This window comes from Anabrus simplex, chromosome 4 (assembly GCF_040414725.1).
Source record: "Anabrus simplex isolate iqAnaSimp1 chromosome 4, ASM4041472v1, whole genome shotgun sequence".
NCBI classification, from domain to species: Eukaryota; Metazoa; Arthropoda; class Insecta; order Orthoptera; family Tettigoniidae; genus Anabrus; species Anabrus simplex.
In genome coordinates this window covers 17058823-17203001 of record NC_090268.1, presented here as the reverse complement: position 1 = coordinate 17203001, position 144179 = coordinate 17058823, and the positions used below count along the sequence as shown (strand labels likewise).

The window sequence follows — 144179 nt, the reverse complement described above, 5'->3', positions numbered from 1 at the left end:
TATTATTATTATTATTATTATTATTATTATTATTATTATTATTGTTATTATTATTGGGATAACAATCATAAGCACAATTGTGGACTGTTTTCAACAAATGAATGCCTATTAAAACTAGTACGTGTGATCTAAATTCCTTTCCTATTTTGTACAATGCCTCGTGCCATATTTACTGATTTCTATAGTTAATCGAACCTATGTCATACAGATTCTCAAGCACCCTCACCAATTCAATTAACATTTCTTCCATATCCTAAAAGAAACTGCTTCTGTTCGCACTTTACGTCGCCAGATATGTGCAAGAGCAGAAAATTGTGCTCCGCGTGAAGAGCGCTGTCACCAGATTCTACGTCACAATGACGTCAGCCGACGTCAACAGCCGTGACATGAGTGCAGTGTGATAGTAGTATAATAGGAGAGTTCGGCCGCCACCACCTCCTCCGGGCTCCCAGGGCTCCCTCCACCACCCGCGGGAAATTTGAATTTTGGCGGGAAATTTGAATCTTGGCGCGAGATTTGAATTTGTAAACAAAGCCACGTGCTTTTTGACAGCTGTCATCGACAACAACGCATCGCTAACCTCACTGCTGCCATCTTGACGGGCCTAAACCTCAGTAGTGCCAACTTAACCTAACTAGCGTGAGGTAAACAAAGCCACGTGTTTTTTGACAGCCACGTGCTTTTTGACAGACAACAACGCATCGCTAACCTCAGTACTGCCATCTTGACGGGCCTAAACCTCAGTAGTGCCAACTTAACCTAACTAGTGCGAGGTAAACAAAGCCACGTGTTTTTTGACAGCCACGTGCTTTTTGACAGACAACAACGCATCGCTAACCTCAGTACTGCCATCTTGACGGGCCTAAACCTCAGTAGTGCCAACTTAACATAACTAGCGTGTGGTAAACAAAGCCACGTGCTTTTTGACAGCCACGTGCTTTTTTGACAGCTGTCATCCGCCATCTTTAAACCACAGAGCACTGTGCTGCCCTCTTTATCGTAGTAGATGGAAAATTCGTCACCTGTCATCCGCAGTGCTGCCATCTTGGTGGGCTTAAACCTTAGTGCTACCAACTTAACCTCACTAGCGCAAGATAAACAAATCCACGTGCTTTTTGGACAGCTGTCATCCGCCATCTTTAATCTATAGAGCACAGTGCTGCCCTCTTTAGCTACTTACCTTTGAAATGTGGTGGCGGATAATTTGAAAAATGCTTTTTGACAGCAGCCATCTTTGAGCACCGTGCTGCCCTCTTTAGCTACTTACCTTTGAAATGTGGTGGCGGTAAATTCCACGTGCTTTACAAACCTATATGCTTTTCTGACAGCTGTCATCCGCCATCTTTAATCCAGAGAGAACAGTGCTGCAATCTTTAGTTGAAATGTGGTGGCGGCAAATTCCACGTGCTCTTGTTTGGAAACAAAGCCATGTGCTTTTTTTTTGACAGCTGTCATCCACCATCTTTAATCACCGTGCTGCCCTCTTTAGCTTCTTACCTTTGAAATGTGGTGGTGGTAAATTGTACGCGCTCTTGTTTGGAAACAAACCGCCAATTTCGTTAGCTGTCATCCGCCATCTTTAATGAACAGAGCACCGTGCTGCCCTCATGCGAGGCAATTTCGTTAGCTGTCATCCGCTCGCATACCCGCAGTGACACATGTTTAGACTTGAACACACACATACTACTGTTCAAAACTTATTACAACTTGAACTGCATACTAGTGTTCGATGTTGTTGAACACTGCATTGTATAACTAGAATCGAGCACTGTTTAGAAAGAAAAACAAAATATCTTCTCAACATACTTACTAACTGCTCTTCTTCCTCTATCAAGCTACATCTCTATCGAACGTGCATTGCAAAAGCAAGAGTATTGCAATTTTAGACTTGAACACATACTACCGTTTATAGTTCGATGTTGTTGAACACTGCATTGCAATCAAACACTGTTTAGAAAAAGAAAAAGAATTCTCTTCTCAACATGAGCTAGACAATAACATACTTACGAATCTGCTCAACACCTTCTTTCTTGCTTTTCTTCTTTGAGTAATAAACAAAAACTCTATCTTGCAAATAAGGAGCGGGAGGAAGGTAATACCTAATCTAAAATAAAAGAATATGCCAATTCTACATTATTTATTTACATCTTGTATGTACAAGTTTTATCTCGAATCATTTTACCCTAGTGATGTTTGCGTACTTCTCGATGCAATTCTTGTATGTACAAGTTTAAACTTGTAGTACTACGCTCTCAGCGTACCTCTCCCTACAATATGTACAGTGAATTGTGATGTAAGACAGCGTAACGTAAGTACACACCTCTAGCATAATGTTTACACACACATCTGCTTTATGTAAAGTAGTACCGATTAATACTACTATGCCCCCAGGCTAGAGTGTTGGTAGAATTTGGAATGACAAACCGTTTGCAATCATCGCTATTAAGGGCTACCTTACTAATTAAATGAGTGTACAACTGGTGCTTCTTGCTTCTAATGACAGACATTTGCTTACGCAAAACAGGTGGATTACTTTTAATGCAATTGTTATAGTTTTCAAAACTTAGCTGATTCTCAACGACATTCTTTTTAACCCCCTTCAATCTCTTTATTTGTAATTCATTTAAGAGTTTTATGCAATATGACTTGGATTTAGTACCTACAAATGAATCGATAATATTCCCAGCACATTCATCTTTCATTTTACCTAGAACCTTTTTGTTCACTAGCGGTAGATGATATTGATTATTTGCAGGATATTTACTTGTATCAAACCTACCCAAGTCTGGCTTTATATCATTGTAATAGTCATCAGTTTTGATTTGATAAATAAACGAATCGGTATCTGTGTAGAGCAATAAATTGCGCATTATGCGCGTACTTCTTCATCATATAATCGTAATGGAATTCATACATGAGTGTTTTAGCCAATTCAAGTACTGGAAAGCCGACGTAGGTAGGTTTGTCATACTTAACCTTAACACGATTCATCTGTATAATAACTAAATTCTCATGTATGATGGTGCAGCTGTGGAAATTTGGTTTACTTATTAAATAGTTAGCACCATACCTTTTCTTAATATTTTCCCAGTTTGTAATCAATTTTACATCAACGCGTTTGTCAACATTTTCCATAGTCTTACCAAACACACTGTTATTCATGAGCTCGTAGAAATCTTTTTCAAACTCGTTAACCGCATTCGTTCTTAAATTATTGTTCAGATCGATATATGGCTTTAGCCACGGTGACTGATTAAATTCTAGTACGCGATGAATTTTGGATAACTTCAAACCATGCTGCAAACACTGTTTTAAATTTCGGTAATGAATGATATACTTAGATTTATCGCATAAATTAGCAATTAGCATTTTCGTCGTTGATGCGATGTACGGGGGCTTCATATTTTCAGGGCAGAACGGTAGGTCATTATGAGAAATGTGTAACTCTTTAGGATACTGTAAGTCAACTTCGAGGAAATAGCCTTTATCAGCTTCATCGCCTAGGGCGTGCAGCTCTAAAGCATCAATTTCGCAATGCGTTAGCCAGCGGAAACCACTCACCGGTAGATGCTGACTCATCGCCCACCCATACTGATTATCAGCATCGAGATAAACGATATACTGAGATTCCTGACTAGAATCGAAACTCGGCATGTACTTATTATTTGCCTTGGAATACCGCCCGCTGCACTGACTTAGACCGCCTCGAATAGATGATTTTATAAAGTGCACCATATCAATATCAGTTAGCAGTTCCAAATACACCTGCGTGTATGTTAACATCGCGTCCCAACTTAACACAGGCGCAGTAAAATACTGACATGGGTCAAGGCTGTAGGTTTTCTTGCAAACACAGCGAAAATTTTCAAAAACATTAGCTAACAAAAGTACATCTGTCTTTAAATATAAATCGGAGTATTCACCCAGCGTTTGAATGTGGAACTGCTCCCAGATATGTTGTGCATGTAAATAGACATCATCACTAATATCTGCTGAATTCAGCGAGCTGTAAAAGGATTGTTTCGATGGTAAGGCACGTTCTTCGAGGCGTTCTAAGCAGTCGAGATATTCATAACAAAAAACACCCTTACGCCGAAGTAAATTAAACTGCGCTTCTTCGGGAAAAACGCGTCGAATTTCCGTAAATTGTTCAGGCTGTAAATGACTAGAAAGTTTATCGAGGCTACTCGCCATAAAGCGAAACGAGTCAAGGAATCTCAGTTTTATAGAATGCTCAGCATCTACTTTTACAGACTTTGCAAACGCAATGTACCGCTCTTTATTCTGAGGGATTATATCTACTTTCTCATCTGAAGCTCCAAATTGTGAAATGATGAAATGAGAGTCGTAACCAGATAAGTTATGAAAAATTACAGGGATAAATTTAGGAACTCTATACTTAAGATTACAGCTATAATGAGCGGCACATCTGTAGAAACCAGTTAAATGATCATGATCTTAAACTTTAGGGTCATTTTCGGAAAATTCCCCATCACAAATGCTACACTTTGTAGCACGTTCATGATCATTTAACTGAATTTCGGTGAGTGGCTTCATAGGAATATTACTATTTAGAATACGACCAAGACGAACTGCATCACTTTCAAGTCTTTCTAAAAATACTTTAGCAGCATCATGTCCTCGATACAGCTCTAACTTGTTAAGCGTACTATCGTAACTACACTTGATGTAATACGCGAAGCTATACGGGACATGCATGTGCGTAGTATTAGTGAAAGAGTTGTCAGGATTAGGTAAGCATGTGTTGCATGGCGTGAGGATGGCTTCAAAGTCTGCATAAATCACGAACGGTACCCACATCTGCTTGTGAAAATTTGTAAATTTTAAAACATTATTACCTGTAGTAGGTATGTCTGTACGTACATGATTGCAGTCATTCTTGGAATGCTTCGTTAACTGATCTTCAGTTCTAAAATACTGCAAGCATCCATCACATAGCCACTTTTTACCATTACGTTTTAACAACTGACTACCGACAAGTCTACTCAGATTTTTAATCCAGCAAAAGTGGCTATTTTCACTGTTTTCAATATAGAGTAAGTTAACATGAGTACTCTTCTTATGACATGTATAATACAGAGGACCTACTACAGACTTTTTCTCTACACCATACACATTAATGATAATGTTATTTAGTTCCTCAAAGCGCTTAATATCCTTTATCTGCACGGGACATTCTATACTATCGAAATTTAGCTGCGTTGAATAGTGTGGATACGATGATGTTCTATTCGCTACATTCCGTTTCACAGGATTTAAAGCCGACATCACCGCCCATGCAAAACATGCTTCGTCATTGTTTTGGATGTTTACAACAGCTTCTTTTCGCTGAATCCATGTCGGCAGCTCGATGTGTGAAGATCCTCGCATAGGATTGTACTTATTGATGTTAACTTCTAGATACATTATTTCAACTAAAGCCCACCCTGATTCCTTTTCCTGAAATTCCTCGCTCTTAGTTGAAATAATGTTAGAGACATCCCTAAGTACATCACCAAAATTAGTCGACTCAATTATGACAAAATTCTTCGTATTAAATGATTTAATGTCCGTTATTTCGGATTCATCCGTGCTTTTAATGTACAAGGCGAAAAGTTCAAAATTAACTTTAAATAAATTATGATTGGACAAAGATTTAGCAAGAAGCTGTTGTACATCCGGTTGAACGCAATTTAAAAAGTTTGAAGTGCTCTGAAACTTTTGACTGGTGCGAATTCTGTAACTAGCAATCCTACTTTTAAATGCTGTATTAATTTCCTCGATGTTTGCGTTACTACCACTTCTACATGCATTATTTTTATGTGCATTACTCCGTAAGTGTCCCTGAAAATGCGAAGATGGTACATCAGTGTTACAGTGCTCGCAGTGAATAGTTTGAAGTTCATGATTTTTTCTAGGTTTTTTACTAATACTTTCTACAGCTACATCAGTAGCTGCACGCTTTTTCCCTGCTACTACCTGAGGGCAAGTAGATGTTTGATGTATCTCTACTAAGTGAGCCTCGTATCGCTCTACGTTAGCGAAATACACACTACAAACTTTACATAAAGCAGATGTTATGCTAGGGTGTTTTGATTTCATATGGCGCATGAAGTTATCTCGCCTTGTAAACGTTACATTACATTCCTCGCAGTAGGGGAACATCTGAAAAGAGAACGACCAATAGAGATTAGGCGAAAGTTACGATGTTCGGAAGAAACCAAGTTTCAACATATAGAGGTCGGACATGGCTGTGAGTTTGAAATTATAAGATTAACCTCTTCTATAGCATGGGGATTGAAGAGAACGACTATTTATGAATAGACTAAAGTTACGATGTTTTAGAAGAAACCAAGTTTCAGCCTGTTGAGGTCAGACATAGCTATGTGTGTTTGAAATTATAAAATTAATCTGGTCTATAGCATGAGGATTGAAGAGAACGACTATTTATCAATAGACTAAAGTTACGATGTTCGGAAGAAACCAAGTTTCAATGTATAGAGGTCGGACATCGCTGTGAGTTTGAAATTATAAGATTAACCTCGTCTATAGCATGAGGATTGAAGAGAACAACTATTTATGATTAGCTTAAAGTTAAGATGTTCGGAAGAAACCAAGTTTCAACGTATAGAGGTCGGACATTGCTGTGAGTTTGAAATTATAAGATTAACCTCTTCTATGACATGCAGATTAAAGAAAATAACTATTTATCAATAGACTAAAGTTACGATGTTCTGAAGAAACCAAGTTTCAGCCTGTTGAGGTCAGATATAGCTATGTGTGTGTTTGAAATTATAAAATTAACCTCGTCTATAGCATGAGGATTGAAGAGAACGACTATTTATCAATAGACTAAAGTTACGATGTTTTAGAAGAAACCAAGTTTCAGCCTGTTGAGGTAAGACATAGCTATGTGTGTGTTTGAAATTATAAAATTAACATCGTCTATAGCACGAGGATTGAAGAGAACGACTATTTATCAATAGACTAAAGTTACGATGATTTAGAAGAAACCAAGTTTCAGCCTGTTGAGGACAGACATAGCTATGTGTGCGTGTTTGAAATTATAAGATTAACCTCGTCTATAGCATGAGGATTGAAGAGAACAACTATTTATGATTAGCTTATTAAAGTTACGATGTTCGGAAGAAACCAAGTTTCAACGAATAGAGGTCAGACATACCTTAAAATCTTCGCACTGCAGACTGTTACTCGGATGAATAAAATGCGTACTTTCAAGCCGGTAACTCGAATGATAATATTCTGGTCGTATTTAAAAAGAAAAGAACAAACATATATGAATGTAGTGTAGGGTACATCAGTTAACCTAGCTATCTTTACAACTCAAAGTTCGAAAACATACCTTAAAAATGCACGTGCTGCAGACTGTTACTCGGATGAATAAAATGCGTACTTTCAAGCCTGTAACTCGAACGGTACCTAAAAAAGAAAAGAACAAACATATATGAATGTAGATGTCTATTACCTAGCGTAGAAGTTGCTTTGCAAACAGTAACTAACAGTTCTAGCTTACCTTAAGATAAAGGCTGAAGAATAATATTCACAGCAGACAGTACTTAGACGGGAGATGTGTACGTAATAAACGCATACAGAGAACTGTGAGCGCTTCATGCAGACTGCAGCGAGTCAATATGCTGCTTGTTACCAAGCGGATGTGAAAATCGCTGACAACTGCAGTACAGTTGGAACTAAATGTTTATGCAACAAGAGCTCTCCTGAAGGTCTTTCACTGAGTCCCGCAGGCTGACGTATTTAAGCCGGAATCGAGCCTCCTGTTGATGCCGAGGTGTCAGAATTTAAGCGTTCTGCAGCGGATCGAGCCTTGGAAAGTTAGCGCGCGATCCTCGACTTCTGGACTTAAACGGGAGGGTACTAAGCTACATCCGCGGTATTCCTTACCTGTAGGCACTTAAAGGTATTGAGCTAAAACTACATTTAGCTAGATCATGTAATTACACGTTATGACGATCGCGCAGGCCCCTCGCCTAGCATTTGCTATTTTTTACGGCTTCCAACAGTAGGAGTTCGAACCCGCTATCTTCCGAAGTAGCGAGAATGATTGAAGAGTGTTGAGGGTGATTCATTTGTCGGATGGAGGCGTTAAGCTGTGTGCAGGCTTCTTCGGTAGGAGTAGGCTATGTGCCGGTACCGGGACATCTAGTTATAAAACCCGCTACAACAAATTTATCGCGTATACTGCGATTTAAAATCCTAGTCAGGAAGGGTAACCGGTCGTAAAACTATGGTGTATGATCTAAGAGGCGGGGTGTGCAAAAAAGCTAGCATTAAGTAAGGGCTGTTGATGGGGACGTTAAACCTTATGCAGACTCCTTCGAAAGTGATTGTGAGTACAAGAGTGTTGAGGGTGATTCATTTGTCGGATGGAGGCGTTAAGCTGTGTGCAGGCTTCTTCGGTAGGAGTAGGCTATGTACCAGCACTGGGTTTTACCCTCTCCCTACGGTAGTATATTACATTCTTAGGTAGTTTCGAGGGTGTGCAAAAAAAGCCAGCATTAAGTAAGGGCTGTTGATAGAGGGGTGTTAAACCTTGTACAGGCTCCTTCAACAGGAGTAGCCTACATCTGTCGGATGGAGGCAATAAGCCTTGTGTTGGCTTCTTCGGTAGGAGTAGGCTATGTGCCGGTACCGGGATATCTAGTTATAAAACCCGCTATAACAAATTTATCGCGTATACTGCGATTTAAAATCCTAGCCATGAAGGGTAACCGGTCGTAAAACTATGGTGTATGATCTAAGAGGCGGGGTGTGCAAAAAAGCTAGCATTAAGTAAGGGTTGTTGATGGGGACGTTAAACCTTATGCAGACTCCTTCGAAAATGATTGTGAGTACAAGAGTGTTGAGGGTGATTCATTTGTCGGATGAAGGCGTTAAGCTGTGTGCAGGCTTCTTCGGTAGGAGTAGGCTATGTACCAGCACTGGGTTTTACCCTCTCCCTACGGTAGTATATTACATTCTTAGGCAGTTTCGAGGGTGTGCAAAAAGCCACCATTAAGTAAGGGCTGTTGATAGAGGGGTGTTAAACCTTGTACAGGCTCCTTCAACAGGAGAAGCCTACATGCCGGCGCCGTGCATGTTCTTTCGATAGGAGTGGGCTATATGCTGGCACTGTGTTTTAACCTCTCCATACAATCATGATATTTTATGTTAGGAACTTACACGGGCTAAATGCTACACATTCCGTGGCAGAGCCGGGAATCGAACTCGGGCCTGCGGGGGTGGCAGCTAATCACACTAACTACTACACCACAGAGGAGGACTATTTCAGTTTTACAGAACAGAATATTTTACAACCTTAATACGCTTATAATCTAGCAATAAGACGTTCCATGAGTTACAAGTGGCTTATCAGCACACCGTGTCTTCGTTCAAGGTTACTACAGCCGGAAGATGTGTGTACAATTTCAGCCAACACATACATTCCGCACCTCGCTCTGAATGACTGCGCCGATACAACTTCAAAGATAGTGTTCTATGTAGTAGAACAAAAAATGTAACCCATAACCCGTTCCTAAAGCTTAAAACTGTAAATGTTTGAAGCTCCTGTTTTTACAGCTAGTTGTGGTTCCTAACGTAGCAGGGCCGGGATTAAAAATATGTTTTAAAGCCGAGTGCCTCCTCCTGACGCAGGAGTTTAAAACGCAAGAATTTGTTTTACGACCGGTTGCCCTTCCTGACGCGAGATTTTAAATCACAAGAATCCGTTTTACAACAGGATGCCCTTCTAGGATTTTAAAAAGCAGTATCTAGCCTCTTACATCATACACTATTGTTTTACGGTACGGCCGGTTGCCCTTCCTGACGCGAGATTTTAAATCACAAGAATCTGTCTTACAACTGGATACCCTCCTAGGATTTTAAATAGCAGTATCTAGCCTCTTACATCATACAGTATTGTTTTCGACCGGTTACTCTTCCTGACGTCAAAGAGCTGGGATTAAGAATCTGTTTTACAACTAGATGCTCAAAGCAGTATCTAGCCTCTTACATCATACACTATTGTTTCTCGGTATGGCTGGTTGCCCTTCCTGACGCTGAAAGACCGGGATTTAGCCAGTTACCCTTCCTGATACAACAAGACTAGGATTTATTTTTTTAGACTGGACTTGGCTAGAAATAGCCACACGAAATTATTATATAGAAAGAGAATTGCTGGGCGGATGACAGCTGACGCAAGAGTGCGGCACGGTGATTAAAGATGGCGGATGACAGCTGTCAAAAAAGCATGCTGATTTGTTTCCAAACACGAGCACGTGGAATTTGCCGCCACCACATTTCAAACTAAAGATTGCAGCACTGTTCTCTCTGGATTAAAGATGGCGGATGACAGCTGTCAGAAAAGCATATAGGTTTGTAAAGCACGTGGAATTTACCGCCACCACATTTCAAAGGTAAGTAGCTAAAGAGGGCAGCACGGTGATTAAAGATGACGGTTGACAGCTGTCAAAAAGCTAGTTGATTTGTTTCCAAACAAGAGCACGTGGAATTTGCCGCCACCGCATTTCAACTAAAGATTTCAGCACTATTCCCTCTGGATTAAAGATGGTGGATGACAGTGCTGTCAAAAAAAGCACATGGCTTTGTTTCCAAACAAGAGCACGTGGAATTTGCCGCCACCACATTTCAACTAAAGATTGGAGCACTGTTCTCTCTGGATTAAAGATGGCGGATGACAGCTGTCAGAAAAGCATATAGGTTTGTAAAGCACGTGGAATTTACCGCCACCACATTTCAAAGGTAAGTAGCTAAAGAGGGCAGCACGGTGCTCAAAGATGGCTGCTGTCAAAAAGCATTTTTCAAATTGTCCGCCACCACATTTCAAAGGTAAGTAGCTAAAGAGGGCAGCACTGTGCTCTATAGATTAAAGATGGCGGATGACAGCTGTCAAAAAACACGTGGCTTTGTTTACCTCGCGCTAGTTAGGTTAAGTTGGTAGCACTAAGGTTTAGACCCGTCAAGATGGCAGCACTGCGGATGACAGGTGACGAATTTGCAGCTACTGCGATAAAGAGGGCAGGACAGTGCTCTGTGGTTTAAAGATGGCGGATGACAGCTGTCAAAAAGCACGTGGCTGTCAAAAAGCACGTGGCTTTGTTTACCACACGCTAGTTAGGTTAAGTTGGCACTACTGAGGTTTAGGCCCGTCAAGATGGCAGTACTGAGGTTAGCGATGCGTTGTTGTCTGTCAAAAAGCACGTGGCTGTCAAAAAACACGTGGCTTTGTTTACCTCGCACTAGTTAGGTTAAGTTGGCACTGCTGAGGTTTAGGCCCGTCAAGATGGCAGTACTGAGGTTAGCGATGCGTTGTTGTCTGTCAAAAAGCACGTGGCTGTCAAAAAACACGTGGCTTTGTTTACCTCACGCTAGTTAGGTTAAGTTGGCACTACTGAGGTTTAGGCCCGTCAAGATGGCAGCAGTGAGGTTAGCGATGCGTTGTTGTCGATGACAGCTGTCAGAAAGCACGTGGCTTTGTTTACAAATTCAAATCTCGCGCCAAAATTCAAATTTCCCGCCAAAATTCAAATTTCCCGCGGGTGGTGGAGGGAGCCCTGGGAGCCCGGAGGAGTGGAAAAGGCATAGCACATCTTTTTTGACAGGTTCGATTGCGTCACGATACGCGCGAACTCGCCTGAAGTGACAGCAATGTGTTTCCGCCTTTAGAGACATGTAGCGCAGCCGCATACTGTCGAACGAAGTCCTGGAAATACCTCCGATGAATAGAGGCGTTCGTGTTGACCTTGGATCCATGGAATAGATCAAACCATATATCTGGCCGCGGAACTAGCCACGGAAGTAGTTCACCATAGATCCGCTCAAGACATTCGGCCGGTTTTGGTACCTCTGGTGGTATCGAGTACTAGCATTGATGGCCTGGACGTTGGTGGCATTTCACGAATTTTGGCATCAGCTGCCGTCTTATTCGACGAGTAGGCTGGGAATGGGGCTAGTACAGACAGCCGCGGTAGCCTGCCCAGCACCACTATCGTGAATACTATCTAAGAGTTCCAGTGTAGATCTTTATGCTGAACCATAAGCCGCACTACCATATTCCAATCGGGAGAGAACCGTTGCCGTGTAAAAACGTTGCAACCCCGCGCGTTCGGTCCCGCACAAAGTGCCGCTGAGAGGCAGCATGTTAAGTCTCTTCATGCAGGCTACCTTCAATTGACGGATATGGAGCTGCCCCTTTAGTCGTTAATCAAAATGCAGATCCAGGTAAGACAGTGTTTCGCAAGCAGAGCTCTGGTTCGGGAAGCAAAGCCGACGTCGACAGATGTGTACAATTGAAGTTATTACCGCTGAAAATCATGTTGCAGGGCCCTTGCGTCGACCCGCTTAATAATTTTCTGTAGCTGTCTCTCAGCAATAGCCATCCTTCCGGAACTGTAATACAGAGCTACTGCGTATGTCTACATACGGCGATGGAACGACTGCGGGCCCAGCAGCGGCAACTATGCCATTGATGGCGGTTACAAAAAGCGTGAAACTCAGTACAGATCCCTGTGGTGCTCTATTTTCTTGAGCGTAATATTGAAAAAATCTTTACACTGACTCGAAAGAGTCGGAAGCACATTAATTTCTCAACGAACCTAGGTAAATTACCCCTAAATCCCCACTGATGTAGCGTAGAGATTGTGCCATACTGCCATGCAGTGTCACAAGCTTTTTCCAGGTCAAGAAACATGGCGTATGGCTTTTAGTTCCGGGAGTGTCCAGCTTGCCAAGTGCAGGTTTTTGATTTGACTCCCGTAGGCGATCTGCGCGTCGTGATGAGGATGAAATGATGATCACCCAGTCTCCGTGCCAGCGAAATTAACCAATGATGGTTAAAATTCCCGACCTTGCCGGGAATCGAACCCGGGGCCATTTATCTAACCATTTAGCTAAAGAGCCTGACGGTGACTAGGTGTTTCTTCCGGACAGAGGCCTCCTGAACGGCGCTCTTCAGTCGGATCAGATGATCAGTGGCAGAACGATGTAGGACGACACAAACACCCAGTCACCAGGCCAGGGACATTAATCATTTACAATTAAACACCCCTGACCCGGCCGGGAATCGAACCCGGAGCCGCCGGGTGACAGGCGGGCGCGTTGCCCCCTACACAGCGGGGTAGAGCCAAGAGACTCTTCCCTTCCATTGCCCACACAAGTTACCGGTTCACCATCCTTTCAAATAGCTTACAGAGGCTGTTGGTAAGGCGTATTGGCCTATAACTATCCGAAAGCTTTGGAATATTATCTGGTTTGAGAATTGTATTACAATTTGCTGACAAGAGGGAATAAGTCCATAAGTGCGACACCGATTTCATTCGCGACCCCACCAGGGAGGGGAAAATGCGAAGGAGGACATAGATTAATTATCTATATTTAAGTTAGCACGGCGCTCATTCAAATTACTTCTAAAACATTACTGGCTTAAGTTCAAAAATGGTTGACCACCCCTGGTCTGCAATGTATTCTGCGTGACGTTCCGCTCAACTTTGACCTTTTGAATATCCTGGGCGTTGGTCATGAGTTGATGAATTATAATTCCTTGTATGATAAAGGCAACAGGAATATGACGATGAGGACGACGATTATATGATGATGATGATGATGATGATGATGATGATGATGATATGTGTTTTTACATTCCTTCAAGCACTATTTAAGGAACGACTTGAAAATAGCCTGAAAACGGCTTCTAAGTCTCTCTCGCCATTATGCATTATTTAAAATTAAATTTAACTAGGATTCGAATAATAATAATAATAATAATAATAATAATAATAATAACAATAATAATAATAATAATAATAATAATAATAATAATAATAATAATAATAATAATAATAATAATAATAATAATAATAATAATAATAATAATAATTTGTACAATTAGAATATCACTCTGAAAAGGGAGTTCAGCCTCTGTGGTGTAGTGGTTAGTGTGATTAGCTGCCATCCCCGGAGGCCCGCGTTCGATTCCCGGCTCTGCCACGAAATTCGAAAAGTGGTACGAGGGCTGGAACGGGATCCACTCAGCCTCGGGAGGTCAACTGAGTAGAAGTGGGTTCGATTCCCACCTCAGCCATCCTGGAAGTGGTTTTTCGTGGTTTCCCACTTCTCCTCCAGGCAAATGCCGGGATGGTACCTAACATAAGGCCACAGCCGCTTCCTTCCCTCTTCCTTGTCTATACCTTCCAATCTTCGCATTCCTCCACAAGGCCCCTGTTCAGCATAGCAGGTGAGGCCGCCTGGGTGAGGTACTGGTCATCCTCCCCAGTTGTATCCCCTACCCAGAGTCTGAAGCTCCAGGACACTGCCCTTGAGGCGGTAGAGGTGGGATCCCTCGCTGAGTCCGAGGGAAAAACCAACCCTGGAGGGTAAACAGATTAAGAAGAAGAAAGGGAGTTCAAAGTGTCAATCTGCCGACAATGGCGTTTCGTATTTAAGCACTTCTAAATGCCTATCGACTGTGGCGGGCTTCGAAAGCGCTATCTTCCACACCGAGTTATCTCAGCGATGCCTCCTGTAGTTTTCTAGGAACACAGCTTATATTGTCCTTGTCTAACTTTTGAAACGGCAACCACAGAATGCTATTGCTTTCACTCGAGTTTCCCAGATTAGTTTTCATTTTTCCAACTGATTATTCTTGACTAATTAGCCAGGGAATGTATGTTCAATCCGCCGGGCAGAGTGGCAGGTTCGATTCTGGCTTAGTCCGGTGGTATTTGAAGATGCACAAATACGTCAGTCTCGTGTCGGTAGATTTACTGGCACGTAAAAGAACCTATGCGGGACTAAATTCCGGCACCTCGGTGGGTCTCCGAAAACCGAGAAATTTTTTTATGGGACGTAAAGAAAATAACATTAATTGTATTGTTTCTAGTACGAACACGAAGCCCCAAGATAATTGCCATCATTGCTTCCGCTGCTCGCTTCGAACATATGACTTTATTTCTATCTTTCTCTCTCTGCGAGTGGGGGCGGTAGAATAACATCCACGGTATCGCCTGCATGTCGTAAACGGCAACTAAAATGGGTCCCAGGGTCTTTGTCTTGAGAGCATGGGTTGGCGACCACGGGGCCCTTGGATGACTCCTGGTAATGTTTCCACTTTTTTATGCCAGGGTCCTCACTTTCATCTATCCTATCCGATGTCCCTTGGTCGACTCCTATCACGACGATATTGGGTTTTACGAAGCCTAGGGAGCATTTTCATTTCCTTCATGGCCCTTCCCTTTATTTCCCCTGGTTCCTTCATTTATCGAAGTACTGGACCTCTTCCATTTTCCTTCCGATGTGTTAATAGAGGACGGCCCATCTGTACTTTGTCTTGAAACAGTAATCACTAGCACCGTTCTTTCTTATCTATTCCCAAATATTATTCTCCTAAGCATCTGACTTCATAAGTACCGTACGACCAGGATGATTTTAATTTTTCCACCTCTCATGTCCTTTCTTATTCAAACCCCTGAAGTCTTGGCAAGCCCGCTGCAGAATTCCTTGCCGCACTCTTCAACCAGATCATCATCAAGAAAAAACTTTCCCATGCATGGACAACTAGCACGACAGTCCCAATATGGAAGTGTAAAGGAGACGTGAGCGACTGCTCAACATTCGACTCCTCTGCCATACACTGAAGATATTCGAACGAGTGCTGAATAACAGGCTCAGAAACATTGTCACAGTAACGTCCAACCAGTGTGGATTTGTTAAGGGCTGCAGTACCATCGATGCCATCCATGCCACACGTCTATTGATGGAAAAACATAGGGAGAGGCAGAAGAGTGTACACATGGCATTTCCGGACCTAGAAGAAGCATTTGACCGAGTCCCACATGACCTCATCTGGCGAGCTCTTCGTAGTCACGAAGTTCCGGAAGCCTATGTAAGCTGGGTACAACTTATGTACCACAATACAACTAGTGTGGTCCGGAGTCCAGTTGGAATCTCTCCGCCTTTTGATATCACCGAGGGTGTGCATCAGGGCTCAGCTCTATCACCATTATTATTTATCCTCTGTTTGGATACAGCAACGGCTGACATACAGACATCGCATCCCTGGACCCTTCTTTATGCGGATGATGTGGTACTTGCCCAACAAAGACGCCTTGGACTCCAACGCCAGACACAAACTTGGAGTAACAAATTAGCTGAGAATGGTCTGCGCCTACCTCGTGTGTAGGGATATAATTAGCCTACTATTGCGTGTTCCTGTTGTGGTTGGTAATGTGGTGTGTTGAGTGAATATGTAAAGGGGAGTATTAGAACAAACACAAACAACCTGTCCCCAAGCCAGATGAATTAATCACACGCGATTAAATTCCCTAACCCAGCCCGGAATCGAACCCGGAACCCTGTGAACGGAAGGCCTCAACGCTGACCACTCAGCCAAGGGGTGAGGCAGTTTTTAAAATGAGTTTATCTACAGTATATCTCATAAACTTAACATGTTACAGACGTCGAAATTGGTATTTGTAATCTCCTTTAGAAAAAAAGAAACACGTACGTTTTGTTTTAGGAAAATCAACTTAAGCTGGAAATGTCGTATGGCTTTTAGTGCCGGGATATCCCAGGACAGGTTCGGCTCGCCAGATGCAGGTCTTTCTATGCGACTCCCGTAGGCGACCTGCGCGTCGTGATGAGGATGAAATGATGATGAAGACAACACATACACCCAGCCCCCGTGCCATTGGAATTTACCAATTAAAGTTAAAATCCCCGACCCGGGCGGGAATCGAACCCGGGACCCACTGAACCGAAGGCCAGTGCGCTGACCGTTCAGACAACGAGTCGGACAACTTAAGCTGGAGATGAAAAATAAGTGAAGAAGAAGTATAAATCTCGTTGAGGATACTTACATCACAAAAACTAAGATGTTACAGATGTGAAAATTGGTGTTTGGAATCTCCTTTAGAAATAAAGAAGCCCTTTATTTTTTTCGACTTAAAAGAGGACTCTGTCTCACATGTAGAGTTGCATGTCGCATGTCCCATATTTAGCCCTGCCAGTAGCCTGGTCATCTTAGTCCCAAAAGGCAATGCCACAAACATGGTTTACAAAGAAGTTCTGGGGTAAATAAAGTGCCATTTTGTCGGCGAGTTTTTATACTTTAGGGATTTTCAGATAATGTCTTAATGCAGTACCGTGGAATAATTAATCTTTATCAACTTACCAAATCCTCGTGAGCGAAGCCGTGCGTAACAGCTACTGTAGTACCAAATAAAATCCGTACATCATTTCGTGCCGGTCCCATAGTGTAGGGGTAGCGTGCCTGCCTCTTACCCGGAGGCCCCGGGTTCGATTCCCGGCCAGGTCAAGGATTTTTACCTGGACCTGAAGGCTGGTTCGAGGTCCACTTAGCCTACGTGATTAGAATTGAGGAGCTAGCTGACGGTGAGATGCCGATCCCGGTCTAGAAAGCCAAGAATAACGGCCGAGAGGATGCGTCGTGCTGACCACACGACACCTCGTAATCTGCAGCCCTTCGGGCTGAGCAGCAGTCGCTTGGTAGGCCAAGACCCTTCAAGGGCTGTAGTGCGATGGGGGGTACATAATTTCGTAAATAATAATAATAATAATAATAGACGTAAACAAGTCCATAGCCACACCCCACAAGTCATAATAATAATAATAACAATAGATCGATATTTTTACTATTTACCCATAGTTCCCAAGTTATACTAGTCCATTACACTTGCATCAGACTTCAACATTATGCGGGCTAGTTTAAAGAGGAACTAGTAACGTGGACGTCGCAGCGGGAGAACTGAACCAAGGACGACAGTGCTACATCACGACCTGATGCTAAACCAGATTCATGGAAAGCAATTCAGGAGACTCAGTCGCTAGGTCTGATTAACAAATACTAGAAGAAACATCCATAAGTTGTTGTAAATTATTTTTCTTAATTTTATTTTAATACAACTCATAAAACCAGTCAATTAGTTTAATTCTTTTACAACAATCTAATTGCATGATCCTATTCATATTCTACAGTTTTCAGTGGCTGCTGGTGATGATTATTGTTTTAAGAGGAAGTGCAACTGGACAACCATTCTCTATTAACTATATTCAACCGAGCTCGATAGCTACGGTCGCTTAAGTGCGGCCAGTATCCACTATTCGGGAGATAGTGGGTTCGAACCCTACTGTCGGCAGCCTTGAAGATGGTTTTCCGTAGTTTCCCACACCAGGCAAATGCTGGAACTGTACCTTAATTAAGGCCACGGCCACTTCCTTCCCAGTCCTAGCCCTTTCCTGTCCCATCGTCGCCATAAGACCTATCTGTGTCGGTGCGACGTGAAGCCAATAACAAAAAAAACTATATTCAGAGGGATAATGGAAGAGCTCCGACACTTCGAAGAATGAACGAATTGGCAAAGCAAATGGAAGGTGCAAACCGGACCTCGCGAATCTCATTCCGTCAGCGTCGGAAAAGAACAAGAGTTGGACAGAAAAGATGAAAGCTTTAATGTGTAACCTACTCCGTGAATTTTAAGAGAACTATTTTCTTTCTTTCAGTACCTTAAAGCCTCATACCAGAACATTTCGATCATCATCTATTCCTCTTTTACCCTGATCGCACTGATTCATACGCCCCGTACCGCGCAGCCAAAATCGCTCGGCCATCGCTTCCTCTAAGAATGATCTACGAGCATAAAAGGCAACTTCGCAGTTTTACGTCGTGACAGCCACAGGACCTCCAGTCTTACGTGGAACCCGAACCATGGCGACGTGATTGTTCACTTAACCCTCAAGCACACGCGCCAGATCTTAGGACGCAGACACACGCGTGGGGGTGCTTTCCACCCCACATCTCATTGTATTGTAAAATATGAATTACTGTATTAATTGGAGATTTTAAGATAGATTATGTACGAATGACTCTTTCTGCAGGGATCCAGCCAGAAAGTTACAAGAGCGGGGATAGCACAGAAAAGTTATTTGTACATTTCACTAGGAAATTAAATGACCTGGGGTGGATTCCACCCCATACGCGTGTGTTTGAGGGTTAAAAAATCCATATACTTTGGCTGGGTTTCGGACCACCGGAAGAAACCATGGCAATGCTACTTGGCTCATCACTCTATCGAGTCGAACGTGAATGAAAATGTATGGCAAGACTAATGTGAAATATGCACAATTTGAGAACAACCCTGTTTATTCCAAGAACAACTTTTTTTTTTTTTTTTCCATAAATGCTGCCCTATTCAACACTAAAACTTTAAAATGAGATTTAGGGATATAAATAAGAACATCTACCTTAGACCTTACCCGTCCGGTTCTATACTAAAATACCTTGAATTCCAGTTTGTTCACACTCCGAGAACGATGTCTTAATGTTTCCTTAATGTAGTTTGAGTCATCAGTCCATAGACTGGTTTGATGCAGTCCTCCATGCCACGCTATCCTGTGCTAACCTTCTCATTTCTACGTAACTACAGCATCCTACATCTGCTCTAATCTGCTTATCATATTCATACCTTGGTCTACCCCTACCGTTCTTACCGCCTACACTTCCCTCAAAAAACAACTGCACAAGTCCTGGGTGTCTTAAGATGTGTCCTATCATTCTATCTCTTCTTCTCGTCACATTTAACCAAATCGATCTCCTCTCACCAATTCGATTCATTATCACTTCATTCGTGATTCGTTCTATCCATCTCACCTTCAGCATTCTTCTGTAACACCACATTTCAAAATCTTCTATCCTCTTTCTTTCCGAGCTAGTTATCATCCAGGTTCACTTCCATACAAAGCCACGTTCCAGACGAAAGTCTTTAAAATCATCTTTCTATTTCCTATATCAGTGTTCGAAGTGAGGAAATTACTTTTCCTTAAGAAAGCTCTTCCTTGCTTGTGCTGGTCTGCATTTTATGTCCTCCTTACTTCTGCCATCATTACTTATTTTACCGCCCAAGTAACAATATTCATCTACTTCCTTTAAGACTTCATTTCCTGATCTAATATTTCCTGCATCACTTGACTCCAACTGCACTCGATTACTTTTGTTTTGGACTTACTTATTTTCACCTTGCACTCCTTCCCCAAGACTCTGTCCATACCATTCAGCAATTTCTCCATATCTTCTGCAGTCTCAGATAAAATAATAATATCATAAGCAAATCTCAAGGTTTTAATTTCCTCTCCTTTTTGTATTGTTATTCCCTTCCCAAATTCCTCTTTGATTTCCTTTATTACCTGTTCTATATAAACATTGAAAAGGAGGGGGACAAACTGCAGCCTTGCCTCACTCCTTTCTGCACTGGTCTTCCTTTTTCAGAGTCCTCAATTCTTATAACTGCAGACAGATTTTGTACAGATTGTAGATAATTCTTCGTTCTCGGTATCTGGTCCCTGTTTCCTTTAACACATTTCTAGAATTACAGCATATCAATTAAAAGTATTAATGCTTTTATCTCAAAACGGTGTTTTGGTATTGTACCAGGTCACTGATCGTTTCTAAAGCAAGACGAAGTTAATAAGAATTAATTACGGTACTTCTTTTAAATTCATTAGGATGTTTGTCAACGAGAGTCAATAGTTGTAGATTTAATCAGAGACCAGATATTTCCTGGTGGAGCTCGCCACAGAACTACCCATCGCGTTTAACTGAGACGAGGAAAAGCTGTTTTCGCGTGTCAAGGGCGTGGTTAGTTATTATTGATTCGTTCGGATAGCGGTCAGATGTATTCCGTCCCGCCGTCGTCGTGCTGTGTTTATGAATACCGCACCAACAAGCTGACGCACACAAGGTACATGAAAGATGCATTTGCTACAAGGAAAATGAGAATATCTGATAGAAAGGTCACACGAGGCAAATTGGAAAGAATCACATTAAAGGGTGTATTCTCAAACATCACTGAGATGATATAAGGAGAGGGAGAAATGCATTTATTTCGGCTTCCCTCATTTGGAGGCTGCCAAAAAGACAAACCAAGTTGATAGACAACTACACCGGTCGTATGTCTATAAATGATTGGTGTACCATATTATAGCCTACTTATTACTTAATAAAAATCGTATCAGTCAATAATTTTGAAGTCCATGAGGAACTCCTTTAGGTCAAACATATAGCTAAGAGTATAAATGATTTCTTACTGTTGTTAACGAGCTTTTCAGGGTTGCTAACCCAATGTCCTTAATAAATTGGTTATCCAAATTAAATTTCTTACAAAAGTTATGAAATGTGTGAGTAATGGTGTCTCTTGCACCCATCTTCAATCCTAAAACATCTATGGAGTCCAGATGATATTTCTCAGTGTAACTGTAGGTTCGTACAAAGACACTGTCGACCAATTACAGGGCATGTTTAATGTAGTGGATAAAACTGTTGTGAAAAGTACGTACGCCGTATGCCTTCTGCTTAACTTCGTTCAATAGGGCATACCTTCTGATTTTTTGCTTTGCTTTGCTTTGCTTTATTGATTTAATTTAATTTCGCTATTCTGCAAAGTGAGTTTTAACATTTCTTTTTTTGCTAGGGGCTTTACGTCGCACCGACACAGATAGGTCTTATGGCGACGATGGGATAGGAAAGGCCTAGGAGTTGGAAGGAAGCGGCCGTGGCCTTAATTAAGGTACAACCCCAGCATTTGCCTGGTGTGAAAATGGGAAACCACGGAAAACCATTTTCAGGGCTGCTGATAGTGGGATTCGAATCTACTATCTCCCGGATGCAAGCTCACAGCCGCGCGCCTCTACGCGCACGGCCAACTCGCCCGATTTTAACATTTCTACGCTCATAATAATCATGAAATTTGTAACATGTGTAGGCCTACCATCGGAATATGTGACAAACTGCAAATAGCGACCTAACCCCGTCCGGTCGATACGGGTATAGACATCAATCATTGGTTACAGATGATACAGGTTGTGGTAGTGGTGATTATTGTTTTAAGAGGAAGTACAACTAGGTAACCATCCTGAATATAACACTAATCAGAAAGAAAAATGGAAGGGATCCGACACTTCGAAAAATGAACGTATCGGCTAAAGGAAGACAGGGACCACGAAGGCGTGAAAGACTTCCTAGACCTCGAATGCTGTAACAACATCGGGGTCGGAAAAGAACAAGAGTTGATCAAGTGAGGTCGGATAGGATAGATGAAAATGAGGAGCCTAACACAAGTAAGTGGAAGCAATGCAAGGACTCAGCTGAGGGCCCCGTGGTCACCAACTCACGCTCCAAAGTTCAGAGCTCCTGAAGCCCCTTTTAGTCGCCTCTTACGACAGGCAGGGGATACCGTGGGTGTTATTGTACAGCCTCCAGCCACAGGGGGAACACCACTGAGACCCTGCTTCAGTTATGTGAGTTACCTTTTGTGTTTTTTAGTCAGATGACCTAAAAAGACGGTTTGGTAGACAGGCAGATGAGAGGCTGCAACTTTAACAACTCACTTTAGCAAATTATAGAGTCTGAAAGAAAAACTAAGTGACAAGCTTACTAAAGTTAAAGTCTACGCAGTCTTTTAGTGTAGCTCAGATGCCAAATGACAACAACACATCTTCAGAGGATGAAACAGTGACGATTATCTTTTGCCAGAGCAATTAGATGCTGTGTTAAATGTCACCAAACAAGCAGTAGTCGATTCGTCAACCCTAGAAATTATTATATTTCTTGTAGATTAATTAGGCTTAAAGTGAGTATCAAACAGTAATGTGATTTATGAAAATCTTACCTACTAACAATGGCGGTGGTGGTGATTATTGTTTTAAGAGGAAGTACAACTTGGCAACCATTCTCTATATAACACTAATCAGAGAGAAAATATGGAAGGGATCCGACAGTTCGAAAAATGAAGGTATGGGTCAAAAAAAGACAAGGGCCACGAAGGGCGTGAAAATAACAGACTCCCTAGGCCTCGAATGTTGTAATAATCGTCGGCGTCGGAAAAAACAAGAGTTGACCAAGGAAGGTCGGATAGGATAGATGAAAGTGAGGAGCTTGGCACAAGTAAGTGGAAACAATGTCGGAACTCAGCTAAGGGCCCCGTGGTCGCTAACCTACGCTCCCAAGTTAAGAGCCTCTGGGGCCGCTGTTAGTCGCCTCTTACGACAGACAGGGGATACCGTGGATGTTATTCTACCGCCCCCACCCACAGGGGGATATCTACTAACAGAGTCAGTTCTTATAATTACTTCCAGAAGTAACATACCTGAATCTCCTACATGGAGGTTAGTCATCTCAATCGGAAAGTTGATGATGAAAAAGAAGAACCAGAAAGATTCATGCGGGTACGAATAATATTAACAGCTCTCCAATCCGATCACACATAATTGAAGACATAAAACGGCTTGGAGAGAAAGTGAAAAATAAATTCGTAAGGTCGAAAGTGTGCAGACGTGATGTAGACTACAGATACATTAATGCTCACTGGATTTGTGAGACTGATGGTAAGTCATGGATAGGAGATATGAGTATTAGAAGAGGTGGCCTGCATTTCAACAGAAGGGGATCATCACATTTCAGCAGTCAGTCTTCAAACGGAAAACCAGTACGGAAGCAGAACGGTGTACTAGTGAAGACAAACACAGCCACACATACTGAGAACTGGCAGGTAAGTGCACCAATAGATATTGTAGTTCATTATGATAATCACTTAAATAATCTATAACATAAATGAACTTGCCGAAAAAGTGGGTCTTAAAGTCTCTTATGAAAGACTGAATATATGGAGCACAGGCACCAAAGCAAGAGGTATAGTCTATGGAGGTAAAGTATGGCAAGATTAAAAGGATGGTGGTGATTATTGTTTAAGAGGAAGTACAACTGGACAACCATCCTCTATATAACACTCATCAGAGAGAAAAAATGGAAGGGATCCGACACTTTGAAAAATGAAGGTATCGGCCAAAGGAAGACAAGGGCCACGAAGGGCATGAAAATGAAAGACTCCCTAGGCCACGTAATACCGTCAGGCTCGGAAAAGAACAAGAGTTGACCAAGGGAGGTCGGATAGGATAGATGAACGTGAGGAGCCTGGCAAAAGTGGAAGGAATGTCAGGACTCAGCTAAGGGACCCGTGGTCGCCAACCCACGCTCTAAAGTACAGAGCCCCTGGGCCCCTTTCAGTTGCCTCTTACGACAGGCAGGGGATGCCGTGGGTGTTATTCTACCGCGCCCACCCACAGGGGTAAGATTAAAAGGACAGACAATTTCAAATATCTGGGTGAATGGATCCAACTGAACGGACTGGATAAAGCTGCAAACAAGGCAAGAGCCAGAAGCCTACAAGCTAACACAGAACAGGTATTATCCGACATTATAGGTTTATTCCAACACACAGTTCGGAACACATTCAGAACCGATACCAACAACTGTGAATGCTCAAAGCGCTTACTGATTATCGTTCAGAAACAGTTCGTTATTGCAGCGTGTTGGAAGTGGAACGCAAATAGAATCGTTCCATGCGTAATCAGCATCATCTAGAGACAGCTGGAGAAACTAATCATTTATTTGGCATTACTGAAATTGTAAACTATCAGTAGCGATGGATTTACATACGCGCATTTTTTCTTGAGCCCGATTTTTACGGGGTGAGGGGTAAGGAGGGAGCGCTGCCAGTTCCGGTTATACTGCCAACTGGATGGAAATGAAATCTGAATTGAATCGATAATATGATCGATCGATATGAATTTTTTAAACATTTACTATCTTACGTCAACAATTGTGTCACACATGCATTATTTAACATTATATAACATTTCTCAATGCGAATCTTGTTACTAGCATGAATTATATAGTTTGGCTTTGCTGTGTAAACAACAACAGTACTAGTTTGCAAAGTGTACGCCAGATGTCGCACAGCGATGAATAAGCGATTCATAGTTTGTGTTTCAAAGGTTGCCAATATGGATGTCGAAGATAACCGAGGTCTACCGATTCAGCACTAGGTAGCTCCGGGCTCAAGAAAAAGTGCGCGTATAGTAAATGATGGTGGGTTCTCTAAATGTAATACATTCCAATACTAATACTGTAATTTTATTAATAAATAAAGATATGTTCGAAAGAAACAAGTACAAGTTTAACACGGCATATTAATGGGGCATTAAAGGATAAGGCAAGTGTACAGAAGGCAGAATTTCGTTTCTTTTTGTTTAATGTAGCAGCATTACAGCAAAATAAGCCCAGCAAATCGCAATACCTGCTTGGTCGGAAGTATACTGATAATGTGTTTGCATTAGGATTAAAATATCGTGAAAAGGACGTCTTGAAATCAAATTAAAACATTCAGTATTATAGGCCTAATCTAATAAATTGTTATTTACCTAAATAATTGTTATTCTTTTTTCTCAGTATATTCATCTCTAACTCATCCTCGTCACTTGAACTGGCCTCAAAAATGTCACCATCTCTATCTAAATCACTCATTTTTTTCTTACTTTCGAAAATCTCAGAAATGTAGGGTTATAGATGAATGCAGATCAAAGAGAATGTGTGCGGACTGCGTTCCGAACTCGTTCCGAGCTCTGTGTTGCAACAAACCTTGTAGTGCGCATGACAAGAACATCCAGTTCTCGCTATAGACCGAGAATCGTTTTCACCGGTTTCGAACCGTTACGAATCAGTTCCGAATTATGTTGGACGCCCGTCGAGTTACTGCAGTTCAGAATCGTGTTGAAACAAACCTTATAACTCAGTAACAAAACCGGAAGGATTGTACGCCTAAGAGTGGCTGATTTTAAATTAAAAAGAGGAGCTGCAAGAACTCGGAAAGAATTGAAGGAAGATTCTGAGGAATATTCTGAGACCACAGAAGACTTGGAGGAAAAAGAGAAATGATGAGCTCTACAAGTACACTGAAAAGATCACGGGCACAATGCGGAAACAAAGGCTGACATTCTACGGAAACCTAGTAAGAATGGGTGACAAACGGCTGGCCAAAAAGATCTTCAGATGCATCATGGGGTTAAAGGCTACGTCCATGTGGGCAGAAGAGGTGAAGGATGCGGAAGAAGTAGGAATTTCACTACTCTAAACAAAATGAGGAATCTAGTAGGCCTGTAGGCAATAACAGTGAAAGAACTATAATGGATATGCTTTGTATTAATGAACATTTGGTAGGATAAGAAAGAGGTAGAATTTATTCACCTTAATGTTCGTATACTAGCTGACGCATTTTGTCGAATGAGTTAGGCTGGACGTGACGTTATAGATGTGTTTCAGTCTTCTGTCAAATCTGTAGCTACTTTGCTTGATGCATTTAACGTAGTCCTCACAGCCTTTTAGCGTTCCTCTTCTATCAATACCTTACTTGGAAATGTGGAAACATTACTCGATAAGATATTAAAATCTAGGCCTAAAATAAAATTAATAATCTGTCGAGACCTTATTGTGGACCTTAGATATTTTTTATAAAGAAAGGCTCTGATTTGTAATCCTTTTAAATGTTGTGGATTGTATCATACTGTAAAATGTGAATGAGTCAAAACGTGGCCAGTCCTGATTAAATAATATCTTCAGTTATTATAGCCCACAGTGCTTTCAAGTGAGAGTTGTAAAGGTTTTTTCTTTTTCTTTTCTTTTTTTTTGGGGGGGGGGGCAAGTGGCTTTACGTCGCGCCGACACAGATAGGTCTTATTGAGACGAAGGGGTAGGAGTGAGAAGGAAGCGGCTGTGGCTTTAATTAAGGCACAACCCAAGAATTTGCCTGGCGTAAAAATGGGAAACCACGGAAAACCATGTTCAGGGCTGCCGACACAGCTGCGCATGGCCAGTTCGCTCGGCGAGTTCTTGTCTACCTGATCACGCTGGGGTAGTATTTAATTTACTTCAACCTGGTAAAATAAAGGAAAATACGCACTCACTGGTTGTAATGAATATTAGAAAAATTACACAACATAATGTCGAGTTATTTAAGAGCGATTTAGTAGAAATATTTTCAGAAAACTGGCTGAAGAACAATATTCAAATTTAGAATGTTGTAATCATTATTGAAGCGTTTAACTACTATTGTCCCCTTATACGGACTAAGAAATCTACTGATCGTCAGAAAACTAAACACCGGGTAAAATGGTACACTGCTGATCTTGAAGTTTTAAAAAGAAAAGCTATGCTGTTCTACATAGTATATAAAGATCAAAACACGATAAGTACCAAAAAGACATATGTTTGCATACGTATCAAATATAAAGTGGCTCTTAAAGAAGCTAAAGATTTCTGTAAGTAGTATAATACTGGGATTCGGCGGCCACCACCACCACCGGCTCCCAGAGGCCTCCTCCACCACCACCACAGCCAGAGGCCTCCCAGAGGCCTTCTCCACCACCACCACAGCCAGAGGCCTCCCAGAGGTCTCCTCCACCACCCGCGGGAAATTTGAATTTGTAAACAAAGCCACGTGCTTTTTGACAGACAACAACGCATCGCTAACCTCAGTACTGCCATCTTGACGGGCCTAAACCTCAGTAGTACCAACTTAACCTAACTAGCGCGAGATTTGAATTGGTAAACAAATCCACGTGTTTTTTGACAGCCACGTGCTTTTTGACAGACAACAACGCATCGCTAACCTCAGTACTGCCATCTTGACAGGCCTAAACCTCAGTAGTACCAACTTAACTTAACTAGCGCGAGATTTGAATTGGTAAACAAATCCACGTGTTTTTTGACAGCCACGTGCTTTTTTGACAGCTGTCATCCGCCATCTTTAAACTACAGAGCACCGTGCTGCCCTCTTTATCGCAGTAGCTGCAAATTCGTCACCTGTCATCGGCAGTGCTGCCATCTTGGCGGGCCTAAACCTTAGTGCTACCAACTTAACCTCACTAGCGCGAGATAAACAAATCCACGTGCTTTTCTGACAGCTGCCATCCGCCATCTTTAATCCATAGAGCACAGTGCTGCCCTCTTTAGCTACTTACCTTTGAAATGTGGTGGCGGGTAATTTTTACGTCACAGCTGTCATCCGCCATCTTGCATCGCAAACCACAGTGCTGCACTCTTTAGCTAGATACCTTTGAAATGTAGTGGCGGCAATTTGAAAAATTCTTTATGCTCTTGTTTGGAAACAAAGCCACGTGCTTTTTTGACAGCTGTCATCCGCTATCTTTAATCAACAGAGCACCGTGCTGCTATCATGCGGGCAATTTCGTCAGCTGTCATCTGCCATCTTTAAACCACAGAACACCGTGCTGCCCTCTTGCGTCAGCTGACATCCGCCATCTTTAAACTACAGAGCACCGTGCCGCACTCTTGCGAGCAATTTCGTCAGCTGTCATCCGCCATCATTAAACTACAGAGCACAGTACCGCACTCTTGCGGGCAATTCCGTCAGCTGTCATCCGCCATCTTTAATCAAGAGAGCGCAGTGCCGCTCTCTATGTGGTGGTGAAAAATTCCACATTCGCCATCTTTAATCCACAGAGCGCCGCGCTGCACTCTGTGCTGGCGGACAATTTAAAAAGCTGCCAAGAGAGCATCGTGTTGGCATCTTTATTCTTTGACATGTGGTGGCGGCAAATTCCACATCCGCCATCTGAGAGCACCGTGCAGCGCTCTTGATCGTAGTAGCGGACAATTTAAAAAGAACATGTCAAGGAATACCTTTGTTCTAAAAGAAAACAAGACAACAGTTCTGAACGGCTTGCGTAAGATAGCGATTGTTATAACCTCCTTTTCCCTGCTCTGTTAAGGTATAGCTTTATCGAACGTACAACGCGATCTTACACATAAGACAGCATGCACACCGCGTACCTGCAAGTTTAGACTTGAACACATAATACTGTTTATAGTCCGACGTTGCTGAGCACTGCATTGTATGACTAGAATCAAACACTGTTTAGAAAGAAAAAATTATCTTCTCAACATACTTACTAAGTTGCTCTTCTTCCTCTGTCAAGGTACATCTCTATCGAACATGCATTGCAAAAGCAAGAGTGTGCAAGTTTAGACTTGAACACATACTACCGTTTATAGTTCGATGTCGTTGAACACTGGATTGCAAGACTAGAATCAAACACTGTTTAGAAAAAGAAAAAAATTCTCTTCTCAACATGAGCTAGACAATAACATACTTACGAATCTGCTCATCACCTTCTTTCTTGCTTTTCTTCTTTGAGTAATAAACGAAACTCTATCTTGCAAATAAGGAGCGGGAGGAAGGTAATACCTAACCTAAAATAAAAGAATATGCCAATTCTACATTATTTATTTACATCTTGTATGTACAAGTTTTATCTCGAATCATTTTACCCTAGTGATGTTTGCATACTTCTCCCATTCTCGACGCAATTCTTGTATGTACAAGTTTAAACTTGCCGTACTACGCTCTCAGCGTACCTCTCCCTATCTTTATACAATATGTACAGTGAATTGTGTTGTAAGACAGCTTAACGTATATATCACAAAGTACACACCTCTAGCATAACGTTTACACACATCCGCTTTATGTAAAGTAGTACCCATCAATACTACTATGCCTCAGGCTAGAGTGTTGGTAGAATTTGGAATGACAAACCGTTTGCAATCATCATTATTAAGGGCTACCTTACTAATTAAATGAGTGTACAACTGGTGCTTCTTGCTTCTAATGACAGACATTTGCTTATGCAAAATAGGTGGATTACTTTTAATGCAATTGTTATAGTTTTCAAAACTTAGCTGATTCCGAACGACATTCTTTTTAATTCCCTTCAATCTCTTTATTTGTAGTTCATTTAAGAGTTTTATGCAATATGACTTGGATTTAGTACCTACAAATGAATTGATAATATTCCCAGCACATTCATCTTTCATTTTACCTAGAACCTTTTTGTTCACTAGCGGTAGATGATATTGATTATTTGCAGGATAGTTACTAGTATCAAACCTACCTAAGTCTGGCTTTATATCATTGTATGTAATAGTCATCAGTTTTGATTTGATAAATAAAGGAATCAGTATCTGTGTAGAGCAATTGCGCATTATGCGCGTACTTCTTCATCATATAATCGTAATGGAATTCATACATGAGTGTTTTAGCCAATTCAAGTACTGCAAAGCCGACGTAGGTAGGTTTGTCGTACTTAACCCTCACACGATTCATCTGTATAATAACTAAATTCTCATGTATGATTGTACAGCTGTGGAAATTTGGTTTACTTATTAAATAGTTAGCACCATATCTTTTCTTAATATTTTCCCAGTTTGTAATCAATTTTACATCAACGCGTTTGTCAACATTTTCCATAGACTTACCAAACACACTGTTATTCATGAGCTTGTAGAAATCTTTTTCAAACTCGTTAACCGCAATTGTTCTTAAATTATTGTTCAGATCGATATATGGCTTTAGCCACGGCGACTGATTAAATTCTAGTACGCGATGAATTTTGGATAACTTCAAACCATGCTGCAAACACTGTTTTAAATTTCGGTAATGAATAATATACTTAGATTTATCACACAAATTAGCAATTAGCATTTTCGTCGTTGATGCTATGTACGGGGACTTCATATTTTCAGGGCAGAACGGTAGGTCATTATGAGAAGTGTGTAACTCTTTAGGATACTGTAAGTCAACTTCGAGGAAATAGCCTTTATCAGCTTCATCGCCTAGGGCGTGCAGCTGTAAAGCATCAATTTCGCACTGCGTTAGCCAGCGGAAACCACTCACCGGTAGATGCTGACTCATTGCCCACCCATACTGATTGTTAGCATCGAGATAAACAATATACTGAGATTCCTGACTAGAATCGAAACTCGGCATGTACTTATTATTTGCCTTAGAATACCGCCCACTACACTGACTTAGGCCGCCTCGAATAGACGATTTTATAAAGTGCACCATATCAATATCAGTTAGCAGTTCCAAATTCACCTGCGTGTATTTTAACATCGTATCCCAACTTAACCCAGGCGCTGTAAAATGGATCAAGGCTGTAGGTTTTCTTGCAAACACAGCGAAAATTTTCAAAAACATCAGCTAACAAAAGTACATCCGTCTTTAAATATAAGTCGGAGTATTCACCTAGCGTTTGAATGTGGAACTGCTCCCAGATATGTTGTGCATGTAAATAGTCATCATCACTAATATCCGCTGAATTCAGCGAGCTGTAAAAGGATTTTTCGATGGTAAACCACGTTCTTCGAGGCGTTATAAGCAGTCAAGATATTCATAACAAAAAAACACCCTTACGCCGAAGTAAATTAAACTGCGCTTCTTCAGGAAAAACGCGTCGAATTTCCGTAAATTGTTCTGGCTGTAAATGACTAGAAAGTTTATCGAGGCTACTCGCCATAAAGCGAAACGAGTCAAGGAATCTCAGTTTTATAGAATTCTCCGCATCTACTTTTACAGACTTTGCAAACGCAATGTACCGCTCTTTATTCTGAGGGATTATATCTACTTTTTCATCTGAAGCTCCAAATTGTGAAATGATGAAATGTGAGTCGTAACCGGAGAAGTTATGAAAAATTACAGGGATAAATTTAGGAACTCTGTACTTAAGATTACAGCTATAATGAGCGGCACATCTGTAGAAACCAGTTAAATGATCATGATCAAAGACTTTAGGGTCATTTTCGGGAAATTCCCCATCGCAAATGCTATACTTTGTAGCACGTTCATGATCATTTAACTGAATTTCGGTGAGTGGCTTCATAGGAATATTACTATTTAGAATACGACCAAGACGAACTGCATCACTTTCAAGTCTTTCTAAAAATACTTTAGCAGCATCAGGTTCTCGATACAGCTCTAACTTGTTAAGCGTACTATCATAACTACACTTGATGTAATACGCGAAGCTATACGGGACATGCATGTGCGTAGTATTAGTGAAAGACTTGTCAGGATTAGGTAAGCATGTGTTGCATGGCGTGAGAATGGCTTCAAAGTCTGCATAAATCACGAAAGGTACCCACATCTGCTTGTGAAAATTTGTAAATTTTAAAACATCATTGCCTGTAGTAGGTATCTCTGTACGTACATGATTGCAGTCATTCTTGGAATGCTTCGTTAACTGATCTTCAGTTCTAAAATACTGCAAACATCCATCACATAGCCACTTTTTACACCTTTCTTTGGACAACTGACTACCAACAAGTCTACTCAGATTTTTAATCCAGCAAAAGTGGCTATTATCACTGTTTTCGATATAGAGTAAGTTAACATGAGTACTCTTCCTATGACATGTATAATACAGAGGACCTACTACAGACTTTTTTTCTACGCCATACACATTAATGCTAATGTTATTTAGTTCAAAGCGCTTAATATCTTTTAACTGCACAGGAAATTCTATACTATCGAAATTTAGCTGCGTTGAATAGTGTGGATATAGTGATTTTCTCTTAGCTACGTCTGATTTCGCAGGATTTAAAGCCGACATCACCGCCCATGCAAAACATGCCTCGTCATTGTTTTGGATGTTTACAACAGCTTCTTTTCGCTGAATCCATGTCGGCAGCTCGATGTACGATGAACCTCGCATGGGATTGTACTTATTGACGTTAACTTCTAGATACATTATTTCAACTAAAGCCCACCCTGATTCCTTTTCCTGAAATTCCTCGCTCTTAGTTGAAATAATGTTCGAGACATCCCTAAGTACATCACCAGAATTAGTTGACTGACTTATGACGAATTTGTCGTATTAAATGATTTAATGTCCGTTATTTCGGATTCATCCGTGCTTTTAATGTACAAGGCGAAAAGTTCAAAATTAACTTTAAATAAATTTTGATTGGACAAAGTTTTAGCGAGAAGCTGTTGTACATCCGGTTGAACACAATTTAAAAAGTTTGAAGTGCTCTGAAACTTTTGACTGGCGCGAATTCTACAACTAAAAATCCTGCTTTTAAATGAAGTACTAATTTCCTCGATGTTTGCATTACAGCCAATTCTACCAGCATTATTTTTATGCTCATTACTGCATAAGTGCCCCTGAAAATGCGAAGATGGTACATCAGTGTTACAGTGTTCGCAGTAAATAGTTTGAAGTTCATTTTTCCTAGGTTTTTTACTACTAGTACTTTCTACAGCTACATCAGTAGCTGCACGCTTTTTCCCTACTACCTGAGGGCAAGTAGATATTTGATGTACCTCTGCTAAGTGAGCCTGGTATTGCTCTACATTAGCGAAGTACAGCCCGCAAACATCACATAAAGCGGATGTTATGCTAAGGTGTTTTGATTTAACATGACGCGTAAGGGCATCTACCCTCGTAAACGTTGCCTCACACTGCTCGCAGGAGAACGTAGTAGATGCCTTACTATGTTTTATTTTTAAATGACATGTAAAGGCATCTCGTCTTGTAAATGTTACATCGCACTGCGAGCAGGGAAACATGTTGACTTCAAGTCCTGAAAAGAGAACAACCATTTATGAATAGAGATTAGCCTAAATTTGCAACGTGCGGAAGAAAACCAAGTTTTAACTTATAGAAGTCAGACATTGTCGTAAATTTAAAAAGCAGGCAGAGAGACATAAATGTTTTATACCTAACAAAGCAGAAGCACTTTTGTTCTTAAAACTATAGTAACTTATTGTCCTTTCCTCGAGTCGCAATGAAAAAACAAAAATTTAATTAATAACGATCAACCAGCATGAAAGATTGAAGAGAACAACTATTTATGAATGGAGATTAGCCTAAAGTTGCAACGTGCGGAAGAAAATCAAGTTTCAACCGATAGAGGTCAGACATTGTTGTAAGTTTTTAAAAGCAAACAGAAAGAGATAAATGTTCTATACCTAACAAAATCGAAGCAGTCTTGTTGTTAAAAATATAGTAACTCAATATCCTTTCCTCGAGTCGCAAAGAAAAAGCGAAAATTTAATTACTAACGATTAACCAGCATGTAGGATTAAAGAGAACAACTATTCATCAATAGAGATTAGACTAAATTTGCGATGCTCGGAAGAAACCAAGTTTCAACCTATTGAGGTCGGACATTGCTGAAAGTTTGAAATTATAAGATTAACCTCTTCTACAGCATGCTGATTGAAGAGAATAACTATTTATCATTAGACTAAAGTTACGATGTTCGGAAGAAACCAAGTTTCAACCTATTGAGGTCGGACATTGCTGAAAGTTTGAAATTATAAGATTAACCTCTTCTACAGCATGCTGATTGAAGAGAATAACTATTTATCATTAGACTAAAGTTACGGTGTTCGGAAGAAACCAAGTTTCAACCTATTGAGGTCGGACATTTTGAAATCTACAGCCTGCTGATTGAAGAGAATAACTATTTATCATTAGACTAAAGTTACGATGTTCGGAAGAAACCAAGTTTCAACCTATTGAGGTTGGACATTGCTGAAAGTTTGAAATTATAAGATTAACCTCTTCTACAGCATGCTGATTGAAGAGAATAACTATTTATCATTAGACTAAAGTTACAATGTTCGGAAGAAACCAAGTTTCAACGTATAGAGGTCGGACATAGCTGTGAGTTTGAAATTATAAGATTAACCTCGTCTATAGCATGAGGATTGAAGAGAATAACTATTTATCATTAGACTAAAGTTACGACGTTCGGAAGAAACCAAGTTTCAACCTATAGAGGTCAGACATGGCTGTAAGTTTGAAATTATAAGATTAACCTCTTCTACAGCATGTGAATTGAAGAGAATAACTATTTATCAATAGACTAAAGTTACGATGTTCGGAAGAAACCAAGTTTCAACGTATAGAGGTTAGACTTTGCTGTACGTTTGAAATTTTAAGATTAACCTCGTCTATAGCATGAGGATTGAAGAGAACAACTATTTATCAATGGACTAAAGTTGCTATGTTCGGAAGAAACCAAGTTTGAACCTATACAGGTCAGACATTGCTGTGAATTTGAAATTATAAGATTAGCATCTTCTATGCCATGCAGATTAAAGAAAATAACTATTTATCAATAGACTAAAGTTACGATGTTCGGAAGAAACCAAGTTTCAACCTATTGAGGTCGGACATAGCTGAAAGTGTGAAATTATAAGATTAACCTCTTCTACAGCATGAAAGATTGAAGAGAACAACTATTTACCAATAGACTAAAGTTACGATGTTCGGAAGAAACCAAGTTTCAACCTATTGAGGTCGGACATTGCTGAAAGTTTGAAATTATAAGATTAACCTCTTCTACAGCATGTAGATTGAAGAGAATAACTATTTATCAATAGACTAAAGTTACGATGTTCGGAAGAAACCAAGTTTCAACCTATAGAGGTCGGACATGGCTGTGAGTTTGAAATTATAAGACTAACCTCTTCTATAGCATGAGGATTGAAGAGAACAACTATTTATCAATAGAGATTAGCTTAAAGTTACGATGTTCGGAGGAAACCAAGTTTCAACCTATTCAGGTCGGACATTGCTGTTAGTTTGAAATTAAGATTAACCTCTTCTATAGCGTTCAGATTGAAGAGAACAACTATTTACCAATAGACTAAAGTTACGATGTTCGGAAGAAACCAAGTTTCAACCTATAGAGGTCAAACATGGCTGTAAGTTTGAAATTATAAGATTAACCTCTTCTACAGCATGTAGATTGAAGAGAATAACTATTTATCAATAGACTAAAGTTACGATGTTCGGAAGAAACCAAGTTTCAACCTATAGAGGTCGGACATGGCTGTGAGTTTGAAATTATAAGATTAACCTCTTCTATAGCATGAGGATTGAAGAGAACAACTATTTATCAATAGAGATTAGCTTAAAGTTACAATGTTCGGAAGAAACCAAGTTTCAACCTATAGAGGTCAGACATACCTTAAAATCTTCGCGCTGCAAACTGTTACTCGGATGAATAAAATGCGTGCGTACAAGCCTGAAACTCAAATGATAAAATTCTGGTCGTACCTAAAAAAGAAGAAACATATATGAATGTAGTGTAGTGTACGTCAGCTAGCCTAGCTATCTTTACAACTCAAAGTTCGAAACATAACATAATAATGCACGTGCTGCAGACTGTTACTCGGATGAATAAAATGCGTGCGTTCAAGCCTGAAACTCGTATGATAATATTCTAGTTGTACCTAAAAAAGAAAAGAAAATATATGAATGTAGATGTTTACTACCTAGCGTAGAAGTTGCTTTGCAAACAGTAACTAACAGTTCAGGCTTACCTTAAGTTGAAGGCTGAAGAATAATATTCACAGCAGACAGTACTTAGACGGGAGATGTGCACGTAATAAACACACACAAAGAACTGTGAGCGCTTCACGCAGACTGCAGCGAGTAAATATGCTCCTTGTTACCAAGCGGATATCAAGAATTGCAGACGTTTGCAGTACAGTTGAAACGAAATGTTTATGCAACAAGAGCTCTCCTGAGGGTCTTACGCTGAGTTCTGCAGGTTGACGTATTTAAGCCGGGATCGAACCTGCTGTTGATGCCGAGGTGTCAGAATTTAAGAGTTCTGCAGCGGATCGAACCTTGGAAAGTAAGCGCGCGATCCTCGACCTCTGGACTTAAACGGGAGGGTACTAAGCTAAGCAAGAAGCCGACATCCGCGGTATTCCTTACCAGTAGGCACTTAAAGGTATTGAGCTAAAACCGCATCTAGCTAGATCATGTAATTACACGTTATGACGATCGCGCAGGTCCCTCGCCTAGCATTTGCTATGTTTACGGCTTCCGACAGTAGGAGTTCGAACCCGCTATCTCCCGAAGTAGCGAGAATGATTGCGGGTACAAGATGTTGATGCTGATTCATCTGTCGGATGGGGGCGATCCTACTGTTACATATTACATTCTCAGGTAGTTTCGAATACCAGATACGTACCGGCACCGGGTTTTACCCTCTCCCTACTGTAGTATATTACATTCTTAGGCAGTTTCGAATAACCAGAGGGTGTGCAAAAAGCCAGCATTAAGTAAGGGCTGTTGATGGGGACGTTAAACTTTGTGCAGGCTTCCCCGAAACTGATTGCGGGTACAAGATGTTGATGGTGATTCATCTGTCGGATGGAGGCTTTAAGCCTTGTGCAGGCTCTTTCAGCAGGAGTAGGCTATGTGCCGGCATCGGGTTTTACCCTCTCCCTACTGTAGTATATTACATTCTTAGGCAGTTTCGAATAACCAGAGGGTGTGCAAAAAGCCAGCATTAAGTAAGGGCTGTTGATGGGGGTGTTAAACCTTGTACAGACTCCTTCAACAGGAGTAGCCTATGTGCCGGCGCCGTGTAAGCTCTTTCGATAGGAGTAGGCTATGTGCTGGCACTGTGTTTTAACCTCTCCGTACAATCATAATATTTTATGTTAGGAACTTACACTAGAAGGAATTACCTACACGATTAAGAAAAAGTTCCGTGAGTTACAAGTAGCTCATCAGCACGCAGTGTCCTCGTTCAAGGTTAGTACAGCCGGAAGACAAGCGTACAATTTCAGTCAACGCTCTGACTGACTGCGCCGATACAACTTCAAAGACAGTGTTCTATGCGGTGGAACAAAAAATGTAACCCGGTGTGAGCACATAGCCTGCTACTAAAGCTTAACACTGTAAATGTTTGGAGCTCCTTTTTTACAGCTAGATGTGGTTCCTAACGTAACAGGGCCGGGATTAAAAATATGTTTTACAGCCGAGTGCCCCTTCCTAACATGATATTTAAATCGCAAGAATCTGTTTTACGGCCGGTTGCCCTTCCTGACGCTGAAAGACCAGGATTTAGCTAGTTACCCTTCCTGATGTAACAAGACTAGGATTTATTTTTAGAGTGCACTTGGCTAGAAATAGCTACACGAAATTATTATATAGAAAGAGAATTGGCGGCTCCTACGGTTTGGTTTGGTGTGCTTGCCTCTCACCCGGCAGTCTCGGGTTCGATTCTCTTGGGATTAAAAATATGTTTTACAGCCGAGTGCCCCCTCCTGACTCAAGAGTTTAAATTGCAAGAATCTGTTTTACAGCCGATTGCCCTTCCTGACGCTGAAAGACCAGGATTTAGCCAGTTACCCTTCCTGATGCAACAAGACTAGGATTTATTTTTAGACTGCACTTGGGTAGAAATAGCCACACGAAATTATTATATAGAAAGAGAATTGCCGGCTTCTACGGTTTGGTTTAGTGTGCTTGCCTCTCACCTGGTAGTCTCGGGTTCGATTCTCTTAGAACGAAGGTGCACCCCAAACACATCATTCAATGTTCTGATCATATGTTGTATCGATTATATTCTTAATCACTTATTTTGTAATATAATCTTCACGTATTCGATAACGCTATACCTTAACAGAGCAGGGAAAAGGACGTTATAACAATCGCTATCTTACGCAAGCCGTTCAGAACTGTAGTCTTGTTTTCTTTTAGAACAAAGGTATTCCTTGACATGTTCTTTTTAAATTGTCCGCTACTACGATCAAGAGCGCTGCACGGTGCTCTCAGATGGCGGATGTGGAATTTGCCGCCACCACATGTCAAAGAATAAAGAAGCCAACACGATGCTCTCCTGGCAGCTTTTCAAATTGAGCGCCACCACAGAGTGCAGCGCGGCGCTCTGTAGATTAAAGATGGCGAATGTGGAATTTGTCACCACCACATAGAGTGTGGCACTGCGCTCTCTTCATTAAAGATGGCGGATGACAGCTGACGGAATTGCCCACAAGAGTGCGGTACTGTGCTCTGTAGTTTAATGATGGCGGATGACAGCTGACGAAATTGCTCGCAAGAGTGCGGCACGGTGCTCTGTAGTTTAAAGATGGCGGATGTCAGCTGACGCAAGAGGGCAGCACGGTGTTCTGTGGTTTAAAGATGGCGGATGACAGCTGACGAAATTGCCCGCATGATAGCAGCACGGTGCTCTGTTGATTAAAGATAGCGGATGACAGCTGTCAAAAAAGCACGTGGCTTTGTTTCCAAACAAGAGCATAAAGAATTTTTCAAATTGCCGCCACTACATTTCAAAGGTATCTAGCTAAAGAGTGCAGCACTGTGGTTTGCGATGCAAGATGGCGGATGACAGCTGTGACGTAAAAATTACCCGCCACCACATTTCAAAGGTAAGTAGCTAAAGAGGGCAGCACTGTGCTCTATGGATTAAAGATGGCGGATGGCAGCTGTCAGAAAAGCACGTGGATTTGTTTATCTCGCGCTAGTGAGGTTAAGTTGGTAGCACTAAGGTTTAGGCCCGCCAAGATGGCAGCACTGCCGATGACAGGTGACGAATTTGCAGCTACTGCGATAAAGAGGGCAGCACGGTGCTCTGTAGTTTAAAGATGGCGGATGACAGCTGTCAAAAAAGCACGTGGCTGTCAAAAACACGTGGATTTGTTTACAAATTCAAATCTCGCGCTAGTTAGGTTAGGTTGGTACTACTGAGGTTTAGGCCTGTCAAGATGGCAGTACTGAGGTTAGCGATGCGTTGTTGTCTGTCAAAAAGCACGTGGCTGTCAAAAAACACGTGGATTTGTTTACCAATTCAAATCTCGCGCTAGTTAGGTTAAGTTGGTACTACTGAGGTTTAGGCCCGTCAAGATGGCAGTACTGAGGTTAGCGATGCGTTGTTGTCTGTCAAAAAGCACGTGGCGTTGTTTACAAATTCAAATTTCCCGCGGGTGGTGGAGGAGACCTCTGGGAGGCCTCTGGCTGTGGTGGTGGTGGAGGAGGCCTCTGGGAGGCCTCTGGCTGTGGTGTTGGTGGAGAAGGCCTCTGGGAGCCGGTGGTGGTGGTGGTGGCCGCCGAATCCCTGTATTATACTACTTCTGTAAATATTAATTTTATACAAAAAATTCTAACAGGTCGTGTAAAGCAGCTTGGGCAGTAATTAAGAGTGTTACAAATTCTAACGCGAAACATGTGATTATAAAAGACCCAAATGTTTTTAATAATTACTTCATTCATTCACTTGAAGGCATCTGTTCTAAATTTCAACAACCAAGTAGTATGGCTATTGAAAAGCTGGCATCTTAAATTTCAAATTGATCATATATAACTTATATTTTAAATGGAGAAATGCTAGCTGTGAAGAAATGGAAAAAAATTCATGAGTGTAATTTAATGTAGTCTTTGTAATAAAGACAATTACAGTATTGTAAAGGTGGAATTATAAAATCTAAATTTTCACAAGTTGATACTTTGACAATACGGGCTCTAACATTATATTTATAACGTGCAATTTATAATATGAAATCTTCGCTATGGCTTTGCCAACATTTTTAAATCGCTCATTAGTTCTATCCCTATTCCTCTGACGTAGATTATACACTGACTGACAGAGCAAATGCAACACCAAGAAGGAATAGTCAGAACTTTATGCCAATTGCAGGGTAGACTGACGTCACTGAGGTATGCTCATGATGTGAAATGCGCCGCTGTGCTGCGCACGTAGCGAACGATAAATGGGACACGGCGTTGGCGAATGGCCCACTTCGTACCGTGGTTTCTCAGCCGACAGTCATTGTAGAACGTGTTGTCGTGTGCCACAGGACACGTGTATAGCTAAGAATGCCAGGCCGCCGTCAACGGAGGTATTTCCAGCAGACAGACGACTTTACGAGGGGTATGGTGATCGGGCTGAGAAGGGCAGGTTGGTCGCTTCGTCAAATCGCAGCCGATACCCATAGGGATGTGTCCACGGTGCAGCGCCTGTGGCGAAGATGGTTGGCGCAGGGACATGTGGACAGGGGTCCAGGCGCAGCCCGAGTGACGTCAGCACGCGAGGATCGGCGCATCCGCCGCCAAGCGGTGGCAGCCCCGCACGCCACGTCAACCGCCATTCTTCAGCATGTGCAAGACTGTGCTGTTCCAATATCGACCAGAACAATTTCCCGTCGATTGGTTGAAGGAGGCCTGCACTCCCGGCGTCCGCTCAGAAGACTACCATTGACTCCACAGCATAGACGTGCACGCCTGGCATGGTGCCGAGCTAGAGCGACTTGGATGAGGGAATGGCGGAACGTCGTGTTCTCCGATGAGTCACGCTTCTGTTCTGTCAGTGATAGTCACCGCAGACGAGTGTGGCGTCGGCGTGGAGAAAGGTCAAATCCGGCAGTAACTGTGGAGCGCCCTACCGCTAGACAACGCGGCATCATGGTTTGGGGCGCTATTGCGTATGATTCCACGTCACCTCTAGTGCGTATTCAAGGCACGTTAAATGCCAATCGCTACGTGCAGCATGTGCTGCGGCCGGTGGCACTCCCGTACCTTCAGGGGCTGCCCAATGCTTTGTTTCAGCAGGATAATGCCCGCCCACACACTGCTCGCATCTCCCAACAGGCTCTACGAGGTGTACAGATGCTTCCGTGGCCAGCGTACTCTCCGGATCTTTCACCAATCGAACACGTGTGGGATCTCATTGGACGCCGTTTGCAAACTCTGCCCCAGCCTCGTACGGACTACCAACTGTGGCAAATGGTTGACAGAGAATGGAGAACCATCCCTCAGGACACCATCCGCACTCTTATTGACTCTGTACCTCGACGTGTTTCTGCGTGCATCGCCGCTCGCGGTGGTCCTACATCCTACTGAGTCGATGCTGTGCGCATTGTGTAACCTGCATATCGGTTTGAAATAAACATCAATTATTATTCTTCCGTGCCGACTCTGTTTTTTTCCCAACTTTCATCCGTTTCGAACCACTCCTCCTTGGTGTTGCATTTGCTCTGTCAGTCAGTGTACATGGATGTCTTGGAACCGGTTACTTTCCAGAGCAACTATACATTTCTAGGATAGTTCCAGTGTACAAAATAGGAGATAGTTCAGAATGTAGCAGTTCTCGTTCAGTTCCTGTTATTTCCATTCTCTCAAAAATTGTTGAATATGTAATGCTAGTACAAATTTACGATCATTTTGGTTCTAATAAACTTCTAACAAAATCTCAGTTTGGCACTACAACAGGAAAAATCAACGAAGGTGTTTAAGAATATGGTAACATTAAAGTATAGACTATAGAGTATGATAACGTATATAAACTTCTGGTATATATGAAGGGTAAGCTCAGTAATGATTTGCCAAAATGTCGGAACACCATACACACCTACGATACCAGGTCATCCTATCATCTCGATACACCGCGGTGGAGGTTAAAGAAAACTCAAAAGTATCATATTGTGTAATGAGAAATGTTGAGGAAGTTGTGTTAATGTTTCCCTTTGTGACTTTAGTAGGGCCTTTGACTTCGTATCGCATGACAGTGGTGGTGATTATTGCTTAAAGAGGAAGTGCCACTAGGCAACCATCCTCTATATAACACTAATCAGTGAGAAAAAATGCAAGGGATCCTACGCTTCGAAAAATGAAGGTATCGGCCAAACGAGACAAGGACCACGAAGAGCATGAAGATAAAAGACTCCCTAGCCCTCAGAAACCTAATAGCGTGGGGTCGGAAAAGAACAAGAGTTGACCAAGAGGGTCGGACAGTATAGATGAAAGTGAGGACCCTGGCACAAGTAAGTGGAAGCAATGCCAAGACTCAGCTACGGGCCCTGTGGTTGCCATACCATGCTCCAAAGTTTACAGCCCATGTGACCCCTTTTAGTCGCCTCATACGACAGGCAGGGGATACCATGGGTGTTATTCTACCGCCCCGACCCACAGGGGGTATCGCATGATATTCTGCTTGAAAATTAGCGTATTATGGCATTTCTGGAAATGAATTTGAAATATCTAATCGAACGCAGTACTTGCAGGAAGATGAGGTATCTTCGAAAGAGTCTGAGCTAAAATAATGGGCTGCCTCAGGGATCCGCCCTTTGTCCCTTTCTATTTCTGATCATGCTAAATGAATTAGATAGATGAGAGTGAACAAACAAATAATGTCCTAAATATAGCAGATGACTCTACATTTCTGAGCTCGTATCAAAATCTAGACGAACTATTTTTATTGTCCGACTACAAATTAGAAGAAGCTAAATCATGGTTTAAAATAAATGGTTTTCTGCTTAATAAAAATAAAATTCAAAATCTAATTTTTAACCTAAAAATCAAGCGAATGAATTAAAGTATGTTAAACTTATTGGAGTACATCTTGACCCAAAGCTGACATGGGTATACCACGTTAACCATATTTGTGTCAGATTATTCCGAGTTGTATACGTACTCCGTCATCTGAAGTAACTAAAACATATTATGTACGTTCGGCACATTTTGCTTTGGGTGTGGTCTAATATTTGATGGCAACAGTTCACATGTAGGTGATATTTTAAAGTTCCAAAACAAAACTACTCGCATTATTGTCTGCGTCCCCCCTTACTCTTTCAGTAAATCACTATTCATTGAGCTGTCTATCCTAAAAACGATCAATTTATACTATATAATAAATCAATCAATCAATCAATCAATCAATCGATCAATCAATCAATCAATCAATCAATCAATCAATCAAGCAATCAGTCACTACTGATCTGCATTTAGGCCAGTCGCCCTGGTGGCAGATACCCTATCTGTTGTTTTCCTAGCCTTTGTTAAACGATTGCACAGAAATTGGAAAATTATTGAACATCTCCCTTGGTAAGTTATACCAATCCCTAACTCCCCTTCCTATAAACGAACATTTGCCCCAATTTGTCCTCTTGAATTCTAATGTTATCTTCATATTGTACCGTACCCAAGGGTAAGAACCCTCTAGGACGATGCCTCCATTTCCTGATTAAACATCCGACTAACGCAGGTGGGGTAGAGAAGTGGGTTAAGTTGTCGCGGGTAAGTGTAAATGTCGAAGTTTAAAACTTATCTCTAAGTATCATGACAGGAATAATGGAGGTTTATCTCGAATGAGAAACAATGATATGGGGTAAGCAAACTAAAAATCAAATTAACAAAACGGCTTAAAACGGGCATCGAAATAAAATTAAATTCAACCAAAGAAATATGGAAAACAAACATTAACAACGCAAAACAAATAAAATAAGAAAATGGAAATTCCAATTACAAAAATTAAATATTGATAAGTTTCAATGAATCAACGTTATAGTCCAACGTTTCTGTTCACATGGAGTAACACCATCGTAAGAATCACAATTGTACGGATTGGTTTATTTTCGGGAAGGTTGCCGCGAAAAGCGCATTTAAACGTGACTTAAACTTGGACGGAGTGGGACATGACGATATGAAATACGAAAAATACTAGTGGCATTTCCCTACGCTATATTTACAATAATCAAAATAAGGTAAAAAATCAAAGTACCAGGTGGGTGGAAAACTTACAGACTACACTGACTCGGCGTAAAACGCGGTTCACCAAAATTTCTAGTCGGAACTACTGTAGATTAACCTTAACCATCAACTCAGCACTCGGGTTGTTCCCCATTACTCAACAAGACAACAAACCAAAAATCACAATGAAATCATAAAAAATACAAAATCCTGCAAGGGAAACAAACAATATAATTCAATAAACACATGGAAAGCAACCGGCATCCCGTTCCTCTTGCTGCATCGGCGCACAGGGTAGCGCCCTTCGTCAATTACAGATTTTCTGCTTGGCAACCAGCTGAAAAGAATGTTAGAACTCAAGGCTACTCTTGGAAATTGGTCACTGTTTTGACAAGATTATATCACGGAAATTGCTCGTCGTTTCACAAGTATGGTATCGCTTCGGCTGATAAACTGACCTTCCATGCGAGCTAATATTTCAACAACTGTTCGGAGATTCACATACCAAACGTACACATTGCCGGCATGCTACAATATTTCTCAACACACATGTAATAATCACTGGCCTGACATTTACTTCACGGCAATTCTGATTCTCAATAATATTCCATATTAAAATCACAGGCCTATTCTCGCTTCACATTTTTCTCATTACATTTCCAGGCATGCAATCTACCCGCATCATTGACTTCACATATATTTCAGCATGCACTAGATTCTCGTGTATATCCTCTAATTTCATCAGCCTTTTTCATTTCAAAACAGGGTTCGATTCCCTGTCTAATCATTGTTCAAAACAGTTTCCAACCCATATCAAAATAACCTATTGTAATCAACAGTGCACATACAGCTCCACACGTCTCACAGCACCTGCAATGCATGCAGCAAGCATCCTATCTGTCACTAATCTCTGAATGTAATTTTTTTTAAATAGTCTCGACGCTGCGAGCGTGTAACTCCGGATGTTGATGATTTCAGCTATCAAAGCCTTCTATCAAACAGAAACACAGGAATAACCTTAAGCTAAATAGCATGCATAAATCACATAAATAAAATCAAAATAAGACCTATCATTTCCCTCAATATCTCATCTAGCTAATTATAAAGTAAAAGAAAGAATAAATGCATGCAATCCCGGCCTGTCCGTATTTACAATAGCACAAATATAAAATGAACATATGCCGTCAGGCTGAAATTATACTAAAGAAAATCCCTAATCTAAGCCTCACTAGTATTAATCATAATTCAAACAGCATGCCATTTAAATGTAATACATGTGTCTTATCTTGGCAAGTCCCAGGACATCTGTAGCGGGTCACATCCCCGCTGTCATGCGTATATACTCCATGATCATCAGGATTTCAACACGTGGATCCAATCTTCTTTCTTGTATAGGCGCTGCCATCTTCTTGAAGTTAGTTCCTGTATAACACCAACACACAGCTCTGCACTCTGACCGGCCAACCGAGCAGAGGAGGGTTGGCCACGGCTCTACCGTGGCTCTATGCCTCTGCATTCGGGAGACGGGACAGGGCTGGATCTCAGGGCTGGCCCCAGCCTTCTGCTGTCCTGAGAATGATATCCCGTGGTTTTCTATTCTCCTGCACTAAGGCGAATTTCGGGACAGTTCCTAGTATAGGCCACGGCCACCAACCCCCTCACCTCCTCCGAGCACCTCCTTCATCGGAATACTTCCCCCGGCCTGAGAGACGGCGTCACCATCTAATAGGCCCGCCATCCCCTTCAGGGGAGGAATGAAAACGTTTTAGTAGTAGTAGTCTTCCAGTGGTGTTGGAAATCTAGCCTTCGCGGAAGACACGAGGCGCCAATACATACTGAAAAATAATTTAAAAGAGAGTGCTATAAAATGGGCCTAGAGAATTGTTTCAAATTCTACCAAGACAATGACCCAAAGCACAAGTCATTACTTGTATGCACTTAGTTGTTATAAAATTGCTCTAAAGTACTGGAAACACCTCCCCAATCGCCGGATATCAATCCTATAGAAAATTTGTGATCTCACCTTGGAAAACGACTTCGAAAACATGACATTCGAAATGCTACAGATCTTCAAGAAGAATGGAAGGCTATTTCACCATCAATAACACGCAAGTTTGTAAAATCAAAGCCTAAACGGCTACAAAGTCGTAATACAACAGAAATGTTATTCTACCAAGTACTAATTTGTAGAACATTCGTGTTGTATGCATACTCTTTTTTTGCTAGTGGCTTTACGTCGCATTGACACAGATAGGTGTTATGGCGAATACATACTTTTGTGCTACGTACGAATACTTCTGTGATGCGTATGAATACTTTTGTGATGGGTACGAATACGTTTGTGGCACAGTATTGTTATGATTTTGGGATATTCCTTACCAATGTCCTATGTAAAGGTCAGAAATGATTTTAGTTCATATGTACAATCTATATTCCTTTTTATTTTCATAAATAATATCAGAATTCAAAAATTAAATCTCTTTCATTTATAAATACCTCTAGTGTACGAATACTGTTGAAAAGGCACGATGTTTCGGAAAGTAATAAGATCAGTACGGTTTATATTAGAATGACACTATTTATTACATACGTAAATCACACATGGATACAGTGAAAACAATAGACATGGAGATTAAAGTTGTGACGTGTCAGAATGGAAAAAGAAACCGTAGTGTGTAGGTGGTGTTACTAGATGGTGGCTCAACTAGAGCCATATGAATATATATAAATATGCTCAACAGTCCCTCTCGAAGGCTTCAATGTTCAGTCTTCTGACACCCAGACCTTCTGAGCACTTCCAGTGCTTATGATTTGGTAGTCCCTTGGTTAATATGTTTGCAGGCACCTTCCCAGTTGCCAAGTGTTCGAGATGAACGTCTCAAGATGAAGGAACCTCTCGTACAAAATGATGTTGCACATCAATGTGATTAGTCCGAGAGTGGAAAATAGGATTTCCAGCAAGCTTCTGAACTCCAATGTTGTCATTATATAGCTGTACAGTCGACACGCTGTTAATGCCTGTCTCCCTTTCTAGTCGTAGTAAGTGCACTGTCTCTTTTGAAGCCTCATTCAAGGCCTCCATTGAGGACAATGCCACTGTCCGTTGTTTCCTGGATTCCCAAGATAAGGCACCGCCATACATTGTAAAGGCGAAGCCAGTGTATGATCTGCGATCGTTGATGCATGCAGCCCAATCAGCATCTACATAGCCAGTTAAATTACTAGCATCGCTTCCGAAAGTCATTTCCACGTCAGTAGAACCTTTCAGGTACCTCAGTACCGTGTTTTCCGCTCGCCAGTGTTCTTTGCCAAAATAATCATTGTATTGGTTTAAGACACTCACTGCACGAGATATGTCTGGACGCGTTGCAGTTGACAGGTACATAAGCGCACCTATGGGCTCTCTGTAGAGGGGCCTCTGACCATCATCCTTGGACCAAGTACTTGATCTTGACAGTTTAACTCTAGCTTCAATTGGTGTGTCCACGGGGTTGCAATCAACATTCGAAAGCGATCTAAGATGTCCATAACGTAACCATTCTGTTTCAAGGCGATACCGGATTCATCTCGAGAAAATTCAATCCTGAGACAGTACTTAATGTCTCCTAGGTCTTTGACCTCAAACGACTTTTGTAGAAATGTGCAGACCTCGTCAAATTCTCTCGAGTTTCGTGAAAAAATTAAAATGTCATCAAGATAAACTATGATTAGGAGAGCATCGGCATCTGAACCTTTCACATAGACGCTCGAATCGTTGGACGTTCGTTGGACACCAAGCTTTAGTAGTTGCTTGTTCAAGCGTTTATGCCAACAGGGGCCGGCCTGCTTCAAGCCATACAGAGCTCTTTTAATACGGCACACACAATCCTTATTCAACATCTTCAACATTCTATTGGCTTCAGCTACGATCTCGCATTTTTCATTGCTTACCTGTGCGAAGAATTGTGTAGTTTGGCTCCTCCATAAAGATTTCCTCTTCAACAATTCCATTTAAGTAAGCAGTTGCTACATCGAATTGTCGGACATACATTCCATGATAAGCAGCGAGCGCAACAGTCATTCGTATTGAGCTGAGTCACAGTCTAGCCTAAGCAAGCAACAGGTGCAGACGTGCTGAGTGGCGAGTGCCGAAAAGTATGGTGGAAGTTGAGCAATATCGGGTGGCGATTGGGAGATGGCAGTGTAGAATGAAGAAGAATACTACCAAACGGGCGGAATGCAAGGAAGATCGGGGAAGATGGGAGAGGCATTATAGGTGGCTGTGGGGATAACTGTACTTCTGGTTATCGGGGGCGAGGAATTAAACCCCGGCCCGAATGCTAGTGGCAACATCAACTGGGAAGACATTGAGAAGATTAGAGAAGTGGTGAAGGAAGTAGTTAAAGAAGTCTGCCCTTTTGAACAGATTAAGGAGTTGATACAAGACCAAGCTAAAGAATTTGATAATAAGAAGAAATGAATAAAATAACGGGAGAATAAATGACCAAGATAGGGTATAATGAGAAAGAAATTGTGATGTTAAGAGAGAAAGTTAACAAATCTGGAAGAGGAGGTATCTTAAATGAAGAAGGAGGCAGAAGCCCCAGCAGTCAGGAACGTATGAAGAAATGCATATTTATATACAGTGTGCAAGAAGGAGGGAGAGAGAACAGATGGTGATAGTATCATGACCATGGGGCCCTTAGCTGAGTCCTGGCATTGTTTCCACTTACTTGTGCCAGGCTCCTCATTTTCGTCTATCCTATCCGACCTCCCTTGGTCAACTCTTGTTCTTTTCCAGCTCTGACGGTATTAGAGCTTTTGTGATCCTAAGGATTAGACAGGCTAAGGACTGGGTTCGAATTTTTCTGGAGCTATTATTAAACAATAACAAAACCAACTTTACAACACACACAATTCCCTTCACCTGTTTTATCTTGCATAAGCACACACTGTACAAATACAAATTAAAAAAACAAGCTTACAACTATATTTATAGCTCTTGGTTAGAGACAGTCTCTCTCTCTACCCAGTTCATTTATACTCTTCAATACAATAAGATCAAACCCTGCAAAACTTGGTAATTACTTAGCTTGTATTTGAAGACTTCTTCTTCCATCTCTGCCTGACTTCATTTTTGACCCCTTCTCTGTGCCCAAGATGCCTTGTGCGTTAAAGGGAGATGCAAACCCAGAACTCAAACCGGCATCTCCAAAACTCCATTGTTATTCAGTCTATCAGATTCCTATCGCCACTGATTGCTGATTTGCATCTACAGTAGTCTCTTCTTGCTTTGCACTTTCTTCGCAATATCTGACAGATTTTGCCTGGCCGCATATAACAATTCTGCGGCTCACTGCCACACACATAACCCACAAATTATGCACTGCTATGCTTACAGTCATACACCCTGCTTACACTGCGGCTAGCTAGATTCTCCTTCACTTTGTGGCACACAGCCACACATGCTACTTGCACGCTAGTTGGACAGATTCTCCCCAGTCTCTCGAAGAACTTCCCCCTACATTCCCAATTTGAGGCTTCCAGAACATTTACCCCTCTATACTTCCAGAAATCTGTTGTGTTTTAGTCTGATTGGCTCACGTGTTCCTCCCACTAACTAATGCAGGAGTGTCATAGAATCTACTCGAACAAATGGCTTCTTACTGCACCAAAAATCTATGTGATATTTCCTTCCACTGGCTTCTAGAAATACTCTCAGAACTTTCTACTGTGTTTCTGTTTTATACTGACACCATGTTGTTGGCCATTTCACAACATTACACATGCACTAACTTTACATGACACCAACTTCCCTCATGTAAAACTTATATGAAATCTTATGCCTTGAATATTTTGAATTTTTCACTTAATTATCACTCAAACATTCGAAGCACTATAACTTCCTACCACTGTTACAGAATCATATAAACTCTAGATTGATACTCTATATCCTCGCTATAGACTCGCTCGGGCCCGTTCACTCGGCACTGAGACATGAAAGGGGCGTGTTGTGACACGCGGTTGTGATAGAACATTCAAGGCCTAAAGAGTCTTTCATTTTCATGCCCTTCGTGGTCCTTGTCTTTCTTTTGCTGATATCTTCACTTGATCCTCTTCCATTTTCCTCCTGATTAGGGTTACTAAGTGGATGGTTGCCCACTTGTACTTCCTGTCAAAATAACAATGACCACCAATGGAGCAGCTCATCTCCTTACTTCTGAGTCTTTCCAGCCCCAAGTTCCAAAACACTACTCTTTGGTCAGAAACCACCCAGAACAAACTATGTTACTTTCCTTTGGATTATTCTTAGTTCTTGAATCAAATAATCCTGGGGAAGATCCTATACTGGAACCAGCCCCTTTCAGTACTTCCAGGAAGGGGCGAGTGACTCACACGACCTGTGATCTTGCAGTCGGCTTGTAGGGTGGGGTCGGCCTTTCCATGTATTGTTCTATCATATCTGACCGCCCATGGTCAAAACTTTGTCTTTTCCAACCCAGAAGGTACCAGATTTCCAAGGCCTAGGAAGTCCTTCATTTCCATGGCCTTTGTGGTCCTTGTCTTCCTTCGGCCATTACCCTTGTTTTTTGAAGCATCGGTCCCTTTCCATTTTTTCCCCTCTGATTATTGTTAATGGGGGTTGGTTATCCAGTTGTACTTCCTCTTGAAACAATAATCACCACCACCGCTTACAGTACCACATTATCTGCAATTCCAGTTCTTTACTCATATCATTTACATATGCATATGTTGTTGTTTGAGTCATCAGTTCATAGATTCGTTTGATACAGCCTCCACAACACCCTATCCTGTGCTAACTTTTCATTTCTACCTAACTACTATATTCTACATCTGTTCTAATATGTTTGTCATATTCATACCCTGGTCTACCCCTGCCATTCTTACCATCTACACTTCTCTCAAAAACCACCTGTACAATTCCTGGGTGTCTTAAGATGTGCCCTATCATTCTATCTCTTCTTCTCTTCAAATTTAGCCCAATCGATCTCCTCTCACCAATTCGATTCAGTATCTCTTCATTCGTGCTTGTATCTACCCATCTTACCTTCAGCATTCTTCTGTAACACCATATTTCAAAAACTTCTATTCTCTTTCTTTCTGAGCTAGTTATCATCCATTTTTCACTTCCATACAATGCAGTGCTCCAGATGAAAGTCTTCAGAAACATCTTTCTAATTCCTATATCAATGTTCAAGGTGAACAAATTTCTTTTCTTAAGAAAGCTCATCCTTGCTTGTGCTAGTCTGGATTTTATGTCCTCCTTACTTCCACCATCATTAGTTATTTACTCACTGGCGTAGCCAAGGGGGGGGGGCCCAGTGGGGCCGCCCCCCCCCCAAACAAAATGTTTCCTGAAACTAGAGTGAGGATCAGCCGTTGTTTTACGTACGATACGAACAACTTAAAACTTACGACGAAATGACGAATTAACGTAGCGACAAAGAATCTACTAGCAAGGCTCAATACGGCCATTCATAATTCTCCATATTTGTACTGCTTGAATGAAAGGAAGACACTTAGGATTGTGATGCGAGGGGATATTTCACTGTAGAGGCCTCAGTATTGGGAATGTGTTGACAAATGCCAGAAGATGAGGAAAGGGGCAATTAGCCAGGGATTACTCAGTAGGGGGTCGGAACGTGACCACCGAAATAACGGGGTCCACAGCCAGAGACAGTTGAACAACATCGTGTCACCTTTTGCAGATCAGTTCCAGGAAACTGGGGTTGTACCGTGGTTGAAAGATGTGCTGTGTTTAAGTTGCAGCGTTCGGAAGACTGTGACAGGATTGTGAGCTGCACGTTAGTTTCTCATTTTGTGCCATATAATAACTTTATTTGTCACTAAGGGCAAAATAATGTGCATCCTCGGTAAGTTATGATTTAAAAAAAAAAATAATCTAATAGCAAGACAGATCGCCGATGCGTACCTTAGTTCTATAGGTAGGTCTATATATTTTGTCAAATGCCCGGGGACTGATTGGAACTTCAAAGGGCACCATCAAAAGTGCATGTAACTATCTTGTAATTAGCGAACGTGATATACCGAGCTCGATAGCAGCAGTCGCTTAAGTGCGGCCAGTATCCAGTATTCGGGAGATAGTAGGTTCGAACCCCACTGTCTGCAGCCCTGAAGATGGTTTTCCGTGGTTTCCCATTTTCACACCAGGAAAATGCTGGGGCTGTACCTTAATTAAGGCCACGGCCGCTTCCTTCCCACTCCTAGCCTTTCCCTGTCCCATCGTCGCCATAAGGCCTATCTGTGTCGGTGCGACGTAAAGCAACTAGCGGACGTGATAACTCAGTTCCAATGGTTCTATCTTCTCATCAAGACGGCCGAGACTTGAGTCGCAGTCGATGCATGAAACATTTTTAAAATGGGAAGTCACGTTCTATTGATACAGATTCTACTTAAAACACTAGGTCGCGTGCCTTACCTTCTTTAGTACTTTTGAGTAATAACCGCATCATTTATGATGGTGTATTTTGACTATCAACCATTCTTCGGGCTTACCTTGTACCTTAAATGGTGAGTGGATGCAGTGGCGTACCCACGAAATAATTTCAGTGGCCAAGTCTAGGCCAGTAGCGCCTGTAGGTCTTATGGCAACGATGGGAAAGTAAATGGTTAGGAGTGGGAAGGAAGCGGCCGTAGCCTTAATTGTATGTTGTATGTTCAGTCTTCAGTCCTAAGGCTGGTTGGATCCTCAACAGCTCCGCCATCAGCTGTCATTAAGGTGTGAAAATGGGAAACCACGGAAAACCATCTTTAGGGCTGCCGACAGTGGGGTTCGAAGCGGATGCAAGCACACAGCTGTGCGCCCTTAACCGCACGGCCAACTCGCCCGGTGGATATGAAAAGAAAGCCGGTCCTACCGAGTGCGGAGACAGATCTTCTGTAGATATTGGTGGTTTTGATTGTTACCATGTAATTATATCCAACAATCGAAATCATAGCTTCTGTACTCTAAACCGGCTGCTTTGGTACTACGCCCCGTGAAGGTGACTACCTGCCAGGTCGTAGATACTTCGATCACGGGAGACTCATGGCCAACTCTATTGCACCCACAAACAAGGCTGTATCTTCCCGATCCCATGCCTTTCTTAACTCTGTCAGTGGCGGGCATCGAATGCAGGATGCCTTAAGTCTAATTCTAAATAAGGTGACCTAAAAGTAACAAGCCGACCCCGCGGTGTAGGGGTAGCTTGCCTGCCTTTTACCGGAGGCCTCGGGTTCGATTCCCGGCCAGGTCAGGGTTTTTACCTGGATCTGAGGACTGGTTCGAGGTACACTCAGCCCACGAGCTTATAATTGAGAAGCTATCTGACGGTGAGATAACGGCCCCGGTCTAGAAAGCCTAGAATAACGGCGGAGAGGATTCGTCGTACTGACCACAGGACACCTCGTAATTTGCAGGACTTCGGGCTGAACAGCGGTCGCTTGGTAGGCGATGGCCCTTCGGGGCTGTTACGCCATGGAGTTTGGTTTGGAAAAGTGTACAGAGAAGGAAGCGACACCACTGCAAGGCTCTTTAGCTTCCAGCTAGTTCTTCCGTCCGGTCTCGTGCATTTAGGACAGTTGGAAAACGTACGCCTTAATAAATGCTTTTCATAAAACCTGTGTAGACATACTAACTGAATCTATTTATAACAATAATCACAAACGCCTCCTTTTCATGTGGTTCAGTTGGTTGAGTCGCTGTCCTTCTGAGTCCGAGTTCGCAGGTTCAAATCCCGACTTTGGTCGGTGGCCCTCAAAACGGTGTTGAAATGGCAACAGCTCCATGTCGTTGGTTTCTAGCACGTTAATAAAAATTATACATACGAATATTAGCGTCATAAAACTGTAATTTAATGCTACTATATTCTGCACCCCAGGCTTGCGAGGGAAACGAATTAACAATTTGCTTTACGTCGCAACGACACTGATAGGCCTTATGGTGACGGTGGGATAGGAAAGGCGTAGGAGTGGGAAGGAAGCGGCCGTGGCCTTAATTAAGGTACAGCCCCAGCATTTGCCTGGTGTGAAAATGGGAAACCACGGGAAACCATTTTCAGGGCTGCCGACACAAGGGTTCGAATCCACTGGCTCCCGGATGCAAGCTCACAACTGCGCTGCCCTAACCGCTAGGGAAACTAATAGGATAAGGTAAACACTCCCTAGCATATGTTGTGACATATATTTTTCTTTACCAACTAACAAAATATCTATACCCATACCCCTTACAATCTATATTTACTTATTTATTTATTAGCGCCTTTTTTACAGTGGCGAAGTTAGGGCTCGAAGCCCTCTCGTACACTTAACCACACACTAATCAAAATCTTAAATAAAATACTGAGATACGTAAAACAGTTAAAACTACATAAATTAATAGTTTAAAAAATAAATTTAAATACATTACTAACTAAATTAATATTAAAACTAATTAATATTGAAAAGTGCGGCTGCATGGCTAAATGGTTAGCGAGTTGGCCTTTGGTCACAGGGGTCCTCAATTCGATTCCCAGCAGGGTCGGGAATTTTAACCATCATTGGTTAATTTCGCTGGCACGGGGCTGGGTGTATGTGTCGTCTTCATCATCATTACATTCTCATCCCGACGCGCAGGTCGCCTACAGGTGTCAAATAAAAATACCTGCATCTGGCGAGCCTAACATGTCCTCGGACACTCCCGGCACTAAAAGCCATACGCCATTTCATTTCAATATTAATAACTCCTAAAAATGACATCCTCAGGCACGCACACATTCACACTTCAACCATTCAGTCAGCTGTCCTCAGCAGGTAGTCTCGACAGGTTTAATTTAATTTCGTGTGGCTATTTCTAGCCGAGTGCAGCCCTTGTAAGGCAGACCCTCCGATGAGGGTGGGCGGCATCTGCCATGTGTAGGTAACTGCGTGTTATTGTGGTGGAGGATAGTGTTGTGTGGTGTGTGAGTTGCAGGGATGTTGGGGACAGCACAAACACCCAGCCCCCGGGCCATTGGAATTAACCAATGAAGGTTAAAATCCCCGACCCGGCCGGGAATCTAACCCGGGACCCTCTGAACCGAAGGCCAGTACGCTGACCATTCAGCCAACGAGTCGGACTGCTCGGCAGGTGACCTTAAATCTTAATAAAGAGCTAGTTTCTCTGACCTGAGCTGACAGGGAATTCCATAATGTGACGCCGATCACCACAAATAATCTATTAATTGTATTTGTGCGGTGCAGTGGAATAGAAAGATAGGATCTAGAACGTGTATTTAAGTTGTGAAATGATGATAAAAAGGTGAATTTAGAAGAAATATACAGTGTCTGACTTTCACCTAACACTCCTAAACACCATCGTTAAAGTGTGTAGCTGCCGACGTTTATCAGGCTTCAGCCATGAGACATCCTGACAGTATGGGGTGGTATGAACATCGTACCCGATGTTGTAAATAAATCTCAGGCAGGAATTCAGTGCTCGTTGAAGTTTAAGTGTTTGTTCTCTCGTCATATCAACTAATACAACGTAACAGTAATCAAGAATAGGGAGAATGAGTGTCTGTATTAGTTTTACCTTTAGCTCAATCCCTCTGCCGTTTAAGAGGGTGAAGCACTCCAAAAGTCTTTTTTACGTATTTCTTTCGTGTGACCAGAACAATCAAGTGTTTCATTCATAATTAAGTCAAGATTTTAACCGGTTTACTGTGGGGAATAATGTTCCCATTCAGTAGGATAGGCGGGATTGTGACATTGTTTGAGCAGCTCAGTAATTTTCGTGGTCCATTTATGATTGCCTGAGATTTTGTGGAGTTTAGTATAAGAGAATTTCGTTGTGCATATATACTGAGTCATCAGAGGTCATTGTTAATATCTTGTCTTGCAGTGTCGATATGTTATTTCCTGTCACGGATGGTATGTCATTGATATAAATACAGAAAAGTAAGGGGCCTGGAATACTGCCCTGCGGGGCACCACTAAGTTTCATTTTCCATTTAGAGGCCTTCTCGTTTACTGTTACACGCTGTTGATGGTTACTCAAATAATAACTAAGGAACTTAAGCGCAGCCAGGTCGAAATTTAGCAGTTCCATTTACTTTATCATAGTCGGAATTTCTATAGTGTCAAAGGTGCTACTGAAGTCAAGAATGATAAGTTTAAGTGAGCAGTCGTTTGTCTATAGCGTTTCTTCTTACCTTCAAAAGTGCTGTCGCGGTACTGTGACCCTTCTTAAATCCAGATTGCAAAGGGTCCAAAGGAGCATTTTTATTTAGGTATTCCAGAACTTGCTCATATACCAAACGTTCAAAGGCTTTAGAAAGCGCAGGGAGTATGAACACAGGACGAATGTCAGAGAGAGATTGTGGGTCTAAACTCTTAGGTACCAGTATAATATTCAATATTGTCTGTTTCCCAGACAGTAGGGAACATTCCGTTTAGTAAACAGTAGTTCAGTATGTGCGTCAGTATAGGCAGGACAGCACCAATAATGTTATGTATAAAAGTAATAGGATTATCATCTACACGCGTGGCCTTTGATTTAATCGAGTACAAAGCCTTTTTAACCTGCTTTTCTGTGACACTGTGAAATGTGAATGGTGGATTGGCTGGAGAGGAGGGCGGTGATTCGGTGCAGTTAATTGAGGTAGGTTGAATATTTATTCTACTAGAGTAATCGTTCAGTTCGTCAAGTAGAATGTCAGGAGTTGTCTGGCTCTGTTGATGTTTTCCTATTCCCAGAGCTCTAAAATGGTCCCATGCGCGATTGGAATTAAAGTTGTTAGCTAAATTCCGGAAAAATGCACATTTTTTATTTCTGATTAACTGCTTTGTGCGATTTCTTAAGATGCGGTAAGATTCGAAGTCTGTGTCATCTAAGGTTTGTTTATAATGTCGAAATAACGAGTCACGGTGGGCCATCATTCTCTTGGTTTCAACATCTAGCCATGGAGAAGGGCGAGAAACCTTTATTCGACGTGTATGTGTGTGTTTCTTTGCCGCATTAATCGTATAAAATGTCACTTCTTTATAGCTTATCACATGACCATTATTATAATTAAATTACCGTATTTATATTCTGGCTTGGGGACTTGGTGTTTGTCCCAACATTTTCCTCTTCATATTCAGACAACATACTACACTACCAAGCACCAAAGAAACACACAACAGTGATTACATCCCTCCATATAGGGTTGGCGTCGGGAAGAGCATCCGGCCGTAAAACAGGGCCAAATTCACATATGTGTGACACAGTTCGCACCCGTGACCCCACAGATGTAGGAAAAACGGAAGAAGAAGAAGAAGAAGAAGAAGAAGAAGAAGATGATGATGATGATGATTACTATTAGCTTCCGGAATCCGCACGAATCCACCACTCTTACTTGGATCCAAGGACACTCATTTCCTTTTTAGGTATTCTATACCACCTAAACTCTGGAAGTTTGGTCACCTATCAAAATAAATGGGCCCCCCCCAAACTGAAATCCTGGCTACGCTACTGTATTTACTACCCAAGTAACAATAATCATGTACTTCCTTTAAGACTTCATTTCCTAATCTAAAATTTCCTGCATCATCTGACTTCGACTGCACTCCATTACTTTTGTTTGGGACTTATTTCTTTTCATCTTGTACTTCTCACCTGGAACTCTATCCATAACATTCAACAATTTCTCCAGATCTTTTGCAGAGTCAGAAAAAATAACAAAATCATCAGCAAATCTCAGGGTTTTGATTTCCCCTCCTTGGACTTTGATTCCCCTCCCAAATTCCTCTTTGATTTCCTGTATCGCCTGTTCTATGTAAACATTGAAAAGGTGACGGGACCAACTTCTGTAACAGGACTGACTCCTTTCTGGATTGCTGCCTCTTTTTCACAGCCCTCGATTCTTATCACTGCAGACTGATTTTTGTACAGATTTAGATAATTCTCCCTTCGTAGTATCTGATCTCGATCGACTTCAGAATCTCAAACAGCTTTGTCCAGTCAACATTATCGAATGCCTTTTCTAGATCTACTAACGCCATGTACGTGGGCTTGCCTTTCTTAATTTGGTCTTCTAAGATCAGACGTAAAGTCAGGATTGCTTCATGTGTTCCCACATTTCTCTGAAGCCAAATTGATCTTCTCCCAACTCAGTTTCAACTTGTCTTTCCATTCTTCTGTAGATAATACATGTTAAAATCTTGCAGGCATGAGATACTAAACTAATGGTGCGGTAGTTCTCACATTTACCAGCACCAACTTTCTTGGGAACAAGTATAACAACATTCTGCTGGAAATCGGAGGGCACTTCTCCTGTACCGTACATCTTACACACTAAACGGAATAACCTCTGCATGCTTGTTTATCCTTATTCAAAGGGAATGTCATCCATTCCAGATGCCTTATTCCTATGTAGGTCGCTCACAGCTCTGTCAAATTCTGACCTCAAAATTGGGTGCCCCATTTCATCAGCATCAGAAGCCTCTTCTTGTTCCAGAACCCTATTACCTACACTTTTACCTTGATACAACTGTTGGATATGTTCCTGCCATCTTTCTGACTTGTCTTCTTTCCCTAGCAGTGGTTTTCCATATGAGCTCTTAATATTCATATACGGTACCTAGTTTTCCTTTCTCCAAAGGTTTTCCTTGATTTTCCGGTGTGCAACATCTGCCTTTTCTAAGAAATCATAAAGGTCCTCTTTTTTCTTATTTTTCTTTTTTTGGAACCGTCCTCTTAATTATTTCAAGATCAGATGATAATTCACCTACTCTAATTCTCCAGGTTCTGTTGTCTAGAAATATAACCACCCATTCAATCACACTTTTGTCTAGTACATTAGCCCTAATTTTTGTCACTAGTTTCCCGCGATCTACCCTATTGAAAGCCTTGCATAGGTCAATAGCAATACAGTCCATTTGACCTCCTAAAAATATCTGCTATTTCATGCTGGAATCCTGCAAGTTATTGGACTATCCTTTCCTAAACACAAACTGCCTTCCATGAAACCAGACAGTAATTTCACAAACATGTCTAAGATAATCAGGAAGAAAACTTACCCAGTGCTTACATGCAGTGTATGTCACTTTATATCCACTTTATGTATATCACCCTTTCTAGTGAACACTGGGGCTACTATAGCAACTACCCTTTCATTTGATATAAGTTCTTCATGTAAACAGTTATCAAATAAGTACTGTATTTCAGATTTGGTAGAATACCCAAAAATGTTGCCTTACCAATCCCAGCTACTTTTCTATTGTATCATTTTGTAAATATCTTTGTTGTCATTGGTAAATTTCAGTACTCGGCCAGTATTAGCCCCTGCTCTATGTGAATATTATTCATACATCCAGCCATCTTTACATATTGTTGACTAAATACTTCTGCCTTCTGTAAATCCTTACATAAATGATACCTGAAATATCCTTCCTGGAACCTCTTTTTGCCTTAAAATAGCTAGCATGCCCTTCCATCAGTATCATCAGCAAATTGCAGTTCAGTTAAACAACGTGAACAAAGCACTCAGGGCAACCAAAGCGTCTCAACCAAGGCCTCAGGACAGAGTCGAAGGCCTTTTCCAGATCATAAAACACAAAGTAGAGTGGTTGCTGTTATTCTCTGAAGTTTTCTTGGAGACACCATGCACAGAAGATCATATCACGGAAACTGCACTCTTGAGCTGTCTGTTGCCACCAGTCGTTCTTCATTTCCTTCATTCAAATCTCGCATTTTTGTCTTAAGATTTTGAAAATAGGCTTTCTTCACTTTAAAGATATCCTGAGCCATGATGAGAGAGCTTTTCTATACAAGCAGTTTTCCTGGAGGAACCTCCACATACTCCAGTGTCAAGAAGTTTAAACTCACCTTAAGAAAACTCCAGTTCTCAGTCAAGACTTAATTAAGACTTAAATAAACATCACTTAATTAAGATTATCAAAACTGAGTATGAGAAATATTGAAACCTTATATTTAAAACAAAGTTATAACATTATTTAAGGGCAAGTATAAAATAAATAATAAAACTAAATACAGTACTGCAAGAAATCAAAATATGCAGTTCATGATCCTAATGTATTCTAAGAATGAAATGTAATCAAAATACAACTAAATAATATTGTAATGTTTTTTTTACAGCAATAATGAAACATTATTTCATAGGTCGTGTTACTAAAATATTCTTAAAACTGTCCAACTAATCCCCAGGCACACATTCATTCATACATCAACCATTCAGTCAGCTGTCCTCAGTGATCTGACCTGACAGGGAATTCTGTAATCTGGCTCCAGTCACCACAAATGATTTTATTTGTGTGGTGCACAGGAATAGAAAGAAAGGAGCTCCAATGGGTGTTTAGGTTACAGACTATAAATCTCACGTTTGATCCGTATTGATGGTTGAACTTTTTACAAATTGTCAAATTGTGTTTAATTATTCTCCTAAGCAATACATCTAGTTAAGATGAGCTTTCAATTAGATGTTTCAACCCAATATATCGTTTCTGATAATGCGAAGGCTTTCACCTTTAACTTATTCCAAAAATTCTGTTTTGATCTGTCCATATCCCATGTAACAACTTCAGCTTATTATTTCTTCCTGAGTGGGTCAATCGTAATCTTCGATCTGCTTTGATAGCCTTTCATCATGAAGATCATTCCAGGTGGTATACTTTTCTGCACTGGTTATCCTTTGCTCTAAATTTGGCCGTTCATGAGGCCCACAAGTTCACTCCCACCTCTCTGATGTTTAAATTTATTCCCAACACACTACTGTTCACTGTTTAAACTTTGGTCACTCAATGACATATTGCCAGAGACAATAGATCCTGATAATATCAGAGACCTATGGAAGAAGGCTAGAACTAACCTTAAGGCTTCTCATGAAAATGTCAGAGAGAGATATGATCGTGGATGGAGGCCCACCAATTTAAAGGTTGGAGATCAAGTTATTATTAAAAATTTTGTACCTGCAGGCGAGCTTGCCCCCACATTTCATGGGCCATGTATTATTTTGGACCTCTTAACTCCTGTCACTCTTTTGGTCAGCAACCCAGCCACTGAGAGGATATTTAGAGTTCACTTTCGCAGATTAAACCGGTATAATCTTTAGTTTTGCGGTATAGGCCACTAAGAAACTAGTTATATTTCTTTCTGTTTCAGTTCAGTAACTAAAATGTGTTCGTAAGGCCCCGCCCATATCCATATAAGGGTAGTATCTTGCGCATGTACAAACTTCCCATCTAGTAAGGTTGCCCGGCTGTCATTACCTTATCCCCCACCTCCAAAACCAAGCCTGCTATTCACACACTCATCCTCATTTGAACCTGCGGCTTAGAAAAATACACAACTCTCGCTCTCCACAAAATCAATTTCTGTCGCCAAGTAAATGACAGTTTCAGTGTCCTCTCTGTCATCTACGGCCTTGTCTCAACATCTGGTGAGGGATGCCGGCGTGGGGTAAGGGCCCACACTGCTCTGGCCCGGTCTCCAGCGTAACGGCGTATTGGAACACCATCCTTTCCGGCGAGGGCTGTGGTGCGGTAACTCAACCGCCTACCTATCTTGGAACAGTATCTCTATATCTGGTCTGTGGTGACCATCACCATGGCTACCCCTCCCAAGGTAGCAGGAGAGATGTATCTGAGGGTACTTTTCTCTACAGATGTCTCTACCAAAAAAAACTTATGGTATGCTCTCTAGTGTGAAGAGGAACTATTAAAATCCTAAAGTAATTTTTTTATTTTAAGGTTTCCTAAACTGAGTTGATTATTCTTTGTCTTTGGTGTATCACAGTTTGCTACACTTCTATCTCTTCCCACCAACTTGAGATGTTGGCCAATAGAAAATTTGGCGTATTTAATTTTCAACCAACAATTGTTTTCTTGTGTCTATTTAATTATCCAATAAAATTTCAATGTGTGTTGGGCCTTAGCTCAGAGCTCTCTAGAACCTTCCTCTCGGGTATAAAGGATGGCAACTTTTCGAACCACTTTCTCTTATTGATTGTCCAGTCTACTGAGTGTGTGTTGATAGAGGAGGTGGTGGGGTCTCACCCATCATCGAGTATTCCATCAGATTAAGGTAATGGCAGCCATTTTATAACTATGTGATAGCCTCAGAAAGCTAGCTCGAGGGGAAGGTTTCCAATCTTTAATAATGTAACCTTAACTTTCCGACAATGTAAATTTCTACCTCTAATGTAAATTTCAAACAAGTCAATAGAACTTAGCTGAAATCCGGGAATAGAGATTGTGTTACCCTGTCGCATTCCCTATCAACTTGATTTTGAGGTGACTATGGTTTTGTAACCTGTTTCAGTATGAAAGCATTGTAATTTAAATTTTCTCTCTATCTAGTCACCTTGATAGTTTAGGCTTAGCCTCTGTAACTTCTGGCCAAAAGCCCAAATAGGGTTTTAAGGAGTGCAAGTGTCCGCCTCCATCTCATTTTGATTTTTGGGCCAGTAGCCTGTAGTTTTTCCACAAAGGCCTGGTAGAATGGGTACTCGATATCCCTGTATCATTTCCTTTGTGTAAATAGGCAGACTGTTGAGCCTAGAAGACAGGTTAAATGTAGGTTGGGCCTAGAGAGGCCTGGAGAGTGTAAATTTTATTGTGCACAGATGCTCTGGTTATGAATGTAAAAGTTGAAGGTTGCCTTCAGAAGGCTGTAAGGGTATAAAGTTTGGAGTACAGTCTCCTAGATAAATTTATAGAGCATAGATGTTCTTTCTATTCAGATAGAGATGTTAATGTGCATATGGAATCGTGCCTTTTGGAAGGCAGTAACGTTGTGGTCCCCTAGATAATTTTGTGGAGCAGAAAGTGCTCTTGGAAGATTGTACATTGTAAATACTCTGTAAATGAAATTGGGAGACCTGTCTCCTTGACTATTGAGTGGATTGAGCAATAGTGCAAGTAACATTTGTAAAATTGGGAGCTTTAAGCTCAGATTGTAAATTGGCAATTTTTGTTGATTTTTCTGAATTTGTACCTAAGCTAACGAGTGAAATCTATATGTATAAAATAACATGTCATGACTGACTGACTGACTCATCATCGCCCAGCCGAAAGCACTGGTTACAAGGAAATGAAATTTTGAGGATATATTTATATTAGAGTGTAGGGACTCACTAAGGGAGGATTTTTGCATATTCCATCACAAAGGGAGTGAAAATGGATTTGAATTTTTAAATTTAGCATATTTATATCTCAAGATCGTAAAAGTTTACAGATGTAAAAATTGGTATTTTTAATCTCCTTTGAAAATAAAGAAACACACATTTTTTTGTTTTCAAAAAATCTAAAGGTGAAAAAAGAGTATGAATACCTTTTATGAGGATACATATATCTCAAAAACTGAAGATGTTACATACATGAAAATTGCTATTTGGAACCTGTTTTAAAAATAAAGAAACACATATTTTTTTGTTTTTCCATAATCCACTTAATGAAGTCAATAAAAAATAAAGTTTAATTATTCCACCTATTCAATACATAAAAAGAGATGTTAATAAAGAATTAAATCTGTAAATAAAACTATACGGACATGTTTTGCCCTTTAATTAAGGGCATCTTCAGCCTAATCTCAATCTGAAAGTTAATTAATCAGGTACCTGATTGTAATTAAATTACATATGAATATGAAGATGATGTTGGAAATATGTTTCAAATGGTGAGCGAAATGGTTGACAATAGTTTTGATATTTCTAAAATGAAATCTTAATAAAGTCTAATATACAAATACGGTAGTTGTAAATTTATGAATGTCCTTGTTTAAAAATTGGTAACAAACTGTATACTGGTAGTTTTTTAAGAACGTAAATTTTGTAAAGAGACATTTCCTTAGCTCACTACAAGTGAGGTTTGAAATAAATTCTTACATTGAAATAAGTAAAGCGGGGCATTTTTGATGGTTGAGGGTGTTAAACAGTTCAAACGTCAGGATAAAAATTGTTAGACCGTTGAAACTCTCATGTGAAGAGATGAAACTGCAGTCTTCTAGAAGCACGAGTGAAGAAGAGTGCTTGATGGTAAGAAGCTGTGTTAAATATGAAGTCTGTAACAATAGGAGAATTTACGTGTTAATGAATGAAATTGAACGAAAGGAGAGTTTAAAGGGAAATCGAAGTGTGTAAAAACACTTACCTCTTTATTAATGTTGAAATTGGTTGACGTAAAGAAGAGCTGCAGAGAAAAACGTTGTGTGTAATTTCATTTATTTTCAATAGTAATAGTGTTAAATAGTTGCTATGGTAGCGTTGAAATGACCGATATTTAAGTTACTAGTGTTACAGATGATGTGAGATTAATGGAGGAGAGGCTCGAAGTAGTGTGCCAGGTTTATATGCGATTGGCCATGGCGGGTGGCGGGAAATGAGTTCAATTCTTAGAACAATATAAAGAGAAGCGATATCATCAGTATCAAGTGGATTTCAAGTTAAAGTTAGGACCAGTCTATTGTCAATCTTTTGTGAGGAGATAAATTAGCCTTCCTCTCGAATTACGATGCGGGAGCGAGGGAAAGTGTGAGAGTAAACATCCATAATTATAAAGTTCTATAAGAACTCAGTTAATTTCATTAAAAGGTGTCCTGTAAAGGGTTTAAGAAATCAAATTGTAGCATTAATAGACTGGTGAAGCTAAGAATGTTTTGTTTTTTTGAAAAATTCTGTAATAGAGGAAGAATGCTCAATGGCAAGTAGTTGTGTTATAAGTAGCTATAGCAATATAATTTTGTGGGAACAGTTAATACTGCTAAAAGGCTTGAAATTAGAATAAAGCTGAGGGATTTTTTTTTTTTTTTTTTTTTTTTTTTGTGTGAAAAGGTAAGTTAAGTCCTTTTGAAACATTATTCTAATTTCAAGCCTTTTAGCAGTATTAACTGTTCCCACAAAATTATATTGCTATAGCTACTTATAACACAACTACTTGCCATTGAGCACTATTCCTCTATTACAGAATTTTTCAAAAAAAAAAAAATTCTTAGCTTCACCAGTCTATTAATGCTACAATTTGATTTGTTAAACCCTTTACAGGACACTTTTTAATGAAATTAACTGAGTTCTTATAGAACTTTATAATTATGGATGTTTACTCTGACACTTTCCCTCGTTCCCGCATCATAATTCGAGAGGAAGGCTAATTTATCTCCTCACAAAAGATTGACAATAGACTGGTCCTAACTTTAACTTGAAATCCACTTGATACTGATGATATCGCTTCTCTTTATATTGTTCTAAGAATTGAACTCATTTCCCGCCACCCGCCATGGCCAATCGCATATAAACCTGGCACACTACTTCGAGCCTCTCCTCCATTAATCTCACATCATCTGTAACACTAGTAACTTAAATATCAGTCATTTCAACGCTACCATAGCAACTATTTAACACTATTACTATTGAAAATAAATGAAATTACACACAACGTTTTTCTCTCCAGCTCTTCTTTATGTCGACCAATTTCAACATTAATAAAGAGGTAAGTGTTTTTACACACTTCGATTTCCCTTTAAACTCTCCTTTCATTCAATTTCATTCATTAACACGTAAATTCTCCTATTGTTACAGACTTCATATTTAACACAGCTACTTACCATCAAGCACTCTTCTTCACTCGTGCTTCTAGAAGACTGCAGTTTCATCTCTTCACATGAGAGTTTCAACAGTCTAACAATTTTTATCAGACTTTATTAAGGTTTCATTTTAAGAATATCAAAAATATTTCGCTCACCATTTGAAACATATTTCCAACATCATCTTCATATTCATATGTAATTTAATTACAATCAGGTACCTGATTAATTAACTTTCAGATTGAGATTAGGCTGAAGATGCCCTTAATTAAAGGGCAAAACATGTCGCTATAGTTTTATTTACAGATTTAATTCTTCATTAACATCTCTTTTTATGTATTGAATAGGTGGAATAATTAAACATTATTTATTTGATTTCATTGTACATTTCAATACGGACCAAAATATGAGAATTATAACATGTAATCCACTTAATGGGGGATGATCAGGAGTGACAAGAAGGGTGAATTTTTAAACAGACTATATCTACAGTATATCTCAGAAACATAAATTGTTACAGACATGAAAATTGGTATTTGGATTATCCTGTAAAATTAAAGAAACATAGACATTTTATTTTTGGAAAATCTACTTAAGGGGAACTGAATAAGGGGGTGAATTTTTAAAATTAGAATATCTACAGAACATCTCATAAACTTAACATGTTACAGATATGAAAATTGGTATTTTTAATCTCTTTTAAAAATAAAGAAACATGCATTTTTTGTTTCCTGGAAAACTTTGGGGGCAGGGAGAGTGAGTAAAAGGACTGAAAAGGAGGTTGAAATCTTTCTATTATGATAGCTAAAAAGCTGAAGATATTACAAGGTGAAAATTGATATTTGGAGTCTCCTTCACAAATAAAAAAATATGTATTTCTTTGTTTTCGGAAAATCCACTTGGGGGGTGAACGAATTGAAGACATGCCCAGAAAAATGGGTTAACCCACACTTATTTAAAATGGAGAAAATCTGAGGTTTGTGAATCAGGCTGAAAAAAATATAAGACATTATCTTCATTCATTTTTGTAAACATAAGGTTCAAGCTGACAGTATATTTTTTTCATATTTTATTACCCAAAACAAGACATTATCAATAAACAAAGAGAAACTTTACATTAAACGTCTTCAATCCTTTATACACTAATCAAAGATGATGCTGAAAATAAATATATTTTTTAATATCTCGAAAGTAATCATTACATCTTTCATTTACCCAGTTTTTAACATGTTATACTTTGTCTATTGCATTTCCCAAATAGTATAACAGGATCTTAACCCAGAAATTTATGGTTAAAAGTGTTATTTAACAGTAATCAGTGCTATGGTGAAAAAGTCGTTTTTAAGGAATTGTCTCAGATTTTGGAACAAATTTAATGTTTTGGTAGTATTCATTATAAACTTGTGGAATATATTCCATCAGTTCCTGTGAATCTTCCAGTTTTGCAGGATTTATAGCTCTTGGACCATGATATTTGAGGGGAAATGTCTTACAGCTAAGTGAAGTTCTACCAAGTAATGTTGTTTTTTTCTAATATCTACAGAATCATAACTCTCAATTTTGCCATAGCTGTACTTAAAAAAGAGCTTAAAAGGTTGGTTTTTAGTTATTCTCAAACAAGTAATCTTGCTCACCAGATTCTGACATTATTTTTGTCTGGACTTTATCGAGAAGAGGTACTGTTGTGATGAACATACGAGCTCTAGCTCAATCCATTGATCAGGAACATAAATATAAGACATTTGCCTCTTTTTTCTCCATAAGACCAAAGTCCCAGTCGCATGGTAAAACCGGGCAAGTTGGCCATGCTGTTAGGGACGAGCAGCTGTGAGCTTGTATTCGGGAGCTAGTGGGTTCGAACCCCACTCTCGGCAGCCCTGCAGATGGTTTTCTGTAGTTTTCCATTTTCAAACCAGGCAAATGCTGGGTCTGTACCGTAATTAAGGCCACGGCCCTTTCTTTCCCACTCCTAGCCCTTTCCTATCCCATTGTCACCATAAGACCTATCTGTGTCGGTGCGACGTAAAACAAATTTTTAAAAAGTCACATGGTAAAAATGTATGTCCGGGTACCAAACACTGATTGGACTGAGCAAGAAAACTATTGGTGTGAGCTTGAGCAAATTCCAGGTCTTCATCGCTGCATTTACTTGGGCGATTGCTGAGACGTCCTCTTTTGTCCTCCTTTAATAAGCAAATAATAAATGTGGTATTTAATAAAAAATCTTGTGTTGTATTGTAAAACACTGCAAAATTTCCATTGATGTGAATTTACTGCTTTACCTAGTGGTGCATAATAAACATAAAACATGCAAGCTTACATGAAGACAACTGTATGTATTTTCTGTTGAGTTACTCGAGACATTCGCCCACTGCATATACCGAAGATGTCAGTTGCAGCAGTGGGTTAGCCCGTTCTTGACATTAGAGATGGAGCCAATCCAGAAACGCAAGAACATTTGCCTTTTGTATTTAACCTAATATGATCCCTGGAGGATAGCGCTATATCACAAAAGATAGCTCTCGTGTCCGACAACAGATGGCAGCGCATAACTCAAATATTTTCATTTTGAGGGTTAACCCGTTTTTCCAGGCATGTCTTCAATTGAAAAATTAGTTTAATTACTGTACTTGATGAGGATACTTATATCTAAAAAAGTAAAGACGTTACAGACATGAAAACTGATATTTGGAATCTCCTTTACATATAGAGAAATGTATTTTTGGGGGAAAATCAAGTTGGAGGTGGGGGTGAGAAAAGGAGTATTATTCATTTTATGAGGATACATATATATCAAAAACTGAAGATGTTACAGTCATGATAATTGGTATTTGCAAGCTCCTTTATAAATAAAGGAACTCACTTTTGGGTGGCGGGGATCAACTTAATGGGGTTTGGGGGTGAAAAAGGAGTTGAATTCTTTTTACGAGGATACTTTTTTATCAAAAGATGAAGATGTCACAGACATGAAAATTTGTATTTGGAATCTTCTTTCAAAGTAAAGAAACAAGTAGCGGTATTCTTTTGTTTTCGAGAAAAACACTTACGGGGAATGAATGAATTGAAAAATTAGTTGAATTATTTGTACGAGGATACTTATATCTAAAAGAACCAAAGATGTTACAGATGTGTAAATTGGTATTTTGAATCTCCTGAAATATGAAGAAACACATACAGTATTTTTTGGTTTACGGAAAATCGACTTAAGGTAGGGGTGGAAGTTGAAAATAAGTAAAGAAGGAGTTGAATTCTGTTTCTGAGGATACTTATATCTCAGAAACTGAAGATGTTACTGACGTGAAAGTTGGTATTTTGAATCTCCTTTAAAAATAAAGAAATACGTAGGTATTTATTGTTTTCGGAAAGTCCACTTAAAGGGGAGAGGGGTGGAAAGAAGTGAAGAACAAGTTGAATTCTTTTTATCTAAAATTCTCAGCCTGTACCTCCTCCTCACAAGGTAAATGTCTCATCATGCTGTTCCAAGGCTGATAAAAAATTCTTCCAATTGAACTAAGAATTTGAGATCATCTGTTCTGCAAGAAAAAGAATACTGAAGGACAAGCTATTACCACTGACTGTTCCTTATAATTTCATATATATCATCGTAAATTTTAACAGGTAAAAATCAAGCCTTTCAAAACAATGTGCATTGAGAAGTCTTCAAGTACTTTACAGATCAAAGTGTGTCTACTAATTTACATTCTCACTTTGACAACATTCGAATCAATAATTTCTTAGCGGACTGCCAGATTGTTGCTCAGGGATTTGAATACAACTGTTAATTTGTCTTGTCGTGCATTGGCACATGGACGGACCAGCCAGAGCTGTATACCAAGTGATTCCAGGACCAGGACTCGTTTCCAAATCCTTGAGGAGATCCGGCGTGGTGTCGTCTTGGGTGCCTTGGTGATACTGAACCCACGGCTGGACTGTATTCATAGTCATTACCTAGCCAGGACCCGTTTCCAACGTGCTCCGCACATTTTGACGACAGTCCAGAACATTATTGTCATTATTATAGATGTTCAGGACCCCACAGCAAGATGCAAGACCGCTACTTGGTGGTAAATTACATCTGCTACCATTGTCATTGCTGACTATGTGACCAGCACCATCGTCGCGCGTAGGCAAGTACGTGGGATTTCTGGCAATACGAATGATATACTTCCGTGTATTATTGACCTTATTATAGAGGTGAACAATTCCACCGCTGATATAATTCCTATCGTTTATTTCAAATGTGTTTAAATTTTTATTTATATGCCAGGAGAATCTACTGTAATCTAAGAACGTTCTCCAAAGGAAAAGGTGGCTCTTGGAAACGAACCCAGGAAAGATTAAATATGAACGTTTTATGATCAGAATAAGTACATTGAAAATCCACAGCCTGTTTCCAGTCATTCGACCGGGTCAAGAATCGAATGAATGAAGGCCCATCTAGCAGCAAGGATAGGAACCGGCTGCCGAAGCCTGTCACACTCCTCTGGGTCAATGGTTAATAAATGACAAATGAAATTATATTGGAGAGTGTTGCTGGAATGAATGATGACAGGGAATACCGGAGTACCCAGAGAAAAACCTGTCCTGCCTCCGCTTTGTACAATAAAAATCTCACATGGAGAGACTGGGATTTGAACCACGGAACCCAGCGGTAAGAGGCCGGTGCGCTGCCGCCTGAGCCACGAAGGCTCCTAATAAGTACATTATGAACAGTAAAATTAATTGGTCTCAACTCTTTTTTCACCCGCCGCCGTTAAGTTGATCCCCACCCCCACCCCAGAAAAAGGAAGGCGTGTTTCTTTATGTTTAAAGGATATTCCAAATACCAATGTTAATGCCTGTTACCTTCAGTTTTGAGATGTAGGTATCCCCATAAAAAATCCACTTTTTCGCTCCTTTTCACAATCCCCCCCGCCCCAGTGAATTTTCCGGCTTTGTTTCTTTAAAAGTGATGTGAGAATGTTGCAAATGATCAATATAAATATCCGCAAGGATCCCTGAAGCTGGTGACCCCATGGGAAGACCTATCTGTTGGTAAATTACATTAAATCAAATCAAACCAAAATCTCTTTATTTGCAAATGAGGTGTCTACCTCAGTGGCAAATAGTACACTAAAATACATTATTGTCAAGTACTAAATTTTAAATTAACAAGAGAAGAAATTTTTTTTTTTCTAGAATACAATGATATACAATTTATGCTAACAATTTTTTTCTATTAAACCAACAGATCATCCTTAATAAATTTATATTGTTTACAAAATTCTACTTATAATATCTCCTATACTTACAAACATAGTCAACTCATATACGGTATGTGGAATTACTTCAAATAATACTATGCAACTGGTAGAAGATTAAAATTTACATTGAATTTATTTACTTTTTTTTTTAAAACCCATTTTGCAACCTAAGTAGCATAATGACCTGCTGCGTCTTAACCAGAGCCCCCTTTTGCCACCACTTTTCAGAGTTCCTGAAGGGCCTTCACAGCTACCGTAGCGGTCCCAGGGCCCCCGAAGTCCCCACTGTACTTTACCCCTACAGGCAGTCTCCTACTTTGGCTGTCCAAACTCCATGGACCAGGGGATGGAATTTTTTTTAACACACATCTTTTATTTACAATAGCCTGCACTGGTTGAATGCCTTCTAACATTTCATTTATTTTCCCTGTTGCTGTTTATTCTCTTCTTGAATACCTGTACAGATTTTGGGAAAGGATCAAACACTACCGCTGGTAAACTGTTCCACGCCTTCACGCCCTTCCCAATGAATGAAAATTACCCCAGTCGCTTCTGCTAAAATTCCTTCTAATTTTATACTTGTGGTCAGTTCTGCCAATATAATTATTTTCCAACTGAAGCCTCTCACGGATTTCTCCCCATGCTTCTTCTCTTGTATAGGCTCTATATAATCCTCTAAGTCTAGTTTTCTCCCTTCTCTTACTTAAAGTTTCCCACCCAAGTTCCTCTAACATTTCTGATACACTACTGTTTCTCCTGAAATCCCCTGTTACAAATCTTGCTGCTTTCCTCTGCACACTATCTATTTCTTTTATTAGGTATTCTTGGTGAGGATCCCAAACACTGTTTGCATATTCCAATAATGGACGAACCATACTTAAGTAACTTTTTTCTTTTAATTCTTTGTTGCATCCTTTAAGTAGCCTCATTATGACATGTAACTATCTGTATACTTTCCCAACAATGTCATCAACATGGCCCTTCCAGTGCAAATTACTTTCAAATCTCACACATAAGTATTTGCACTTGCCATCTTTTGGGATAACTACCTCATCCAAAGTATATTCAAATTCAGTTTTAAAGCTCCTTTTTGTAAATGTTGTAACAGTTAATTTGCCTCCATTAACCTTCATATTATTTTCTTCAACCCACTGTTGGATACTTTCAAGGTCGCTTTGTAATTCTGAACAATCCTCAATGTTATTTATTTCCCCATATAAACAATTATATCATCTGCATACAATCTTATTTTTGATGTTATATTGTTCCCTAAATCATTTGTGTATATTAAGAAAAGTAACGGACCGATTATACTACCCTGTACGATTCCCTTCCAAACTTTCTCTTCCTGTGATATATTATTTCCTACTTTGACTTTCTGAACCCTTGAATTTAGAAATGTTCTTATCCAACGTATAACCCTTACGTCCAATCCTATTCCCTCCAATTTCTTTAATAATATTCCATGTTCCACTCTATCAAAGGCTTTGGAAAGATCTATGGCTATGCAATCTAACTGGCCTCCTGAATCCAACTGATCTGATATGTCCTGCTGAAATCCCACCAGTTGTGCCTTACAAGAAAATTTCTTTCTAAATCCATACTGGCTCCTCATGAACCAATTTTTATCATCACATACCCCTCTGATGTACTTTGCTATTAAACTCTCCAGTATTTTACAAACTATACTGGTCAGGCTGATTGGTCTGTAGTTCTCTGGTTTCCTTTTATCACCCTTTCCTTTATAAATTGGTATTATTATAGCTCATACGAAGCAGGTCGACATCGCTTTAAACGAAAGCTGCAGGATCATTACTGGATGTTTGAAACCTACACCCATTGAGAAGGTCCAACTTTTAGCTGGTATTGCTCCCGGTGAGATTCGTAGGGAGGTAGCAGCTAACAAAGAAAGGCTCCAGTCATCATCTTCAGAAGCACATCCTCTCTATGGATACCACCCAGCCACACAGAGGCTAAAATCTAGAAAAAGTTTTCTCCACACATCAGTTAACCTTGAGGGGAAAGCAGAGAATGCTAGAGTCACAATGTGGAAAGAAAGAATCCACCACCTATCCAACTGGATAGAGCCGAAGGAAAGTCTTCCATGTGGACACCAGGAGAAGTGGACAGTATGGAAAGCCCTTAACAGACTCCGTACAGAAGTCGGCAGGACAAAAGTAAATTTGCGGAAGTGGGGCTTCTCAAGTGATTCATCACTTTGTGATTGCGGAGAGCAGCAGACAATCCAGCATCTATGTCAGTGTGTTTTATGTCCTTCAATGTGCACTATGAAAGACTTGATTGCAGCCTCCCCCAACGCTATTGACGTCGCCCAATATTGGGCAAGCATCATCTAGCTCTCGAATATTGTTGCTCTATCTGTGATTGTATAATAGACTTGTATATTTGTATAGTAGGAATGTAGATATCTTGTTGCTTTTTGTTAAATATCTGTAAGTAAAGTTGATACTTCTGACACGAAGGTCAGAAAAGAAGAACAGACCTCCTTCATATTATCACAAACTAATTTAATCCCTAATATTTCATCCCTTTTATCGGTAAACCATTCATGTGAACAATAAGTTTCCTTCACCAGAATAAACACCCTTTTTATCTCCTCGGTCTCTACGATAGACTGTATACCTTTCTGGAAATACTTCTCTATTACCCACCCCTTCTCTCAACCATGATTCTACTCCTATCACCACATCAGTCTCATAAGATTTCATCAATGTACTGAATTTTATTTGTTTATTTACTACACTCTGACAGTTTACCAAGAGCAATCTCAGACCCCCTTCCTCCCTAAAACTTGACTGTTGTAACTGGGTAACATTTGACTCATGAGTTGAGAACGTCCCTGGAACCCAGATCTTTGTACATAGATCTTGATTTAAGGATCTGGGTTTTCTGGCAAGTTTCCCTGTATATGCCAATTTAGTGGTATGGGTTTTCTTAAGTGCATATTAGTTTGCAAATCTCTGTTGATAATTGTAGCAATTTGTCTACAGAGAGTTGCTTTTCCATTACCATTCAGATGTATTGAAAATGAAGAAAATGTTATTCAATGTAAACTTCAGAATCCAAATAAATTAATCTATTTCGCCTATACTTAAATTGCTGAATTTGGAAAGATTGTTCTTGATCAATTGTATGGTATTGTTAACGGGCACATTAGCATACATGTTAGTATGTATGTATGTATGTTTGTTTGTTTGTTTGTTTGTTTGTTTGTTTGTTTGTTTGTTTGTTTGTTGGGTATTCAGCCCGAAGGTTGGGTGGATCCTCAACAGGTTCACCATTAGCTGTCATAGATGGCCTAGGTGTCACTGAAGAGGCATACTAGGGAAATGAGGAGTGAGGTAGTTTCCCGTTGCTTTCCTCACTGAGCTAGAAGCTGCTATTGCACATCAGTCTGTCATGCCTACTGAAATGCGTGCACCAGCCGACACTATGAGCAACATCTTCACACCATTCATAGCAGGGACTGGCTGCATAAGGAATGGCATTACTAGCATCACTCATACCTCAGCCACTTTCATATTGTCAAAGCCAAGGATAAGACTGAGACAGGTCAATGAAAGTAACAATTTTATTCTAGCCCATACCAGCAGACATAGCGCACTGTGAACACTACGTCTTGCCAATAAAGGCCAACATGTTAGTAATGTCAAATGAATGAAGAGTGTGGTGTTTGGATAAATTAAGGTGTTTAATTTTATTCCAAAAGTTCTATGAAATTCTTTACTGATGTATTGACTTGAAAACGACAGTGTGATTTGAGGAATTTGTGAATGAACCGAGACACCTCACAGGTGGGACTATTTCTGAAATTGATAATGGGTCTTATGGGGATGAATCCGAAGCTTCCCACAGCAAAAGCGCTACTCAAGATCCATACAGCTGACATCCCCATAAGACCCATTATGAATTTCAGAAATTGTCTGACCTATGAGGTATCTCGGTTCATTCACAAATTCCTGAAATCACACTATCATTTTCAAGCCAATACATCAGTAAAGAATTCCATAGAATTTTGTAATAAAATTAAACACTTTAATTCATCCAAACACCGCACTCTTCATTCATTTGACATTACTAAAATGTATGCTAATGTGCCCGTTAACAACACCATACAATTGATCAAGAATATTCTTTCCAAATTCAGCAATTTAAGTATAGGCGAAATAGATTAATTTATTTGGATTCTGAAGTTTACATTGAATAACATTTTCTTCACTTTCAGTAATGTCATTTACCAACAGATAGGTCTTCCCATGGGTTCACCAGCTTCAGGGATCCTTGCGGATATTTACATCGATCATTTAGAACATTCTCACATCATTGGCAAGATTAACGGCATTCAACACTGGACACGCTTTGTAGATGAAACCTTGGTTATTTATGCTCCTATGTTACTATATATAATTTCGTGTGGCTATTTTTAGCGGAGAGCAGCCCCTGTAAGGCAGCTCCTCCGATGAGGGTGGGCGACATCTGCCATGTGTAGGTAACTGCGTGTAATTGTGGTGGAGGATAGTGTTATGTGTGGTGTGTGAGTTGCAGGGATGTTGGGGACAGCATAAACACCCAGCCCCCGGGCTATTGGAATTAACCAATGAAGGTAATAATCCCCGACCCGGCCGGGAATCGAACCCGGGACCTTCTGAACCAAAGGCCAGTATGCTGACCATTCAGCCAATGAGTCGGACTCCCGTGTTACTAATAGCAACACAGTACTTGAATTTCTCAACTCTATTGACCAATGTATAAAATTTACCATAGAGCCAGAAAACAATAAATCCTTCAGTTACCTGGACTTAATCATTTTGCGCAACTGCAACAACACTTTATCCTTTAACATATACATGAAACCTATCCTCACCATCAATACCATCCAACAAACTTATGTGCACCCAGACATACATAAGAAAGCAGCTTACAATAGCATGGTACTGTCCCTTTATCCCACAATAATTACAAAACAGAAATTAATACTATTTACAATATTGCAGAACACTATGGTTTCAGTAGAACCTTCATCAGCAGAATCATCAAAAGATAAGAGCAGACCCAAGACTACCCTGGAAAAAGATTCCGCCCCTAAAGAAAATTTTTCCTCGTTCACTTTCAATAATAATAGCATTTACCAAACTTCTAATATTTTCAAAAAACACAACATCAAAATAGTGTTTAGAACCTCCCACACCAACTCCAAACTAATTTTCAATCCACACACTGTCAACAATAACAATAATAACATTAATAATAGATATTTGAACTCCTGAGTTTACAAATTAGAATGCCGATCCTGTAATTCCAGCTATGTAGGTCAAACAGGGCATAATTTTGTCTTATAATACGCCGAATATTGCAACGCTCTCAAATATAATCGTTTTTCGGCTATGAGTGAACATCATAAAGCTTCCAGCCACGAATACACTTCAATAGATAAAGACCTTAAGATCTTGCATTATGAGCAAAAGGGCACCTTGCTCAATGTTCTCGAGAGCATCCACATCGACTAAGATCAGTTTATGAACTCCTCTCACAATTTAAATGAAATCAACAAAAAAAGAACATTCTACTTGAAACATTCATTCCATATATTGGTCAGAATTTCTATACTAAAAACAAACCCCGCCTCCATCTCTCCAACTCACCACCACTCCCCCTGCCGATCCCCCACCCTTTCCTCACCAGCCATCACCGTTCTTCCCCCTCCGCTCCTCCCATCCTCGCAAACACAGCTGAGCTGAGCCAACAATAGACTCGATCGTACGATCAAGACCGTTAATTTTGAGAAGGCCAGGTCGGTTCGAGAGGACAACCACCCTTGAAGTACCGTAAGTTTAATGTTTTCTTCACACCCATTTTACACTTTTTACTTATCAGTCCAAGTTTTTCACAGAACCTCGATTTTTCCATTACAGATTGAAACTCATTGACGGTTTCCACTATGGTCACTTGCAGTTCACCATGCACCTGTTACTCCTCTAACACAGCTTCTCAATTTCATCGCGGCCCTCCCGACCATTTAAAATAAGGCAAACACACCTAGCCAACATTGGAAATAATCTTCAAGAAAAGGGACCGCTAAATTGAGAAGAAATTGAGAATGCTGATATCCTAAAATTTTTAATTCATCGGCGTTTTTCCATCACTTATCACATAAATTTCATCTGGCACGTTGTCTCCTCTCAAACTTGGTTTCTCAAGCTTTTTCGCTCCCCTCCTAGACATTCATGGTGATGGTGTTTCTACAAAGCCTGAATTTTCAACACAGTGATTTCGTCTTGTTTTTTAATTGTTATCGAACTAAAATTTTTAGACTAAGAGGTCCGCAACCTCACCATTAGCACTTATTGTCTTGCTTCCATCTGTATCATTTATTTTATTTTCTTCTTTGTTTTAGCACACTTTTTGGATTCAATTATGTTTTATATTAACCTTTTTTCAGCCTCTGTGGCTCAGACGGCAGCGCGTCGGCCTCTCACCGCTGGATACCGTGGTTCAAATCCCGGTCGTTCCATGTGAGATTGTGCTGGACAAAGCGGAGGCGGGACAGGTTTTTCTCCGGGTACTCCGGTTTTCTCTGTCATCTTTCATTCCAGCAACACTCTCCATTCTCATTTCATAGCATCTGTCAGTCATTAATAAATCACTTTGGGATTGGCGACCCCATCGTACTAATAGCCTATATCTGCTTCATTCATTCCATCCCTGACCCGGTCAATGACTGGAAAACAGGTGGTAGGTTTTCATTTTCATTAACCTTTTTTCACTGAATTTTTCTCAGCGAGTTATTTATTGCTCCATCTAGTGATGTAAATATTGTATGTTGTTATTGTTTTTATTTCCATCATGTCTCTTTTGTTCCTTCATTATGTTTTTAGCACATTTTTAGCTTGCTTAATGTAGATTACTTTAACCCCCATTAATTCACTGAAGATGGCTCAAACGAGTTGAAACATGTTTGAAATTTTTGCTCCTTCTAATGCTGGAATTAGGTTTTGTATTGAATTAGGATACATCTATTTTTTCCTTTGTAAAGTGGAACTATTTATACAAGGTCAACAAGTTTATTGAAGTTATATTTTGGGTTACAATTTTTTAAAAAAATATGGTTCCTTTATCTCAAAAATAGTGGAATTATTCATTTGTGCAAATTAATTTAAATTCTATCTTTATGACGTTATTATTTATGTAGATTGAGAATATATGCTATCCGGGGGTATGGTTCCCTTATTATCTTGCCCATTCCTCTCCATTTTGCTGATGTGTGGGTTCTCTTCCAGTTTTGTTTTCACCGGGGGCTGTTTTGGGAAGGGAATTTTATTCCTGGCAAGTGTCTTGTTTCATCTTAAAGTGTTTTGTTTTTTGTTACCTTGTGTGATGCTGAATGGTACTGCGTTTCATGGATCGCGACCTCGTGTGCCCCCTTCTTCAACCCTCCCTATTTTTTTGCAGTTGTACCCTCATATGTCGTAAAAGATGAACATAGACTTCAGGTCATCATCTATATTCGTGAGATGGTGGTGCAGGGTTACAAAGATACTGCTATCTCAGTGTTGTAGGAATATCCTCAGGTATCAAGAGAAACAAGTGAATCCAGTTAATTTATTTATTCATGCATCAAGTACAGGTTGAAGGAATAAACTCCATCACAGCAATAATGTTGAGAGAATGTAAACATATTAGACTTCGATCTGAACCAGCTTGTCTCGATCTTCCTTGTACTTCTGCCATACATCAGGGGAAGAGTAAGACTGGAAGATATCTTCGTAGTTTTTCAAGCGGTTAGCGTAATGTTGGAGATTCTTGGTCGACGGGTAGAGATACTAGAACATAAACAAAGCAGTGATAATCTAGCATATAAGTGAACAAGTAAATACTGTTAAAATAACGTATATGAAGATTGAATTTACAGACCACAATGCTGCACTGTAGTTCTTAAAAATGACCTCATGGAATGCAAAAGAGTATACTGTAGTGATTGTTATTTTAATATGCAAGAAAATGGGGTTATTAGCTTCTTTAAATGTTGTTGGCAATAACTTTTTGAATGATGATTAGTTTAGTTGTTGTTTCAATTAATTTGTCTGGACGAATATCAGTAAGATAATAAAGATAAATTTAAAGGTCGACAATAGGAAAAGGAGTGTTGTGACATGAATGTGGAAGATGGTCTGTCACAGAGTCGCTGTAGCCTAAACTAAAATAAGAACCAAACTCAGGGTTGCTTCAAGGTAGACAGTTCCTGAACTCAGTGATGGACCTCTGCAGGATTAAGGTTACAAACAGGCAGTGCAACAGCCCATGAGGGCTTCGGCCTGCTAAGACAACTGATACCCAGTCAGAATGCCTACAGATACTGGAGGACAATATGATGATAATGATTTTTGTTTAAAGGGCCTAACATCTAGGTCATCACTCCCTAATGGTACAAAATGTAATGAAAATTTAAAAGTCCAAAATTCATCCACTGATCAGAATTCAAAACGTGATAATGAAGATGATGGATGAATATGAATGAATAATCAGTGGATTCAGCTCACAATATCTAGGCCTACGCGATATTAAAAACATGTATGAAAACTAAAGTCAGTCGGTCCCGCCATTCTATCCGGTCGATTTCCTTCATTTTTTAACTGAAAGCTATTCATGCACAGATTTGTCATCAAGTACCGGTACTATAAATCACTTAACTTCCGCCTTCCTCAAATTATTTGATTTTCAATTTTTTGTCTTTTGAAGCAACCATATCTTTGGTTCTAATTGAGGTACGGAGTTCGTTTTGTTCTAAGAACTGTCAGTGGATCAAGTTCTTTCAATTCAGCTCTTAACTATTCACATTGGTTGATTCTGAGGAAAGTTATGAGTGCACGTTCAATTTGACGTCTCAATTCTTCAACATTTTTTCTCATTGAAGCAATCATCTTCTTCTTCTTAGGATTTTCTTGGGCGCTGCTGAAAAGCCATTACCCAGTCACAACACTTATTGTCACAAATCTTCAAGAGGAACAGACTAACTTTTACTTATGATGGATAGAGTTGTTGAACAGTTGTAGAAACACCAGAGTTACAGGTCCAGAACGTGATGTCATCATAGGGTACAGCAAAGAGATTGGATTACAGTTATGTAGAGGAGGATGCGAGTTAAGAAGCTCATAAGACTCACTAGTCAAAATAACTTAGAGTTTAATGTTACAATTATCCAAAAATTCTTGAATAGCAAGAACAAGTGAAGGTGTAGGCTGTTGAACGAGGCGAGCGACTGTTGTGGGTACTTGTATTTTTTGCAAGCGTAAAGTGTGGAAAAAAACGTTTTCTAAGTAGGGCGAAATTGAAAGAATATGTGATTAAAGCAATCATATCTTTTGTTCTAATTGAGGTACGCAGTGCGTTTTGGTCTAAAACACTCAGTGGATCAAGCGCTTTCTTTCGACGTATTAAGTACTTAAATTGGTAGATTCTGAGAAAAGTTATGAGTACATTTGTCTCTATGATGAAGATATTTCAAGGACTTTTTAACAGTTCGGCGCGTACCGCGCAGTGGTGTTCCAAGAAGCGTTTACTCAGTCGCCTTGGGAAGGCACTCACGCCATTGCATATTCAAAGAGCAAACAGCTCGACGCGTAGTATTCTTCCAAGGAGCGTTACTCAGCCGCCTTGGGGAGTGAGAAAGTTTGTTGTTACATAGACTGTAAGATGCTGTTTTACATGAAGATGTAAACATTTCATTTTTGCGAGTAGTTTCACTTCTTTTAATAGATTATGGGTGTTGGTAGGAAGACAAAAATGCTAGGCGGATGTATGAAAAACGGAAGTTGGAAAATGGCAAGCAATTTCATCTTCTTCTTCTTCTTATGGCGCCGTCTCCCTTCGAAGGTTGGCGATCCTATTGATTATGATTACTCGCGAAACGGCAGCACGGAAGATTTCTATCGACGTATGTCCATATCACCGCCGCAATTCTTTCAGCCAGGAATTTCTCCGTCTTCCCACAGATCTTTTCCCATCAGTCTTCCCTTGAATGATCAGTTGGAGACGTTCGTATCGTTCACCTCTCATGATGTGCCCGAGGTAGCTGAGCTTACTCTCCTTGATGGTTATGAGAAGCTCTTTCTTCTTGTTCAAGATGTTGAGGACTTCTTCCTTTGTCTTCTTTTCTACCCAAGATATTCGGAGTATTCTTCAGTATAAGTACATTTCAAAAGATTCAATACGCTTCTCCAATAAAGGGCTAAGCGTCCACCCTTCGGAACCATACAGAAGGACAGGAAAGACATAACACCGTAGCATTCGAACTCTGAGCTGGAGGTTGAGTTCTCGGCTGGTGAATAAGGTCCTCATGGTACTGAACATATTTTTTGCTTGTCCAATCCTGGATAAGATTTCGCATTTTGAATCACAATGCTGGTTAACTAGAGTTCCAAGATATTTGATAGAAGATACTTGTTGGACGATGTTGTTGTTGATGTAAAGGGAGGCCTGTTTTGCTGTTTTTGAGAATATAATCAGCTTGGTCTTGTTAATATTCAAGGATAAACCGTAGGCTTCACTGGTCCTCACGATGTTGTTTATAATGATTTGAACATCACTAGTGTTGCTGGCTAACACAATCGTGCCATCAGCAAATCGGATGTTATTAATGACAAAGCCATTGATCTTGATACCTAGATTAACATCTTCCATAGCCTCTCTGAACACAGCTTCAGAGTAGATGTTGAAAAGGAGTGGGGACAGGACACATCCCTGGCGGACACCTCTTCGTATAGCTATGTCCTCAATAGCAGTTCCTTCTGTTTTGACCTCTGCCATTTGATTCCAGTACAGATGGGAAATGATACGAAGATCACCAACATCTACACCAGTAGATTTTAAAATCTCAACAAGTTTTGCATGAGATACGCAATCAAATGCTTTTCGGTAGTCGATGGAACAAGCGTGCACATCTACATTCATATATAGGCATCTCTGGGCCAAAACATTCAAGGAGAAAAGAGCCTCACGAGTACCCAGTCCATTCCTAAAGCCAAACTGAGTATGTCCAACTTAGTGTTCGCATTTGAGGTAGATTCGAGTGTTAATAATACGCAGAAATACCTTTAGCACATGGGACATTAGGCTTATCAGACGATAATCATCACACTGTGATGCACTAGCCTTTTTTGGTATGGTGACAAAAGTAGATCTTAGCCAGTCAGATGGAATTCTACCGGATTTATATATTGCAATTTCATACGGAGTGCAATTTGATTACGTGTGGTCCTTCTACAACAAAAAGGACGACTTCTTGTGCATTACAATTTTTCAGTGACGTGTGATCCTTCAAATACAAACAATTTTTAAGTGATTCCTATTATTGGTGATGGCAATTGTTTATTCCGCGCAATTTCTTATTGTTTATATGGAAATGAAGAAAGACATGTTGAACTATGTTGTAGACAATATTACCAAACAGTGGCTTGCATATCGGAATTTTATTATTGGTGACGAGTCCTATGGACAAAATATCACTATGGTTGCTGATTATACATGTGTAATGATTGGTAATGGACAGAAAGGTGGACATGCTGAACTTTACAGTGCGGGTGAGCACCTCTTCCGAGTTCACAAGGAAAATAGTGATGTAATAACGGATTACGGTTCTGGCCCCATGATTCATGACTTATTATTTACTGGGGATTTGAATAATATTATAATATCTTGGAAAAATACCAACCCAACAATACAGGTCTCACTCCTGAAGTTCAGAGGCCTAAACGTAAAGCCACTTTAACAGGTCGTCGTGAGTCAACTGCTAAGTCTGTAAGACAGCGTAATCACAAAATTGACGGTCTGAAATGTAATATTGCTTCAAGGTGTGCTGTTTCACATGTTATTCCAAATGTAACATCTTTTTCTGTTGGTGATCTTCAAGAGGTTTGTCAATATTGTTCTGCGCTCTATTTTAAATCCGAGAGGAATACAACAGGACGCTTCACTCTCTGTTGTTATGATGGAAAAGTAAAACTTCCACCTATAACAATTGTTGACAAACTGGGAAAATTCAAAAACTTTAGAGAGAATATTCAGCAGTACAATAACGCAATGCCATTTGTTTCCTTTGGTGCAAAAGTTGACTTACCTCCAAATTAAGGCCCTTACACTTGCAGAATATACCGTATGGCTCATCATCGAATTTCAACATTATACTCTAAAGATGGGCAAAGTACTTCATATGGTCAGTTATATATTCTTGACTTCGCCAAAGCTAATGAAGTAAGAATATCCCATGACGCTAACCTAAATTTGACCAAAGAGACACTTACAGACTTAAATGATTTGTTGAATAAATTTTATCCTTATGTTCGTTCATACAAGATCATGCAGCAGAAGGTCAAAGAGGAAGAAGTTCTTGCTCAGAAAGAAAATCATCCTCAACTCAATTTTGTTATGCGGTTCTACCATGAACCATTTGCAGATAAGCGACGTTATAATGATCCAACAAATTCTGAAATTGCTGCTGTGTTTGAAACAGCTAATGGAGCGCCACCTTCTCACAGACATATTACAGTGTATGAAAAGGAAGGCGTATTGCAGAAGATAGATTATGATACATTGCGATCGTCTGTGCTATACTTTAATTTGGCTCTGTGGTGAACCTGATTGGCATATAGATATACCTATTGAGGGTGTACGTCAGATACCAGTAAGGAAGACTGTTGCTATGCGAGAGCATATTTTACATACGTTGAATTGCAGTGAGAGGAGGTGGTCCTTCTGGTGCCTTCAATCCTGTCATAAATGCTGGAAAACTTACTCAACAACTTTTTGTGGACTATTACTGCCGTATTGGAGGGGACAGACTAAAGTACATTCGTAGGGAACAAACTAAATTGCGTGTAGAGACATATGTAGGGTGAGCAGATGCTGTACGTGTGAGAGCTGAACAGGAAAATTTAAGAGTAGGTAGGATGGTAGATCTGCCTTCTTCGTTCATTGGAAGTCCAAGGAATATGATACAGAATTACCAAGATGCTATTGCAGTAGCCAACAACTTTGTGAAACTCGATCTATTTATCACATTCATCTGTAACCCTTCATGGCTCGAAATAATAAATAGTATTCATCCTTGGGGAGACACCAAATAATCGACCGGACACTGTAGTACGAGTTTTCCAGGCTAAGGTGAAGAATTAATACGACTAATTTATAAAGTGGAAATCTTTGGAATAGTTAAAGCGTTCTTGTACACTGTGGAATTTCAAAAACGTGGGCTACCTCACATTCATTTCTTACTAACCTTACAAGATAATTCGAAATTTAGGAACACAGAGGACATAGATAAAGTTGTATCAGCTGAAATTCCTGATCTTTCTAATGAAGAACTCTATGAAATGGTTAAAGCTTATATGGTACATGGACCATGCGGTCATCTTAATCCTCTGTGTGTGTATGCAAGATGGTAAATGTAAAAAGGATTTTTCCAGATCGTTCAATGAGGAAACAAAGGATAAGGTCAATGACTATCCCCTTCACCGACGGAGAGAGAATGGTAGAACCATAACTAAACGTATTCATGGAGAGTATGTTGAAGATACCAATCAATTGATTGTTCCGTACAATCCATTCCTTTAGCTTTATTTCCATGCTCATATCAATGTTGAGATCTGTTCAAGTGTGCGGTCGATCACATATGTGCACAAGTATGTCTATAAAGGTCATAATTGCTGTAATATACACGTAGCTGTGGAAGATGATACCGTTGCTCATGATGAAATTAATGTATTCTCGAATGCTCGATATGTTGGGCCAAGTGAACCTGCTTGGAGAATGCTTGCATATCCTATGCACGATCAGTCGCATACTATACTTTGATTGCCAGTTCATTTGCCTGACTCTCACAATGTTTACTTCAAGAATGATTCTCCTGAGGAAGCATGAATCCAAGCTGAGTTACCCATTTAGTTGCATGGTTCAAACTGAACAGCAATCCTACGACAAGATGTCCTTACATCTACCCTGAAACCCCATTTCACTATATATGGAGTAAGAATGAATGGCATAAACGTAAAATTTATACTAAAACTATAGGCCGAATGTACAATGTTTCACCTTCTGATTCGGAGCGAAATCATTTACGTCTATTATTGCTACATGTGGTAGGAGCCACCTGTTTCGAAGATTTGAGGACTTATAGAAATGTAACGTGCCATATTTTCAAAGCAGCCGCCACAGCACGAGGGCTAATATTGAACGATATTGAATGGCAACGTGGTCTAGCAGAGGCTTCTTCCTTTCAAATGCCTTATCAGCATCGATGGTTATTTGCCTACATATGCATATTTCATTCACCTTCAAATGCTTCAAATTTATGGAATGTCTTCAAAGAGGCTATGCCTGAAGATTTCCTTAAATCACACACACTCGAACAGCTTACCAATTAGCTATACAAGACATTTCCACTACACTAAAATTACATGGTTTTTCTCTTCCGTCTTTCGATTTACCTACGATTGAGGATCCCCTGAAAATGAAGAGGAAACTCGGGAGGAAACCAAAGTTGGTGAACTAACACAGATGAGGGCTACAGCTAATGACGAAATTCTTCACTTACTCCTGAATAATGATGCATCTACAAGTGACTGGAAGGCATATTTTTTTGGATGGACCGGGCGGTACTGGAAAGACTTTTGTGTATCGGTGTTTAATCCACAGTTGCATCAATTTAGGAATACAAGTCATTTCTGTAGCGTGGACTGGAATTGCTGCTATGTTGCTTCCTCATGGTCGTACAGTTCACAGCCGATTTAAATTACCCCTAAATTTACATGAACATTCTCTATCAGGTTTGAATGTGAACAGCAAAGAGGCTAAGCTCATCATTTGGGATGTAGCACCCATGGCAAACAAACATTCTTTAATGTGTATAGACCGGTTACTGAAAGATATCATGGGCAATGAGGTCCCTTTCGGTGGAAAAATGATCATACTGGGAGGAGATTTCCGACAAGTATTACCTGTTGTTCCTCCTGCATCAAGTGCTGCTATAGTACAAAATTCAATTAGGTTTTCACCTCCGTGGCCACTTTTAAAAATTTTTAAACTTCACGAGAATATGCGGGCTAAGGCGGAATTTGCAGGCTTCCTCTTGAAAATCGGTAATGGTGAATACCGTTCTAATGACGATAACTTTATCGACTTGCCGTTTTCGATAATTTAAAATACAGATATCGCCACTGAAATTTATGGCAAAATTTATTTTCATCCTCTCATGACAACTTCAATCTCTCCAGGACTGAAATTCTTGCACCGAAAAATGAACATTGCCATGAAATTAATAGAGTAGTATCAGATCTACTTCCAGAAACTTCAACATCTTACACGAGTGTGAATACATTGGTAACTGAAGAAGAAAGTGAAGTTTTGCAGTTTCCCATTGAATTTTTGAACAGCCTTGAGATGAGTGATCTACCTCCCTATGTCTGACTTTGAAAGAAAGTGTTATTGTAATGCTCCTAAGGAATTTCAGTGCAACTAAGGGATTACTGAATGGGACCAGGCTAATCGTTAGAAAAATGTACGACAGTATCATAGATTTAGAAGTTCTAACTGGTGTAAACAGTGGGGAGCGAATATTACTGTCACCATCTGACACTACAATGCCCTTCTCCTTTAAACGACGGCAATTAGCGTTTTGTAGTATGATCAACAAAGCGCAGGGTCAAACGCTTCATCGAGTTGGAATCTATTTGCCTGATCCTGTTTTAGCCACGGACAATTGTATGTTTCTTTATCCCGAGGGAAAACATTTAAAGTTGTAAAAGTAGAAATTAAACCTAAGGGTCGGCGCACAGCGAACATTGTCTGGAAGGAAGTGTTGTGAAATACATTGTATAAACTATTACATAATGTCGTTATTTTTAATCCTGAAAATGAAAACCTACAACCTGTTTTCCAGTCATTGACCGGGTCAGGGATGGAATGAATGAAGCAGATATAGGCTATTAGTACGATGGGGTCGCCACTCCGAAAGTGATATATTAATGACTGATAGATGCTACGAAATGAGAATGGAGAGTGTTGCTGGAATGAGAGATGACAGGGAAAACCGGAGTACCTGGAGAAAAACCTGTCCCGCCTCCGCTTTGTCCAGCACAAATCTCACATGGAACGATCAGGATTTGAACCACGGTATCCAGCGGTGAGAGGCCGACGCGCTGCCGTCTGAGCCAAGGAGGCTACATATTTTTAATCCTAATAATCCAAAATAATTCTGCGAGTTGCACGAGTGCCCTAGTTGAAAGTTAAAAATAATTCCAGAATCAATCCGCTGACTAGAATTAAAAAAAGCGATGATGTATAATGATTATGAACTTAAAACAACCAGTGGATTCGACCTGCCAATGCCCACCTTCCCAGAAGCTAACTTAAAACAATGGTATATACTGACCAGGGGCTGCTTCCAAAGCACAATCCTGAATCGATGATGCTTGCTATCAAAAGGGGTCCAAAATCCAGTCAACGGCCCCTCATAATGGTACTTATCACTAGTAAACTAGAACCATGGTATATCTCATATAGCATTACTAAGCACTTTGTAATGCAGACTCATGGTGTTTGTCACATTATGGTACTACTCACAGGTAGCGTACACCTATGGTATTTCTCACATACGTGTTCTAATCACAGGGACCCGTACAGGGTGTATTCTTCATCTGCATCCCCCACCCAGAGAGGGTCCAGAATTAAAATTCCTGGACTGGTCGGGAATAAAATTTGGGCCTTCCGGGTGAGAGGCAGACATGCTACCATTACACCACGGAACTGGTGGTAATACTGTAGGTAAGATTTAGATGTCTCTTACGACAGGTTGTGGAAGTTAAAATTGAACATCGTCAAATTAGCTGGGCTGAGAAACTCAGTTGGTAGAGTGCTGGCCTTCTGAGCTCAAATTCTAGATATCCTCAGGTATCAAGAGAAATGGCGAATGCAATTCATATCTTTATTCATACATCAAATACAGCTTAATGGAATAAACACCATCCTGGATAGATCATAGATAGCAGGTAAAAGGTAGCTTACTTTCACATGAGAAAGTGCATCTGGAGGAAAGCTCAAGATTTGGAACTTGATAGTGAATATATGCAAAACGAAGAAGTGAGAATGATCATCCGCATGTCTGCTGTCGCTTTGGCGTTTCTTGGGCCTGAGGATGTTCCCCATAGCTGGCTGGAAATACATTCCAGACTGCCTGACAATGAAAATATGTCAGTGTTTTTGGACTATTTAATGGAGAGACGGATAAGAAACAAAGAAGTTCCATTCGATCGTGGAGTTGTTGTAAGAGGTGTCATCGAACTAGGCTTGGGCACTATGTCCCTGTTTCGGCACACTGTGCCGGTGCATAGTTAAGTTCCGCTGTTCCGGAACACGGAGCGTCAGTTGTTCCGAAACATTATCAAGCGAGACCGAGACAGTAACTCGCTGTCCCGTCAGAAGCGCCACTATGCACTGCCCTTAACCTACTAGTTGATTGTCGATACCGGCAGTGTGCCATCATGTGCTGGAATGTTCCATGTTCCGTCGTATCTTCTTTATTCTGTGAGTTCCGTTGCACCGGCAACTTGCCTTCGGTATATGGGGATAACTTAATGCGTTCTGTTTAGTAAGAGTGTTTTCATTGAAGCCTAGTAATATATACCGTACGAAAGACGGCACAATGACGAGACATTTGAAACTTAAACATTCTACATTTTTTCGTGTTCTGCTTGTATAGGCCTAGTTTTATTTCCACTTGTATATAGTGTTTAATTTTTATCTTTGTGTTTTGCTTGTATGGGTTATTTTTTTATTTCCCTGTTCCGCTTGTGTATTGTGTACGTAAATATAGTACTGACGAATGTTTCTTCAATTGTGTGACTATATTTTTAATTGGTGAAAATAACATTGTGACATTTGCAAACACATCTACTGCCAGTGTAATTGTGACAGGTGTATTTCAGAATGAATGAAAGCATTCTTATCTGTTTGACTGAGATGAAACTGTTGTTTTGTTCACGGGGTACTGTAAGTACTGCTTGTACATATACAATTATACATTCACACAAGAGGTACGCACTGTCACTAAAAAACACTAGAAATATTCTTTACACTTGAAAAGATGTAATTGTTATTGTGCCAATGGTTTGGCTGCACTTAAAATGTTATTAACCGAGCTCGATAACTGCAGTCGCTTAAGTGCGGCCAGTATCCAGTATTCGGGAGATAGTAGGTTCGAACTCCACTGTTGGCAGCCCTGAAAATGGTTTTCCGTGGTTTCCCACTGTTAGCACTGTTGTCCAATTACACGATTTCATGAGACTGTTGTCTCGATATGTTACTCGTGGCATGTCTGACGCGCTTCTCCTCGCGTCCCTAGCCAGTCACTCACACCAGAAAAACAGTCCCGAGAGCGAGGTGCTGCCCTCTATTCACAAATTCATCAATAAATACATTTCATAAATGAAATATTATAATAATGCAGATTTAAAACCACAAATAAATGACATAATTTCTTAGATATAATTGTTAATGCGATATGTGCAGTAACATTATCCTAAAAATAACATTTTGACATGATTTTCTGGGTGCGAGCCTCCGTGGCTCATACAGCAGCGCGTCGGCCTCTCACCGCTGGATGTCTTGGTTCAAATCCCGCTCACTCCATGTGATATTTGTACTGGACAAAGTGGAGGCGGGACAGGTTTTTCTCCGCGTCCTCCGGCTTTCCCTGTCATCTTTCATTCCAGTAACACTCTCCATTCTGATTTCACAACATTTATCAGTTATTAATAAACCACCTTGGGAGTGGCGACCCCATTGTACTAATAGCATATATATGGTTCATTCATTACATCCCTGACGCGGTCAAAGACTGGAAAACAAGTTGTAGATTTTCATTTTCTGGGTGCCTATTTCAGAGTTCCGACTGCTTTTTCACGTGCTGTGAAGTTTCATCCTGGTCCTAATCACCCACAAGATAGGCTGATACATTCAACTGGTGAAACTATCCTTGGATTAGTTACTTTTAAACACCTGTACTGCCATTGTAACCGCGTTATGTGTATGAATATTGAATTTTCACGACAGCATTGTAATCGAAACGTAAATTTAGTACGTGTTGAAGAAATGTTAAGTACAGAACAAAAATGGCCAACCAGACACCGACACGAAATCGGAAGGTTGTGGGTTCGGATCCTATTCGTGTGTGGTTAGCCATTTTTGTTCTATACTTAACATTTCTTCAACACGTACTAAATGGACGTAACACGACCTAATAGGTTGAAAGTCGGTTTCGATTCGTGTTATGTGTATTTCATTTTGACCGAAAAAATCTTCACCTAAAAGCAGACTTTAAACGTTATTATAGGGCGTGAATTTCAGTGTTCCGACTGTTCCTTCACGTTCCGTGCAGCTTTACGCTGGCCGTAACTACACACAGCACGTTCGGACAGCAGCACATATCTGCTGAAGCGGAGCATGTCATATTGCCCCACGAAGTTCTCTCTAGTGCGCAGTTACAGTCCCGTGTGCTGTTTGTCGGCACACTGTACCGAAACACTCCAACTAAAGCTCTTAATGTTCTGGAACAGTGACTGTTCCGGTCTGCCCAATCCTATATCGAACCACCAACTCTGTTGAGGGGTGGCACAATAAAATTAATATCTTACCAAACTTGGAAGACCGAGTCCTTGAGTCAGTGACTTCATCAGCTGTTTAAAGAAAGAAGCAGAAAGCACAGCATGTGTCCTGAAAAAGGTGATGGAATGAAGGAAGACCTCTTAGCTTACATGAATCTAGAATCTATATGACAGACTGGAAATGATGATTAAAAAATATGAAGTGGTGATATTGTCATATCTCATCTCCAACAGTTTTGAAAAGTTACTACAAAGTCCGGAAGCTTAAATGTTGACTTGGGAGAGTAAAATATAAATAAATAAAGTAAATATTAGTGGCAGAGTATAATTTGAGCTCAAAGTGAACGATAAGGCCAATAGCTGATTTTATACATGTACATAGGGGTCGTTCAAAGGACAGTGAAATGCAATACATAAATTCTCCTGTCCAAATGCCAACCTCACCTTCCCGTGGTGAACAAACCTGCCTCCACAGATGAGGCTCTGATGACTGAGTCATGGCGGTATAACCGTTACAACAATTACGGAGAAAATGTTGTAATTTCAGCAGTCCATTAGCTGAGAAGTGGCAGCCCCACCAATGGTCTTTCTTCCTTCAGGCTAGCAACCGATCAGAAGAACATTTGATTGCTTTCAGGTCTTGCAAAAGTAAAAGAAACCAGACAGATATTAATGATGACGAACATGGCAAAGAAAAGGTTAATGATAAGGATAATAAGTGGAAGAAAAATAATATATTTAAGTGTGCTACATGGAATGTACAGGGAATAGCACACAAAGACTATCAAGTAGATAGCATTCTCTCAAAAAAGGACATCTCGATTGCTTCAATCTCTGAAACCAAATGTAAACTGCAAGGCTCAAAAGAAACGGTAAATTACTTACAATTCTACAGTGGGGTCAAACAAGACAATAAAGACCAAGCGGGAGTCATGATCATGATACATAAGAGACTAAGGTCGAGAATAGGTAACGACACTTTCTGGAATGAAAGAATTATTTTGATAAAGGATAAAGCTATCCAGAGGCTGTCTGACGGTCATAGGTGTTCATGCCCCAGTAGAGGGACGATTAGAAGACAATGATAAAAATTTACAGAAATTAATAAGCAAGATATGGTACTTTTACTGGAAGATTTTAACACCGCAGTAGGAAATCGCGAAATTCAGAACAATATAGGAACAAATGGAGAGAAAACTTATAATTATAATGGAAGGAAACTTACTGACTTTGTTTTCTTCAATCAGTTAAAAATAATGAACACCGTGTTTCCACATAAAGGCAGTCAAAAGTTCACATTGTCAGCTAAGAATCAACGATCTATCATTGATTATGTCATCTGCAACCAAAAGCTAGCAGAATTAATTTTAGATGTTAGAACATATCGAGGTCCTGAAATGGAAACAGATCATTTTTAGCAGTTTCACCAGTCCGCATAAAGCCAAGATGGATGAAGAAAATTACACCCTGCATGGAACAAAAAGAATCAACTTCTAAAATTGCTCTTTTAAGAGATCAAAACATAAAATGGACTTAATAATCTACTTCAAGCAAAACCAGTGAGTACCAATGTACAGGAAGAATGGTTAAATATTAGCTTAGCTTTGAAACAGGCAGGTATTGAAAGTTGAGGAATAAAAAGAAAATGGAAGTTGAAACAGGGCCTGAGAATCTGGGATGAAGAGATAAAAATGGCCATACCAGAAAAAAAGAGTTGCTTACAAGAAATATCTGTCAACTGGTAAAATAGAAGATAAACTAAAGTACAATTATAAGAGATATACATACACACATAAATTATAATTATAGACTGTTATGCTTTTCAGCGTTCAGTCTGCAAGCCTCTGTGAATTTACTAAACGTCGCCACAATCCTCGATTTGTAACTAGTGTTGTGGCCTCATTTAGTTCTATACCTCTTATCTTTAAATCGTTAGAAACCGAGTCTAACCATCGTCGTCTTGGTCTACCTCTACTTCTCTTACCCTCCATAACAGAGTCCATTATAATCCTAGGTAACCTATCCTCCTACATTCACCTCACATGACCTCACATGACCTCACATGACCTCACATGACCCCACCATCGAAGCCGGTTTATGCGTACAGCTTCATCCATTGAGTTCATTCCTAAATTAGCCTTTATCTCCTCATTCCGAATACCCTCCCGCCATTGTTCCTACCTGTTTGTACTAGCAATCATTCTTGCTACTTTCTTGTCTATAACTTCTAACTTATGAATAAGATACCCTGAGTCCACCCAGCTTTCGCTCCCGTAAAGCAAAGTTGGTCTGAAAACAGACCTATGTAAAGATAGTTTCGTCTGGGAGCTGACTTCCTTCTAACAGAATACTGCTGATCGCAACTGAGAGCTCACTGCATTAGCTTTACGTCACCTTGATTCAATCTCTCCCTGCCATTTTATACCTTTCAGCAGATGATCCACGTAAACTACGAACAGCAACAGTTAAAGATTACGCCCATCCTGGGAGAACACACAACCTAAATACATAAAATTATTGACCTGTTCTACCTTTGTATCACCAATCTGATTTCAATTCTGTTGAATTTCTTACCTACTGACATCAATTTAGTCTTCGAGAGGCTAATTTTCAAACCATACTCATTGCACCTATTTTCAAGTTCCAAGATGTTAGACTGCAGGCTTTCGTCACAATCTGCCATTAAGACCAAGTCGTCAGCATAGGCCAGACTGCTTACTACATTTCCATCTAACTGAATCCCTCCCTGCCATTTTATACCTTTCAACAGATGATCCATGTAAACTACGAACAGCATAAGTTAAATATTACACCCTTGTCTAACCCCTGTAAGTACCATGAACCAAGAACTCATTCTACCATCAATTCTCACTGAAGCCCAATTGTCAACATAAATGCCTTTGATTGATTTTAATAATCTACCTTTGATTCCATATTCTCCCAGTATAGCGAGCATCGTTTCCCTCGGTACCCTGTCATATGCTTTCTCTAGATCTACGAAACATAAACACAACTGCCTATTCCTCTTGTAGCATTTTTCAGTTACCTGGCGCATACTGAAAATCTGATCCTGACACCCTCTCTGTGGTCTGAAACCACACTGGTTTTCATCCAACTTCCTCTCAACGACTGATCGCACCCTCCCTTCCAAGATGCCAGTGAATACTTTGCCTGGTGTACTAATCAATGAGATACCTCGATAGTTGTTGCAATCCTTCCTGTTCCATTGCTTATAGATAGGTGCAATTACTGCTTTTGTCCAACTGAAGGTACCTTACCAACACTTCATGCTAATTTTACTACTCTATGAAGACATTTCATCCCTGCCTTCCCACTATACTTTACCATGCCAGGTCTAATTTCATCTATTCCTGCTGCTTTATGACAATGGAGTTTATTTACCATCCTTTCCAGTTCCTCAGGCGTAATTTCACCAGCACCATTTTCCTCCTCCCCATGAGCTTGGCAGTTCGCAACACCACCAGGATGATTTCCTTTTACATTGCGAAGATGTTCAAAATATTCCCTCCACCTCTCCAGTGATTCCCTGGGATCTATAATGAGTTCACCTGAATTACTCAAAACACTGTTCATTTCCTTTTTCCCTCCCTTCCTAAGATCCTTTATTACTGTCCAGAAAGGTTTCCCTGCTGCTTGACCTAGCCTTTCCAGGTCATTACCAAAATCTTCCCACGACTTCTTTTTGGATTCAACAAGTAGTATAATTGGATGGTTCGGCGGCCTCCTCCTCCTCCGGCTCCCGGAAGAGGCCTCCTCCTCAGCCAGTGGCCTCCTCCTCCTCCTCAGCCAGTGGCCTCCCAGTGGCCACCTCCTCCTCCTCCTCAGCCAGTGGCCTCCCAGTGGCCTCCTCCACCTCAGCCAGAGGCCTCTTCCAGTGCTGCCAACTTAACCTAACTAGCGCGAGATAAACAAAGCCACGTGCTTTTTGACAGACAACAACGCACCGCTAACCTCAGTACTGCCATCTTGACGGGCCTAAACCTCAGTAGTGCCAACTTAACCTCACAAGCGCGAGGTAAACAAAGCCACGTGCTTTTTGACAGATTTGTAAACAAAGCCACGTGCTTTTTGACAGCTGTCATCGACAACAACGCATCGCTAACCTCAGTACTGCCATCTTGACGGGCCTAAACCTCACTAGTGCCAACTTAACCTAACTAGCATGAGGTAAACAAACCCACGTGTTTTTTGACAGCCACGTGCTTTTTGACAGACAACAACGCATCGCAAACCTCAGTACTGCCATCTTGACGGGCCTAAACCTTAGTGGTACCAACTTAACCTCACTAGCGCGAGGTAAACAAAGCCACGTGCTTTTTGACAGCCACGTGCTTTTTGACAGATTTGTAAACAAAGCCACGTGCTTTTTGACAGACAACAACGCATCGCTAACCTCAGTACTGCCATCTTGACGGGAATAAACCTTAGTGGTACCAACTTAACCTCACTAGCTCGAGATAAACAAATCCACGTGCTTTTTGACAGCCACGTGCTTTTTGACAGCTGCCATCCGCCATCTTTAAACTACAGAGCGCTGTGCTGCCCTCTTGCGTCACCTGTCATCGGCAGTGCTGCCATCTTGGCGGGCCTAAACCTTAGTGCTACCAACTTAACCTCACTAGCTCGAGATAAACAAATCCACGTGCTTTTTGACAGCCACGTGCTTTTTTGACAGCTGTCATCCGCCATCTTTAAACTACAGAGCACCGTGCTGCCCTCTTTAGCTACTTACCTTTGAAATGTGGTGGCGGATAATTTGAAAAATGCTTTTTGACAGCAGCCATCTTGCATCGCAAACCTCAGTGCTGCCCTCTTTAGCTAGATACCTGTGGTAGCAGACAATTCCACGTGACAGCAGCCATCTTTAATCAAGAGAGCACCGTGCTGCCCTCTATGTGGTGGCGGCAAATTGAAAAATTCCACGTGCTCTTGTTTGGAAACAAACTCACGTGCTTTTTTGACAGCTACCATCCACCATCTTTAATCAACAGAGCACAGTGCTGTACTCTTTAGCTTGATACCTTTGAAATGTGGTGGTGGCAATTTGAAAAATTCTATGTGCTCTTGTTGGGAAACAAAGCCACGTGCTTTTTTTGACAGCTGTCATCCGCCATCTTTAATCAATAGAGCACCGTGCTGCTATCATGCGGGCAATTTCATCACCTATCACCCGCCATCTTTAATCTACAGAACACCGTGCTGCCCTCTTTATGGCTACTACCTTAAGCATGTAGTAGCGGGCAATTTGAAAAGTTCTGTTAGCTATCATCCGCCATCTTTAATCAAGAGAGCACCGTGCTGCCATCTTTAGCTAGATACCTTTGAAATGTGGTGGCGGCAAATTGAAAAATTCCACATGCTCTTGTTTGGAAACAAACTCACGTGCTTTTTGACAGCTACCATCCGCCATCTTTAATCAACAGAGCATAGTGCTGCCCTCTTTAGTTTGAAATGTGGTGGCGGCAAATTCCACATGCTCTTGTTTGGTAAACATAGCCACGTGCTTTTTTGACAGCTATCATCCGCCATCTTTAATCCAGAGAGCACCGTGCTGCCCTCTTTATCGCAGTAGATGTAAATACGTCACCTGTCATACGCAGTGCTGCTATCTTTAGCTAGATACCTTTGAAATGTGGTGGTGGATAATTTAAAAAGAAAAATTCTACAGCAGTCCTCTCTCGACGCTAATTGCATAAGATGGCGGCTATACATGACTCCTTAAGGGTGCTTACGCAAGATGGCTGCTATACACAGGTTCTTATGAGACGCCCTTGGGATGCTTGCGCAAGATGGTGGTTATACAAGGCTCCTTATGAGACACCCTAGTGATGCTTGCGCAAGATGGCGGTTGCTCTTATGAGGCGGCTTAAGGGTCCTTGCACAAGATGGTTAGAGACGCCCTAAGGATGCTTGCGCAAGATGGCGGCTATACACGTCTCCATATGAGACGCCTTAAGGGTGCTTGCGCAAGATGGCTGCTGCTCTTAGCTTAGAGGCTAACGTGTCGTGCTAGTTCGATTCATTAAATTTAGGGCTTAAATGCAAAATGTTAAATATCTCGAAAGCAGTGCACCGTAGAGCAAAACGGACAAAATTTTTCTGCCTAATACCTAGGTTCGCAGTATGAGGAACAAGAAAATCATAGTCTAATGATGGGATCAACGGTTCGGTTCCTACTTAGGCCCTTTGGCATTTGCTCTGTTTTAGCTTGTATTGAAGCGAGTCTTCGTAACATGATCAGGTTTAGCTATGGTAGAGAGTATAACGTGCCGTGCAGGTTCGATTCATTAAATTTGGAGGCTTAAATGCAAAATGTTAAATATCTCGAAAACGATGCATCGTAGAGCAAAACGGACAAAATTTTTCCGCCTAATACGTAGGTTCGTAGTATCAGGAACAAGAAAAAACATAGTCTAATGATGAGATCAACGGTTCGATTCCTACTTAAGCCCTTTGCCATTCGCAGCTATCTATTTCTACAAGATGGTGGCTGCTCTTATGAGAAACAAGATGCCTTGAGACGTCCTAGGGATGCTTACGCAAGATGGCAGACACAAAATGGTGACTATACATAGCTCCTTATGAGACGGCCTAGGGGTGCTCGCACAAGATGGCGGCTACTCTTATGAAGAAAGCTAGCTTAGAGGCTACTGCGCAAGATAACAGCTGCTGTTATGCATGTGGTGGAGGGCAATTTGAAATTCTATGTGCTTAATCAACAGAGCACCCTGCCGCCCTCTTTAGCTGAAATGTGGTGGTGGATAATTTGAAAAATTCTTTTGACAGCTATCATCTTTAAACAAAGGCGACTATACATAGGCTGTTAAGGCCTTATCATTCTCCTCCTCCTCCTCCTACTCCTCCTCCTCCTTCTCTACCTCCTCCTCCGCCTCTTATGTCAAGGCATAGCTTTATATCGAACAAGTTTAAACCTGCATCGCGAAGGCAAGCGTGTGCAGCGATAACATTATTGTGCATGTTTAGACTTTCGAAACATAAGAAGAGTAGAATCAAACGCTGTACTCGATACGACATGTGATCAGAACATTGATTGATGCGTTCAGAAAACAAAATAAGTGATCAAGACTAGAATCGAACAATGTACTCAATACATCATGTGTTTAGAATATGTCATCGCTTGTTCTAAGAAGATCAGATTGAAACATAACAAGACTAGAATAGAACACTGTAATCGATGTTGTTAACTTCAACATGTGATCAGAACATTGATTGATGTGTTCAGAACACGAAATAAGTGATCATGACTAGAATCGAACTCTGTACTCGATACAACATGTGATCAGAACATTGATCGATGTGTTCAGAACACGAAATAAGTGATCAAGACTAGAATCGAACACTGTACTCAATACAACATGTGTTTAGAACATGTTAGGGGGTACCCTCGTTCTAAGAAGATCAGAATGAAACATAGCAAGACTAGAATCGAACACTGTAATCGATGTTGTTAACCTCAACATATGATCAGAACATTGTTTGATGTGTTCAGAGCAAAAGTACAATTTTGATGATTTGCGCGGCTAACTCGCTCGGTAAACGATATAGCCAAAGTATAACTTCAAATTATTTACCTTCCATCATTCGTCTTGTGTGTAAAAATCAGTCGAACAAGTTATCGCATAAACATGGCTGAAAAAAAAATCGTGATAGGGTATGGAACCCAGGGGTTACATCTTATCAGAAGGGCAAAAAGGATGAAAGGACTCTTCCTTCTCCTTACCGCACATTCCTTGGCTAAAGGGCTAATGGGCTAAAGGGCTAATGGGCTAAAGGGCTGAAGGGCTAATGGGCTAAAGGGCTAAAGGGCTAAAGGTGCAACAACCTCATCGATCGCTATCAGCAAGAACGCTTGTACTTTGTAGAAAATTAATCTTTATTGGTAAATGGTTTTATGTTCAGAACAAGGAATGGAACCTAGGGGTTACGTCTTACCTAATAAAATCCCCGAGGTGCGATGAGTTACGTTTTTCGAACTAGTGTTTGGAACACTGAACTTTTCAAGATGGCAAGAGTGAGGTTAGCAATGTTCTGTTGTTGGATTTTAAATTCCGCGCTACAACATGCATAAGGTGGCAGCCCTTGAGGTTTACTCCCGTAAAGATGGCAAGAGTGAGGTTAGCAATGTTCCGTTGTTGGATTATTAAAATTCCCCGCTATAACATGCAAAAGGTGGCAGCCCTTGAGGTTTACTCCCGTAAAGATGGCAAGAGTGAGGTTAGCAATGTTCCGTTGTTGGATTTTTAAAATTCCCCGCTATAACATGCAAAAGGTGGCAGCCTTGAGGTTTACCGCCGTAAAGATGGCAGAAGTGAGGTTAGCGACGCTCTATTGTCCTTCAAAGTGAGGTTAGGGTTCGTCAAGAAGACAGCTGTCAAAAAAGCACGTGGCTATGTTTACCAAACAAGAGCACGTGGTCGTGACGTCACGGTCACGTAGTATGCTGCCTCAGCATGTAAAGTTCAATGTCTACACCTACGTAGTTAACACTCTGCTATGTTCACAAGATTTTTATACATCACTATTCTTTAAGCTTTAAGTTCATTCACATAGGCTATGCTAAGATAGCAGCACAAACACATGCGAACTTTGTACATTCTAATGGAATAAGTTTAGTACTGTGTGCGTCATGGATACATGATGTGTGCACGCATTTAATCTTAACTATACGTAATGCTGCTGCTTTGTTTACAAGATTTTTATACATTGCTATTCTTTATGCTTTAAGTTCGTGCACGCACAAGCGATACTCGTACGCTCTAGCAGGAGAAGTTTAGTACGATATTCGATACATACATTATCGATAGGTGATGTGTACACGCTTTAGAACATAGCTCATCTTTATGCTTTAATTTCATGCACATGGGTTAGGGATACTCCAAAGCGATTGCTACATGCTCTAGCGGAAGAAGTCTAGTACGATAGTAGATGCATGTAAAATCGATAGGTTATGCTAAGATAGCAGCACACTTACATGATTTTAGCACAATCTAGTGGGAAATGTTTAGTATGATAGTCGTTTCGTGCAAAATCATTAGGTAGTGTGTAAACGCTTCGAAACAAGGCTATTCTTTGTACTTTAAGTTCATGCGTACAGGTTATGCTAAGATAGCGGCACAATCTAGCGCAGGAAGTTTAGTACGACAGTCGATGTATGTAAAATCGATAAGTAATGAGTACACGCTTTAAAACATGGTTATTCTTCGTACTTTCAGTTCATGCATTTTAGTTATGCTAAGATAGCAGCACAATCTAGCGGAAGAAGTTTAGTACGAGAGTCGATGTATGTAAAATCGATAGGTGATGTGTACACGCTTTGAAACATAGCAATTCATACTGCTGCTCTGTTCCCAAGACTTTTAAGCATAGCTAATCCTAATGCTGCTCTTAGCGACGTCGAGCTAAGGATTGATTACGTGACCGTGACGTCACGACCACGTGCTCTTGTTTGGTAAACATAGCCACGTGCTTTTTTGACAGCTGTCTTCTTGACGAACCCTAACCTCACTTTGAAGGACAATAGAGCGTCGCTAACCTCACTTCTGCCATCTTTACGGCGGTAAACCTCAAGGCTGCCACCTTTTGCATGTTATAGCGGGGAATTTTAAAAATCCAACAACGGAACATTGCTAACCTCACTCTTGCCATCTTTACGGGAGTAAACCTCAAGGGCTGCCACCTTATGCATGTTGTAGCGCGGAATTTAAAATCCAACAACAGAACATTGCTAACCTCACTCTTGCCATCTTTACGGGAGTAAACCTCAAGGGCTGCCACCTTATGCATGTTGTAGCGCGGAATTTAAAATCCAACAACAGAACATTGCTAACCTCACTCTTGCCATCTTGAAAAGTTCAGCGTTCCAAACACTAGTTCGAAAAACGTAACTCATCGCACCTCGGGGATTTTATTAGGTAAGACGTAACCCCTAGGTTCCATTCCTTGTTCTGAACATAAAACCATTTACCAATAAAGATTAATTTTCTACAAAGTACAAGCGTTCTTGCTGATAGCGATCGATGAGGTTGTTGCTCCTTTAGCCCTTTAGCCCTTTAGCCCATTAGCCCTTTAGCCCTTTAGCCCATTAGCCCTTTAGCCCATTAGCCCTTTAGCCAAGGAATGTGCGGTAAGGAGGAGGAAGAGTCCTTTCATCCTTTTTGCCCTTCTGATAAGATGTAACCCCTGGGTTCCATACCCTATCACGATTTTTTTTCAGCCATGTTTATGCGATAACTTGTTCGACTGATTTTTACACACAAGACGAATGATGGAAGGTAAATAATTTGAAGTTATACTTTGGCTATATCGTTTACCGAGCGAGTTAGCCGCGCAAATCATCAAAATTGTACTTTTGCTCTGAACACATCAAACAATGTTCTGATCATATGTTGAGGTTAACAACATCGATTACAGTGTTCGATTCTAGTCTTGTTATGTTTCATTCTGATCTTCTTAGAACAAGGGTACCCCCTAACATGTTCTAAACACATGTTGTATTGAGTACAGTGTTCGATTCTAGTCTTGATCACTTATTTCGTGTTCTGAACACATCGATCAATGTTCTGATCACATGTTGTATCGAGTACAGTGTTCGATTCTAGTCATGATCACTTATTTTGTGTTCTGAACACATCAATCAATGTTCTGATCACATGTTGAAGTTAACAACATCGATTACAGTGTTCTATTCTAGTCTTGTTATGTTTCAATCTGATCTTCTTAGAACAAGCGATGACATATTCTAAACACATGATGTATTGAGTACATTGTTCGATTCTAGTCTTGATCACTTATTTTGTTTTCTGAACGCATCAATCAATGTTCTGATCACATGTCGTATCGAGTACAGCGTTTGATTCTACTCTTCTTATGTTTCGAAAGTCTAAACATGCACAATAATGTTATCGCTGCACACGCTTGCCTTCGCGATGCAGGTTTAAACTTGTTCGATATAAAGCTATGCCTTGACATAAGAGGCGGAGGAGGAGGTAGAGAAGGAGGAGGAGGAGTAGGAGGAGGAGGAGGAGAATGATAAGGCCTTAACAGCCTATGTATAGTCGCCTTTGTTTAAAGATGATAGCTGTCAAAAGAATTTTTCAAATTATCCACCACCACATTTCAGCTAAAGAGGGCGGCAGGGTGCTCTGTTGATTAAGCACATAGAATTTCAAATTGCCCTCCACCACATGCATAACAGCAGCTGTTATCTTGCGCAGTAGCCTCTAAGCTAGCTTTCTTCATAAGAGTAGCCGCCATCTTGTGCGAGCACCCCTAGGCCGTCTCATAAGGAGCTATGTATAGTCACCATTTTGTGTCTGCCATCTTGCGTAAGCATCCCTAGGACGTCTCAAGGCATCTTGTTTCTCATAAGAGCAGCCACCATCTTGTAGAAATAGATAGCTGCGAATGGCAAAGGGCTTAAGTAGGAATCGAACCGTTGATCTCATCATTAGACTATGTTTTTTCTTGTTCCTGATACTACGAACCTACGTATTAGGCGGAAAAATTTTGTCCGTTTTGCTCTACGATGCATCGTTTTCGAGATATTTAACATTTTGCATTTAAGCCTCCAAATTTAATGAATCGAACCTGCACGGCACGTTATACTCTCTACCATAGCTAAACCTGATCATGTTACGAAGACTCGCTTCAATACAAGCTAAAACAGAGCAAATGCCAAAGGGCCTAAGTAGGAACCGAACCGTTGATCCCATCATTAGACTATGATTTTCTTGTTCCTCATACTGCGAACCTAGGTATTAGGCAGAAAAATTTTGTCCGTTTTGCTCTACGGTGCACTGCTTTCGAGATATTTAACATTTTGCATTTAAGCCCTAAATTTAATGAATCGAACTAGCACGACACGTTAGCCTCTAAGCTAAGAGCAGCAGCCATCTTGCGCAAGCACCCTTAAGGCGTCTCATATGGAGACGTGTATAGCCGCCATCTTGTGTCCGCCATCTTGCGCAAGCATCCTTAGGGCGTCTCTAGCCATCTTGTGCAAGGACCCTTAAGCCGCCTCATAAGAGCAACCGCCATCTTGCGCAAGCATCACTAGGGTGTCTCATAAGGAGCCTTGTATAACCACCATCTTGCGCAAGCATCCCAAGGGCGTCTCATAAGAACCTGTGTATAGCAGCCATCTTGCGTAAGCACCCTTAAGGAGTCATGTATAGCCGCCATCTTATGCAATTAGCGTCGAGAGAGGACTGCTGTAGAATTTTTCTTTTTAAATTATCCACCACCACATTTCAAAGGTATCTAGCTAAAGATAGCAGCACTGCGTATGACAGGTGACGTATTTACATCTACTGCGATAAAGAGGGCAGCACGGTGCTCTCTGGATTAAAGATGGCGGATGATAGCTGTCAAAAAAGCACGTGGCTATGTTTACCAAACAAGAGCATGTGGAATTTGCCGCCACCACATTTCAAACTAAAGAGGGCAGCACTATGCTCTGTTGATTAAAGATGGCGGATGGTAGCTGTCAAAAAGCACGTGAGTTTGTTTCCAAACAAGAGCATGTGGAATTTTTCAATTTGCCGCCACCACATTTCAAAGGTATCTAGCTAAAGATGGCAGCACGGTGCTCTCTTGATTAAAGATGGCGGATGATAGCTAACAGAACTTTTCAAATTGCCCGCTACTACATGCTTAAGGTAGTAGCCATAAAGAGGGCAGCACGGTGTTCTGTAGATTAAAGATGGCGGGTGATAGGTGATGAAATTGCCCGCATGATAGCAGCACGGTGCTCTATTGATTAAAGATGGCGGATGACAGCTGTCAAAAAAAGCACGTGGCTTTGTTTCCCAACAAGAGCACATAGAATTTTTCAAATTGCCGCCACCACATTTCAAAGGTATCTAGCTAAAGAGTACAGCACTGTGCTCTGTTGATTAAAGATGGTGGATGGTAGCTGTCAAAAAAGCACGTGAGTTTGTTTCCAAACAAGAGCACGTGGAATTTTTCAATTTGCCGCCACCACATAGAGGGCAGCACGGTGCTCTCTTGATTAAAGATGGCTGCTGTCACGTGGAATTGTCTGCTACCACAGGTATCTAGCTAAAGAGGGCAGCACTGAGGTTTGCGATGCAAGATGGCTGCTGTCAAAAAGCATTTTTCAAATTATCCGCCACCACATGTCAAAGGTAAGTAGCTAAAGAGGGCAGCACGGTGCTCTGTAGTTTAAAGATGGCGGATGACAGCTGTCAAAAAAGCACGTGGCTGTCAAAAAGCACGTGGATTTGTTTATCTCGAGCTAGTGAGGTTAAGTTGGTAGCACTAAGGTTTAGGCCCGCCAAGATGGCAGCACTGCCGATGACAGGTGACGCAAGAGGGCAGCACAGCGCTCTGTAGTTTAAAGATGGCGGATGGCAGCTGTCAAAAAGCACGTGGCTGTCAAAAAGCACGTGGATTTGTTTATCTCGAGCTAGTGAGGTTAAGTTGGTACCACTAAGGTTTATTCCCGTCAAGATGGCAGTACTGAGGTTAGCGATGCGTTGTTGTCTGTCAAAAAGCACGTGGCTTTGTTTACAAATCTGTCAAAAAGCACGTGGCTGTCAAAAAGCACGTGGCTTTGTTTACCTCGCGCTAGTGAGGTTAAGTTGGTACCACTAAGGTTTAGGCCCGTCAAGATGGCAGTACTGAGGTTTGCGATGCGTTGTTGTCTGTCAAAAAGCACGTGGCTGTCAAAAAACACGTGGGTTTGTTTACCTCATGCTAGTTAGGTTAAGTTGGCACTAGTGAGGTTTAGGCCCGTCAAGATGGCAGTACTGAGGTTAGCGACGCGTTGTTGTCGATGACAGCTGTCAAAAAGCACGTGGCTTTGTTTACAAATCTGTCAAAAAGCACGTGGCTGTCAAAAAGCACGTGGCTTTGTTTACCTCGCGCTTGTGAGGTTAAGTTGGCACTACTGAGGTTTAGGCCCGTCAAGATGGCAGTACTGAGGTTAGCGGTGCGTTGTTGTCTGTCAAAAAGCACGTGGCTTTGTTTATCTCGCGCTAGTTAGGTTAAGTTGGCAGCACTGGAAGAGGCCTCTGGCTGAGGTAGAGGAGGCCACTGGGAGGCCACTGGCTGAGGAGGAGGAGGAGGTGGCCACTGGGAGGCCACTGGCTGAGGAGGAGGAGGAGGCCACTGGCTGAGGAGGAGGCCTCTTCCGGGAGCCGGAGGAGGAGGAGGCCGCCGAACCATCCAATTATACTACTTCAACAACTATTTGTTTCGCTCTGTTTCTTTAATCTACGTACAAATCCCTGTCTGTCTCGGCCCTTGTTTGGAGCCATTTCTGATAAGCCTCCTTTTTACATTTACAAGCTGCTCTCACTTCATCATTCCACCAAGATGTTCGCCTTTTCCCATCTTTACACAAAGTTGTTCCTAGGCATTCCCTTGCTGTTTCTACTACAGCATCCCTGTATGCCACCCATTCACTTTCTATATCCTGAACCTGCTTAATGTCTACTGTTCGAAACCTCTCACTAATCATATCCATGTACTTCTGTCTAATTTCCTCGTACTGGAGATTTTCTACTCTTATTCGTTTGCAGACAGATTTCACTTCCTCTACCCTAGGCCTAGAGATACTTAGTTCACTACAGATCAGATAGCGGTCTGTATCATCGAAAAATGCTCGGAAAACTTGTACATTCCTAACAGATTTCCTGAATTCGAAGTCGTTAAGATATAGTCTATTATGGACCTGGTGCCCCTAGCCTCCCATGTGTAGCGGTGAATAGCCTTATGCTTGAAGAATGTATTCGCAACTGCTAAACCCGTACTAGCACAGAAGTCCAGCAAACGCTTCCCATTCCCATTGATTCCATATCTTCCCCACATTTACCAATCACGCTTTCGTATCCTTCAGTTCTATTCCCAACTCTCGCATTAGCACTATTCTATCTTTGCTGTTGACCCTGACCACGATGCCACTCAATGCTTCATAAAACTTGTCAACTTCATCCTCATCTCATGGTGAATACACGGAGACAATTCTAGTCCTAATTCCTCCAACTGACAAATCTACCCACATCATTCGCTCATTTACGTGCCTAACAGAAACTATGATGCGTGCAATGGTATTCCTGATAAAGAGCCCTACCCCAGACTCTGCCCTTCCCTTTCTAACACCCGTCAAGTACACTTAATAATCTCCTATCTCTTCCTCGTTATCTCCCCTTACCCGAATATCACTTACTCCTAGCACATCCAGATGCATCTTCTTTGCTGACTCAGCCAGTTCTACTTTCTTTCTTCCATAAGCCCCATTAATAATGATAAATGCCCATCGAATTCCATTTCGTTTGCCAAGTTGTTTCCAAGGAGTCCCTCGCCTGTCAAATGGGAGTGGGTCTCCATTACTCTCATAGGTCCGAGGCTTGCTTTAAATGTTCTGAGCTCGGTAAATTCATGAAGCAGGATGCTACCCTACTTGCACATAGTCCAAGTGAGGATCTCTCCTCTAACGGGTTATGGACCACCGGTGGATTGTATTGTCCTATCCGCCTGAGCACAAGGAGGGCCATGACTCAGAATATGTCTGAAATGCCCACTCCCATTCCATAGCAACTGGTATCCCGACTCTCAAGACCACTTACTAGGCCATTCAGCCGTTGCCCATGGTTCACGAACTAGGACGTGACTACAGTAACCCGCACCATTATAAGAGAGCAGTAGCTAAATGAGAAGTTAGACGAAAACATAGAGAAAGTTAGGAAAATTTTGTATCTACATTGGAAACAGACTTAACAGGATCACAACCACAAACTTATAAAATTCTGAAGAAATTAAACAGGGAAGTTAGGGAAGAGGTAAAACATGAAACAGTACCACCAAATGACTGGCTAAATTATTTTCAAGCAATCTGGAAAAGTTCAAAATATGAAGTGTTAACATTGCCAATATCTAACAATACATTGGAATCTATAACATTAGAAGAGCTAGACGAAACTTTGAAGAAACTAAGCAATGGTAAAGCACTTGGAGAGGATGAAATACATGCTGAACTGTTAAATATTCAAGTAAAACTTTCAAACAAAGATTCCTCAGCTTTTAAAATCAAACTTGGAATGGAGACAATCCACCAGAAAATTGGCAGAAAGCAATAGTTATCCCTCTTCATAGAAAAGGTGACATAAAAAACGTGAAAATTACAGAGGAATTAGCATTGTTAACTCAGGTTATAAAAATATATGCAAATAGCATTAAAGATAAGTTGCAGTAACATTATGAAGATAAATTGGGGATTGAACAACAGGGTTTCCATAAAGGGCGCTCCTGCAATGATGCATATTTCACTATGAAGGTACTAATAGAAAAACGTAGAGAATTAAATTTGGAAACGCACATTGCATTTGTGGACTTTAAAAAAGGTCTTTGACTAAGTAAACAGAAACAAGTTGTTTGAAATTCTAAAGCAAGACAATATCTCTCGACAGATTATTGACAATATCTAAAACATCTACAAATCCAATCGTATTTCTGTAAAATTGAACAAGAACTAGACCGTGTGGAGATCAATAAACGGTGGTGTAAGACAAGGCTGCGGACTCTCCCCTCTAGTTTTTACACTGACTGACAGAGCAAATGCAACACCAAGAAGGAGTGGTTCGAAAGGGATGAAAGTTGGGGAAAAAACAGAGACGGCACGGACGAATAATTGATGTTTATTTCAAACCGATATGCAGGTTATACAATGCGCACGGCATCGACTCAGTAGGATGTAGGACCACCGCGAGCGGCGATGCACGCAGAAACACGTCGAGGTACAGAGTCAATAAGAGTGCGGATGGTGTCCTGAGGGATGGTTCTCCATTCTTTGTCAACCATTTGCCACAGTTGGTCGTCCGTACGAGGCTGGGGCAGAGTTTGCAAACGGCGTCCAATGAGATCCCACACGTGTTCGAGTGGTGAGAGATCCGGAGAGTACGCTGGCCACGGAAGCATCTGTACACCTCGTAGAGCCTGTTGGGAGATGCGAGCAGTGTGTGGGCGGGCATTATCATGCTGAAACAGAGCATTGGGCAGCCCCTGAAGGTACGGGAGTGCCACCGGCCGCAGCACATGCTGCACGTAGCGGTGGGCATTTAACGTGCCTTGAATACGCACTAGAGGTGACGTGGAATCATACGCAATAGCGCCCCAAACCATGATGCCGCGTTGTCTAGCGGTAGGGCGCTCCACAGTTACTGCCGGATTTGACCTTTCTCCACGCCGACGCCACACTCGTCTGCGGTGACTATCACTGACAGAACAGAAACGTGACTCATCGGAGAACACGACGTTCCGCCATTCCCTCATCCAAGTCGCTCTAGCCCGGCACCATGCCAGGCGTGCACGTCTATGCTGTGGAGTCAATGGCAGTCTTCTGAGCGGACGCCGGGAGTGCAGGCCTCCTTCAACCAATCGACGGGAAATTGTTCTGGTCGATATTGGAACAGCCAGGGTGTCTTGCACATGCTGAAGAATGGCGGTTGACGTGGCGTGCGGCGTGCGGGGCTGCCACCGCTTGGCGGCGGATGCGCCGATCCTCGCGTGCTGACGTCACTCGGGCTGCGCCTGGACCCCTCGCACGTGCCACATGTCCCTGCGCCAACCATCTTCGCCACAGGCGCTGCACCGTGGACACATCCCTATGGGTATCGGCTGCGATTTGACGAAGCGACCAACCTGCCCTTCTCAGCCCGATCACCATACCCCTCGTAAAGTCGTCTGTCTGCTGGAAATGCCTCCGTTGACGGCGGCCTGGCATTCTTAGCTATACACGTGTCCTGTGGCACACGACAACACGTTCTACAATGACTGTCGGCTGAGAAATCACGGTACGAAGTGGGCCATTCGCCAACGCCGTGTCCCATTTATCGTTCGCTACGTGCGCAGAACAGCGGCGCATTTCACATCATGAGCATATCTCAGTGACGTCAGTCTACCCTGCAATTGGCATAAAGTTCTGACCACTCCTTCTTGGTGTTGCATTTGCTCTGTCAGTCAGTGTATAATATATATGAACGCGTTAAGGTAAACTTGGAGATGCCAGGGATCAATATCAATAAACAGACGCCTCAGACATCTAGACGCCATATTATATGCTGATGATTTGCATTGCTTGCTACGACGAAAGATGACCTACAAAGATCAGTTTTAAATCTAAAAAGATGTTTCTCAGATTTTAATAAGATTATTTCAACAGAAAAGACAAAAATAATGGCTTTCAAGTGGAGAGAACCGATTCGTAGTAAAATATGTTTAGATAATACAACACTGGAAAGAGTAAATGTGTTCAATAATCTCGGGTAGAACTTATCATACCAAACAGAATTAGATATAGCAGCAAAATTAATAAATTCACAAAAACTACAGGAATAATAAACAACATCATGAAACCATCACTTGTTCAGGAACATACTTGATTGCGCCTTTATAATACCGTAGCTAAACCAACACTTTGCTATGGATGTGAGGCATGGACATTACGATCTCAAGACTTGTCTCGAATTACAGCACACGTCGTACACCAGGGTATACAAAATGGGACCATAAAAAGAATGAAGAGGTGCTAAAAGAGCTGAAAGTACAACCGATAACTGACTACATCTTCAGTTATCAGGAAAGCTGGAAACGTCATATACAAAGGATGGAACATGGTAGATTGCCAAAAGAGATTCTTCGATACCAACCCAGAGGAAAAAGATCTGTAGGACGTCCGATGAAGAGATGGAGGGAAAAGGTAAGACCGTAATGGGAGACATGGCCCAATACTTGCAAGGATGATGATGATGATGATGGTGATATATATGAATAATGTAAAGTATTAGTGATGGAGCTTCTGAGTTCAAAGTAAATGAGGAAGTTAATGGCTGATTTTAAACATGCCTATATTCAATAGATATTCCATGTATCTAATCCAAAATCTGTGAAAAGTGTGACGGGAATCAATAATATTCACTTAACTGTTCGAGGCAGACCAGGCAGTCCACGAGGTCCAAGCTTTAAAAATTAACGAGAGCTGGTGGGAAAGCCTCTTGGTAATACTCTCTGCAGCTCCCGGCGAATGTCCCTTGTGGTGTTTTATAGGACACCAACAATTTCTACCCAGCAGTATCTTAACATTACGAAGCTCAAACCAATTAGCAGTTTATTTTCGTCTTTTCAGTGAGGTTTACTGGGAACTCCATCCATCAGCCTTGCCTTTTTTTTTAGGATGCTGTTGCGAGATGAATGAGAAAGCAAACAGCACAGTTGTTAACTGGCGAAGTGTATATCGTAGGCAGAATTACATTATTTCGGAGAGTGAAGATATAACAGTATATTTCGAATAATATGAAGAAAACAATATTGAGCAAATACGAATGTAAGTTTATGACCTTAAAATAAGCACCAACTCTTTCAAGTCTTCAAAAAAAAGCAGCAAGGTTTTAATAGGCGCAGAAAAGTATTTCACTCCCAAATTATTGTATCTTATGGTAAGCCCGGATTCCAATCCATCAGCTTTCATTCCCAAATTTGTCAAAACTTAATTATCTCAAGAGCTAAATGGGTTCCAGCTATTCAATACTATTTATTTTAAACTAAAAAAGTTACATATATTTGAAACTTGCTGGAGACCATCATTAGTCAAAGTCATAAATTTTAGACAAGATATGAGTTATAACAGATGAAATTTAAAATTTATGAAGCAAGCGTGTGTTGTTGATATTCGGTGCAAGACAAGCAAAGATTTGAATAAAAAACACTCATCACGATCACACGTACACGTGTCTTGTCATGTCCCCAATCTGTGGAATAAATTGCATTGTGTTCACAACTCTTGGTCTTGGCGTTTTACTTTCCCCAAACAGCAGTATAGTTAAAACGGAGAGTAAACAACGCCGTGTCTTGCGTTGGGGAAATCCTGGTGCCCTACGGTCAAGACATGTAAACACAGCCAGCCAAGCGAGGCTTTTCAAAAGCTTGCCGGTCATTAACGAGAAGTTTGGAAGAACTATAATTATTTATACACTGATTATTTGAAATAAGACCTGCAAATACTTTCATTACCTTTTCCCTGTACTCATCCAAAATTGCCTGCCCGTCCTTGTCGACCTGGTTCACTCCTTGCAGCACTAAGTTAGCCGTCCATTGCACCAGACTCTCCATATCGTATCTCACGGGCTTGTCCATGTACAGGAATACATCATCCAAAGCTGGGATGGTAGATCGCAGGCCGATCTTCCTCTGGGAACAAAAACAAGGTCACACACTCAGCCTCGTTTACCCAGCTGAAATGAGACCAGGCATTATCCTGATGGACAAAATCTGCAAAATTAGTTAATGATAAAAATAATATAATTATAACACAATACTCAAGGACAGAGCTCAACTTACTTGTGGTTACATACCATCTTAGGAAGTTTTTTTCAATTTGCTTTACATTTCATTGACACAGATATAGATCTTATGGCGACGATGGGATAGGAAAGGGCTAGGAGTGAGAAGAAAGTGGCCATGGCTTTAATTAAAGTACAGCCACAGCATTTTCCTTGTGTGAAAATGGGAAACTACGGTAAACATATCTTTAGAGCTGCCAACAGTAAAGTTCTAGTTCATTTTCCTTAAGCAAAAGTTTCAATTCCTTGTTAGACGGCAGCAAATCGGAATAACAAAATTGGTAATAAGCCACCATTTTGGAAAGACTGCAAACCAGTAGCTCATAGGTTGACGTCAGGAAAGTCATCCGGCCGCAACAATATGCCATATAAATTCATCTCACCTCATCCCGACACCATATCAAAAAATATTTTTAGATTATTATTATTATTATTATTATTATTAATATTTATTAATCCTTTTACCCTCCAGGGTTGTTCCCTCGGACTCAGTGAGGGATCCCACCTCTACCACCTCAAGGGCAGTGACCTGGAGCGTGAGATTTTGGGTCGGGGATAAAACTGGAGAGGAGTACCAATACCTCGCTTTTTTTGCTAGTTGCTGTACGTCGCACCGACACAGATAGGTCTTGTGGTGACGATGGGACAGGGAAGGGCTAGGAGTGGGAAGGAAGCGGCCGTGGCCTTAATTAAGGTACAGCCCCAGCATTTGCCTGGTGTGAAAATGGGAAACCACGGAAAATCATCTTCAGGGCTGACGATAGTGGGGTTCGAACCTACTATCTCCCGAATACTGGATATTGACCGCACTTAAGCGACTGCAGCTATCGAGCTCGGTACCAGTACTGGTACCTCGACCGGGTGGCCTTACCCAAATAGTCCTCAAAAAGACATTGGGTTCTTCCATTTTATTTTACATTTTTCAGTTTCTGAGTTGAGTTTTGTGATTTTATGGCTAATGAAGTCTCAAATAGAGACGAAAAATGTCCCTAAATATTCTTAATATATTTGAAATTAAATAGTTAACTTGTAAAGTGATTTGTGTTGATTGGGTGGACCAAAACCTAACATTGTTTCTTAGCCTTAACTGCATCAATACGGATCTACACGATGAAGTTCGTAAATTGTACTCCTAGGTTAGTTTCGAAGGAGCGTTTTTTGCTACCATAAGCAGAGAACATTGTAAAGATGCACGGCCTTCACTCTTTCTCGTGTTGCTAGGTTATCTTTCGATAGGTGTTCCCAGATAATGTCTAAGACGTATGTCATGATGGGGTCTGTTCGTACGTAGCCTTTTTTTCACTTAGCAGTATGTAAGTTATTAGGAACGCTCTGCCATCTGTTGAATATATTTGGAAGCTGGGGAAGGTTAGAGTATCTAACAGGAAATAGTATTCTTCTGTGATCAGAGGAACTGTACCATCTGGCTCGGCAGGTAGTAGGCCTAATAAAAAATCATGTAGTGACATTACTAAGGATGAAAATCATATATATATATAAGAATACTAGCAAGATACCCGCGCTTCGCGACGGTTTTAAAATGAAAGATGTTTTTCAGAGGGTTTTTTTTTTTTGCTTTACGTTGCACAGACACAGATAGGTCTTTTGGCGACGACGGGAGAGGAAAGTCCTAGGAATTGGAAGGAAGCGGCCGTGGCCTTAATTAAGGTACAGGCCCGGCATTTGTCTGGTGTGAAAATGGGAAACCACGGAAAACCATCTTCAGGGCTGCCGACAGTGGGGCTCGAACCCACTATCTTCCGATTACTGGATACTGGCCGCACTTAAGCGACTGCAGCTATCGAGCTCGGTATTCAGAGGTTTACATTTTGGAGAGTCCAGTATAAGCTGAGCCTGGAGAATATGCCCAAGGTTCGTACGTCAAAAGGTTTTGGGTCAATGATTGTGTATTTTCTGATCTAACACTCATTTGAGCCCTTTGCGCAAGAATTTGAACGTTTTTAACCCTGTCTTATTTAACTTCTAGGATGTAAAAGCGACCAACCTGTGAAATTTTTATCTTGTACACCGAACAGCAATGGAGGAATGAATACTTTTTTAAGGGGTGAATGTTTTTATTTATTAACATCTACGATATAGAATACCACCCTTCATAAAAATATTATGTTTGTGCCTGAAACGGTTTTGGAAGAAGGGATATTGTATTTCTGAGAGTCAACCACCATCTAAACCCGTTAGGGGAGAAGTATTTTGAAGTATACGATATTTTACACCTAGGACATAAAATAAGCCCCTTCTCGTAAAATTACAACTTTGTATATCAAAAGATTTTGGAGGAATAAGCTAACATCATTTAACACTTTAGGAGTGGAACGTTAAAAATATTTTCTATTTCACACCTAGGATTTAAAATATATATCGCTAATTGGAATTTTGTCTTCGTACGTTAAACCGTTTCGGAGAAAGGAATGAATATACAGTATTTGTTTACGGATCTTAAACCCTATTCAACTCTGTGAGCGGTTAAATTTGTTTCAAACCTTCTGTTATTTAACACCTAGGATATCATTTAAAAATTTTAACTTCATAATGCAAACGGATTCATATAAATGCACATTTTTGTCATCATTCCTCACCTCCTTAAGTTGGTTCCACTCCCTCACCTCCCACAAAATAAGTGTCTTTATTTTTAAAGGAGATTCCAGATACCGGTACCAATTTTCTCGTCCGTACCATCCTTCGTTTTCGAGATATAAGTATCTTCAAACAAAGAATTCAACTCATTTTTCAATTCATTTAACCCCCTCCCCTTAATTTGATTTTCTGAAGACGAAAGAATAGGGGTTTATTATTTGAAGAGATTCCAATTACAAATGTTTATGTCTGTAACATCTTCAGCTTTGAGATATAAGTATCCTCATAAAAAGAATTCAACCCCTTTTTCAGTCATTTTTACAACCCCCAACTCTTAAGTGTTTTTTTCTGAAACAAAAATACGTGTTAATTTATTTTTAAAAGAGACGATACTAGTTGTCACGTCTGTAATATGTTAAGTTTTTGAGATATACTGTATATTTGCTCATTTTAAAAATTCACCCCCTATAACACTTCCCCTTACGTGGATTTTCAGAAAACAAATTATGCGTATTCCTTTACTTCTCCAGCAGATTCCAAATACAATATTTTTACGTCTATAACATCTTCAGTATTTGATATATAAGTAGACTATCCTACTAAAGAATCCAACACTTAACTTACTTCACTTCTTTTCACCCACCCCACCTCTCATAAGTGGATTTTGCAAAAACAAAATTATACGTGTTTATTTATTTTTAAAGGAGATTCCAAATACAAATGTTCATGTTTGTAACATCTTCAGTTTTGGATATACCAGTATCGTAATAAAAATATTTCAACCCCCTTTTTATAGTCATTTTTAGCCCCTTAATGGTTTCTCCGAAAACAATAAAATACGTGTTACTTTATTTTAAAAGAGATTAAAAATACTCATTTTCACGTCTGTAATATGTTAAGTTTTTGAGATATACCATAGATATGCTCATTTTGAAAAATCACCCCCCTGAACACTTCCCCTTAAGTGGAATTTCACAAAATAAGTTGTGCGTGTTCCTTTACTTTTACGGAGATTCTAAATACAAATTTTCACGTCCATAACATATTACGTTTTTGAGATATATTGTAGGTACATTCGTTTCAAAAGTTCAACCTCTTTATCACTTCTGTTTACCCCTCCTAAGTAGGTTGTCCAAAAACAAAAAAAACGTGTTTCTTTATTTTTAAAGGAGATCTCAAATACCAATTTTTCATTACTGTAACGTCTTCAGTTTTTGAGATTTTAGTATCCTCATAAAATGTATTACAAAATTGTCGACTTTTTCACCCCCTTATGTGGATTTTCCGAAAACAAAAAAATATGTGTTTCATTATTTTTAAAGGAGATTCCAATTACCAATGTTCACGTCTTTAAAATATTAAGTTCTTGAGATATAGATACACCTATTTTAAAAAGTTCACCCCCCTTTTCACCCCCTTAGTGATGGAATATCGAAAAATGCTCCCTTAGTGAACTCCTGTATTGTACTATAAACGTATTCTCAAAATTTCATTTCTTTTTGTCCAGTAGTTTTGGCTCGGCGATGATGAGTCAGTCATGCAGTCAGTCAGGACATATTTTATACTAGCAAGATAACCGTGCTTCGCTACGGCATTATACTGAAATTTATGATTGAATGCTTAACATTTTATATATAATCCGCCAAAATTCGCGATCGGACGGCAAAGTTCCTCCCATTTTTCAATCTTTCTTTCCAGCAATCGATTTAGTACTTCCCGTGGCTAGTCCAGGTATTCTGCCCCTGAAGTTGGGCCCCTAAATCTTTGCCATCTTTTCCTATACGCATTTTTAATATGGATCACATCCTTGAAGAGATCCGGCGTGATGTCGTCTTGGGTGCCTTGGCGGTATTGAACCCGCCCCCGGACTGCATTCGTAGACATTACCCGGCGAGGACCCGTTTCCAGCGCGGTCCGCATATTTTGACGACGGTCCTGAACATTATTATTATTATTATTATTATTATTATTATTATTATTATTATTATTATTATTATTATTATTATTATTATTATTATTATTGTCCTGGACCCCGCAGCAAGGTGCAAGACCGCTACTTGGCCGTAAAGTACAACTGCAGCCATTGTCATTGCTGACAATGTGACCAGCACCATTTTCGTGCGTTGGCAAGTGCGCGGGATTTCTGGCGATACGAATGATATACTTCCGTGTATTATTGACCTTATTATAGAGGTGAACAATTGCAGGGTGAATATCATTCCTATCGTTTATTTCAAATGAGTTTAAATTTTTATTTATATGCCATTAAGTTCTCCAAAGGAAAACATGGCTCTTGAAAATGAACCCAGGAAAGATTAAAAATGATCGGTTTATGATTAGAATAAGTACATTATGAACAGTAAAATCAATTGGTCTCAACTCGTTTTTCACCCCACCGCCATTAAGTTGTTTTAATCCCCCCTCCCCTCAAAAAAACAGAAGGAGGCGTATTTCTTTATGTTTAAAGGATATTCTAAATGCCAATGTCCACGTCTGTTACCTTCAGTCTTGAGATATAAGTATCCCCATAAACATAATTCACTTCTTTTTTCACTTTCTTTCACACTCCCCCCTCCGTAAGCAAATTTTCCGGCAAAAATACTTGTTTCTTTAATAGTAAAGGATCTTCTAAATACCAATTATCACGACTCTAACATCTTCAGTTTTTGATATATGTGTCCTCATGAAAGGAATTCAACTCCTTTTCAACCCCGCCCCCCCAAGATGATTTACCCCCAAAACCGCGTTTTTCTTTGCTTTTAAAGGAGATTCAAATACCAATTTTCACGTCTGTAACAACTTTAGTTTTTATTATATGGAAGTATCCTCATACAATTAATTCAATTAATTTAAGATTTTCACCCCCACCCCCCTCATTGCATTTTCCGAGAGTACGTGTCCTTTACTTTTAAAGCAGATTCCAAATACCAATTGTCACGCCTGCAAAATCTTTCGTTTTTGAGATAATAGTATCTGCATACAAATAATTCAACTCATTTTCCAATTTCCCCCTTCCCTTAATTTGTGGATTTCCGAAAACAAAAAATATGCATTTCTTAATTTTTAAAGGAGATTCCAAACCAAATTTCACGTCTGTAACATCTTCAGTTTTTGAGATATCAGTATCCTAACTAAAATAATTCAACCCCATTTTTATTCATCCGAAAACAAAAATACATGTTTCTTTATTTTTAATACAGATAAAAATACAATTTTTCACTTCTGTAACATGTTAAGTTTGAGATATACTGTAGAAATGCTCATTTTAAAATTTCACGCCCCTTTTTGTTCCCCTTAAGTGGTGTGCCAAAAAACAAACCACCTATATTTCTTTACTTTTACAGGCGATTCCAAATACCAATTTTTACGTCTGTAACATTTTACGTTTCTGAGGTATACTGTAGACTAACTGATGTACCCGTGCTTCGGTACGGGATTTTCAGAAAGACCGACTTTGTGGTTTACCTAACTGAAGTCAACATAGGTCATTACAAAAACGTCAGTAGGAAAGTAGCGATTAAAAGCAATGTTATCATATAAAATACTCGATTAAATGAAAAACCGCACATTTTCTCACTTCTAACGAACAGTACTACGGCGTCGATCTAACAGTCCAAAATTCCAGAGCTGGAATAACCAGGCCGCAGACAGCTGTGAACACTCCTCTGCCTTTATTCCGTTAAATATGCACTCTGCTCATTCCAACCAGTGCCTCAGAGTAGGGATTGAGTAGCTTGAATGCATACTAAAGAAGAAAGTTATCTAACTCCCAGCTACTTCCCGCCAATATTCAGGCAGGCTGTTGCACTCGGAGCGACCAGGCGAGTTGGCCGTGTGGTTAGGGACGCACAGCTGTGAACTTGCATGCGGGAAATAGTGGATTCGAACCCCACTGTCGGCAGCCCTGAAGATGTTATTCCGCGGTTTCCCATTTTCACACCAGGCAAATAATTTGGCTGTACCTTCATTAAGGCCAAGGCCGCTTCCTTCTCACTTCTGCCCCTTTCCTATCCCATCATCGCCATAAGACCCACTGTATCTGTGTCGGTGCAATGTAAGGCAGATTTAAAAATAATACTTGGTACGTAGCAATAATCCCATCTATCGGAGATGAGTGGCAACAGAAGACACAAAGCACATCCCAACAATCAATAGTCAATATAATGTTATTGTTGATCAATTTTATGAGCTTTCTATATTGAAGGCCTTCACATTTAGTTTCCTTCGACTCTAACATTAGGTCGTCTTATGAAATTATTTATAGCGTAGACTGTAGTTCCTTGTTTTCCGGCTTTACATACCGATTTTCATTAAATTCTGTTTACCCATTTTCTCGTGACTCGGCCCTGATTTCGACTTAGTCACAAAAAACCAAATTTATGAATTCTCTGTGATAATTTCCGGTACGGTAACAATGTATGGGACATAAATGATCTGATATTTAATACTATATAACTTTCGAGTATTTACTGTAACCACTAACACGATTATTTGAGAAATTCATTTTAGGCCGTCCCCTAAAATACCATTTCACTCAGCGTGAATAAAATTATTTATGACATAGATTATAGTAACTTATTACCCGCATTTGTACACCGATTTTCATTAAGATAGAGCCAATAATAACATAAATATTTGAGAATAAAATTGCAGGCCTTCCACTAAACTACCATTTCTTTCAGCGTGAATACAATTATTTATGGCCTAGATTGTAGCGATTTATTTCCCGACTTAAACTATCGAATTTTGTTAAGATACGACCACTAATAACAAATATTTGAGAATTAAATTTTAGGCCTTCCCCTAAACTACCATTTTACTCAGCATGAATACAATTATTTATGGCCTAGATTATAGTGACTTATTTTCGACTTTGTATACCGATTTTTATTAAGATACGACCATTAATAACAAATATTTGAGAGTTAAGTTTTAGGCCTTCCTCTAAACTACCATTTCGTTCATCTTGAATACAATCATTTGTAACTTGGATTATAGCAACGTGTTCCTCGACTTTATATACCGATTTTAATTAAGATACGATCGCTAATAACATAAATATTTGAGAATTAAATTTTAGGCCTTCCCCTAAACTACCATTTCACTCAGCGTGAATACAATTATGTATAGCCTAGACTGTAGCGACCTATTCTCCGGCTTTGCATACCGATTTTCATTAAATTCTCTTCAGCCGTTTTCTCGTGATGCGTTGTCATATATACAGACAGACATACAAACAGACAGACAGAAATTACGAAAAATTCAAAAGGGCATTTCCTTGTTACTGTGGACACGACTGATACAGAAATACTATCTTTTTTAAATTCTGAGCAATGTACAGACAAAACTCTTATTTTATATATAGATGTATGAACCGGAGGAATGGCATGCTAAAAAGAAAGTTTTCTAAATTGCCCGGCTATTTTCCGCCAGTAATCAGTAAGGCTATTATACCCGGTACGCAGCAGTAATCCCATCTATAGGAGTTGAGAGTCAGCATAAGAGACAAAGAACACCGCCACAAACAATGGTCAATGTAATGTTATTTTTCATCAATGTTATGCGCTTTCGATACTGAAGGCCTTCATTTAGTTTTCTTCCGACTCTGAAATACCACTTCTATAATAGTCGGTACGGTAAGACTGAATAAAATATACATGATCGGAAACTGTATTCTCTGTAACTTTATTTATTTAGTGCTTTTCGATAGTACCAATAACATAGGTATTCAAAAATTAAATTTTAGGTGCCAATAAAGTTGTGCATGGAGGAAGGGACGAGACATTTCAAAGACACCCTCAGCAAAGAAGGAAGAGAAGAAACACCGGAAACCAACCAAGTGCATACAACGCATGAGACGGCAGCATGGTCTCCACTTACTACAACTGAGGTTCAAAACATTATTGAATCCACAAAAAAGAAAAAAGCTGCAGGACCGGATATGATATACAATGAATACCTGAAAGACACAGCTCATCTACTAGCTCCAATTTGGACGAAACTTTACAATAAATGCATAGAAACAGCCAAAATCCCAGATCAGTGGAGACAATCAATAGTAAAGGTAATTTTCAAAGGGAAAGGAGACCCGAAGGACAGAAATAAATAGAGAGGAATAGCCCTGGAAAACAATCCTTTTAGGGTATTCACAAAACTAATCACAGAAAGAATAAGGGACACAGTAGAAGAGCACTTCTCAGAATCTCATTTCGGGTTTAGGAGAGGAAGATCCACTCTCGCAGCGGTGGAACTACTGCTAAATAACATATGGGAAGCCATCGAAAGGAAGGAAAAATACTATACAGTCTTTATAGTCTTCACAAAAGCCTTTGATCTCCTGGACCGAGCATTAGTACAAAGGAAGCTCGAGGAAGCTCTAGGAAGAGACAGCGTCTGGACAAGAATCATAAACTCCATAAATGAATGGAACAAGATAAGAAGCTCGGACAGCTTAGACCTTTCAGAAGCAATAATTCAAACAAATGGTGTACTCCAAGGGGACCCACTAAGCCCTCTGCTGTTCATCCTGGCAGCGAAGGACATTATAGAAATTGCACAAAATGAAGATGTAACAGCATACGCCTATGCGGATGATATTGTGATTGGCTCAACAAGCTTAAAGAAACTGCAGAACATTATAGACGAAGTGAGAAAATGGTGCATTGAACACAAGTTCGTAATTAACACTGAGAAGACGGAAATGATGGTGTTCAGATCAGGAGGGCAAATACCAAAATCGACAAGAATCACCAAAGAATACAAATATCTAGGGATAACACTCCAGCCGTCTGCAAAATGCTTCACTACGCACACAATAGAGAAAGCGACACAAGCAAGTAGAGCGATAAACGAAATAAGCTTCATCAGAACACTAAATCTTGACACAGCAATGGGGCTCTTCAAATCGAAAATCGTTCCAGTACTCACGTATGGGATTGAAATTATATGGACACACCCGAATGAAAAGAACTTAGCAACACTGGAAAGAGTTAAAGCAACATACATCAAAAGAGCAATCGGAGTGGCAAAAACAACAAGATCCAGATTAGTCTACCTTCTTGCGCGGGAAACTTTCCTCATAGAGGATTTAAGGACAATGTACCCTCTACCTAACACAACGGCATCGGAGAACCTACTAAGAACACTAATAAGGAAAAGAGAAGAAGTACCCACGGAATTCTATGGAACTGGGGCCATGATCGATCGTACATGGACAGCAGCAAATTTTGAGACGAGGCACGTGTTTACAAGACTCGCAAGTACATGGATTCCACCATACGACATACCACGAACCGTCAAACTCATGCAAGTGTACATTATGTGGACAGTTATGTGAACGATATAACTTAGAATTCTGCAACAAGAGGACTAGATCAATCAGAGACTATGCGACCAATGTGCAAGTGTTAAATTATTTTGCTGTAATAAATGTTTTATTTTAAATGTTAGGTGCCTTCCCCTAAACTGCATTTTAATCCAGTTTGAATAAAATTGTTTATAGCTTAAACTGTAGTTTCTTATTCCCCGTCTCTATATACTGATTTTCATTACATTCTGTTAACCCATTTTCTCGTGGCTCGGTGTTGATATGGACTTAGCAACAAAAATACAAATTCATGAATAACTGTGTTAGCCGGTACGGTTAAAATGTGTAAGACATAATTAGTCGGAAATTTAATTCTATAAAACTTACTTATCTAGCATTTATCGATACGACCACTAATAATATAAATATTTGAGAATTAAATTTTAGCTCTTCCCCAAACTACCATTTCACTGAGCGTGAATAAAGTTATTACAGCCTAAATTCTAGTGGCTCATTCTTCGACCTTGCATACAAATTTTCAATGAGATTTGACCATTAATGACGTGAATAATTAAGAATTAAATTTTAGGCCTTCCCCTAAACTACCATTTCAATCAGCGTGAATAAAATTATTTATTGCCTAGATTGTAGCGACTTATTCCCCGACTTTGCATACCGATTTTTATTAAATTCTCTTCAGCCGTTTTCTAGTGATGCGTGTACAGATAGACAGACGGACAGACAGACAGACAGACAGACAGACAGACAGAAGACAGACAGACAGACAGACAGACAGACAGACAGACAGACAGACAGACAGACAGACAGACAGACAGACAGACATTACGGAAAAGTAAAAATTGCATTTCCTTTTTACTGTAGACATGACCGATGCAGAAATACCATTCTTTTCAAATTCTGAGCAATGTACAGACAGAACTCTTATTTTATATATATAGATATAGTCTTTCTAAATTTCACCCCAAATTGTCACTCCTGTTTAACCTCCATTAATTGGATTTTCCAAAAACAAAAAAATAGTGCTTCTTTTTTTTAAAGGAGATTCCAAATACCAATTTTCAGGTATGTAATATCTTCAGTTTCTGAGATATAAGTATCCTCATTAAAGACATTCAACCCTTTTGTCACCCTTTCTCACCCCTTCTGTTGGGAATTTCTGAAAACAAAGAAATACGTGTTTCTTTACTTTTAAAGAAGATTATAAATACCAATTTTTACATCTGTAAACCTTTAAATATGTGAGATACTGATACACTCATTTTAAAAATTCAATCCCCTTTTCACCCCACCCCACCATTATTTGGATTTCCAAAAACAAAATATCCGTGTTTCTTTATTTTTAAAGGAGATCCCAAATACCAATTTTCATGTCTGTAATATCTTCAGTTTCTGAGATATAAGTATCGTCATTAAAGGCATTCAACCCATTTTTCACTCTTTCTCACCCCTTCTATTGGGAACTTCCAAAAACAAAGAAATACGTGTTTCTTTATTTTTAAAGAAGATTCTGAATACCAATTTTTACATCTATAAACCTTTAAAGATGTGAGATACAGATACACTCATTTTAAAAATTTTACCCCCTTTTCACCCCCCCCCATTATTTGGATTTTCCAAAAACAAAAAGTACATGTTTCTTTATTTATAAAGGAGATCCCAAATACCAATTTTCAGGTCTGTAATATCTTCAGTTTCTGAGATATATGTATCCTCATTAAAGGCATTCAACACTTTTTTCAGCCTTCCTCACCCCTTCTATTGGGATTTTCCGAAAACAAAAACACGTGTTTCTTTATTTTTAAAGGAGATTCTAAATACCAATTTTTACATCTGTAAACCTTTAAAGATGTGAGATACAGATACACTCATTTTAAAAATTCAACCCCCTTCTCACCCCCTCCCCTTTATTTGGATTTTCCAAAAACAGAAAATACGTGTTTCTTTATTTTTAAAGGAGATCCCAAATACCAATTTTCAGGTCTGTAATATCTTCAGTTTCTGAGATATAAGTATCCTCATTAAAGGCATTCAATCCTTTTTTTCGGCCTTTCTCACCCCTTCTATTGGGATTTTCCGAAAACAAAAACACGTGTTTCTTTATTTTTAAAGGAGATTCTAAATACTAATTTTATTTGTGTAAACTTTTAAAGTTTTGAATATAGACACACTCATTTTAAAAATGTACCCCCCTTTTCACCCCCTTAGCGACGGGATATTCAAAAATCCTCTCTTAGCGAGCACCAAAATTGTAATATAAATGTATCCTCAAAATTTCATTTCCTTATGTCCAGTAGTTTTGGCTCGGCGATGATGAATCAGTCAGTCAGTCAGTCAGTCAGTCAGAACATGTTCTTTTATATATATATATATATATATATATAGATGAGAGTGTTAGTCGCTTAGCAACCTGCTAAGTACAGAATGTATTGCGGGTTGGGGTAAACCTACGCCTGCAATTATTGCAGTGGTCATTTAATGGTTTGATTTTATGATTGCTCAATGTTGGCTGAACGTAGAGACCTACCAATGCCTGATGATTCACCGCCAGGTAATTCCGAAGAGAATAAAATGAAATGAAGCAAGCTCTTTTTAGTAAACTCTTTTAATACACACATTTTCATAAAAAAAGCGCACCTTGAAGGACTAGAGATAGTCACAGGACATACTCATTAGTAGCCTATGTTCTACAGAAACGATTAGCATTTCAGTCGCCTAGGTTCAGCATGTGTCCTTTTGGCTAGTAGGCACTGGGTTCTACATGGGCACTGATAACTTGTTCCATGCGTGATGGCATCAACGCGTATAAGGCGCGAATAGCGTCCTGGATTATAGCAATCCATGCTGCATTCACGTGGTTCCACAGTTGGATCACAGCACCGCACCCATCGTTTCACCATATCGCACACATTTTCGATTGGCGAGAAGTCCGGTGATCGGGCGGGCCAGGGCAACAGTCTGAAATCCTGTGACAACAAAAAGGCACGTGTTCGTGCAGCAGCATGTGGTGGCGCGTTGTCTTGCTGAAATATGGCGTCTGCGGTGTCGTGCAGAAAGGGTATCGCGGCGGGTCGCAGGTCAAACTGGTCAGAGTGCCCTGGACACGTATCAACTGTGATTTGTGGTTGTACCCAATAGCACCCCAAACCATAAGGCCTTGAGTTGGCGCTGTATGTCTTGTGCGAATGCAGTCAGTGTGATGTCTCTCCCCCTCTCTGCGGCGAACCAAAATGCGGCCATCGTTTTCAAAGAAATAGAACAGTGACGTCGTTGCATACACCATTGCATGTTAATGCACATTAGCCAAACGTAGGCGGAGAAGTGGACGACGCACCTGTAACGGAGACGGACTGTCACTCCTGATAGTGTACGATGTGTCACACTGTTGCGCCAGAGCCGAGGAGGACGCAGATATGTCCTGCAAAGCCATTCGGATCCAGTTTTGATCTTCTCGGGGGGTGGTCTGGGTGCTGCGACCAGACCCATCTCGTCGTGTTCTACGGCTTTCTGTGAACCATTCTGTACACACCCATTGCACTGCCAACACACTTCGTCCCACACGAACAGCAATTTCCCGGATGGATGCAAAACGTTCTCTCATGCCAATAATGTGCCCTCTTCCAAACTCACTCATTTGACAATACGGTTCTCGCATAGGTGTGCGAGGCATCCTGCCCATCTGCTCAAGTCGCACTGATCCATTACCTTCGGTTTATAGCGACAACGAGAGCCGCAGGCACATTTTACCAGTCGATGGTGGTGCGCCGAGATATCGATGTGGACCTTGAACCTGAGGGCCGAAATGGTTCAAAGGCTAATCATTTATTCAAAACATACTAGACAAATGCACATGTCCTGTGAATATGAACTTCCTATCTCTAGTGTTTGAAGGTGTTGTATTTTTTTAACTTGGTGGGTATAGATGTATATTTCTGGACTCCTCTCCTCGGTCAAAGTTATTTCGCTATGAGTGTCAACATGTTATCGCTACAAGGAAATAGAGGCTACCTGTTCTACCTCCACATAGAAGGAGAATGGTAGAAACAAACATATCCTACCTCTATTATACTTACCCTGAACTCTGACCCATGAATGGCCTGATCCAAATCTAGGAACACATTGTACATTTCGTCCATTAATTCCAGAAACTGGTTGAATGTTGTAGGGGTTGCATTACCGTTATTTACATCTGGCAAGTGATGCTCAAACAAATTATTATAGTTCTTCAGCCTCTGGTCAACAATCCTAATGGCTAAGGAAGCATTTCTCGACAGACTTTGATCTATCTGTCGACTGAACTCGCCAAGGGCCTCCGTTACCGCCTTCTTCAACTGTAAAGCAGGCTCCGCAAGTAAATCCACCAAGTGGAGTTCTGGAACGCTTTCAGCTCCTTTCACAAAGGATTCTTGAATATTAGCATCGCCTGAAATCATATCATATTATAGTACAACATTAGATTGCTTTCACTGCTACGTGCATGGGCATTTTATCGACATTAAAGCACTGTTTTGAAAAAAGTGCGATCTAGAATATGATAAACTCAGTGGCAGCTCTTGAAGCTTCATATAGGTGGATCGCGTTATGGTTTAAATACAGACATGGACGATCTTATCTTACCTTATCTTATCTTACTATATATAAAAATGTATGTATGTATGTATGCATGTATGTATGTATGTAAATGACACATCTCCTCCTAAACCACTGGAGCAATTTCAATCAAATTTTGAACACTTATTATTTGCTATCCGGAGACGAGCACTGTGGGGGTAAGCCACCTCTAGCCCCCTTAGGAGTGGGGGTTAGGGCGGGGTCAGGTAAATAATAATCGAAAATAGTGTCGAATCCGTAGTTTTTGGGGTCGCTGAGGTGAATAGTGACACTCCCGATTTTTTAAAGTCAAATTTCTGCTCCCATTTGGGTGGGGGGCGAGGGGGGACTGATGATGGATGTATGTGTGTAAATGACACATCTCCTCCTAAACCACTGGAGCAATTTCAATCAAATTTTGAATACATATTATTTGCTATCTGAAGACGAGCGCTGTGGGGGTAAGCCACCTCTAGCCCCCTTAGGGGTGGGGGGTTAGGGGGTCAGTTAAAAATATAATCGAAAATAGTGTCGAATCCATAGTTTTTGGGGTCGCTGAGGTGAATAGTGACACTCCCGATTTTTAAAAGTAAAATTTCTGCTCCCATTTGGGTGGGGGCGAGGGGGGACTGATATATAAAATTAAAAGAAAATAGTGTCGAATACATAGTTTTCGGGGTCGTCGAGGTGAATTGTACACTCCGGATTTTTAGTATCAGGAGACAAACCACGTGGGGGTAAGACAGCCCAGGAAACCTTAGGGGCAGGGGGGGCAAGGGGGCTCAGATACAAAAATCAACAAAAGTAATGTTGAATCCATACTTTTCGTGGTCGCTGAGATGTATTGTCACACTCCGGAATTTTTTTAAGTCGAAGTTGCCCCCTTCGCGGTTGGGGGCGATGGGAGAGGGATATATGAAAATAATCGAAAAGAGTGTCGAATCCATAGTTGTCGGGGTCGCTGAGATGAATAGTGGGACTCCGGATATTTTATAAGTTCATCCACATTTGGGGTGGGGGGCGAGGGGGGAGTGATACATAAAATTAATCGAAAATAGTGTCAAATACATAGTTTTCGATTTCTCCGAGGTAAATTGTACACTTCGAAATTTTAGTATCAGAAGACAAACCACGAGGGGGTAGGACACCCCAGGAACCCTTAGGGGCGGGGGGGGGGGGCGAGGGGCTGAGATATAAAAATCATCGAAAGTAGTGTCGAATCCATACTTTTCGGGGTCGCTGAGATGAATGGTGAGATCCCGGATATCTTACAAGTCCAAGTTCATCCCCCTTTCTGGTGGGGGTTAGGGGGATTCATATTTAAAAACAATCGAAAATAGTGTCAAAGCCATAGTTTTGGGGGCTGCTGAGATGAATAGTAACACTCCCGATTTTAAAACCTCAAATTTAACCCCCTTTAGGGGGAGGGGGAGTGAGATATAATAATAATAATAATAATCGAATATACTGCCTAATCCATAGTTTTCCGGGTCGCTGAGATGAATAGTAACAATGCGGATTTTTAAAGTCCAGCTTCAGCCCCCTTTGGCATAGAGGGTGAGAGAGGGTGAAAAAATAAATTGTCAAAAATGACCCCCTTTGGCATAGAGGGTGAAAAAGGGTGAAAAAATAAATTGTCAAGAATGCCCAAGGTAATAGACGTGTGTATGTTCCAGTATGACTTTCAAGTATGACTTACTACCTGGTAAACATATTGTTGGAGTAAGACGCCCCTAGAACCACTTCGGAAGCGGGTGAAATATGTAATCCATATTAATAAATAGAAGTCAGTTTGGAGCGCTCTATATATACTGTACTATACGTATATAAATTAAGGCATAAAAATGAAAACAGACGTGAATTAATGAGACCATTCTAGGCATCCTAGAAACTTAAAACTTGGTAGCATACAACCTGATGACTTGAGGATCCCTAGAAAAATCTAAAATTCTCAAAATTCTCTGAGAGGGACACGTTGGGAGTTTCAAATCTGCATAAGAACACAGTCGGTGATATTTATCCTGAACGATAACCTATAGGTTTCCTGAAAGTCCTAATTTTTAACCCCCTCCCCCATATCAAGATGGCAGCACAATCTCCCAGACGAGTTAGAAAATAGAAATTTGGCAAAATTATAGCTTTTTGCCTCTTACCGATGGAAAATTTACGATATGTTTAAAAAATTTATTTTTTTACCTCCAAAAATATCGAAATATGGAGGCAATTTTAATGACGGTGCAGACCTTCCTTTCGAGGTATTTGGTGGCTAAACGGTAAGTCGTATCACAAAACGGATGGCACAATCTCCGTTCAGTTTGGAATGGTCTACAACTTTGGTCCTATGACTTTTGTCGTATCTCTATCCCTTATGTTAAATTTGGCTCTATTTCTAGATTTACGTAAATTTTGCATTTTGTACACGTATAATTGATGCTTTGATTCACTTATAGGAAAGAGGGGATCATCAAATTCTACACGAATATTGGCCCACCAGCCATATTCTATGTTTGAAGCTGTCGCATAAGTATCTGAAAAATAATTCAATGTGTGAAAACTTTACACAAATTTCACCCTATTCAACGTTTCTAAAATAATCTTGCCTTTAAATAGATGAGATACGAGGAAATATCATAGGGCCAGCCATTTAGATAGCTAACTGGGGCCAGAGTCGTCTTTTTTACAATCAGTTTTTTCAATATGAATGCACCGTTTAGCAGCAGTTATTCTGTAAATGAAGGTGAACATGCATATACTTCCGTATGTCGATCTACATTTATTAATTTAAGTCGATTTGTAGCGATCTTACATTGTAATTAATACTTTACAAATCAATTGTGACTCTCAGCAGGAGGGCATTTTCTGTTGTAATCAGTACTCCCCACATCGACTTTAACTAGCAATAGGAATAGGGTAGTTCTCCAACGCCTGTGTACCATTGTTGAATAGCATAAGGCAAGGGAGCGTGCATTTTTTAAAACTCTTTTACCTGATTCTCCCGATAATAAACAAATTTACCCATCGAAATGTGACTGACGTTACGCATAGTGAATTGCGGCAGACAAGTGGACCTGTCGTTATCATCACAACTCTGCAACTCGCACTTCACATTGGAAAAAACGTTTGTGGACCTCCCTATGCTTTTTCTCGGATAACGCCAAGAGACATGCAATTAAAAGTTTTTTATTCACTTCATGTACAGCAATTTACTTCGATATCCATATACATTGTAGAATACCGTAGCGAAGCACGGGTACATTTGCTAGTATAAGACTAAAATACTCACACATAATTACACAAGCAAGTATAAACATTTAAAGACACCTCGGTTTACCTTATCACTAATGTCTTTCTTTGTCCGCAGCAAATCTCTCGATCATGGCGTGCGTATTTTTATCTCTCATATGCCTTTGTACTCCTCAGGAATGTCTTTATTCTATCTGATGTAGAGAAACACCTTTATCTTTCTGCAGTAGTCGTTGGTATGGTTATAACATTCGGAAATTCATGTCAGTTAACTTGTGTAGTTTACTTTTTTGTTTTTGCTACCCTTTTCGGTCACACTTTGCTTGTGACCGAGGCTCTTTCATTACAGCAAGCCTCATTCCAAAGAAAAATAGCCAACGGCATCGTTTTGAGACCATTTACTTTAAATGATGATGGTTCTTGTTTAAAGGGGCCTAATATCTAGGTTTTCGGCCCTCATGGTAAGAATTGTAATGGCAGTTTAAAAGTCCAAAACTCATCCACTGAACAGAATTCAAAACGTTATGATTAACATTGAAAGTTAAAACTAATTCCAAAATTAATCCACTGAGTAGAATTTAAAAAAAGAGACGATGAACAATGATCATGAACATAAACCAATCAATGGATTCGACCCAGAAACTGTCTTAAAACTGTCCAAGTGGCTGCTTCCAAAACTAAATCCTGAATCGATGATGCTTGTTGTCTAAAGGGGTCCAAATCCAGGTCAACGGCCCCTCGTAATGGTACTATACTTTACGATGTCGACATTCAGTTATGAGTTGCCTGAAATTTCAAGGAGTGTTCTTTATGAAATTGTGTCAGGACGCTTCGGAAGTTGTGCTCAAGCAATCCAAAACAAATGGCATAGCATGCTCAGAAAAGGGATTTTTTTTTGCTTCATGACGAACGGCTAATTGAACCCAAGACCTCATCGCTTCATTTGGCTAGGGACAGTCGTGACCTAGTGTCTAGCGACTGAAAAAGCATTTAGGAAGTCAGCGCCACGACGATGGTGACCTCGCGACAGTGGCTGGCAGATGTTTATAAGGATGGAGTTCAGAAACTGGCTTCACGATATGACAAGTACCTTAACATGCTTGGAACGTATGTTGAGAAGTAATGTAATGTACAGGCTTACATGTAAAAAAAAAGAACTGTTTAAAACATTGCACTGCTTTATTTTCTATATCAAAACGGTACTTACTTAAAAACATGCCTCGTATATAGGCCTAGTTATCTTTTCCATCATTTAAAGGGTTGTTGTTTGAGTCATCAGTCCATAGACTGGTTTGATGCAGCTCTCCATGCCACCCTATCCTGTGCTAACCTTTTCATTTCTACGTAGCTATTGCATCCTACATCTGCTCTAATCTGTTTGTCATATTCATACCTTGGTCTACCCCTACCGTTCTTGCCACCTACACTTCCTTCAAAAACCAACTGAACAAGTCCTGGGTGTCTTAAGATGTGTCCTATCATTCTATCTCTTCTTCTCGTCAAATTTAGCCAAATCGATCTCCTCTCACCAATTCGATTCAGTATCTCTTCATTCGTGATTCGATCTATCCATCTCACCTTCAGCATTCTTCTGTAACACCACATTTCAAAAGCTTCTATTCTCTTTCTTTCTGAGCTAGTTATCGTCCATGTTTCACTTCCATACAATGCCACGCTCCACACAAAAGTCTTCAAAAACATCTTTCTAATTCCGATATCAATGTTTGAAGTGAGCAAATTTCTTTTCTTAAGAAAGCTCTTCCTTGCTTGTGCTAGTCTGCATTTTATGTCCTCCTTACTTCTGCCATCGTTGGTTATTTTACTACCCAAATAACAATATTCATCTACTTCCTTTAAGACTTCGTTTCCTAATCTAATATTCCCTACATCACCTGCCTTCGTTCGACTGCACTCCATTACTTTTGTTTTGGACTTATTTATTTTCATCTTGTACTCCTTACCTAAGACTTCATCCATACCATTCAGCAACTTCTCGAGATCTTCTGCAGTCTCAGATAAAATAACAATATCATCGGCAAATCTCAAGGTTTTGATTTCCTCTCCTTGGACTGTGATTCCCTTTCCAAATTTCTCTTTGATTTCCTTTACTGCCTGTTCTATGTAAACATTGAAAAGGAGAGGGGACAAACTGCAGCCTTGCCTCACTCCTTTCTGGATTGCTGCTTCTTTTTCAAAGCCCTCGATTCTTATCACTGCAGACTGATTTTTATACAGGTTGTAGATAATTCTTCGCTCTCGGTATCTGATCCCTATCATCTTCAGAATCATAAATAGCCTGGTCCAATCAACATTATCGAATGCCTTTTCTAGATCTACGAATGCCATGTACGTGGGCTTGTCCTTCTTGATTCGATCCTCTAAGATCAGACGCAAAGTCAGGATTGCTTCACGTGTTCCTACATTTCTTCTGAAGCCAAATTGATCTTCCCCCAACTCAGCTTCAACTTGTTTTTCCATTCTTCTGTAAATAATACGTGTTAAAATTTTGCAGGCATGAGATACTAAACTAATAGTGCGGTAGTTTTCACACCTGTCAGCACCGGCTTTCTTGGGAATAGGTATAACAACATTCTGCTGAAAATCGGATGGGACTTCTCCTGTCTCATACATCTTGCACACTAAATGAAATAACCTTACCATGCTGGTTTCTCCTAAGGCAAAGGGTAAGCGAAATTATGTACACAAAAGTTCTTTAAAATGAAGGGGCGTTTCACATATAGTCCACGGGTTTTAGAGAAAATCAATAGTATAAAAGAAAATGGAAGAAAACTGTTCTGGTTTTTCTACAAACCCCCAGTACATTCAGCTATTTTTAAATCATATGCATATCTAAAGCCGGCCCAGTCGTGTAGTGGTAGTGTGTCTGCCTCTTACCCGGAGCCCCCGGGTTCAATTCCCGGCCAGGCCAAGGAGTTTTACCTGGATCTGAGGGCTGGTTCGAGTTCCACTCAGTCTACGGGATTAGAATTCAGGAGCTATCTGACGGTGAGATAGCGGCCACGGTGTAGAAAGCCAAGAATAACGGCCGAGAGGATTCGTCGTAATGACCACAGGACACATCGTAATCTGCAGGCCTTCGGCTGAGCAGCGGTCGCTTGGTAGGCCAAGGCCCTTCAGGGCTGTAGTGCCATAGGGTTAGTTTTTTATGAATATCTAAACCTTTCCCTGGATGAGTATACTCTAACTATGAAATTTGGTCGAGATCTGTCCAGCCGTTTCGCTGTGATGGTGGAACAAACAGCTAAACAGAGACGAAAGCTAAAAACCACTGATATGATCTCCAGTTGACCTGAAACGGATAAATATCTGAAAAATTGCCAAAACAAACGAAATTTCAGACAGCGGACCCTCTACAAGCCGGGCCCGTGGTGTAGGGGTAGCATGCCTGCCTCTCGCCCGGAGCCCCGGGTTCGATTTTCGGCAAGGTCAGGGATTTTTCTCTCGACCTGAGGGCTGGTTCGAGGTCTACTCAGTCTACGGTGATTAGAATTGAGGAGCTATCTGACGGTGAGATGGCGACCCCGATCCCGAAAGCCCAGAATAACGGCCGAGAGGATGCGTCGTGCTGACCACACGACCCCCCGTAATCTGCAGGCCATCGGGATGAGCAGCGGTCGCTGGGCAGGCCAAGGCCCTTTCAAGGGCGTTAAGTGCCGTGGGGTTTGGTTTGAACCCTGTACAACTTTATTTATATATCATATCATCATAATTGATTGACCAGCTGGGATACACAATTACGATGAATTCTATAAATAGGAAATTGAAAAATGAAAACCTACATCCTGTTTTCCAGTCTTTGACCGGATCAGGGATGTAATGAATGAATCATGCATAAGCTATTAGTACGATGGGGTCGCCACTCCCAAAGTGCTGTGAAATGAGAATGGAGATTGTTGCTGGAATGAAAGATGACAGGGAAAACCGGAATACCCGGAGAAAAACCTGTCTCACCTCCGCTTTGCTCAGCATAAATCTCACATGGAGTGACCGGGATTTGAACCACGGTATCCCGTGGTGAGAGGCCGACGCGCTGGCGTCTGAGCCACGGGGGCTCATAAATAGGAAATTAATATACTAAAAAAAAATGTTGACGTATGGAAGATTCATCATCCTCCTCCTTTCCCTTTATTCAGTTCCTGCCGGGTCGGGGCATTTCCCGCCTCCCACCATTCTTTTTCCAGCAGGTTTCTTCTTCGTGCACTCTTCATTGTTCTAGGTATCCCTCTCGCTCTCTGTATTATGTTATTTCTTCATCAAAACTTAAAGTACATAGGCCTACATGTGAAACGTATTGTTTTTATCCTGATATACACAACACAAATTATATTATTGGAACGTCTCAAGATAAACAATGCTCTTCTTTCGTTTCGTTTGGGGTATATTGAATCAATCATTTCTCTGTATTTTTTATTCTTTTCGTAGTGCCCAGTATTTCTTCACTCTTTCTGATCTTCGTTCCCTCTCGTCTTCCGAGACAATAGGTTTGGCTTTTAATGTAGATTCGTCTTGGAACGTTATAATTTCGTATTTAGTTAATACTTTAGCTGTTCGATCGAACAGCTAATTTTCTGTAATTTTTAATTCTACTAGGTCTTTTTCAGTTTTTTTGAACCAGCTGACTTTTGTTTTGCGGTTACGGAAGATGTCAAACATGTGTTTCCTTAATGTATTAGAGTTCATTGTAAGAAGATGACTGTAAAGATTTATCCTTTTTCGCACAGTAACTGAGATATTTTCAATTTTCTTGTAGAGTGTGTCGTTCTTGATCTATATAATCTTATTATCCTGAAATTTTGGACTTATTTATTAAATGGAAGAGCACACAGTGTGTAAGAATACACACTTATTCGCTTTGTCAGAGAAGAAGGCGTCTTCAGCCGCTCCAGGGCGTGGTAACGACCACAAAAGTTTTCACAACCATCGGCACACACAATCATGGTTCGGTTCGTGAAAACTAAGCACGACACATGCCTTATGATGGAAACCAGGAACCTCTGCCTGAGGTCGAAGCGGCTTTAGCACCAATTGTTTGTTGTCATTGCGTCCGTTATATAAAAGTCACTTCAAATTTCTAAATACGACTCCACCGGATGATAAAGATATGAAGCAGATTGTAATACAAAATAAGAGATCTTGCGAAATAATGAAGGAAAAATTGGAAGAAATGGGTACATGCTAATTAAAAACATGTCACTTACTCTTGAAGCACAACTACAACAAATCGAATATCTGACAAACAAGAAGGATTTTTGATCCCACATCTAGTATTATAAATTTATTACTCAATTGATTAAGAACATTCCTTGGGCTTCTAATACTTCCCCTCCTTTACTGATTAATCCAATCACGTGTAACTGTTACTTTGTTTTCAATTACAAATACCCTCCAAAAAACAACCACCACCAAGATCAACCGAACACAGAGAACCAGAAGCGCGTGTGGGAAGATTGTCGCTTATTCAAGGAGTAACAAATAAAGAATTTGGGCGAGTACAATGTACAGAAGACAGCGCCGTAAACAGAGAGTACAAATGTGTGTCATATGGGAGAAGAAACGAGGCAGACACAGAGCGTAAGAAGATACGGCACAGGAACGAAGCTGGAAGATAACGTGCGGCAAAACGCCTCGCATGGTTTTATATTGGAAGACTGAACACTTCTGCAACGAAATTTTGGACTTACGATCTTTCATAAAATGTTCCTTTCTTTTAGCTCGAGTTTCTCCATCTGGACTTCGAAATTCATGTTTAGTGTTTGTGCTGCTTCTGGTTTAATCACTGTTTGATAAAGTTTAATTTTGGACCCCAGGAAAGGGATTTCTTGTTGTATGTACAGTATAACGAAATAACGGAATCAGAGTAGCAATACACACACTGTGCCTTCACTCCTTTCCCCCTCCTTTTCAGTAGTGGATTGGGCAGTGTTGATTGTTTACGTCATGAGACCATTTCTGTGCACGCGTGTACTCTGGTCGTGTGACGAGAAGTCACGCATGCGCCCATCTCAAGTCTAAACATCTGTTCCATCCATCTTACGAACTAAGCTGCTGCAGTAAAGTTTCGAAGTGCTAGTGCAATTGTGCTTTAGTTACACTACTAGGTAATGCACCCGTGCTTCGCTACAGAATTCTAGATGCAGTCGTGTGCGCGTTGTGAATAACATTTCATTAAATTACATAATAACATAGGTAATTACAAATTACATTTTAGGCACCTTCTCCTAAACTACCATTTCATGCAGCGTGAATAAAGTTATTTATAGCCTGTACTGTAGTGCTTTATTCCCCAACTTTACATACCGATTTTCATTACATTCTGTTCACCCATTTTCTCGTGGCTGCATATTGATATGGACTTAGCAACACAAATCGAAATTGATGAATATCTCTGTTATCATAACCGGTACGGTAAAAATGTATAAGACATAAATAATCGTAAATTTAATACTACATAACTTAAGTTATTTATATTACCACAGCAGATCATGTGCTTTATTTCATTAACTCGAAACTTTGCAAAAACATCCGTGAGGATAGTAACGAACAACACCATACTTTGTACATTGCGGGCGGAGCCAGCGGGAAACTGCTAGTATAGATTTATTATCTGAACTGCAAACTGAACAATTTGATACTGAGTATGCATTGATTCAGAGAGTCCGCATTGTCTGTAACTAAGAGTGTACTATCTACCTACAAGCTGCCGCGACTTCACGCAGGTAGTACAGTTGTTAGCCGCTGGGATCTTCCATCGTGTGGAAGGGTAAACAACTGGTGACGTAGCATGCCACGTTGTACTCATGCTGTAGTGACAGCGTGGTACGGAAACCATTGCCTGAATTTTCACAAGCAACACATCGTACGCCTGATCACACTCCAACACGAACACAGGTAGACTGCTCTTCTCTCCACTCTTGCACGGCCACAGAACTCGGCAACTGATAGTACCTCCACAGTGACGTCACGATGGTCTATGGTTTCCCACATTGCGAAATCACATTCCGTCCAACGGATCTTCCGCCTGCGTGCTACTTTTGTAAGAGGACGCAGATGATGAACAGACATTATCAGGTTTTTCGTTTCTGGTAGGGAAGATAATGATGTCTTCAAGAATGGGAAAACAGAGGGAACCTAAAGCGCCATCCAACAGACAGCAAAATAGATCTTCACAAGTTACCTTCGAGTCTCAAGGAATCTTCTCCACGCACCTATGCACCCCATTAAAGAAGATAACGGCATTAGAAGGAAGCCGAGTAAGAGATTTGAAAGAACTATCTGAGTGGGTGATTTTGGAGTTGTTTAATTAGTTTCTCGTTCATTTCCGTCAGCAAAGCTCATCCCGATGCTCGATGCAGAATAGAAACCACTTGCCCTAACCTCGCTCAAATCTGCCGGGACGCAGCAGACATCGCACCGCGCAACTTCAAAATCCACTCTCCTTAGCTCCTTTAGTTTCAATATGTGCGAGGTGGCTATGTATCAGGTCTTAAGCACCGAGCCTTTACTGCAAGTGCCTTTGTGACCATCTGACTCTTGACGTTGTTCAAGGTTGAATCGGTTTAATTCTCTCTTAATGTCCGTCCACACTTGTATCAGATCAGCGTATCTGTATCAAGAACTGATAAGCGATCATGATACAGCCGTCTTTTGGGAAGGCTGCCCGATCTGTATCATCTATGCGTATCTGTCAGTTGTCCACCCATCAGTCGAGTGATGACTCCAATACAACGACAATGTCTCTCCAGCTACAGTTGGCTGCTGCCAGCGCTTCGAAGAGTCGCCAACAAATACATTGTTCTTCTTTTTTGCACAATTCGATAGGGTTTCCAACCAAAGACGTTAATATTACGTCATTCGTGATTTCCTCGCATTCTTTTTCAACCGATAACAATGGTGCGGATACTTTGGATCCCACAAAATGGTCTTTTGTTGATAATAACTTATGAGTTGTTGAACTTTAACTCTGGACCACTCCGAATCAATTTTTCTTCAGATCGGAAGATCCCCAAACAAAGGTTGATGCAAAAGTAAAGGAAGTCGGAAGGACGGTGAATGGGGAAGTGTGACGGGGGCTCTGAGCATACGCAGCACACGCGGTGATGATACGGGGAAACGCTCAGCCCACACTGTCCGTACCTGTATCACGCATCTTCCGTTTGATGCGACGGCAAAAGACCGACTTTGAGTGGGAGCATTCCCGATCCGATCATTGTTTCATATTTGATTCACAAGATCGAACATGACACAGATACGGGGATCTCATACAAGTGTGGACGCATCTTTACGAGTAGAGACCTGCACGATCAAGCCTGAGCAATGGAGTACACCGCTAGATGGAGTGAGTGTGCGAGGCTTTACCGCCCGACAGTGAACTTGGAGCGAGTGATGCACACTCGTGGTGATAGTTGCTTAGTAAACACGGAACGGAAAACTAAAGGGGTGGTGAAGGATAAACTTGTACGTCACGAATGCGGTTTAAAGAAGCCAATGGGCTTACAAAGTGATGTGTGGGGAAAGTTTTCTGTTGTAACAATCGGAATGGTAAACAGGTAGGCTATGCATCCTGTGAGCAGTGTTCTTCTTTGTTAATATATAAGGCCACACCAACATGTCTGAAGTCACAGATCTGTAAAGTGCGTGTCGACAGTACACAAGAGTGCTGTACCTCAAAGTATTAGAAGAGTGTTTGCGCAGAAATATGTACAATTGTGCACTTCGGATTTGCATCCTTTCAGCGCCATGTCGGGTGAAGGCGATGTCCCAAGAACTAGTAAATACTGCTGCACAGTATGAAAGAGTAAACGCTAATGATATTCTACTCCTTTCTACAAAAACCTAACAGAGGCCGCCGAAATGAGAGTTTTTTATGGTCCTGACTATAATGCTAATAATAACTAACTCCCTGTTAACTGCAACAGATTTTAAGAGCTGCCAGGTTGTCGTACAGTTTTTCTCATAGGAATTTTCTGACGTGTCGGAGGCCAACTACACAGTGTTGTCACATGGAGACGCCGAGGTGCTGGAATATTCCTCCACAGAAGTTATTTTACATGCCAGTGAATCTATCGACAAGAGGTTCTCATATCTGAGCGTTTTCAAATACCACAGTAGTACAGAGCCGGGATCGAACCCTACAACATGAGCTCGGAAGACCAGAACTCTACCGTCTGATCTACTCAAACCGAATAATAATAATAATAATAATAATAATAATAATAATAATAATAATAATAATAATAATAATAATAATAATAATAATAATAATAATAATAATAATATATTATTATATTATATTATATTATATATTATATATATTATATTATATATTATTATATATTATATATTATATATTATATTAATATATTATTATTATTATTATTATTATTATTATTATTATTATTATTATTATTATTATTATTATTATTATTATTATTATTATTATTATACCGCCTTTCCCACATTTGTGGGGTCGTGGGTGCGAACTGTGTTTAACATGTACATTTACCCATTTTTACGGCTGGATGCCCTTACTGACGCCAACTCTATGTGCAGCGACGTAATCACTATTGCGTGTTACTTGGGTGATTGGTAGTGTGGCATGATGCCTGAATATGAAGAGGAGAGTGTTGGGACAAACGGAAATATCCAATACCCGGATATAAGAATTAATTAGTCGAGATTAAAAACCCGACCGGGCCGGGAATTGAACCAGGTGCCCTCTAAACAGAAGGCCTCAACCCAGACCATTCAGTTGAGGAGTCGGACAAAATTATTATTATTATTATTATTATTATTATTATTATTATTATTATTATTATTGTTGTTGTTGTTGTTGTTGTTGTTGTTGTTGTTGTACCGGGAGGTACACCTCAACTCCACACATTTAAAAGAAGCGCCTTAATGAGCGCCATCTCTCATAAAAATCTTGAAACAGCTACGGCATGAAGTTGGGACAGTGACCAGAAGATGCCACCATTGAATTATTGAGTAATTGTATTATTGTGAAGTTGCCTGTTGATTTACATCAAGAAGTTTGAACTTTTCGCCATAGATGTCCTTAAAAAAACTGAGGTCATGCACTCTGTTGTAAGACGAAGTTTTGTGTTTTTCGGTTTTCACAACTAATTTTCATTTTTTGTTATTTCAAGGTTTGCAACACTTCTTTCTCATTCCGCCAGCTTTTGAATATGGCCAATCACAAATTTTCTGTAATTATTTTTCAGCCAATAATAGGTTTCTTCTACCTTTTGAATTTGCCAATAAAATGAAAGGGTATGTCCGGATTTAGTCCAGAACCCTCTCGAACCGTCCCCTCGGATATACAAGCTGACGCTTTTTCTGGCTACCTTGTCTTATTGATCGTCGTCTTACTGAGTGTGTGTGTTAAGAGAGGAGGCGGGGCGCCTCAGTCTTCACCAAGCAGTTCAACAGCCAAGGTAATGGCCACCAGTCTTATTTTTCTGTAGCTACCGACCTCCGCAGACTTACACTAGGGGGAGGTTCTAATTTCTAACTATGTAACCTCCTGTTTTCTAAAATGTAAACCTTCTTTCGGCTAACGTAAAATTTCATAAAGACTTAAACTGTAAATGGGGGATAGAGAGTGCGTTACCCTCTCGAGTTCCCCTTCAATTTATCTTGAGGTGACTAAGATTTTGTAACTGTTTCTCTTTTCTGTTAAGCATTAAATTATCCTTCATTCTAGTCACCTCAGTAGCTTGGGATTAGCCTCTGCATCATCGGACCGAGAGCCCAATTAGGATTTTATACTTAATTTTCTAAGAGCGCAAGTGTTCGCCTGCATTCATTTTGTGTTCGGGCCAGTAATTTAACCTGTTCTTCTTTCCACGAAGGCCCAGTAGTTTGGGTAATAGATACCCCTGTGTAAAAATTGTTACTTGTAGGCTGTAAAAAGTTGGGAGACAGTTCCTTTGTGGAATTTCGGAGAGATTGTAAATTCTTCCTGGTTTTATGTAATATTGAATGGGGCCTGTGGAAGGTCGTATTTGTAACTGTTGGAGCAAAGTGCTCTTGAATCGGGAGATTTCTCTCCTTGACTAACTAAATGCAACATTTGCGATGTAACTGCTATTTGTACCTGTAACCTTGCTATTTCACTCAGTTTGTTAAGTTTGTGATTTGAAAAGAAATATAACCTTTATTTTAAAGTTAATCTTTGATACAGTAGATAGACCCATTCCCAACAGCGCCTTTTTCTGCTCCACGAAAACCCGGTAACAATTATTATTATTATTATTATTATTATTATTAGCTGGTATAAATATACTGTATACTATGTAGTTAAAAGTAGGGGCACAAAAATGCAATTTTTCAGAATTCAGAAGACGCTACGTGAAGATCGCTGATCAGTGGTGTAGAGGACGCATTAAGACGCATGAAGCCAGTCACGAATACCGATATTAGCCGTTTGTTTATTACAAGAAGTATTTTTCTTTTTCCATTAAAATGTTTAAATAGCTTGAAATGAATAAGTACCCGTTCTGTATTTTGATATTATATGGAAAGTTATAACAGGGTGTCCACCAAATCCAGATTTTAAAATTCCCTCACATTTCCCTGTTTTCCAGACATAAAAACCAGTTTTTCCCTGACACATGACAAAAACAATTATAAAGGAAGTGTCAGTAATATTAAAATACATTTTTAAAACTTAACATCCAAAAAAATGAACAATTAATGTGCATATTAAAACTTGGAAGTTTAATTTAGTCTGATTAAATTCACTTTAAGTTTTTTACATGTATTACCATTACTGCTTCAGCGAAGAAACTTCTTTGTAGCCACCAACGACTCGAGCTTCTGCCATCACCCTCCACTTCTTTTCTTCTAATTCTTTCAGCAACAAAGCGGCCTTTCTCTTATTTATTGCAAAGAATCTTCTACTTCCAATATTTCACGTTTCTCCTTTAGATTTTGAACGTGCAAAGCATGAGCACTCCTTGCAGCATGGAGCATGTTATTAATGGAGACCTTTTCAATTCCACCAGGGTTTGGGATAGAATCATATATTATTCTTTGTGCTACAAGTATCCCTTGTAGCATGTTCTCTACTATAATTTCTTTATTAACAGGAAAACCACATTCAAGTGAAGCATTTCCATGAAACAATATTAGTATCATTTTGAGAAATGAAGCCAACTTTTCTGTTTTCAAATTTACTATTGGAAGAACAGTGCGAAGCCAAAAGTGATTAACCTCTCGTCTTTAGAATACAAATAATTCACTTCTTTCAAAGTATCATTCTCACAAACAGAAGTGAACTCCCTTTGTACATGATCGGCTTCATTACCCGAGATCCATTTGTTTTCAATAAAGGCATTTAAAGCTATCCTTAGCAGTCTGCTGCTTAGAGGCTACTTGGCTACACTTGGATCGAAACAAGAAATTAATTTAGTCAGTTTATATGCTAGCGGTGAGCAGATGCGGCCAACAGCTGGAAACTGCAGATGATGACGATATGCCAGCGGTGACCTTTCCAGTAACTATTTGCACAAAGCTACCATTCCTCTTAGACAATCTGTGCAAAACACTAATATACCTCTATAATTTAATCCAGGATTGCCACGAAGTGCTGCTTTAGCAGCATAACCTATGTCAATTTTAGACGCAGGCAGAAGATTTTATTTACTGTCTAAATACGTTTTAGGAGATCTTCTGAAGACTGCAGTGACCCAGACTTAACAAACCTTGTCATGATATTTATCATCAATGAAAGATTCATAAAGGAGTGATGCAAATGGGAGATCTGTCAGAAACTTTTAGGAATGGTTCCAAATCTCCAACAAGTGATAATAAAAATGACAACTTGGCCTTAAGAACCTTATCTTTTAAGTGAAGTTGATACTATTTTGAAGCTTTTATAGCTTGGGATTTTCTTGTCTCTGTTTGTTCCTACCACATATTTTTCGACATTAGGTAGGATATCTATAGCATGTTCAATAACTTGAAAATTTTCAAGCCATCTTACAGCACAATATTTCGAAGGAAATACGTTTGAACCTGAATAATGTATATAATGAGCACGACTTGCAGGAGCGTAGCAAAACAAGAAGTGAAGAGCACGAAGAAATTCTGCAATATTCCTCTGGGTTTCTTTTACTGTCATTTTATATGAATTGTGCACACTATGCAAGCCACTAGATCCAATGTTCAAAAAAATAGGAACATCTAGATCATCTAATAAATTACCAAAATCCTGAAGGAACTTGTTATTAACATTTGGACCATCCACAGAAATTTGTAATTTTTTTTTAGATAGAGTCCTTGCTGTGCTTGCAAAAAACCATTTAACAAATCTGAGGAGGTAGAGTGACCAAGAAACATGGAATCAAAATAAGAAGTGCATACTTCATTAGTATCAGGATTGAAACAATGAACTACAAGATCCATTTGGCCTATCTGAGAAACTTTATTCAGTGACTCGTCAAACCCAACGGTGAAATGTGTGCACTTACTATCCATCTCAAGAACTTGTTTATGGAAATAGAGAGCCAAACCATGAGTGATTGTATATGCAACTTTTGTTCTGTGCAGCTGAACTTTCGAAGCTGTTTCAAAGTCTGGAAACATCACTGGAAAAAACTGAGAACGCAATATAGGTCTAATTCATCAAGCTCACCATTCCCCAAGAACACAGCATATTCAATAGTAAGCAGATCAAAACACTGAAAATTCGATTGATCAATCATATAGCTATTGATATTATTGATTACTTCACATTCGAGATCACACTAACTTTTCATTAAAATTTATTTCTGGCATAAAAGACAGCCCCTAGATTAATGTTATAAAAACTGAAAAATGTGTTTGTATTACACGGATAAATATGGTATGTCAATTTTATCTGGCAGAAGAATGAATTTCCAGATTTTTTCCTGAATTCCCTGACATTTCCAGGTTTTCCTGTTAATTATCGAATTCCCTGACATTTCCCTATTTCCCAGGTTTTCCATACGGTATATACGGTATAAATTTATGTTGAAAATTATTGTGTTGCTTTCAGATTTATAACTATTAGGACTGACAGCACTGCTCATCAGACCAAAATATTTACTAGAACAATGCAATTGGAGCTAAATACATACCATAGCTGGCCACGGCGAGCAGCACCAAAATACACAGGAACCTCATATTACCGCGAGTAACAGATCAGTGTGAATACTGTCTAATGATCAGATCTTCTTATAAGAGCATTATCTCAATGACGTGCTAAAAGTACCGTAAGTGTTATAGGTACTTGAAATATAGATAATTTGCTCTGAGTGTTTGTTAAAGTGATTTATTACGATAAAGTCGCAAGGGCATTGCGCATTTGTCAGTCATAGTACTTGATCCGTTAGGACGCTGAACTTTGAAATAGCGGTTACGTGCCGCATGTGACCAATCAGTCGGTCACCGCTGTAGTTTATTTAGGGCAGTCGGTTCTTAAATACTTTCAGAGAATTTGGAAATATATCCAACATTCCCTCGGTAAATTGTTCCAATCCGTAACTCCATGCCCCATTTTGTCCTCTTGAATTCCAACTTCATGTTCATATTGTGATCTTTCCTGCTTTTAAAAGCACCACTCAAAGTTATTCCATACCATCTCTCAACTGAATATACCGCTTATTCTACCAGCTCGTCTCCTTTCTCCCAAGTCTTAGCGTAACGGTGCAAGCTACATCTAGGCACTGTGATCCTCACTCAAAGGTCTCTTATGTTAATTCGTTACGTAAGTTACCTTCCATCGTGTATATACTGGAATGTGCTTTGATTATGTAACATGAGCTCACGAAACTTCAAAGTATCTCAATAAATGTTACCACTTCTTATGGTTACCTTTCAAATTTTAGTTTTTTAGTGCATGACTTTTAGTGCCGGAAGTGTCCGAGGACATGTTTGGCTCACAAGACCTGTAGCTGCTTTTCCCCGGTACAACCCCTGGGAGTGAGCTATATGTACTAAATTATGAGGGTGTTGTCTGTGGGTTTAGGTGTACTTGTACCGGCTAGCAAGGGGCTGCCTGGCCGAGGCGGTAAAGGCGTGCTCGGTTCGCCCGGAAGGACGTGGGTTCGAATCCCCGTCAGGAAGTCGTAAAATTTAAGAAACGAGATTTCCACTTCCGGAGGTGCATATGGCCCTGAGGTTCACTCAGCCTACACCAAAAATGAGTACCAGGTTAATTCCTGGGGGCAAAGGCGGCCGGGCGTAGAGTTAACAACTCTACCCCATCACGTGCCGAGGTTAACAATGGTGGAAGCCTTTACCTTCCACTCCTCCAAGGGCCTTCATGACCTGTATGGAGGTGACTTTGCTTTGCTTTGCTTTGTACGGGCTAGCAATGGGAAGGAAGTGGTCATGGTCATGAGAAAGGTAGCGTCCCGGCATTTGGTTGGAAATGAAAATGGAAAACCACGCGAAAACCATTTTCGAGGATGGCCGAAGGGGTATTCGAAACCAGCCGTCTCCCGCAGTAGCCGTAACGCACTGAAATAACCGGTTTGCGACTTTCTCCCAGACATGGATAAA

The 144179-nt window shown here is 40.4% G+C and overlaps 1 protein-coding gene across 1 annotated transcript; it reads right to left on the bottom strand.

The window, feature by feature from the left end:
• Positions 1-78419: 78419 nt before the first annotated feature.
• On the bottom strand, positions 78420-142883 carry LOC136872351 (uncharacterized). The gene is made up of 4 exons (XM_067146162.2): positions 142754-142883; positions 124871-125220; positions 110550-110726; positions 78420-78650 (listed from the first exon to the last, which is right to left on the bottom strand). Exons 1-4 carry the CDS (start codon positions 142797-142799, stop codon positions 78507-78509), a joined length of 717 nt encoding a protein of 238 aa, XP_067002263.2. The 5' UTR covers positions 142800-142883; the 3' UTR covers positions 78420-78506.
• Positions 142884-144179: the final 1296 nt, after the last annotated feature.

What these genes read in the sequence shown, in the direction of transcription:
- LOC136872351 (XM_067146162.2), bottom strand. Translation starts at nt 142,799, where the DNA reads ATGAGGTTCCTGTGTATTTTGGTGCTGCTCGCCGTGGCCAGCTATG. An exon ending in GCTCGCCGTGGCCAGCTATG is followed by an intron (nt 125,221 to 142,753) that starts GTATGTATTTAG and finishes ATATGATTTCAG; the next exon opens with GCGATGCTAATATTCAAGAA. An exon ending in TTCATGGGTCAGAGTTCAGG is followed by an intron (nt 110,727 to 124,870) that starts GTAAGTATAATA and finishes TTTTGTTCCCAG; the next exon opens with AGGAAGATCGGCCTGCGATC.